This window comes from Pagrus pagrus, assembly GCF_965226575.1.
Source record: "Pagrus pagrus genome assembly, chromosome: 5".
Lineage (NCBI taxonomy): Eukaryota > Metazoa > Chordata > Actinopteri > Spariformes > Sparidae > Pagrus > Pagrus pagrus.
In genome coordinates, this window is record NC_140189.1 from 3,843,584 (window position 1) to 3,987,762 (window position 144,179).

The following is a 144,179-nucleotide window of genomic DNA, read 5'->3' on the forward strand; positions in this document are numbered from 1 at the left end:
ATTTACTCAAGGTAGCGGTGTGTTTCATTTGGTCGTCTCCACTATCAAATCCAGGAGGCAGAGAGTGAGGAAGGAAGTCAGTGAACTCGGCTAAACATGACGTGAAATAAACCCTCCTCCCTGAACATGAGTCACGTCAGATAGATTTTCATCAGCCATGGTGGCTGTTTAACAATGAAGACAGAAGTCCCATGATCCCACACTACTTCACCATGCCATTAAACTGCGTCTTTGTTTTGATTTAGAGACCCGTAGCGGCAGTAGTAACATATCGTGCATTTAATAAACATCTGCTATATCACTCTCCCCAAATCCACTAGACTCCATTTACAGAAACAGTCATTTTTTCATTGTAAAATCCAACTCTAGACAGAAACAAACAAAAAAAAACTTACCAAAACCATCTTGGTTCGTCTTTCTACTGTTCCAACAATCACCAACTCTGGTTTGGTTGAAGTGAATCCTTAATTCACTGAAGAAGATGTGAAAATGTCTGGAGATGAGCAACATTATTCACTTTGACACAAAAGCATAGGAAAATAGGATTAAGGTTGAAAAATACAAAAGTTACCCTTAAACCTTAAAGTAGACTACAGAAGAAGAGACAACAAATACAAATGTTGAGTTCATAAGCAACAAAACAGACCTCTGATGATTTTAAAACACTTTACTTTTACTACCACTGCTTTATTTGGTCTGGTATGACCAGTAGCTTACAGTGGCTAATGATATGCTGACTTAATGACTCGTCTCTACTGTTTCACTATGATTTTGCATTCATCATTATCCTACAATTGTTGCTGCCACTGTGACTGCTGAGACACCCTGTTGTTTTCATGCAGGAACAGTTAATTAGACAACCACCATACTAAGCCGTTTCCAATCGCTAACACATTGAATGTAATCCAGGGGTTTGCAGAATCAGTACAGCTATTTTAAAGTAAATGGCCAAAATCCAGCTAAATACCGTAATCTAGATAACAGCATGTACTTACTTAGTTTGGGGCCAGAGTGCTATGATTCATAACATTTGCTCTTTTTCTCTCCTGTGCTTTTCTTAGGGTTCAGACTAATGTTACTTAACTCCACACAGGCTGCAAATCTTTCATTTGCTTCTCTTTCTGTAGCTCTTTACTGTGATGCATACCAGCTTCTGATCAATGTTTGGTGTGTTCAGAAGTGCATAATGAACTTTTAAAGAGGAGTCACTCATTAGTTAAATGACTTTTAGTTCAAGCAATGGGAATATTTCTGCCTTCAGAGCCGTTCTGAGACGTCAGATCAGCATTTCAGCCAACACTTCATCTGTAATCCTTTCTTGTCTTTCTTGTCCCTGTCAATAATTCTGAGAGAGTGATGCAGCAGGCCTCCAGCAAATTATAATATAATATATCAGCAGTCAAAACAGCAGATGGCCACTGATAACAGTAGTTCTGCCCATGTTCTCATGAAGGAAAATATATAAAAAATCCTCTCTTCCAGTTTCCAGTTCCAGTCTGTGCACTCTGCTGGTTTATTGGTCTGCTGCCCAGTGGAGGGCAGTTAATTGACACTGACTGTTGCATGTCTCCAGGACACCAATAGAGCCACGGCTCCCCTGCAGCCTGAGTGCTGCACAGAGAGCACAAAGGCAGCTCGGTCTGAAAAGGCTACCTCAGAGCATGAATACTAATGGAATTGATTTATACCTCCATTTCCTGCAGGGAGACTTGTGGACTTTTATTGCCGAGGAGGAGCCAAGACCCTTGTGTGTGCTCAACAGTCTGAAGTGGTGGAAAAGCAGCAGCTCAGTGGGACCCTCCAAGGCTCTGCAGTTCTGTCACAAACTGAGCAACTAGGTGCCATTTTGGAGCGCCGCTGGAGAATATAATGGCTCTCAAGTAGACTGGAAGAAAAGAAACCTAATTGAGATGTTGGTGTGGAAACTCACCATTACTGAATTTTGATGAATGGGCTGGTTAAGCAGATCTGTGTCCACGTTTGCTCGTGTTTTTAAGGCAAAGAAAACTCTCCTGTCTTTAGTAAAGTATTATTCTATAGTATGTAATTGAATGTTGTAGCTCGAGAAGAATCAGCTATTCTGACCAAAGCTTAAAATAGCTCTTTAGCTGGGTGGTCATTGCACCGCCATTAACAAGACCATTATCGACATATAAAAGCTTTTGTGCAAATACACTTGAAGTAAAGATTTGTTAACCAAGAAAGATTAAAAGTTGACATGAAATCAACCCAGCCTCTCTTGGAATTACATTTAAACCTATTTTTTTTTTCTTTTTACATCCTGTGCCGATATTCAACACCAAAGCAGGTAGTGTAGTGTACTGCTAAAGAGACAGTTTTACACATGAAGTTCAATTTACTCATCAACGTAGGTCATGTTGTCTGTGACTCCAGAAGAAGACTTTAAAAATCTGAAAAACTTGCATTAAAGAGGTTGTTTGGAAGATGTTGTCATTTACCAGCATGGAGGGTCTCACAAAATATGCCATTGAGTTGGATTATGGGAAGTGAAGGAGCCAGGGTTTCTGACTTTTGAGTAAGATCAGTACATCCCCATCTCTGCTGTAGCTATTTTCTTTAAAAAACAAACAAACAAAAAAAAGATTCTTACAAATTGGTCCATTAAAAAAGTGCCAAACTAAATTGCTGAAGCGAAAAACTTTTAAGTAGGTTATCAGACTGTGAGGATGAAAAGTTCAGGGTGGTGGATGTGTCCTGTATCAGACCACAAATGTATTTTGTTTTATTAATATTTCACAATTACATTGAACTTTTCCTACCTTACCCAAGTGTTTGAGTTCTATCCCATAACCATATCTTATTTTAATGAAGCCGCTATGCACGCATACTGAAGGAATACTGACTGTTTAAAAACTGACAAATTGGGTGTTTTAGCAACGTGGTATCAGTTATCTGTGCACAAATAACACAACGTTACATTGTCTAGTTTTGGAGGTGCATACGCCGATCCTTCACATTAACTTCTGTGGAGAGCAGATCTATAGTCAGGTGACCGTTGTCGGCAGCAAAATTACTTGGTTAGATTTAGAAAACGATGACGTTATGTCCGTTAACTTACCAATGTAAGTTAAAACAATTCCAGGTTGTCTTTTAGATTGGTACACCCATCTGAAAGGGCAAAGTCCTGTGTTTGTTTGACCAACCACCACCTTCATTGGACTCTCTCGCTCTTTATACCACACCTGACATTCTGCGTGTGGTATTTGAATGCATTTATCTTCCACAGAGTTTAATGGGAAGGATTAGGGCATCATCTACATGCAAAATTGGGCTTTGGTGTATGTACAGCACACAATATGAAAGTCTAAAGTTCTGTGTTAATTATACACAGACAACTGTGACTGGGCTGGGTTTCAGTTACGACACTTGGATAGCAGTGTAACTGCAAGATGCACTGAAGCATGTTTCTTAGTTCATAATGGCTGTAAATCTTGCTTCTTGGACTTGGGTCTGAGGAAACTGTCTTGAGATTTTGTTAATAAATTAAATGGTGTGCAATACCCAGAAGTAGCCAAGAATTCACAAAAAGAGATTTATGGCTCTTCATTCTGGGAGAGCGAGAAGATTGTACTTCATAATTACATTAATAATACTGTTATTGCCTCTAGTATGCTACCATGCTGATAATAAGATCCTGTCTCTGAAATGGGGTTGTTTCTGTTGAGAGCACAAATCACTCAACATCTGTAGCAGCAGAAAGATTTAGTTCTCCCCTGCTCTGCAAACCACATGTGCTTATTGAAGCAAAATATCATCCCACCAAGTTGTCTGATGTCTCAAGTGAATGAAAACACTTATTTATGTCCCAACTGAACCACTAAATAAAGGAAAGTATTCAATTATTCATCAAAAAAACAAGTCTTGCCGTTTTGTAAAAAAACCCCAAAAAAACAGAGCTGTACTGCAAACAAGATATGACATGGCAGCTAACCTTTAACAGTGAAATTCACTGATGTATGAGCGGAAGGTAAATAAAATGACAAGCTTTGCACTGTGTATGCTGAAAGGTGACGCCAACAACCTTTTAAAAGAACCTTGTTTAAAATCCAGACCAGAACTGAAGTGAGCAATAAACCAGAAATGTCAAAGCATCATAATCAATTAGTTTTGTTTTAATGTCAGCCTCCTTTTTGTGCTGGAGTCAAATCCAACTCTGAAGTCATTGCCACCCCTAATCCTTGCTTGGCGTCCATCCATTATCTTTGTTTGATGTAAAAGGTTTGTCGATACTGATATCACAGACCCACTTATGACAAACACACCGGTGTGACAGAGATGCTATTTGCATCGCTTTGATGTCCCTGCAGGGTTTTTGAAAAAACCCTCCAATCACGATTTGAACAACACAGTGCATTCTGTTTACAGCCCTTTTCGCTTTTATTGAAGAGATGTTGAAATTCCTTCGGAGAAAAAATAAATGCACAACAGCCATGTTGAGATGAGACACAGGATTGACTGACAGAAACAGTAACATGTGATATACTGTACATTGAAGGTCTTTGCACATATACTTCCTTAATGCCATGCAATGGGATGCGAGGTCACGTCTCAGTCTCACAAGTGTGGGATGGTGTTGCCTCCCAAACCAGAAATACACTGCACGTCACTACCACTGCTTCCATATACTGATGTTTATTATACACAGAAGGAGCAGTAGCCAAGGGCCCGCTGCAGCGCTGTTTGAATGCAGAAACACAAGACGATGAAAAATTATATGAAATCACTTTATTCTCAGAGTGTGCGGTGATTCCATTTTTGCAGGAAAGTTACAGACTGAAATATCTGTCTAAAATGGCATGCAGTGAGGCTAACAGGTGGAGCTTTGAAACACACAGAAGACACAAAAACGATTTTATCAACAACCTTGCCTACATCGCACACCATAAGCATGCATACATTTTGTCAACAAATAGGGAGATAGAGAGAGAGAGAGAAGGAGGGAGAAGGGTGAGAAGATTTCGCAGTACAAAAATAAAAAAATACACCAAATGAACATGTCTTTTTTTTTTTCTTTTTCAAAAATACCAACCACCAGAGGACAAGAGAAACAGGACCGGCTACAGACGAGAAATAAAGGAAAAACACTGCACGAGAGTAAGCATCTTCTCAACACGTACAGAACAAAGACAGATGCAGGGAGAGAGAAACATCAGACAGTTACATTCAAGTCACATCAAAGGAGTATTTCTTTTTAAAGTGGAATATTCTTCAGGCAGTTTCTTAATCATATTAATGGCTGTATGAGCGGCACAAATGAGCGACTCCCAACTGAACACTGAATCGGAGTCTACTGGACGACTAGACATTGATTACGCATGACTTGGGCAGTTTGTTTGGGCAGTGGTCTATAAGCCATTTAGAGCGCAATCAATTGGCATTTACAAGATGATGAATGTTTATGATGGATGAGATGCAAAGGGTGATCTGGTCTCAGAGCGCACCAGTTTGACTCACTGGGAGCCTGAAGAACTGCACACACTGAGGGTTGTGTTGCTGGGAAAGTTTTACACATGGGTTGACTGGGCAGTAATCGTAGCTTTCTGGAATAATCTTGGGCCAAACAAGAGATATGTTGCTCATAAATAAAAGTTGGTGTCGGCTTTCTTGAGGCCCCTGGCAATGAAATCATCAAATTTTTAGTTATGCTAAGAGAAGGCTAGTTATGGTTCTATAAAACTGAAAGGAAGAATACCTGAGAATTTCAAAATAAATAAGAAATGTAGTAAATTAAAAGAATGAAACCTCTTGTCTAAGTCTACTACTACCAGCACTATTCTTTGGTTTGATTGGATAACTGCTCTGACGATGGATTTGAGTGTTGATGCATGGTTCCATAACTGTAAACATCAGTTGCTAACTAAATGCTAACACACTGTTTGAACGGATGCTAGCAAAGGCAGTTTACGAGTACAATAAAATCACAGAAAGTTCAATAAATATGCTCTAACCACACTGTGCCCTTGGATGTTTTTTTTTATATATACTCAACATGATTACAGAGCTCACAAAGCGCTGATAAAAGGTACATTTCCCTTGTCTATGCCACAGGAAAGCACAAGATCAGGTTTAGTTTTGTCTCATGTTTAGCTAGCTTAATAAAAACAGTGGCAATGTGACAGAAAAGCAGGTTTAGAAAACCGTAAGCTACTGTGCGCAAGTGAATCACAAAAACATTTCCTAACAAAATTGTATCACAAGATTGAACTGATCTCCGCTAACAGCACATTGATGCTTCCCCTGGGGATCTTTTTTCTGTACATGGCAGCTAAAATAACTCTTTACTTGGTCGTATTTGATTCATTCTAGAGTCTAGTTGCAGGTTATAACAACATCGAATTTAAGTTATTCATCGTCATGTACTTGTAGGCTAACAAAGGCATCGACTGTAAATATCTAGGTTTGAGTGTTACCAGCACGAGTCTGGTGGAATGTCTGAAATATCTGGAATGTTTTAACAAGACACTGTGGAATAAGGGAGAAATAAAAAAATAAAAAACAAAACAAGGCATATGGAGAAACATTTGATTTTATCCCTTTAAATTTGTGCCATTAAATTACCAGCAGGACAGACTGGACTCCAGCAGGTAAACATTTTCTGTTTAACATTATTTCATCTAATTTCTCTGCATGTTTTTGTTGATGTCTGCCTTTGAGAACCTGCAGTTTGCCTCGTGGTTTGTGGTTTCGAACACAAATCCTGGTTGTGCTCTTCATTCCGTAACATATGACTGAACATTTGTTTTACGACATAGAACAAATCATCCCACCTTCCCCCTTTTCTCTTTTTTAATCAAATATGTCTGACCTACAAAGGCTTCACTGTCACTATGCAGACACGTGTGTGCCTTTAACATCGACTAACACATTAAGGAGTTAAGTCTAAACACGCAACAATGAAGATTGTCTGTTATTGCTGATTTGGGACTATCACTCCCATCAGTTAAACCAACGGACACAGGACAACTTCATTTGGAACAATATATTGCACTATTGTCACTGTCTGTTCACATATAGTGTGTTCACAACATTGTTGTGTTTGTGAAGTTTTCTTTTTCTTTTTACAAAAAGTTGATGGAAATGTCAAAAGAAATCAATGCCTGGTTTAAAACGTACACGTCCTACTGCAAAAGCAGAGCGAGCGACACCTGCCACAGGACATTAAAACTGAACGTTCAAACCACAAACATGTATAGCAAGTGAATTCATAGTAAGAATGTTGTCTAACTGCTTCGTATGGAGAACGTTTATAGTTTTCCCCATGGAGGAACATTTCAGACACAAAGTCAATTATCGCTTGCTGTAAATGGTGGACGAGACGTTGATCAAATAAAAAATGGAAAACCAGTTATTGCCTCAAATATCAATGTATTTCGCTTCATCATAACAAATGAAATGGTATCCATATGTGTACGTCACTTCACAAAAGTTCACTGCATGCTTAAAAAAACGAAAGCAGAACAAATAAAACTCATTTTCAAATGAATTCCTTCACTTCCTGGTTTTACAGGTGACTCCACCAGTGCTCATATCATTACACAGTCACAATAAACCAATGAGAACATGAGGGACAGTTTATGGGGTGGATCCTCACAGTGGAGAAATAATAAAAATGTTTTTTATATACACTGTATGTATCAAATATTAGCAAGAACAGAAAAGGAAAATTCAATTAAATTTTGTTATGATTTGGATAATTTCTCAAACGTTAAAAATATGGCTTATACTCTTATATGTCACATTTCACTCTTATATAGTTCTCTTTTTTTTTTTTATAACCCGAGGCTATTTACAAACAAAAAGGGTGGATGATGGGTGATATCTGGTCTCATTCTAGGTGCTGACATTTTGAAAACGTGGTATGAGATTTGCCTTGAAGTAAAGATCTGTGAAGGTGATACATACTTTTAAAATAAGTTTCTAATCACAGGTTATCAGGAGAGATGCTCTGTTTGAAAGATTAAAGTACGTATCTCCATCAGAGATCAGATAGTTTACATGAAAGGCAAATTCATGACACGTTGCTCAACTCCAGGACACTTAGAAGTTGGGTTGAAGGGGTGGGGGCGGGGCGCGGGGGTGAAGAAAGGTACGGCATTAGTCTTGGTTAGATGATAAGAAGTTAATCACATTTCACCCAAAGCACTGTTACTTTTTATTGAACATATCCATGAGTGGAGTCGGGATGAACTTCATGACCGTATCCACGATGCTCTCCTCTTCCTCCTCGTCGCCGCAGCCGGTGGGAACCGCCTTCTTCGGACGGGTCAGGCTGCCCTCGGAGGCCTGCTCCATCGCAGCCGCTGCCTCGGCTTCCTTCTCCTCCTTCTTCTTGATGCCATACTGCACAAGAGAGAAGACGAAAAATAGGAAATATCATGTTTTAATATGTATATAATGTTACTTTTGTATATGAATGAATTTTCAAGTCAAAATATGTGTTGTTAAAAAAGACTGTAATATTGTCAGAATAAAGTTGTCATGTTTTAAGATAAGGCTGTCATTTTTGAAGGATAAATCCATATATATCGAGAGTTGTGATATTTTCAGTATATAGTTGTGTTAGTTAGGGATCAAGTTAACATTTTCAGGAAAATGAAAATTATTATCCTGTCTATTATTATCCATAATATTTTCATAATAAAATAAAGTTTAAATATTTTAGGATATAATTGGGATATTTTCAGATTAAAGTCATGCCATTTCTAGAATGTCTCAAAATGTTGAAGATAAAGTCCTAGTTTTATGAGATAACCGTTGAATTAAGACTGATACTTTTAACTTCTGATCAAGTTTTTTTTCAATTAGTGAATTTCTAGAATCTGGAAGTAGGGTTAGTATTTTAAACAAACCTTTAAAGGATTATTTCAACATTTTGGGAAGGATGCTTATTTGCTTTCTTGCTAAGATTTAGATGAAATGATTCAGCTTTAGTTTAACTTAGCATGTAGACTGACAGCTGGGGGAAATGCCGGGATGTCACCACTCCTGGAGAGATAAAATTCCAACACACAACTTCCCCTAAAACCACATTTTTTTGGGAGGAGAACCGTGCTAGCTGTTTCCCCTGTTGCAGTTTTTAAGATAGGATAGGCTAATTGCCTCCTGGCATAATTAGAGCCCTCACACAAAGGTGTTATGGAAGAAAGGAAATAAGAGTATTGGCCAAAATGTTGAACTATTCCTTTCAAGCACTTTTGCTGACATCATGTCCAGTAACAAGCTCAGGTTTTGCTCAAACTGTGTCCCTACGTGTAAATAGCCAGTGTATTTCTGTGCCTTAGCTAATCGCTGTTGCCCTAAAGCCACATTCTAATATCTTTTAGGTGGTCCCCTTAACCCAAATGTTTTAAATAGTTCCCAATTCAGTAAGAAACTGTGAATTGCAGCTGTGAGGCACCATGACAGAAATGTGATTTCCTTGCACCCTGAACACTGTACCATTTCTGTGTTTAGAATAAAGGTGGGAACAACTTCTTCCTTCGCTTCAAAAGAAAGCAGGTTGTAAGGCGGTCCCTTGCTCCTGTGCTGCAGAAACCTGTGAACACTGTGACTGACTTCAAAATGTGGCAATTTTTAGTCTAAAGATAGAGACGCGTGAGGCGTGACATGATCATTTCATGCATTTGAGGTAAATTGGTTGAAAATGATTACTGCTCTTGCAAAGTAATTCACATTTCTTCATTTGCATGAATTAGCTGCAGGCTGCCTCCTCCTCAACTTTAAGCACAGTGTAGTGGAGCTTTTCGGATCCTGCATGAACAGCAGGACTCGGGCTTTTGTGCTTGTTTTTATGTGCTTGGGAGTTTTAACGGCATCGTGGTCTAATTTGACCGTCCTGGATATTTTATGTTCCAATTACAGGATCTCAGTGTGTGTTAACAATGCTAACAATTAGCTTACAGAATCCTGGGCCCCAAAAGACTTCCATTCTCAAGGAGTATTGTGCAGCTTGAGTAATCTCTGCGTGAGAATACACTGATGACGACCACGAGATACTGTTGAAAGCTCTTGTAAACCCATAAGTGCTTCAGCAGATGAATCAAAATTTAAAGACCTACGATACTACAGCTACTAAATGTCCCTTGTGGTGAACTTGCTCCCAGTTTGCTTCAGTAAATGTAGTTGCGTTCCATTACTGGTCCACTGTTGCCTCAAATACATTTGCTGTATGTGTGGTTCTGGTTTAAGAAAAATCAATACAGCTGGACTGCAAGGAAAAGGTTGCAGAGCACAGGGAGGTCAACAGGCTGAGCGATGGTTGACTTTGAAGCACAGATGCGTAAAATGAGCTCGACTCCTCCATGACCTCTTTGCTGCTCTCCCAGGTGCACGTTAATGTGATTCTGCTGCGATACATACAGTATATTATAAACAGACTGCTAGTGTCTATTTCCGCTGTGAAGATGTGGAGTGGAGCACTGGGGTTATTCAAGGAAGTCAAATAGTATGCGAACACTAAGGCTGTTCACCTTTTATTTTACATTATTTAAATTAGTTTTATCAGAGTCAGCATCTCAATAATATCTTCTGTCATGGCTAAAACCATCCTTTGATATGTCTAAGTGACGTCTTCAAGGAAACTGGGAGACCCTCTGGCGGGCTAAAGACATGAAAATGATTTGAAAATAAATAAACAAAAAATAGATTAATCTTCTTAACAGAAGGCGTTCAGTGCCAAAGAGCAGGGACAAACAATAGCAGCTGGTTGGTAGTTTGACATCTGCTTTAATTCGGGTCGAATATTTCACTCAACACTGGCTTTAAATGATTCATCTGGCAGCCAGTGAGACCTTTTCAGCTCCTATGTTCTTCATCCCGTCAGCTAATAAGAGCCGACTTTGTGATCCTCAGTTGTATTTTGTGAATGTTTTTCTTCAAGAATAATGCATCAGCAATAAATACAGAGTTGGGTATTGTACAAAACAAAAAAAAAAGATGCTTCTCTAACACTTAAGTCAGTGTGGGGCAACGATCGATCAGCAGGAAGCTGCAGCAAATAAAACCATCAGTGAAAGACAGAGCAGAGATCATATCTGCAGCAGTCCCATTGTGTAGTTCTTGCTATCTTTTTTTATTTTGGCTGAATTTCAAAATCCCTCTGGACTGATTGCGGTGGATTCAGATCACCTCTTTTCCTCTTAGCCAATCAGAGTGTGATGACGCCCTTTTGTGAAGGCTTAAGAGAAGCAGGGAATGACGCCCAGGTTAGTTTCATTCTCATATCTGATTCTTCAGTGTCCTTGACACTCTGCAGACCTCAACCAAACAGATCTTCAGCCAGAATCTCCACTGGCCCTGTCGAGATTTCTTAGCTGCCCTTGTTCTTTCGAGTTGAGGGAAATTGTGATTCTACAACTGAGTGAGCATCAAAAGTCACCATTTAACTAGGCTGCCTGCATCAGGGCCGTGCTTATATGTGCGGTATCTTTGAAACCCAAGCCCCTCTATACACCTTCGATTTGTCCCTGGGGACTTAAGAGGCGGTAAAAGAAGTATATTCATTTCATTAGTCCTCAAAGAGGCATTTTCTCATAATTATCAGAATATTAATGACGTTGGCACTCCCCATAAATATATATATTTTTTGTTTATATTTTTATGTTGGCTTGGGGTTTTTAGGCATGTGATGTATGGTTAAACCTTCAAAATAAAGGCACCAAAACTACTTGGTTAGGGCGAGGAAAAGATCCTAATTTTGCTTAAAACTAATACTTAAAACCTCCTCCCATTGAGGACTTTCCGGCTCTTTCACTTCTGCTGGTGCTGCACGGTCATACACGCCTGTACTTTTTGCCCCCAGGTGAGCCAATCCATCCTCTGTTACACGCTTTGGCTGTGAGAGAAGGCTGTCCTGTTTTTGTTATTTAAACATGATCATTAGCGTTCCTTTACTTTAACGAAGTTATTTGGCTTAATATTAACTGTACAACAACCACCCAGGCTGCCACATTTGGCAAATGTGGGAATAACTAATTAAAAAACAGAAGGCATCATGTTTCCCACAAAAACCTCTATCAGCTAATGCAAAACAGAGAGGCAGCTGATCAGATAGACAAGATATCACTTATTTATCCTTTTGACTTTAAATCAAACACACATTTCTGCAGGATTTGGGCGAGATAAACAAACAAAGCAGCCTGAATAACTGAACGGTTGAAGGCACTCTTGCACAAGTTTTAAGAAGATAAATCTTACTTCAACACCGAAATTGTTTCTTCCTGACATTCTGACAGAAAACAACACTGGTGTGATGGGTTGATGGATATCTCCTCTGTACCTCCTTCTGCTCCCTTGTTTGTTCTCTGTTTTCCCTTCATGCCGCTCTGTTTCGTTCTATCGCTATCTGTCTCAGTCGGCCTCTCTCTCACTCTCAGACTTGTTCCAACAAAGGCTCGCCTCAGTTGAAGTGAAGACAGTCACGCTTAGTCAGCCCCTCTCCGCTCGCTATAATCAAACACTTTCCAAAGATATGCTGTCATATCGCTCCGTCTCCCTCCTCCCTTTTCTTTCACAATTGTTTTCAAAAGAATCGCCGGGACTCAGTGGAGTGCAGAGCTGATCCTCATACTCCAAAGAAAGCTTTACATGAGCTACAGATGGTAAAGTTTTAAACTCAGCGTGAGACTCCCCAGAAAATGTTCAAGTCAAATATTCAATGAAGTATTAGCAACGTCAAGAGGAATATTTGACTGCAAGCTGCAGACACTTTGATACATCAATTAACATTTTATTACCAATGAATTAAATATTAAGCATGAATTTATCAAAGAGAAGATGGTCTTGGCGCGACAAGAAAAGGGTCAGTAAGACAAAGCTTTTAAAGCTGACTTTCATCCCCAGGAGTCCTGTACGTGTTAACTGAACAGCAAACAGCACACTTGGGTTTACAAAGCTGCTGGTCGGCAAAGGTTTAGAGCAAACCAAATATATGAGACAGCAGAATGATGTAATCTGGCTTAGTCAAACTTCATCTGAATTCAGCCTGCAGTAGAAGAAACCCAGTCTCCCTTCATTGTATTGGTGTGCGGGGAATCGAACCAGCAACCTTCTAATTACTGGATGATCTGCTGTACCTCCTGAGCTACAGCTGCCCCCAGCACCACCTCAAACAGTCAGACATAACTGTTCGAGGTGGTGTAACATTTGTGAGCGACAAACCACGTGTGTGTAAGCCAGAACATCTTTTACTAAACCCTAACCAGACCATTAGCAGTGCTGTCACGAAATAAAATGAAAAACTTATCATAAAGTTGCAACATAGAGACATTGTAAGTTTCAACACATCAATGGTTTGCATCTAACATTTATTCTGGCATTTGGGTTGCTTCAAACTACTCTAGTCCAACGTTATGCTACGTTGTTACCTCAACTGTTCTAAATAGTCAGTCAAAATTGGAGCAAAAAGCCTGCCATTAAACAGAGAGGCTAGCTGAGATCAGCCATATGAATGGGGATAATAAGGCACACTTACAGAAAGTCTCTCCAAGTGGTTTTTCACATGAAAAGTGATAAATGTTGTGTGAAAAAAAAAATTGAGCTTGTGAGAGACGTTCAAATTCTGCTTATTTTCGCAATCAATACTTGAGGTAGATGCTTGCCAGACTGTCAGTTTCATAGAGCCCCAGACACCACAGCCTACTGAATATGTTCATAGAGTTCACAGCCCCTAATGTCCCCTAAAAACATTCCTCCTTACAGGACCCTTTTTTAAATAATGAGGTCATGCATGGTCTTTATCAAATAAGTGGTCGTGTTGCCCTGGAGAGGTCGTGCAGCAGCTAACATGGTAGAACTGGTCATCTCCCATTTTTTTCTTTCCTAAATGTATCCTAACCCTTGAGGGAAAACACCTGTTATGTTTGTTTGCTGTACTGAGGTATATTTTACCTTATCTCTGATGCCCTGTCGGATGTTTTCTCTTTCTGCTTCCATTTTTGCGTATTTGGCCTTCCTCTCCTCCTCCTGTTGCCTTAGTGCCTCTTGCCTTTCCTCTTCTTTTTTCGCAGCATCGGGGTCCTTCTCCTCCTCCCCACCAAGCATCTTCCCCATGTCTTTGGTGGCCCCTGTTGTCAGTGGTGACATAAGAGAGAGATTAGTGAAAAATTAAGCAAATGTCAAGCAGAAACCTTTAAAATCGACAGTGATTGCACATAACAGATCTCAGTGATCAGCTGTTGTGAATCATTTGATGTGAACGGTGCTACATTGAAGATTTGGATAATTCAATTGGCATTGCTTTGTATTTCAATCCTCTTCCAGGGCGGTGAGAGAGCAGCTCAATCTGCCCTCGACTGAACCAAAGACAATAGAGGGAACGGGAGGTGAACACTGCGAACAAGAGCCTGAGATAAAAGCCACGGCAATAAATTATTAGCAGTTCTCTTGATTGCCTTTGTGCACCTCACTTTGCGCTTTGCTATCTCCATTAGGAATTTACATCCTCATGCAAAGCGTCCACTTGGGTGAGATGGGTCAAGACCTGAGAACAAAAGGCTTGGAGTGCTGTTGAAAGGACCATAATAAACAGACATGGGCAACTGATCCCATCTCCTGTCTGTCCTTGTTTGATATGCTAAACAAGAGAGCAGCATGCAGTAAAACGGTATTTATTATCATGGTAATAACTGCTTTGGTCTGAAGGATGTAGCCTTGACTTTTGCGCTCCTTTTTTGATCACTTCTAATGCTAATGATTCCACTGAAGGCGCGCTGGATCGGAGCATTGGAAGTGGCCGCAGATACTGGGACAGCTGTCTCAGGCACAGACATCCTACTGTATCTTGACTTCTTCTCTGGTCTGCATGGAGCATCTGGTGGGAGCTACAGGCATCAAATGACATGCGTCATATGCCACTGCACAGCTGGTGTGTTTTGCCTCAGTCCAGTATCCCTCAGCATTACATTCATATTGAACATTTATGTAATTTTGGCCCAGTGCCGACCAACGAACAGGTATGCCCTTTATGTCGGGATGTGGAGAGAGAGGTTACGAATTTGGTGGTGGATAGTTGTGCAGCCCATCTGACTTTCCAGCCAGAATAAAATGTTGAAATTTTACTTTGGAATTTGGTGGTAGTGTTACAGCTGGCGAGTAACATTTGCCAAGCCAAAGACCACTGTTCAAGATTGCGTTTTAACATTTGTAAGCCTGCACCACTGGATACTTTGGAAGAGACGTCGGGACAATGTGGTGATGAATCTGATATTTCTGATGAGACATCAGACATTTTTATTCTGTGTTAGTGGCAACATACTGGATTATTTTTTTAAAATGAGAAATAGGGACATTTTTCACTCGTGTTTATGGCTTCAAAATAAGATATTTTTGATGAGACATCAGGACATTTGTTATCTGAATTAGTGGCAACAAACAAGATGTTTTTTACAAGACAATAGGACAATTTCCAGCCACATTTGTGGCAACAGAGGCCAAAGCATGATCTTTTCCTAACCCTAACCAGAGCGCAAACACAGTGATGTCACAATATAAAATTGAAAATTAAAAGAAATGGAAAGTTGCATTTCATGGTTTGCAAAAAACATTTATTCTGCTGATTGGGTTGGACACGTGGCAGATCAGAGTTCTCATTCTGTTACAGACCAACTGCTTTTAAAAAAAAATTGCAATTATAATATTTTCCTATCCTTAACCTACTGTAATATGCCACACGCACAGTCTCACCCCCACATAAACTATACTTTACTAACCCTTCACTGATGTTGTAGACACAAATGATTTTAAAACTTTGGCTTGGTGCTGAAAAATACAAATGAAAGACATGCCGGTGTGAGCACTGCGTCAGCACTGTTGGAGCTGTCAGGACTCAGATGGTGCCGTTCACTCTCTAATAACATGAAAACAACTTCCACAGAGAGAGATGGAGAGTCCTTCACGGTAAACATTTTGTTTTGTCAGCTCCTGCTCAGTTGCCATTTTGTTTTGCTCGGGCAAAGTGTTTCCACAAGTGTGATGCATCCATGTCGGCTACACACACAGGAACAGATTCAAGAGTCCTTCGAAACAGAGACTCTCTTACTACCTTCATCGTGACATTGATGCTTTAGATTCATTGTTCAACCAGGCATAGACAGACAAACACTATATAACCCTGCCTGTTTAACTGCCCCGCTCCATCTTGCTTCAAGTGTTACGTGGCACCAGAACATATTCTCATTACACTCTGAGCAGCAACAACATTGTTGGCTTTGCTGCTTAAGTAAAACCCTTATTAAACAAATTGGTATTATCTTGTTAACTATAACAACTTGAAAGGCCATACTTCAAATCAGGAAGTTGCACAGACTAATCTTGAGTGTCGTCCTGCGCGTTGAGCTGCTCCTGCAGAGCTTTTGAACATTACCTTTACATGAGGCTCTGGCTGTGTGTTCTCACTCCAGAGGCATGAGCTTTTCCTTCCAGCTCAGCGGCTGGAAACAAGCCAGCGCTCACAGTGGCCCGACAAGCCCTGAACCCAGAACTCACTTCCAACTCGCAGGAAAGAGAATTGATTTTAATGAGAACTGGACCTCCTGAACCACACTGGGAACATTCGAAACACGCTGGCTCTCTCCCTGCCCCGAGTCCAGCACACTTCCTTTCACTATTAGCGCCTCTGTGTGCGCCCTGGTCTGTGCTCGCCTGCTGCACCGAGCCTCGCAGGCTCTCCGGAGGAACGACTCAAAGACACAACCATCTGCTTCAGCCGTGAAATTGATGAGACAGCGTTGACCTTGAGGTTCTTGGCTGCAGTCCGAACTTGCTGTGTTGACGGACCGGGACAAGCCCCAGTCCTTAGTCATACAGAGCAGGGTGACTGCAAATTAATAAACAGACATGTTGATGCTTCTTGTTTCTTCACTTACTCTTTAATGTGCCAAATATATGACATGTTGGCAGCTCAGAGTAAATTATGTTTGCTGTCTCGAGGCTTTTTCATGTCAGTGTAATGTGTAAAATATACAGTAACATGACATGCATAGAGGGGCCGGTGGTGCAGAGTTTATCCAGTCCAGATGAACTGCAGTCAGTTGGTGGGATGGAGTTTTGTTTTCTCCTGATTGGTTGCTTGCATGTTTCTTCACTTTTCTCTTCAAAACAAGGTTATCAGAGGATAGAACGCCAGTTTTTAAAACTCTCACCTATCATCCTGTTTATGTCTGGCAAGTAAATGCTGTGCCGTGTTATTATTACTTATAAATAATTGATGAAAGTTGCCATACCTTCTGTGAATACGTGATGAAGAGAGTCTAAATATAAAACATGTTTTCACCTGAAAGTGTTGAATATATTCATGTTGACTTCCATCAGAGCTGGTGGCCTCATATCATCCCTGATCACTCTTATCTTCATCCATTCGAAGTGTAAAGGACTGCAGCAGATAACGATGTATGAGACAAGCTGTCAGTTCATGGTTTTATCAAAGATTTGAGACATTTGAAGGAGGTCAAGGAGTCAGAGGGTTTTCTGCTGTTTTGCAGCTGAACCCTGACCTCGCTGCTCTGAGGTGAGCAAATGTTTTTCCTCAGGCAGCAAGAAACGCTGCAGTTACATTATTTACTACATGTGGAGTTACTTTCTTGCAGTAACACATAGTGTGTCTCTCTGTGCTTTGCCTCAGGCCAAACTGAGCTGCTGCATGGGACTTTTCTCTAAACTTTCTCTCTGGCTTCGTTGCTGGTAGCTTGAGGAGATTTACCAAATCTTGTGTTCATACCAATCTTTCATCTACAGAAGCTGTGGAGACTAACCCTCATCACTTCACGGATAATAAATTCCTCTTTAGCCAGGCTGAACAGAGAAACTTTTGAAATTAAAACTTGTTAAACTTCAGAGTCTGCAGATTCAGATTAAAAATAACCTGACATGCTTTATATCTTGGTTGAGCTGTGAAACTTTATGATATATATTAGCCTACTTTCTTGACATCATGACCCATTCTCCCCTTCTCATTAGCACTGGCACTGGAAATGTTAATTTGTGCAAGCAGGGTCTAAAATTCGGTTACAATATGGATATAATGGATTATTTTTAACCTTCGAGAGCAAGAGCAGTCTGACAAATATAATCATAATAGTTTAAAAAATGTATCAAATTGTGTGTTTTCAAACCTGTTTAACCTAATCCTGGTAAACAAATGTCCATGCTCCAGTGTGCAGACTGTCTAGGTCACAAAGTCTGTCAAATTAGCAGTTTTTCTGTATGAATCAGCTGTTATATCAGACACATACAACTTTATCTTTGGTCTACTGCTTCTGATTTTAACCGCTTTACAGCTAATGCCACTTCATCTCTTGCATGTGACTGCATGTTGCGTCACTTCTCCCAAACCTCCACATGACTGATCTCCATGCTCAGGGCTAATTAGCTCGTCTGATTGTGACAAAGTTGCTGTGTAGCCGAGTGAGACAGTTGTTGCTCCCAAAAGCCTCGGTGTCATCAAACGCTGCCAGCTGTGGTGTCTGGGAACAGTGAGCGAGACGAGAAAGCTCCAGAGAAAGAGCTGAGAGTCCCGGCTTCAGTTAAAAAAACACTGAAACACGGACTAAAGTACTTAATTAGAAAGAACAATGAATAACTCATCCATCACCACAGTGTCAGAGACTTCCAAGGCAACTGTTTGATTGCTTAGAAAGGCATCTGCGAATTAACTAAAGTTCTGTTGCAAATGAAATCCCCAAAAGTTAACGTGGACATTTGAGTTCAGATTGTTTTTACTATGAAGAAACCTTCAATTTACATTGCTAGAAATTAGGAACGATTTAACCCAAACTTATTCAAAACTGTGGATTTAGTTGTGATTCTCTCCACCAAAATCAAATGTACTGTACCTGCCATTTTTCAGTTGATTTTTCGAAGATTTCCTGTTTTACTTTGACGTTTTGCCTTCATGTGTCGCGTGTTGCTTTTCATTTCCTCCTTTTGTGTGTTTCCCACCCTTTTTCTGTGCCCACCTGTGTCTTGTTAGTGAATCAGCCCTTGTGTGTATATAGACTGTGTGCTCCCTGATGTCGTTGTCAGTCCTGTGTTAGTCCCATGAGCCTGTTCCTGTGTCTTCCTGTGGTATGTTTCTGGTTTTTATTCCTGGCTTTTCATTCCTGTTCCTCATGTTTTTTTCCTTTGTTTTAGCTTTTGTGTTACTACTTTGTATTTTTGAATTTGCACTTCTTGGTTTTTGGATTATTTTATATTATGGTGTTCGGCTTGTCATTGAAAGCTTGTTATTTGTTCCCTATCCTGCCTGCCTCCTGAGGGTTTTTGCATTTGGGTCCTAACCATTTTGCCACACCTGACAGTACCATTAAATCTATATACTTGATATGCTCATTATATATACATATTATATTAGTTAATTCATACATATTCAAATAATTTTTCATGGGCTGATCACAGCAGGCATAGTGACGTTGAGTGCAGGAAATCAGTCAATTAGGGGAATATGGGATCCTAGTACCAGTTGAGGTGTTTGCTTTGGCCCCTGGCCCACCATTAAGTTTAAGTTTTGGCCCACCAAGGGAAAAAAGTTTGGGCACGCCTGCAATAGAGGCTCAATGGGCTTCATTCTCTGAGGACCATGAGTGTCTAAATTTCATGGCAATCTATCAAGCAGAAGTTGCGATATTTCAATCTGGACGAAGTGTCCAACAACCTGACAGACAGACATCACCATCCCCAAAACTATGCTTTTCAACTAGTCCTTCCATTATTCCACAGTACAAACTCAACCTGCTCAGTGACATCCCTGCCATGAAAGCTGGTTAACCGTGCTAACTCATTACGGCTTTAAAAGGACTTTTTAGGTCGGCTGAGTCCTGAGGGCTAATTCTAATGTAAGAGTAAGAGGACAGCTTCCACCTCTTAGCGGGAAGAAGAGCAGAAACTGAAAAAGGATCAGGGACAAGTTGGGATGTTTTGACTGGACTGGTCACGCAATAGATTAGACTTGTGCAGGGTTACATAAAGGCTGGCTTTAGGTCTGAAGGCTGTGTGAAAACGTGCAGAGAGAGTGTCTGGAAGTATCCGTGGTGCTCTGAGAGTGTGTATGGATGAGGCTCTGCTGGGTGTTAAAAAAGAATGAGAACAAAATGTGCAGCTCATAATTCCCTCTATGCATCTGTGCTGTATGACGAGTGTGTCACAGTAAGTGTGCACGGTCGCTGTGGGCTGTCAGAGCAGAGAGTATAATCGAGTACGTGTCCTCCAGGTGCATTTGGGCTACGAGAGCGCTTCTAGTCGTGTGTGTGTGTGTGTGTGTGTGTGTGTGAGTTGTATGTTTCGTGCTGAAGGATGGGCGAGATCACATGAGAGGAGTCCCCTGTGGAGCCCAAAGGCACACAAAGAAGGACGGAGAGAGAAGACGAGGGAGAGAGAGGGCTGAAATGGAAGATGGGAAAACAAGGACATGGGAGTAAGGTTAAGTAGAAAGAGAGTGAGTGAGATTTTTTTTTTCACCTACAACACTGCATATTAAAGAGATCGATGGAGAGAATGAGTGAGTAAGAAAAAGAGCGACAGACTAAAAGTAGAAAATCTGTAATGCGAACAGATGAAAGAGCTGTGAGTGATACACAAAACGGTGATGAAGAGCACAAGAGAACAAAAGAGAACAAGTGGTATTTAGGAAAGAGAAAAGAGGACTAATGGCTGGAGAGAAAGAACAGTGAAAGAGGGAACAAAGAAAAGAGATGGTGCTGATTGAATGATAACAGAGAGCTATATCAGAGGGCAGTTAAAAGGAAGAGAGAAGATACAAAGAAAGATGAGACATGGAGGCGCAAAAAGAAACGGATTCATAGAAAGACAGAGGGAGAATGATGTCATAAAAAAGCAAGTGTGCAGAGAAAACGGGAGATACAGCAGAAGAAAAAGTGATGAAGAGAGGAAGAGAGAGGAAACAGCGGGACCAGCTCAAGGACTCTGTGTTCCTGCTCTCCCATCTGTCACCAGTCCACGCAGTCCCACGGCTGTCGACCGGCGTGTCCCTGCTTCAACCCCCATGGCCCACACCAGCCGCCCAGACCATCATCATCAGCCTCCTACCCCGGGCTGAGCAAGAAGGTGGTCCCAAACCCCAGTGGAAAAACTGCCAGGGGAAGCGTTCCGTAAAGCAGAAAACAACATGGCTGGGTACTGAGAGAGCAGACGTAAAACATTTGCTGTGTTCGCATGGTGGCTTCCAAGAGATGCATCTCAAATCATTCAGTTGGGCCAGACGACCACAGCGTAAACAAAGAGTCCACTGTTTGAGTTTTACTGAACATTTACTGTAGAGTTTATTCTCATCAGCCCTGTTTCCAGCAGCAGCAGCAGCAGCTTCGACAAATCCCCTGAAGACGACCTGCTATGCACCAAGTGGCAGACAGACAAAGTTGGTGACTAGCTGGTCATGCTTCCTGCAGCAGAAACACTCACCACCCCAACTTGGTGTTCTTGGATTTGATGCACACCTTATATAGAGAGTTACTGGGGTAGAAGGAACCAATCAGGTTGAGTGTGGGTGTTTTATAAAGTGACAAAAACTTGTCTTTACATCCAAATCTCGCCAACTTCTTAAAGGACATGTAGAAGTCATGGTTATATTGTGATGCTTTGAAATCTCTCTGACTGTGTTTCTACTCCTACTCAAAGTTTCATCGATGTCAGACCTTGAAAAGTCGAGAAAAAAACTCTTTTGTTGGAGCAGCTCTGAGTCACTTTTCGCACTGAGCTGTCTGTGCCGCCCCTTGACAACTATTGACTTTATCGGGGAGATGGTTTGGTTTCCGGAACACGAGTCCTTGGAGGGCTTTTGCAACACTTTGGGTAGAAAAGAAGAGGAGACGGTCCTGTTCAGTACCGAAAATTGCTTCTATGTCACCGTGTGTGACAGGCTGACCAGGGAAACATTATTTTAGAGCTGAATGGTGCCAAGTTCAATCTCAGCGCCCCTTTTCATCTCTTTCCTTCCTTCATTCATGTTATTAAGATTGGGCCTTTAGCAGCTAGACTGTCTTTCAAAAGTGTCCTTGGGCAGAAAACTGAACTGCGTAACTGAACTTATCCAAGTGGTGAAAATGAAAGTGGGCATGTTAGCAAGAGGTTTTCTAATATCTTTATGTGTGTTGCTTCAGTTTGTTGCAGAACATTTGTTTATTTCTTTAAACATTTTGCAAATGAGCAGTAGATTACAGTAATGGATCATACTTTAATGCATTTACTCTAGTACTGTACATATGTACGATTTTATGGTACTTGTAAGTTACTTGAGTAGAAATATATGAAGTTTGTCAGCGGTTGAATGATTTTGTGAAGCAGACAGAAACACAGGATGATTTTTCATGTGCTGGAAGTGAAATGGAAAGAGGACACCGAGGAGATGTGAGGTGTGGCATCCCCCCCTCCGCAGTCCACCACAGTAAATCTCTGGGGTACATGGGGGCTTGAGGTACATCAGTCTTGTGCTTTATCACCCGTTCGCAACCATTATCATTGGAAGACAGCCTCACAGAGTCTGGCCTTGTCGATGAGCGAGCAGGGACAGGCCACATTTATCACCTCTGAGGTTGGCATCAAGGATGAGGCAAGCCACACACACGTGCACACACATGCACACACATGGACACACAAACACACAGAATTTAGGTCACCACGACACAGATTTACCCGTGGATTTCTAAGTTTATCTTAATTATATGTGAAGTCACAGCAACTTAAAGTAGATAAAGAACACTATAAATCATGAAAACGAAAAAAACTGTCACCAGGATAATATCACTTTAATCAGCCATTTTGATCACGATCATCAATGGATCATTATATGATAACTGGTTTTGTATGGAGTTTAGGTCTGATAGCTTCTTCTGGCTCTTCAGATAAGTGCTTTCTGTGGTGGCGCGAGCTCTAACAACCCACGACAGCTCGGGGTGGCGTGCCAGAGATCATGGGGAGCAATCGCAGAACTTCAGGAGCAATTACTCTGGAGTCACTGCAGTAATGAGTCATGGAGGTGACGCTGCACCAGGACTGTGCCCACCACAGAGACATGGGGGAGGTGAAACACAGGAGACAGAGGTGAAGGTTATCTGTGTAAAATATTTTAATTCCAGATGGGAACTTTTCCTGAAAACAGATTAAATTGGATGTATAGAGATGAGAAAGTTCGACATCCTGCATTTCAGAAGAACAGATGTATGAACTATACTGTACATAACCCCTGCTGCAAATAAGCAGTCAGTTTTCACAGTTATCAACGCTTTCAATATGGCTTCATGTGTACTTTAAAAAACATATCTATATTACATTAACAGCCACTTTTTATTTATATTATAATTCAGTGGTAGGGAAGTAAGATGTTAATCATATAATCTTTGTCATTCTTTCTCTTTCTCTGCAGACGCATTTTTGATTCACTATTTTACACTGTTACTGATTAAACATAATGATTGCTACACTTTTAGACAGTTTAACCTAATTATTGCCCTCATAAGTAAGTCTGGATAATGGGAATGTAATATGAAGTTTATAATGTCTCATGCTGCTTTACAGATTGAAGAAGGGTTTTTCTTTGGATGCTGCAAGCCTTGATTTTGTAAAAAACCTTCACAGAAATATTGAATGTAATATTTGGACTACTACAGATAAGTCTATCTCTTACTGATCAAATGAACACATGGAAGCGCAATTGGTGAAATGCGTGTAATCCATACTATAACTGCTTTTCTTGAAGCTCAATTACAATGAGCTCATTAATTTGAAAACATTATTTTAAAAAGTGAAGACACTGATCATACAGGTGAACCCTCCATCCTTTTTTAGCCTCCTTAAGCTCATTTTTTAGGATTTTTTGATCCGGACTTTGACTTGCTCAACCAAAAAGAAGCTCAGACAAGTTTAGTGTACAAAATGTTTTGGGTATAAGTGCCAACTGAACTGAAAAGACCCATTTTTTTTTATTCAGCTTTTAATTGAAGTCATCTTATAGCTTTAGTTTTTAAATTTTAATAATTGTTCTTGTTTTTAAATTTTTTTTATCCATATTGTCTTTTTCTATTGTTTGTTTTTGTGACATTGAATTGTTTTATTGTTTTAATTTTTAGTCCTGTAATGTATCGCTGATAACTTTGGACTGTGTTGTTTCAATTTTGCTATGTGGCACTTTGGGCTGCATATTTTTTATTAAGTTATATAAATAAAGTTGAGTTGAGTTAACTGGAGCAAATACCACATGAAAGCCTGCAAAGATCTAATCATTTTCACTTGAAATACATGAAACTTTCAGTGGCTGAGTCTAATGCCTGTCAGTGAATTTGGCTGATTGTTAAGACAACATATACAGTATACAAAATATTATGTACTGTGTTGTTGTTTAAGCAGTATCCTAAGTAATCGAAATCGATCTGGACTTGGGGACAATAATTAATCTTAAAACAAGGCTGGTCAACATACAGTACAAGCGGAGGACATGTGATGGTGAGCTCATTCAACCCATCAACCTGCACAAATGTGAGGTCACATTATTGATTCATGGCTCCTGGTGTCCTTGAGCAGATCACTGACCATCCGACTGCTTCGAGGTCGCCGTTCTATTAACACAGATCTGTGTTGGCTGACCCTGACCACCATGTCGAGGCATACCAAGGCATACAGGAGATTGTTTTTTTTTCCTACAGGGATCAATAAGGCATCAGGCGATACTTTGAGCGTAATCTTACACCCAAGGTTTTTTTAACGGCTATGTCTGGTTTTCTGATCCCTGTGTGTGCTTACATTAAAGGAAATATCTAAAAATAGTCTGCAGACAGCTCATTAGATACATCTGCACGAGACAAAAGTATTAATGCAGACTTTCTTCACATAATGAAGAGTCGAGCAAAGTCTTTGTTCATTCAAGGACAAAGGTTTGAGTTTAATACTTAGAGTAATGGAAGCGATTAAGTTGTTTTACTGGTTATTTAAATTGAAAATCTTCACATTTTAATGGGATCGATTATGCACAACAACGGTCGTTCCCTGGAATTGTAAGACATTTTAGTTTGGAAAAGTAGTTTGAAGATGATGGGAATTACTTCCTTTCACCTGTCATTTCCCCTGAGAGTTCTGATCTTGTGCATCTGTCTTGACAGTTCAATGAGCTGCATCAAGCTAGTGATCAGAGATGGTGCATGACCTTGGAAGTAATTCACATGATATCAGTCTGAAGAAATGCCAGAAGAAACGGAGCATAAATGGGTCCACTCTTGGTCTTTTACATCCTGTCAAGCTTTTCTGTTCTAGTGTTACGTTTAGAAACATTTAGCTTTCCTCACATCTTTGTGTGATCATGTGTTTGTTCATTATCTGTTCCTCACCTTACTCCATGCTGTTCCTTAAAAACTCCACATAACCTTCTAAGTCAATAATTGGCAGTGATGTGTACCCAAAAGTAGCACCTGTTTCATCTGCTCCATATGTAAAACAGCAGCTGTCGCCATGGCAGACAATATCTAGAAAGCAGCACCACATGTCGTGATGGTGATTCCTCAGACCTATCACTAAATCCAAGATAATACACACTCTCTACTTCTTAAAGGGGTCATGCTAGAGGTTCTGTTGATGTTATAAAAAGCCAAAGTTCTGATGCCACTTTCTGTGACTCAATGCTACTGATCTAACAGAGTGTTCGGGCATGCACTGATTACATTACTTGCCCACCACCCCCATCATCGTTTTGTCTGTTGTATCAGTACTTAGTTGTACGATGGATGCTATAATTACAATATCATCTGCTCCGTACAGCAGCAGCCGCAGAGTCGCAGCACAAAGCAGCAGGAGTAAAATTACGACAGTAAGGACGGTTGACTGTCAAGATGATGGTGGAGGATTTGTTGTCATGACAAAAAGCACAAGAGCTTAATTGGCAATATTTCTGATTTAATTAGTTATCAGGGATCCTGATAGCGTCAATGAGGAAAAAGGAGTTGGGTACCTCACTGAGAAGTTGGAGGTGTGCAACCTGTTGCCTGCAGCCCTTCATCTTACATCATAACATTATCTAATATCTATTACTCACACAGACTGTATAAATCTACTCCCTGACTATTTCAAACTGATCTGCTGTTAACAAATGCTGAAAATGACCGTTGTTTTTTTCTCTGCAGATGCATTTTTGATGGACAATAGAAAAAAGGGTTAGTTAAACTCACTGAACACATTGCATTCCCTTTAACAACTTCATAATAAAAGCTATTGCTTTGCTATTAGAATTTAAAACCTGTATAATTTTCACAATTTAAACAATTTGTTGGCAAACAAAACACTAAAGCTCTCATTAAGTTTTACCACTGTGGCTAGCTAATTAGCTTCGTTGAGATGCTCTTATGTGACAGAAGAAGGGAATGCAGGTAATCATCTCTAGAGCCAAAGAGGTAGAATCACTTTAAGTAAACTGTTGATTGATTGAGGCGATCATTATTTCCAGCAATTATTTTGCTACAAATGAGTGGAACAGTACATAGTCTATGAATCTGTCAAGTTATCAAAGAAAACAGCTTTTTAAACTTTCTAAACTAAGGTTATCACTTTGACGCTTTCTTATTACCGCACGTCAATCAATCTAATCACCGAGGTCACGTTAGTTCGTTCTCACACAAATTATTCAGGGCCTAATTATTCCTGGCTTGTTGTGTGCTGCTGTTTACTTTGTTCTGCCAGGTGAAGAGACGTGAAAGCAATTATGTCCAAGTCAGATGTGACAAAGATTATTTCAACTCTTGTGGAGCTCAATAATTGCTTCTGATAATTTGCCTTTGAGAAGATCGAAGCACAGGTGACAAATTAAAAATAAATCATTTAATCCGTCAACTAGTAAGACAAGAGTCACAGAGGAAGCGATATACTGATTATATATTAAAACTTTATAGTCTTTGAGTGGCCTAAACATCGAGGGAGTTTAATTTCAACAGGAATAACTTCACTGGAACGGTAGCAGTCATGATGTAATTAAAGTTATCAAATTTTAAAAGGACTTCTTTCTTTTCCATCAGCTTCTTTTGTGTGTTGATTAACTTTATCACACATTTACCAGAGAAATCTTCACTCTTATTTCCATTGGTTCTATTTATACACTTCCAACACACCTGAGATGTGACTTCGAACACCTTTTTGATAACATACCAGAGTTAATTAACAGGTTAACTAATTAACAGATTCCTTCATCTCCCACTAACAATGTTCTGTAAACACACGAACATGACAGCAAACACCACATGAGTATATCCGTTGTTTTCTGCTGATTATTTAGTATGAAGCAAACTTCTATCAAAAGTAAAAAGGTTATTTTTTTGTTACAGATGGGAGCATTAAAAACTCTTCCACAGGCATGAATGGAAAATAATTTGTTAAATCTGTCAACCAAGTGCTGTGTTTAGGAGAATCCATCAATCCTCGATTTGCATTTTCAGTCGTGGTATTTCCCACATGACTACAGATGCTAATGCAGCTCTCTCTTGAGCTCTGCAATAAAATATCTCATCATCCATTCAGCCAAAATACTCTTTCACATTAAGGACAATAGCAGCTTCTGACATGGCTTTCATTCTACACAATTTCCAGATCCATCATCTATAAAAATCAATGATCCAATCTTTGCCTTGATGAAACCCTTTCTGTTTGATGTGGATGCATCCAAAGGCTGAAAAGGAGGCACAAGATGTCATCTTCATTTGAAATATATGTAAAAACATTACTGGGAGTCTGAAACCAAGAGAGGAGAGGTTAAAAATTTGAGCTTCCTGCATTTCTCTGAGCTTTTGAAAGAGGAAAGAAAATCCTAAGCTACAGAGCTTTACAGGCTGAAGTATTTCAGTACTTTTGAGTTCTTCAAGTGGGTTTTCAACTTTTTTGTTGTTTACTTTAGCAATGAGGAATTGGGACACCAAATCTGTCACATGGATTGACAAAAAAAACAACCAACCGACTTGAGACGAGTTAAAAATGGATAATAAAAACTCGATCTTTAATATTTTAGCCAAGGAACACAAAGATTTTAAATTGAATCCCAAATTTCAGTACGACCTTTGAGGAAAGTCGTCGTTTCAAAGCTTCGAGCTCCTTTGAGAGCACCGTGATGCTGCTGTCACCTTCTGAAAAAGGCATTACCATGAAAACCCTGTGGAGCTAAGCTGGCTGAGAGCCTCTCGGGTATGTATTCTCAGCATTATGCATGCACATTGATCCCTAAGACCCAACGCTCTGCTTCCCCCTCACCCCCCCACCTCGGCTTTTAGCTCCAATTTTGCCTCCTTCCTCAATGCTAATATCAGGAACTATGTTTCAGTCCTCTGTGCCTCCTGAAGGCTTTGGAGAGCCTCCGTCTGTGAATTAGCTCGACGGATCCCCGGCCTCCCGCTACGCATAATCACCCTCGCCTTATCCTCCGCTGCCACTATCTGAGTACACTCATCGATCACGTGGGGTAAATCTGATTTCAATGATAACTAACACCATTACTCAAACATGAGATTGCGGCGACCTCCGCGCTGTCACCCATGGCTTGGATTTGTGCGGCTTTGGAGCTTTCTGAGCGTGTGAAATATGAAAATGCTATTCATGCCAATCCCTCTCCCAGCATGAGTGGTCATGCAGGAGCAAAGACGGGCGTACATACAGAGTAGGACTGTGGCGCTCTGCAGGGCTCAGATTAGGGAGCAATTTCTGAATGTACATATGTAAGTGTGAAAAACAGATTTATAGAAAACCAGATGGCAATTATTCTGTTTGTTAAATTATTTTTATCTGCAGTTTATATTATCAAATGGCTTCACACACCCACATTTGAACATGGTACACCACCTATAATTGAACCATGAATGAAAAAAACAGTTTAATAACTTATAAATACAGCTGTCAGATACACTTAATATACTGGTGCAAAATGCAAATAAAATCATTATTGTTCTAAACCCTTTTAATTACAGCTTAATCTTCTTAATTGCTTTTTGTATGCACTGTTGCTTTTATTCAAGTATAAGATCTCATCACCTCCTACACCACTGCATAAAATAGAAAAACCTCAAAATATTGTAAAGTAATCTTCACGTTAAAGCTAGTGTTTCAGGACTTTAAAGTCCATCTGTCGAGTTAGCATGACTACCAGAGGGAATTTTACATTTGAAAATCAAAATGGGATCATCACTTTTCCTTGGATTCGCTTGCTATGTCTCCTGTGTTCTATAAAGGGACCAGGTGTTCCTCATATTTTAAACATTTGTTGAGACTTGGTGAACACAACAGAAAAGTTGAAAACGCTTCACTTCAAAGCCAGACCGGTCCAAATGCACAGCGCCGACTGGCAGAGGATGAATACAGATGCACTGAATGTGAGAGCATCAAAATATTTTTTAAGTCTCGTCAGTCGTCACAGAGCGGGATATAAAGTTCCACTTCTGACTTATTTGCCATCATCCCATCTGGAAGCACAGTGACAGTAGTGGAGTTGATTCATACACTGAATCAGAGCCAACTGAACAATTGCAGCCTCTCTCTCCTTCTTCAGCTCCATAAACTCTCCATTGAAATGATGAGCTAGCATGTAATAAAACATATCCAATCCTTTCATAAAGGGGGGTACATTAATTCTCAGTCCAGTGAATTTGCAGCACGCTGTTAGTGATACAGCTTTGTTGTTATTACTTTTGTTAGCTTAATCAAAAGCATGTATGGCTGCATTATAAACCCCCGCTCTCACTGTGGCCTCTCTGCATTTAGATTTGTTTCTCTGTGTGGTTTCCCATCTCACCCACATACAAGAAGATGAGGAATTTTCTTTGTTCAGTGTTTGTGATTTTCTTTGATTGGTGTGTGAAATGCAAATGAAAAGTGTGCTTAAAAGAAGCAAGAATCCACCATCTCCAACTCTCCCAGGTCCATAATACCTTCAGATTTTAAAAAGGTTTTGACTCTGAGTCACTTAAACTTGTCACTTTTCCAATGTGAACGTACTACAAAGCTGTCAGGATGTATAATAACTGGTTTGAATGAACATGTACATGTAAGAGGATGTTTCTGTGAGTTTGTGTTACATGTACCAGTGAGACGATGAAATACAGTCTGATTCTGGAAATTAAGTTTTTTAGCAGACCCATGAGTGTGGAAGCTCACCAGATGTCTAAAGACACCACAGTGGTTAATTATACAATAAGGAAGGATTTTACAACCCTGGAAATTTATCCGGATGACTATCATTTTATCCTCCATCTGGACAGTAGTTTCACTGCAACATTTGACGCCAGAATAAATGCTGGCATCGTATGTTTCTGCAGATGACAGATGTTAAATCTGTTTTTCAATTTTATGTTGTGTCAACGTGTGGTTATTTAGGTCTGGTTAGATTTACGCACAAAAGACATTTAGGGTCAGAAAAAAAACATCGTAAAGGGGGAAATACTAGGACTGCTGCAAATGGTTGTCTCCTGTTACTGTCTAGCCACCCTCCAACCTCTCCTCCACCAAATGAGAAGGTCATCTTATATACTGTATATGTGATAGAAACTTTACCTGTAATGCAGAAATGTTGATAAGATGTTTGAAATCTAGAGATTCGAGGTGCCCGTGGTTTGCAGAAACTTACAATGGCAACATTTAATTCTACGTTCCAAACTTATCCCTCTGGCGTCAGTTCTGCATGTGAAGGGCTTCACATGCAACATCCAGATAGACTTTCAGAAATAAAGCTGACAAACATTTCATTGGTCAAACATTGACATATGGTCTCAAGTTGGTTAGGTTTAGGCACCAAAACTATTTGGTTAGGTTTAGGAAAGCACTTGTTCAGTCACGTCCCATTACATAATTGACATAAAGATAACTTACTTAGATGACATAACTTAAAAACAAATCAATGTTGTGTCCTGGGCAAAAAGTCCTGTGTATGAGCCACCCTGACTGACCCGACTCGGACTTTCCTTGCTATTTATTATACTATGCTACAGAAATTATGCTAGAGTGGTAACCACAGCGTCAAACTTAGAAGGCCACTGACCAGACTGCTGTATTTGAGTTCTGGGAGTGAGCACAGGCTGATATGCTTTGTATAATTTCTGGTACACTGAAGTGCGCTGATTTCTCACTGCTGTATTCGCAAATAATAATTCAATACATACTATGTTCTGAAGTCTAATATGGAGTTAGGACAGTGTTACTACAACAAACAAGTTTTAAAATTAGCTGTGACTGGAATGAGCAAAAAAAAAATAATAGCCAAACGATTTGTTTTGCCATCCATCAGTCAGTTGTGTTATGTTCCTGTATTTCTGCAGAGAATTTAGTATTTTCAAATTCAGACCAAAATAAATGCTCAACCTTTTGGCTCACACCTTCCTCCAAAAAAGACACAACTCCTACTTGTCACCCTGTGTGAGTGGCAAGTAGGTGTAGTTGAGAGGAATCCAACTGCAAACAAGCAGAAAGGTGAACTTTCCACACCACACAGTGTTTGATTACACTTTCCAGGCTGTGCTGCGTGATTAAATCTTGGAGGAAGGCTGGAAGCTGCAGATATTATGTCAGAAATCAAAGAAAATCAGATACATTTAATGTTTTTGTAATGTCAAATCATCAAATCAAATACATTTTTATTTATACAGCCCAAAATCACAATCATATTGCCTCAGTGGGCTTTACAAACTATACAATCAATGACATCCTCTGTCCTTAGACCCTCAGTTCGAGTGAGGAACAACTTGCCATATTGGGAGAAAAAAAACCTTTTGACAGGGAAAGAAATAAAAATAAATGAATGCACTTGTTTTCCCCCGAAACCTGTCTTGACCTAAAATGTGAGGACCATAACTATGGCACATCCAGCCAGTTAGGTATGAAAAGTGTGACTGGCTGCAGCAGAAAAATCCCATCATGCCTTTCCCTCAACTGATTTTCACACATACCACACACCCCGGCACAGTTTGAGGCTGGGTTGATGTTCTAGTATTTCTAGATGTCTTCTGATGTTCACCAGGCGACCAGACCCCTGCCTCTCACACATCCCTTTGAAGTTCTCCGGGAGAAAAAGCGAAAGAAAGTGTAAGAAGCGAGCTGAGAATTGAGGTCAGCGTTGGATTCTCTGTGAGTTTTCCGTGGCGGCGAGGCACTCAATGATCTCTCTTTGCCGCCTTTTCTTGCTGAATTTCAAGAAATATAATCCCCTTGTGATGGAAGAGAGAGTGAGACAGGAGCGAAAGTGAAGGAAGGTGAGAATCAGGAAGACAGAAAATGAAGAGGTGAAAGTGGAAACAGAAAAGGGGAAAGAAACTGGAGACAAAGTGAGGCTGAGAGTTGATTGTCGCAGGGGAGAAAGAGGAAGTAGAGTGTGACGGCGGGGTTTGGGACGCTGACTCATCCATGCTGTTGACCTTGGCTGGCAGAGGAAAGGGTGCGGTACAGAATATCGATGTTTTTCTCCTTAGTGGAGATGAGAAAGATGGGACACAACTCACATGTTCTTAACCATGTTTGACAAAATATGACAAATCTGGGTAGAATAAGCTTCAGAAATAATCTCACATCCACAGCTGGCTCTATCATTATTGGGATATTATAAATGCTACATGGTAAAGACCTTATAAGAAAGATTTCCAAAGACACGGTAAAAGTTGATGGTGACCCGACTTTCTTCTCTTCTCTCTTAAGTTAATCTAAGCAAACCACTAGCTAACTAACTGACCAGCAAACCGATGCCAGAGCAAAAGATTTTGAGACACCACAGCTACTTCTAATCCCACTTTATTAATCACATCATACTACATGTGGTAGTTAAAGCTGCAAACTACAACTTTCAACATCTTAAAATGAATGATGATGATATACATTATATATCATAAGTGATGTCATTTGAGTGAAATGTGCATCCATAAAATGCTCTCTATTTCTGATAGAAATATTAATATTGAAGACATGGAGCAAAATGGACATGCTATAATAATACATTAATAAAGATCATTTATATTTCAGCTTCAACTGACAGATCCTGGTTAATGAGCTAACAGTCTAGCATTATCTGAAAGGCTAAATTAATCAATTATATCACTCGCAGGCCAGTCACAAACAACAGTGATATATTGAATTGAATTAATATAATAGTGGTTGTCATTGCCTATCTTTTACTCTATTCCTCATTTATGATTATATTACACAACTTCAACAGCCAAGCAGGGAAACTACTGATGAAACCAGCACAGATAATAACCTCTGCAGTTTGTTCCATGATTTGAAGACAGCCAGGTCACAATTCTAGACACAGCTGACAACCTCCAATATGGCTTCTATATAGGGACGTTCATTACAAAAACTCTGTTCATGTTTCCCCAGCTTGAATTTGACAAATATATTTGGTTCAGCGATTTGGACTGTGGGTGGAGAGAGACGACACTTCAGGTACATTAGATGTGTGAAGGCAGTTGTGTTTGTGAGCGTCCATCCTGCTAAAAGCATCCTTCAGCGAGACACTGAATCAGCTCCTGCTACAGCCCTGCAGGGTTTTCTGATGTCTGACCTCAGAGGGGTGGAAGGGCAGAAAAACAAAATTCGGGGGGAGAATGGTGTTTTATTATTGCTTCTCTTGTCTTTGCTATATTTTGCAAGACAGAGTCAATCAAATCCAATGAAGTCAGTGAGTCTTTTCCAATGCTCTGACCCCTGAAAACAACTATATCAAAACACATTTCAGAGATCCTTGACTATAAATGGATTGCTGATGTGTTACAGGAGGCTGTCAAGGTGAGGTCAGCGAGGACGCAGTGAGATATTATTAGACAGAGAACAAAGATGGATGTTCTGTACTGGAACTCAATTTCTCTCAGGGAGAATCATTAACGTTGGTTTATCATTATGAACCTTGATAAAATTATCTTGTAAAAGGGGGGATTTTTTCACATAAGGCAGGAGATTATACGCCGGTATATTTCAGTAAATCATCATCAATCATCCTCCCAGTGGGATGAGAGTTTATGTGGAGGTTTTCTCTGCCAATGTACAGCTTCCCACATATTAACTGTATTTTACTTTTTGCCAAGCAGTAGAGCAGAGACAAAACCTGAAAAAATGGGAAACGGCGAACTATAAAAATCTAACAACTGCTAGAAGTATTCTGTTCAGAAGGGTTAGGGCTAAACGCAAGGCTACAGAAGGAGTTATGTGGCTGTATTTCAAAATAAAGTAATTTTCATTGGCACTGACAGCTGATCCTTTAACTAGCACAGAGGATTATTACTGACTGCTCGAGGATGTGTTTGTTCACAAAGGAACAGATATGACCCATTGTGAAACAGTAACTGTTATATCTTTGTCTGTCATCCACTACTTTTGTTTTGCTCGAGATAAAAAAAAGACTGAATGTGCCACTCAGTTTTCTATGCACGAGAAGAAAAGAAAGAAAAAGAAAGCAGAATCACCAGATGTTCCACATTCTTTGTCTCCATGCAGTAAGTGTGGATGGCCCTGTTAGTCGTCCCTGATTCACTAAATGACACTTATTGTACTTTTATTGAATACATTCGTCACTAACGCTCCGACTCCAACGCTCATTCTCTCCACCACAAAGCTGCTCTTTGCCTTTATCGCAGCTAAATCTAAAAAAACAACTTTAAGTAACCTTATTTGTGTGAGTGTGGTCTCTAAAATTGGGTATTGCAGAAATGTTCTCTTAGATGGCTGCAGTCTTTATAATGTGTTCAAATGCAACTTTTCACGGATGATGTGAGGTGTAATGAGACATTAAGCGTTTGACTAGTTGCAGTTTTTGTCAGCGCTTTGCTCTCTGAAGTTCAAGTGCCATATAGTAACCTACCCTTGATTTCAACCGCTTGAAGCTGCAATTATTAATATTTTTTATAACAAATCAACTATGTGTTAATGTGTTAAACCTACAGGGAATTACCAACCCACTCCAAAGTTCCACTTAGTTTTACAGAGTTTTTAAACATGTGACTTGAGTCCATTGGCCCAAGTCTCAAACAAGTCTCTAGTCATGTAAATCTTGGGTCAAGTCAATTAAGAAGCGTGGCGAGACCTGCCCTTTATAAAGAGAGAAGACATTGTACATTATATAAGTACCTGTCTTAAAAAGTATAAATTGAATTTGTGAAGCTTATTTATCTCTTAATTTCTTCTAAATCAAAAAATAATCCCTCTGCCTCACTTTTAAACAGTGAAATACTGACAGCAAGACTAAAAAATATTTAAAAAACTAAATTTAAAACATAAAATGACAGACATGTCATTCGAATCATCATTGAGTCTTGAACTTCTAAGTCCAAGTCAAGTCTCAAGTAATGGTTTTTGTCAAGCTGCAAGTTTACAGGTTGTTTCACTGCCCACAACTGGCCAAAAATGCTTTATATTGCTGCTTTCACCAATGAGGAAAAACTCATAACAGAATATTTATGTTAAACTATCAAACAAGTGAATTATGATGATTTTTCCAACCTTCAAGGGGAAAACGTTAGTGGGTTAATTCTATGACAGCCCTAAAAGAAAGTGAAATTACATGACTTCGAAAAAAACAACGAAAAAATGTCAAACCAAAGCTTTTCCCAAGAGCCAGAATAATTAAGTTATCTGAATGAATTTACCAAATCACAGTACTTACAGTATATCTCTTTAGATCAGTCCATGTTCGAGATATGAGGAGTTCAGGGTTGTGCTTCGCAAACGTATTGATATAACTCAGTAAAACCTGCTCGGTGGAAATGAACCTATGTCTCGCGGGCAAAACACACACACACACACACACATGCACAAACATACAACAAAAACATACACACATATGCTGTCACACACTCACAGCTCATAATCACACTTCCTGCTGCCTGGTTAGCCGCGGTCGATTTCTCTCTGCTCCCCGTGTCGGAGCTGGTCAGCAGCACCAGCGGAGCCGGCGCCCGCTCAGACCTTCTGACAGGCTCGATGTCTGAGAGCCAGCGGCCTTGTGTGACTCACAGCCAGCGAGATGCACTTGCCGCCTGGCGTACATACCAACACACAGCCGTGTGTATGAATCAGTACATTAATACATGTGACAGGAGCAGCTCACTTGGAAAATTAACCTTTATTCCTCTGGGTTGAGCTGGGAATGCTGCTCGGTGGCAGCCTGCGTTAACCCCGGGGGAGAAGCTCGTGTGTGCCAGGTTTTAGGAGGCTAACTGGACCAGGGAGGTGTCAGATGGGGAGTAAACTGATGTTGGAGCAGCTTAGATCGCTCAGCTAGCTGATGATAAAAGCCTGGCAATCGAACTCTCGCTTGGACACCCGACTGTGTCTGTTTATATCAGACAGTCAAGAGGCTGAAATTCACTATTTATATCCAGCTTAGATTCTGTACTTTGGCTGATCCTAATAGTAGCACTTTTTGGGCAAAGTTTTGAAATGCTTCTTTTGGTACTCTCGAGTAATATTTAAAACTGTGCAGAAAATGTGTCTCTGTACTCCAGCACATTCGATTGCCAATGGAACAAATGGCAATACCAATACTCTACATCTGATCTCATAAAACAGTGACTTTGCGTTAAAGTACTGACTTTCAGCTTTATTTTGAGGATGTTTGAGTCCAAATCAGATGAATAGTCGAGGAATTCAGCCCTGCCACTTGTTGCATTGGTCACAAATTGGGGCTGTCTGTACAAAAAAACCCCGCTGTTCCGAAAATAGACTTCCATTCATCGTAATGCCGTGGTTTCTCATTTTTCTAAAGACCCCGCTATTCCGAAAAGGCTATTGTGGTACCCCTGACCCTAACCCCTAACCCTAACCATATTGGGAAGTAATTAGAAGTTGAAAGTCGGATTCGGAACAGCGGTGTGTCGGAGTGGGGTGTGTCGGGATGGAGGGGTTTCGCAATGGAGGTGTTTCGGAATGTCAGGCTGCTCCCAAAAATTGGTAACTGTTGACTTAATGTGGATATAAACACACTGAAATTAAAGATGAGAGTCACCACTTAAAACTCAGGGACAGCGTTTCATTTGAGTACAGAGCCAGAGAGACTATAGAGCCAACAGAAAATGTGTCACTGTCCAAGTTCTTACATACGCATTGTAACGCATTTAAGTTTCAATCTATTCAATAGACTATATGGAGAGTTTTAGTGCTAAGTAATAATGACTGAAACATTTAAAGCAATTAATCTGTGTTTTGCATTTTGTAGCAATTAATGTTTGCTTTATAAAATGTCTGAAACAAAAACCCCAACAAACTGTCCCGGAGCTCCCAATGTGATGTTCGAACACAAAGTTTAAAATGATGTTAAACTGAAAGAAAATCCTCACTGAAATGAACGAATATGTAAACTTGTTGATTGCTGAATAACTCTGTTGTTCGACCACTTGTTTTATCAAATATTTGACTTTGGTGGATACTTAAACCTAAGAGTCTGCATGGGCACAGGATTGTTTACCGTTTGGTGTGGTGACAGCAACTCAAACTGATCCAATTCAGAAAATGTCATTGTTACAAAACCTCAAACATCATCTAGAGAAAATCTGACAATAAAGTCTTCCACAAACCCACACAAACAAAACACCGTCAGGAAGATGAGTAAAGAAACTCCAGCATTTGAGAGCTGAAAACCTTTTGATTAAGCAGAATCTCAGTAAGAATGTTTTATTTTTACCAGTTTCAAAAACAAAGGAGCTTTCTTTCAAGTTTGAATTTCTTTCACGTTTCAAGATATGGAAAAAAACTCTTTGAAGAACTGCACTGACAGACATACAGTTACCATGCTTTACTACTGAGCTGAAACCAAAAGCCTCATGTAAAGCAGTCGCTGCTCTAAAATACAGTATTCATGAGAGCCATGAAGCTCTCAGTGTTTGTGCTGCAAGTGGAGGTTTTGCTAACACTGCACAGCAGTTTAAATCATCTGCACATTGTCATTCGGTGTGACTTCAGTTCTGAACAAAGAGCGATGAAAGATTATTTGAACCTGTTGACTCAAACTTGAATCTCTCTGATGTGACGCCACGCTGCAGCTGCTGGAGTGTTTCCCCTCGAGGTCGACAGAAAAGAAGAAACTAATTAATCAACACTCTTCATGTCACATGACTCGATATCATCTCTCTCTTCACCCCAGCTGAAATCATCAGTAATTAGCAGCGTTACTATTAGCATATCATCACCGCTGCATTGTAAATGAGCATATTTCTCATTTGCAATCTCCTCATCACGTCTTCTTACTCTCATTAGTTTTTCTACTAATCCACAATTCAGAGCTCGCCCCGACAGGCACAAGAAACAGGGAAATACACAACAGCCTTCTTCTGCAAACTTCTGTAAATATTTCTTTTGTTTCTTTTGTGTGAATTAATGTCAAAGTTGAAGAAAACAACTCTTTGGTGCCATACTTTTCCTTTTTGGAACTGAATTATTTATAAACCTTTAATGTCTCTGAACCGACTATTAGTTCACAAGGATCAAACTTACGTCCAGGCAGACATGCCTTATTAATAAAACATTAGAAAACGGTAAAACACAAAAGAAAAAGATGAATAATATATTTCTTAAAACTTTTAGTGGATGCCATTTTTCTTTCCGCAACAGACGTGATTTAGTCCCATCTTCAGTTCTTGTTATGTGCTCATTAGATAGTTAATGAAGGACCCTCATGAGACATCGTGGGTCTTTACGGAGCTGTTACTTTGGTCACTAGTTGACTCTGAATACAACCACCTCCAAGCAATTACACTTACTAAATATAAAATATGATGTTAATAATAATAATGTTTCAGGTTCATGTTTATGACTCAGCCCAAAGTGTTGGAAATCAATATTTCCTGCTGTTTTAAATTCATGTGTTTTTACCTGTAACTTTGTACACACTGACTGTCGAGTCCAGTGGTCAAATGCAGAAATAGACTGAAAATCATATCATCAGGGGATTTTATCACCCACTCTTCACAGCATGAATGTAGCTGTAGAAGCATTAATTATGTTGGAATACAGAACACACTGAATATATAAACCAGAGGTTGTATTATGCTGTTTAAAGCCAGCCGGCTCTGGAGGAGAGAGTTGGGTACAAAGCTAGACCTTCTGGAGGAGTAAACACCCAGAGTCACATTAGATTCTGCTGTGATCCGGAACCATTTACCGACAGGAGGACAGCTGGGATTAAAAATCCACTTTTTAATGCCAAAAGTTTCAAGTAATCTTTGAAACTGTCGGGATCAAAAAGTGGATTTATCTTCACTCTTGTTTATCAACCTGACTGCAGCAGCGATCGGCAGATGTGACCTTCATTGTCGGGAGTGTATGTTCTGTAATGTTGACTGCTGACTTGAGCTGAAGGGGAAATGTACTTTACTTCATGAACACACCGTTACAGAGAGGAGAGGGGAAAAAGAAGAGGGAGAACTGGCGTCTCTGGTGAGTGCTGAGTTTAGTGAGAGGCTGACCTTAATTTAAACTCTCTTCACTGGTGGTGAAGAAAAACAACCACCATCGCAGATGAAAATCTATCTGATGTGACTGAGGCACAACTGTTAACAGGCGAGTTAATGTTTTATTGTATTAAATGTATTATTCACATTATGTGAAAAAATGAGAAAAACATCAATTCAATTCAAATATTTGAGTGAAAATAAAGTTTTAAGAATACAATTTGCAACACAAAGAATTTGGAGATTAACTGTGTGTAATCAGCAGCTCATTTGCATTTTCGAAACTTTTTTTTCTTCTCGCTATTACAGGAACTGTTTTCTGAGCCGTCAATGTCTCAAGAAAACCTTCCTTACTGCGTTGATCAGGATCCTCTTACAAGAATACAAACAACGCATTTAAGGTGCATGAGGACACAACATTTGAGTCAAAAATGGGTTTTAAACAAAAGAAAGCGTTTTGGAGAAAGTTTTGGAAAAAACATTTCAGACGACCCCTGAACAGGCCTCTCCCCCCAGGAGCATGATGGGCAGAGTTTGGTCGTCGAGGAGATTCAGCTCACCCGGTCTTGTGGCCAGACTGTATAAACTGGTGGCATTCAGCCAGTCTTTCTCTCCCCCGGCCTTCACCCTGTTCTGTTGTTAGTTTGTCTTTGTCTAAATTTCCTTTAAGTTATGTAAAATAAACTTATTTTCAGTTATAACTCATGTGCATTCTCCCCTCCTTTGTCCAGCCTTGAGTCAGGCTGTGACACATTGTATGTACTTACAGTATATGATTTACATTGACAGTGTTTCACCAAACACTGCTGCTGCCATCTCCATCAATAGCTTTCCTTCAGCTCGGTCAACTACGGGCTTTTCTTCTGCTCTTTCGGCCGGTGGGACGTGTCTCTTTGTAGCACTGTAGATATGGATTGAGCAGATATCGCCTCCTCATTGTCTTGGAGGACACAAACGGGCATTGATGTCTGAACTGTGTGCCGCCCTGATAACAAAGCTGCCAATTCACTCTCATAATCACTCTGGTAATAGAAAGAGCAGTTCTCCTCTTCAGCATGACCCCAGGGCTCTATCGATTCTATCATTTTTACCTCCAGGGAGGCAGCGAGGTGACATGACTACAGCAATGTCACACTAACTCTAAGTGTTATTGTGTGTGAAGCGTGAGCACGGAGTCAGTGATAGTCTGACGCCTGGACTGACCTTTCACAGCGTACGTTTGTCTGTCTCCACTTTTCTTTTACAGTCATCTAAAATCTATTGCTGTCGTCGTATTCTCTGCCAGACGTCAGGGCATTGAGGTTGTATTAAATGTCTGACAGGAGGTCATCTTCCTTGCCCTCAGTTCTGACCCTTTCACCATGACTGAATACATTACCAACCTGCAGCCCCACCCTGCACCATCTGCATGAAGACACGTCCTGCTGTTCAGCACTACAAACACTTTCCAAGGGCTAAAATGTTCCACAAAGAACACAGAGCGATGAAGGGAGAGAGCGAGCGTTCAATTCTATACGTCACACTGATAATACACAGTATGCGCCATATGTTAACTGTCATAGCGTACTGGTTTTGAAGTTAGCATACAAGAAATCAATGTTCTTCCCCATTTTCGACCCACAGTAAATGATGTAATGTGAGCCAACAAACATCAAACTTTGGAATGATGTCGACCATCTGCCACCATTTCTTTTATTTATTTATTAAACTTATTTTTGAAGCTTTGAGCAGGTCCTCCGTTTCTTTGTGCATTGAGTTGTAAGACAAACGTGTACATCAGTAGGATCGGATTTTAACATGTACTGAATTGTAAGCGTACTTTGTCACTTTTCCAGTTGCCAGGCAACTAGAGGGGACTATAGGAAGTTACTTTTTCCAATCAAGACATGATTTGGGACATAAAACAATTCATCATGGTAATTAGTGAGCTTTAGAGGTGCTGGTAGAAAGATTTTGTGATGCAGAAACTGAGCAGTTTGCCGGTTGATCTTATACTTGTTCCAACACTTTCCTTTTAGAACCAAACTTAAGACCTTCCTCTTGAGTCGAGGATTTTCTTAAATGAACATGAACAGTGTACTTGTGTGTGAAGGTATGTGTGTATGTACGTGTGTATGGGTACGGTGCTGTTAATTCTCAGTACCTCAGCAGCCCAGTCTCCAGAATAAAATGATGGCATTATATGCTTCTGTGCAAAGTAGATACATAGATTTGTACGTGTTATACATGTCATGTAGACATTTCAACCTGCCAAGCCAGAGACCACGGTTCAACATTTGTAAGCGTGAAACCACTTGCTACCTTTAACAAGATGTCAGGACATGTTCCAGCCATGTTTGTGGCAACAAAGCCAAAACATGATCTTTCCTCAACACTAACCAAGTGGTTTTTGCGCCTAAACATATAGAAAATGTTTCCATGGCAAGGCTTTTGATGTTGTTAACTCCAAAATGTCTTTTTGTCTTTTAGTGGCTATGGGCACCAGGACAAGCAATAGACCAGACTGACATTTTAACCCCTCTGGAGCAGAAGGGACGGCCAGTTATGCTATATTTTTTACCATGTTTAAATGGTAGTTTGAGTTCTATTAGGTTGTACAGAACTGGGAAACACTGAATACTAAGATGAGTCCGAGACCTACTCCAACACCTTCCCTCAACTTTCTCTTCCCTTTAATTTATTCTAGCAGGTCCTGTATCTCAGAAACATGACATTTCTCCACTCATGTCAACACTCTGCCTAATTCCAAAGTCTGTTTGATGAAGTGGTTTGATTTTTCCAGTCTTGTAGAGGTGTTTACAAAAGTGTCGGGTTATGTTAAATTTGCACCTTAATGTCATTTTGGATGGTCGTCAGTGATTCATTAAATGAGCGATATGAGCAGACTAATTTCACGCCTCTCTCCTCCGCTGCCAGTGACACATTTAACCGTCCCCGAAATCGAGGCCATCCAATTCACATCTGCAAACTAATTAGAGCTCCATTGTGTCAGCTGGCATCTTTTCCATGTCTGTTTTTGTTTTTTCCCAGGGTTGCTCTCTTTTCAGTGGCTTGGCATCTTACAGAAGACATATTTGCTCAGTTCCATAAACTGGCCTTCAGTTATCGAGTTTCCACTTTTGTTTATTTGTTTGTAGCTGCTCACACAACATTTACTTGTTCACTGTTTAGAGAAAATGCTATTAGAAAAGACCCAATTCTTCAGACTTTGGAGGCATGCAAGCTGGCTCACATATCAAAACGTATAAGTAGGACCCCTTTCCTTTGCAATAAAGCAATTTGTTGAATTATTTTCATGGGGATTAAAATAGCACAGGAGAAAAGCCCCCTTGAAGCACTAGAGATATGGAGTCAGAGTCAGTTAAAGGTATATCTAACCTGTGACCCCCCGAGCTGGTAATAATGGTTCGACCTGGTTTCTCGGATGCCCGCTGCTGCTGCTCTTTAGGTGGAACACTCGCGCAAGCTTCATAAAGCTTTTTAGCAGTCAGCAGAAGTTCACACTCCTACACACGGCAGCCTGGCAGCCTTTTCTCAACACCCACATCTCCCGAGCCTGCGTACCTTCACAAAGGTTCACACAGTGAGCAGAGTAACCGATGCAGCTTTGAGACCTTCAGCTTCAGTGCCGAGCTCCCCTATTCATGTTTGATGGGGAAGAAAAGCAGCCCGTGTTTCAAAGACCCATAGAGAGAGGTCAAATAGCTATGATCTATAGCAAGTTCCTTTTTAAATTGCATGTTGTACGAAAACCTTTTCTGCTGTCACACTAGTCAGCCTTTAAAGTATTGATCTGGAGCACCTCTGCTATAAATTGGAATTCTTTCACAGAGCTCAGTGTCAGTGCCTTGACCTATGTGCAATGTACTTGTTTCTTCTCTCTTTTTTATGGCTAAAATAATCTGATTCTGTTTTTGTGTACCAGTTTTATTAAATGTTGGAAATATAAAATATAAAAAAATAACAACGTACTGTCCATTTGACAGGAGTGATTCAGATTTGTTGTTAAGAAGATTTCACTGTAAAATCTGATACTGCAGATTTTAATAAATAAAATGTTGTACACATTGTTGGGTTTAAGTATAATATAGATGCAGAATAAGTAAAGGAGTTGGTGGTCCAAATACAAATCTCACTCTCTCCGAAGAAATAACTTTACAAAAGGTAAATGCTGCAGGCGAGCTGTGTGTGTTTGGGTGTGTGGGTGTTTCACCACACACTAGCGATGTATAAAAGCCCAGACTGGAGCCCACTGCGGACAGCACATTCAGCCTTTGAAAGCTTAGAATCAGTGTCAGGATAGAGTCAGTGAGTCGATTCCCTGGTGTCATCACCTGAGCTCAGGAGTTTGCAGGGAGAATCGTGCCGTGACTCAGCGCTGGAGGGATATGCACCAAAGTCTCCAGCTACAGAAAATCTCTAAACAATAACAAAAAAAATGTCCTGAGGGATTCCACCCTAAACTGCACTTCAGCCCCTACTGAGAGCATAAAAATCTGTGAAGAATGATGGCTGTAAAGTGATCTTAATCAATGGTATTACCCCCTTAGGCGAAAACAGGAGGGATATAGAAAATACATATCTTCTCTGATTTTCTGCCTGATATCTGTTTCAAATCATATGACAGGACACCTCAATCAAAGATCAGGTTAACAGCTTAATCACTGTGCTAAATAAATGCACAAGGTATATTAAACTGTAGGTAGTCATGGCAACTGTAATACCCACACATGCTACATTACCACCAACTCTCATGGGTAAAGAAATCGACATAGACATGGGTATTAATGCCAAAAACAAACAGATATTTGAATAAAGATTTCAAGTCAGCCCACCTTTTCTCCTGTGGTCGACCACAGAAGATGAAATGAATGGACTAAACGGCAGAAATACAGCAACAAAAATTGGTATGTGTCGTTTCCTTCACATATCAGGACATATCTACTGTATGACAGTCTTTCGGATACAGATATTTGGGTTGAGTTTTATTTACAAATAGTAAAGTGGTTGAGATCTCCTCCTGTGAAACCCTCATACTTATATATTTGTTTACCTAAAAAGATTCTCTTGCGTTACTGTGTCAATCCAGGTATTATCACTATGCCATTTACTGTTTATCTGACAGAGACAGAAAAGCACAGATACATGCAATATGTTCACAACTTCACGCTATCATTCAAGTCAAGTCATCAGATAAAAAAGAAAAGTGCCTTGTTACCTTGCCACGAGCATAGCTTTATAGGCTAACATTAGCAACCCGTGATCCTACTGTAACACTGATATTAAAGGAGGGGTACCAAGTGCAGCAACTTCACTGCTGGACTAGTAAAATTTTGGACGTCATATGCAATCAAAGTGTGATAATGTAACATTTGAATGCATCGAAATTCAGGACCGTCATGCACAAGTCAGCAATGATAATCTAACGTTATCTAGCTCATTAGATGGCTACCGAGATATCAGCAAACTAGCAGCAATTGTTTTGTGCTTGTTGTAAAGAAAAAAACCACAATACACTGAAACGACAGAGACTTCTGGTAAGCCTGGTTTAAATTGTGCCTCTGGAAAACTTCCATTTGGAGAGCCATGTAGCTCTAACACTCCACCCTACCCCTCAGTCCCAACAACGATCAGGACACCCTGTACAAAGGTGTACTGAGATTGGGCCAAAATCTGGAACCACTTTGCAGGTATCAGGAATGCACCACAGGTAATAGGAAACTCAAAAATGTGGCACTTTTAGCCTCAGTTTAAAAGTGGGTTCCTCTGTGTGTTTACCTGTGAGTGTTTACCTTCCTGGCACATCTCCTGCCTTCATTTCCGCCTCCTCTCTGGTCATTTCATGTCCTTCTCCTGCTGCTCTGTTCAGAGCAGTGCAGGAGGAATTTCCCTGAGACTGATGGTGGATGACGTAGCCCCAATCTTATCACTAGAGTTAGGCTAGTATTGCCCTCTACCCCCCACCTGAACCACCCTCCCCTCGTCCACATGTCCCTCTCCCCTGGAAGTTCACCACTTCCATGCCAAATAATACCACAAGCTATTAATCCACAGAACCTCACTATATCATGAGCGTGAACATTTTCTGCATGGCTTGGCCCAGTGGGAGTCAAACCACAGAAACCTTGGCAGCTCTTGGGACTAAGGACTGTTGAGGACACTCGGCATATGAAAACCAGCAGGTCATGAAGCTTGGCCTGTACAGACTGCAAAAAGGGAACACTTATAGTGACCCATGTGGAGAAACATATAGAAACTAACTACCTGTAACACAGGATTATAACTTGGAAGAGCAACAAAGGCCTGAATGCAGCAGTGATTAATTAACGCATTAATTGATTTGTGAATTCAGCACAAAATTCACACCTTTTTTTCAATAGACTGAAGACAAATATTGCAGAAGTTATCAACTCCGTCTTAAAGCTATGGTCTACGATTTGAAAGATTTATCATTATTATTAACATCATTCAGATGGTGGTTATGACCCAATAGTACCACCTACACAATGTGAAGAGTAAAAGGAACCAAATAAATCCATTCTCTGTAGCGCCTGTAAAACTGAAAAGAAATTGACCAATAGGAACCATCCGACCCGGATGGCTCCTATTGGATCGATTTTCCGATCCAATCCTCGCTCACTCTCCTGCTCCTGCTCACGTCTGGTCCCGACCCACTTCCGCATTTGAAACTACAAGCGGACAAGAGGTTTGTTTTGCCCTGAGCAGTTCAGCTGCCTCTGCTCGCCCCACTGACAAAGAGTCAAAGAAAGAAAGTCTGTCACTGAAAAGACACAAAGCGGAGATGTGAAACAAAGAGGGCTCAAACCCGAATAAACACCGGGTCAACATTTGAACGGTGGCGAAAGGTCCGTGAAGATATAGACCCGATGCTGATACAGCGGAGTTTCTGTTTAGCAGGTAATCGTTCGTCTTTATTGTGGATGTTGTGACACAGATAACTTTCATGCTGATGCTGCTTATGACTGTGAAAGCTGCCGTTAGTTTGTTTCTGTGTTATTAGACGGTGTCTGTCTCTGCAGTATTGTCAACACTTGTTTATTTGTTCGACGGAGACGTTAGCCTCTATGCTAGCATTGTAAGCTAACAACAAGCTAACATTGCTATCATGTTTAAACCAAATCAGCCTATTTATTTGCTCGTGGCAGCTAAATGAAGCAACAAGTAAGATGAATGAATGGATGAATGAAACCCAAACGCGAAGCGGAGGGGTTTCGGATTCATTTCCGGATTTTTATTTTATTTGTCCGGATTTATTTCTCCATAACAACCTCTCGCCCGGGCACTGCTCAACTGTTTTGCTAACCCTCCTCCCGGTCTTGTCCGTTTGTTTTCAACGAAGCCGGGCACGTTTGTGTCGCGGTCTGGTGCTACTCAGACAGCAGCTGGGACACACACAGCTGGTCCGAGGCTCATGAAGGTTTATTTTTCAGCCACAATGTGGAAGCGATCGTTGTGATGAAAGCTGACGGCAGCATCTGTTAGTCTCGTGGCCCTCAATAACTTTTAGAAGTGGCTAACTTAGCTGTTGTAGCTGATTACGTAGCTGTAACGTAACGTAGCTGTAGCATGCTAATGACGTTACGCTAGCTTGGCTGTGGAGCTTAGCTGTGGACATTGTAATGACTTACAAGATTTACGTGAGTTTCAACGTGCATTGTAATAACTTTATCTGTGAATCCGACATCGTTACTCTGCATTCAAAGCTGGGCTGTATTTGGTTTCTGCCGTCTTGTTGCTCTTGCTGCTTGTTGCGGGAGGGGGTGTGTCGCGGGGCTCCGAGGGGAGAGCGATACGAGCTCGGAGGGGAGGGGTTAAGGAGCACAGAGGGGAGGGGTGTGTGTGGGGGGGGATGCTTTTTTCAAACCTTTCTCAGATCGTAGACCAGAGCTTTAAGGATCCAGAGTCCTGCTGAGTTTGTTCTTGCCAACTAATCAGGCTGATTGACATCTGGGAGGCCAGGCGAATGCTGTTTACACCAATTATCTGGTTCGACTGAAACCAGCAGCTGTCTTATCTGTAGTTTAAGAGGATATTTATCAATGAAGGCAGAGGTAAATGTTGATAATGATGAAGTGGAAGGATCTTGCATTTCGTCATGGTTTGAGAAAAGTCTCCAAACTTAAACATGCATGAGCAGCAGTCTCTACAAAAGTACAACTGATAGATTTAGGGACACATTGTATGCTTTGGTGCAATTTCAAGCTGGTTCCAGCAGACTCAAGAAAACCCCCACACATCATAACAGTAGTACATTGTAATTTGGAAATGATGAGCAATTATGGTAGTCCTCATACCTAAACAGTCCTCATACCTAAACAGGTTTATTGCCAATAACTCAGAAGATGACATATATGACATTTACACAGCACCGGTGATGTAGAGGACCTTTGTCATCACATGGTAAATGTTGTGAAATGGTTGTTGTTTGGTAAGGTTTAGACACACAAACCATTTGGTTAGGTTTGAGAAAAGATTATGGTTTGAGTTAACGGAAGTATGATACTTGTGTAAAAGCTATGTTACATACATAATGTAACTTACTTAAGTTACATCATGTATGTAACATAACTTGTAAGTTTGACTTTGGATTTCAGAAGACCTTTGGGCTTTTTGGTTTCTCCTGGACGAAAGTCTTGGTGTGTTGAACCATCCATCCACTTCCACCTCCTCCAATTCCAGACTGTGTTGCTCTTTTTACAACCTAACCTGACTTCCTCCTGTGCTCCTTCTGGTGAGGGTGGGTTGTTTGAAGAATAACGTAGCACCAAACTACAAACTGCAGCATCGCTCTCACACAAGCAAACGTTTGCTTGACTTAAGGTTGATGTGACCTTACCTCATTCAAATACATATATATAGATATGCATTCTCAATAAGGTGAAAGAGATAGTGTATCTAATCTTGTGTCCCTGTGTTAATTGTTCAGATGTCACTGAGTACTGGCCAAAAAACAGAAATACTCTCTATATGTTCTTTTTTTTTTTCTTCCGGTAAAATGTTTCAATTTATTTGATGTTTCATCTTGAGATTGGTGGCAAATGCATAAAAAAATGTTTTTAGTTGATGTCACTGTTGAAATAATATGATATGAATGTTGGAATAAGCAATGTCATAACAGCTCTGGTTTCAATTAACAAAACCTTCAGACCTAGAACCCTTGGTGTAACCTTCAGTGGGATCTCAATGCCTCCAGACCCTCCCTACCTTTCTATCTCACAACAAACCACAAACACCTCAGGATGAAAACATGTGTGCAGGATGACGATACACACTCACACCTGCAGACAATAGAAGCGTTCTGATTAATGATCCAGCAGACCACACGGAGCAACACAGTTTAATGGACCTACAGCAGCTCTGCCGGCAGTCGACGTAATTGATGAGCCTTTTTGTTTGTTTTTCATGAGAGTGTGTATTTGTGTGTGTGTGTGTGTGTGTGCGTGTGTTTGTGTGTGTGCCTATGTCTGCATGTGTGTGTGAGTACACAGAGCAACTGAATGGGAAACACTCTTAATCCTCTAAGTGTTTGTTGATGACAGCATAATTCAAGCGGAGGGGCGGATGATCATTTTATGCCAAGGTGACATATTGAAGAGGGCGGCCATTTTGGATGCCGGTCAGGAAGGTGCAGTGAAGGTCAGCTGTTGCTTTTTGCCCTTGCCAGGAAATTACACATTGTTCTCATTGGGCCGAGCAGCCCAGCATGTTCAATCAGAGAGCCAAGTAGAAAATTAGTTGTTATCTAAGGAGGGAAGACGTCACAAAGAGTTATTTTGGGCGAAAGTGGTTCCTTAAATAAATTAAAATCACTTTTGTAAGAAATCATAATGGAGAAAGACTTTCAGTGCCCCATGGCTCAGAATGTGGCTCAGATACACATTGTTGTGAGGGTTAATAATATCAAAAATATACTTGTGTAGTCCAAATTAAATTATTAGTACAACCATTAAATACCAGTAAACAATATTGATTTTCATGCTTCTGAACATATTTTACCGGGCCATTAAACCAGAGTAGCTGCTTATAGCTACAGTAGCTTGGCTGTAGGGGAGCATAGTAGGGCATTTAAAGCCATTTTCCACACATAAGATGACACAAATTCTATCTTAAGAGATTCAAGTGTTTGTTGAAGGTTGAAGATATTTAAAATTAAAATTTACGGTGGAGAAAAATTCTACTAGAGCTAGCAGCTCCCTCCACTTTTACGACTCCATTACAGATTGCTAACGAGCTAACCTGCCCTCTGTAGTTAGCTGGCTCCACCCACTCACCCAGTCAGATCAGAGCATCAGCCTTAAAAACTGTTTATGAACCTAAACAATCCAACTTTCTAATTGCTTGTCACTTTATAAAGAGAAACCTGCTGAGAAGCCTTTTAGTAACTTTCACACGAGTGGCTGAGCTGATTAACTGCTGTATGTTGTGTTGACTATGTTTCATTAATACGTGGCCCTGAAGTTACCTCTGTTTTCTATCCGCCCAACTCTCCTGACCCAAACTAAACGGTGTTGTTTGATGTTAAATCATCATAAATGGACAGTGGAGGTCGGCACAGTGATGTTGCATAATGTAGGTGCAAATATACAGGCCAAACAGATGAGTCATTTCCTCACAACACACAGTCACTGCAGCGGTAGAGAGGGAGCCCATCTGTGGTGTGCATGTGTGCGACTAATGTGCTACTCTGTGTGTGTGTGTGTGTGTGTTCATGTTTGACTCTGTCTGTTAACATGTACATGTGTATCTGTTCTTTTTCATCTGGCAGCATGTGTTGTCAGATTTGCCTGTGCTATGTACATGTATTTGTCTCTGCATCTTGCACATATCTTTATCTATGTTTATGTTTATACAGAGTTTTCGGTGGACAGGCATATGTTGGCAAGTGTATGTTTCATCATTATGAACAGAGCAATAAGTTGATATTTGCTGCCTGTTTGCACAGACTGCCCCCAGTACATCTGCAGGGGTTGTTGAGGTTTTTGAGCAACAACGGTGACTCAGTCGTTTCTTGGCCATGTGCTCAAAAACTCGCTTCATGTCCCAACTTGTGTGGGAGAAAACAAACTCTGCAGTTTTCTCCCGCTCCTGCAGTGGTCATTGATAACTTCACGCCCCTTCGTGTGTCACAGCAGCAGGCAGCGTCTCTCTGCATCAGGATCCTCCCGGCAGCTCAGCAGGCCACAACACATCACTGATTCCTCCTGCCCTGAGCTTAGACAGCCCTGCCACTGCCAATATGTGTGTGTGTGTCTGTGTGCGTGTGTGTGTATGTGTTTGCACGTCAAGTGTACAGCAGCTGACCCCTGCAGAAAGCTCTGGATGCAGCTGGGTTGACTGACCTGCTGGCCTGGCCAGTTCTTCTGGCTGTGTGATGGTGCAAATGCATCCTGAAGACATACTGATTCAAACTATCACACTGGAAAAATGACAGAGTTAAGTACACTGCACAGCTTTAAGTGTGAAATTTTGAATAAGTGTTGACCAATGAGATCTCAGTAAAACATTTAAAAGCTTCCATATTGTAGAAAGTGTAATTTCATGTCTTTTTCGACTATAAAGCAGGTCTAGGTGCATGAAGACTGTGAAAGTATCAAAACGCTGAATTCATGGAGTATTCCACGGAGCAGGTAATCAGAAACTGTGCCTTTAAACGAGCCATCAGGACTTCTGTAAGGTTGTGATGTCACAGAAAAAAAGTCACAGCCCTCAGCCACGCCCCCAGCAGACATGCACTAAAACTGAGCATTCAGACAGAGGGTGAACAGAGGTGTTGCAGCAATAGACAGCATTAGAAAGATCATATTTTTTTTAACATTGAAGTAAAAGTACGAACCTGAAAATGAGCACAATACTGGACCTTTAACAGAAAACAAACCCTACAGTAGAAGGCACTGATGTTGGTCTTATTTGTCTGAGACAGTGACTCATCATACCTGCATGAAACCTTGGAGGTCCATCAGCTGTTCCTGTACATTAGTTGCTCCTACACTGTGCTCTACAAGTCACACGGCATATGGAAGACCTTTCAAGTTTGTTTTTTCTTTTAACTTTTAATGGCTTGTACAGATGGCTGAAAGAGGGAACCTCAGAAAGATACTTGGGAATTAACTCATAAAGAAGCAATAAACATATGATTTTAATGAAAAAGTTTTGCTTACAATTTCAGCCTGTTTGACATTGTCCTCCTGGCCAACATTCAAACTGCTTATTATTATTATTATTATTATTATTATTGTTGTTATTATTATTACAGAGATTAAAAAAGAGCCAAAAAACCTCTTTATCAGTGTAGTTACCACATCTCTGTTGCAAGAGTTTGAAGAATACTTGTAACTTGACTTACAAGACTGTAAGTCTGTAGTCTGTACAAAAAACAGATGGCCACCTATCATCTGTATCTACCATATTTTATGTTATTAATAACAAAAGTGCCAGTTAATATAAGTTTCTCTTCTTTCTGCTCCTGTTTTGTTCATTAAATATGTGAAAGTATGGTGGGTAAAAGTGTGTGATTTGTCTTTTACAGTTGTTTTTAGAAATTATACACTGAAATGAGCATGATAAATCAAAGATGAATGAATGAATAACTCTATTTTTTCAAAACAAAACCTGGGATTATAATCAGCTGAATCGCAGCAATTAAACTGGTGAATCATAGTTTTGGTGTTCAAAATAAAAAATAAAATAAGACCCATAGGGCTGGATCTACTAAAGGTTTGCGTGTATTAAAACGTGTGCAAACTCCTTGCACACACAAAAAATTGTACAAACTGATTTACTAACAGTGCGCAAAAAGGGTTGCGTCTGTCAAAGGTGCAAAATAGCACGTCTACATCCAGTTAGTACGTTTGCAGCAATGAATATGCAATATGGGGCGTTTACACGCAATTGTGCGTGTTGTGGGTGGAGAAAATGTAAATATATTAATTTAGCACACGCAAAGTGATTTATCAAACCTGAAAGCAATTTTGCTCATAGAAACTGCGTCTATATTTACCACGTCTCAAAGGGAGGTGCAAACGGTTTGTATGCGTAATTGCGCACACACGTCTGCTGTTATTGTTGCAAGAAGGAGACGCCAAAACAATGGAAGCCTGTTTTATTTGCAGTCCTTTTATTATACGCCATTTTTTCTTTTGTTCTTCTACTGATGTCTTGGTATCTCCTTCTCACTTCATCCACTGTTCGCCTGTTTTTTCCAACAGCATTAACTTTTTCACCGATTTTCTCCCACACTTCGTTCCTTTGCGCGACCGTCAGATTCCTTTGCTGCAGCTCATTGAAATGTGTATTTGCTTCCTCTACCAACACTTCTAATTCCAAAGGGTCCAATTTCACTTTGCGCTTTCGCTCTCTCAAACTCGCCATGCTGAAAACCATGAAACACGCTAAACCCTCATTTAAATAGGCGTGTCTCCAACACGTTTGCACCTGTTGTCATTTACGCAATCACTCTTAGTAAATCGCCCGCAAACCGCGGTTCAACCCCTCAAATTTCTAGATTGCGCACGCAGATTAGTACAAGCAATTTGGGATCTTAGTAGATCCGGCCCAGAGTGTTTTAAAAAAAGAAAATATTTCTAGTCTCAGAATAATCCCAATGAACGATTTTCAAGAGCAATCCTACTCCTCCACTTAATCCCACCCACCCACCACCCAGCTGGCTGGATGTGACTGGAAGGATGCCAGCTTGTGTTCTTATAGACTCTTGGCATTGATCTCACAAATGTATGGGCTGTCAGTGTGCTGCCAACAAACATGTGGGATGCAAAGCAGTTTATGGTCCAAGATATTTGAGTTTTAAAGGGCTCCTGCCTCATTTTAACATGAAAAACAGCAAAAATCATCAAATACACACAACTGAGGAGAACGTTCAAGGTCACATAGTTAACTGTACTTACAGATGTATAGATGGTGTTGAAATTACAAACGTAACATCATAGCTGGATTTTATATTACATTTCAAAATGGCTATTTAGAGAGCCATGAAAACTTGTATCATAAAAGAATAACAGCTGGGAGAGCACTGAGTCAACTGCAATTTTCAGTGAGAAAAGCCAAATGAGAGCAGCAACATTCCTGCAGAATAATGATGACACACTGAACACTGAATGCATGTACAGCCACACACATACACACACACACACACACACACATATACGAACACAATCGAGAGGGTGCTCCATAGCGCTAATGTGTGCTATCCAGTCATCCCTCTCACCACAGCGTATAGTTAAGTGTCATGCAGCCTCGGTGTACGCTATTAACTGCTTTCTAGGTCAAAGCGTGAATCAGTAATAAGCATCAGTGGCGCTCATGCAGCACCGTGTCTCTCAGCTACCCGCCAGTGCAGGTAGAGTGTTTTGATTCCCTGAACTCCCCACCAAGATCAGAACAGAAAAGAAAAAAAAATCCATTTGGAGACGTAATTAGCATCGAGAAGCAAACAAACTGTTTGTGTGTTTAAGTTCAGAGAGGCTCATTTGTCTGCAAGGGTGACTGAGCAAGATTTCCATGTGGTTTCAGTGTGTGTCTGTAACTGTGCATGTGTGTGTTTATTTGTTATGCCGATGGCAGTCTGGTAGCGGTTACGAGAGATCACTCACCAGTTCACCAAGGTGAAAGCCGTTATCCGCATAATTAGGTATCAGGAAAATAAGAAGGCCACAAAATAACAAAATCAAACAGAAACTCTGTTATCGAGGCATTAGTTCTGACCATGATGAACACAAAATGGAATTAGGATCACTACATCGGCTGATATGACTGTGATTAAATGAATGCAAGTGATCTTTTTCATTAGTGGTTCTCAACCCACTAGCTTATTAGTCAAAAAGTTCATTAATAATAAAAAGTGATTCTGCCTTTTAGCATGAATGGCTATTCAGATGTATTACTATGACATCAGTACATTTAGCTGGCTACAAAATTAAAGGAATTGTGAAAAGTTAGAAAATCACACAGAATTATTATCTGACGCAATTTTACAACGTGTTTAGGTTTTAGCTTTTTGTTTTGATATTAGCCTATGGCCCGTACAGTTAAATCTCAACCACTTCTCTGACAGCAGCAGGCAAATGTTTCCCAGTGAAACAGCAGACCCTCCTCCCAAAATTAGGCTATATAGGTTGTGTGTGCTTATTACGACTCATACTATGTTTATTGTTAGGGGAGACCTCTAGTGGTGGTAGTAAATATGACGGACACAAATGAGGAAATCAGATGGCTTAGCATCAGAACTCCCTTTCCCTCCTATTTTAAACCAAAATTTAGGGTTGACTTAATTTAACGTAAGGTAAGGTAACATAACGTAACGTAGCGTAACGTAACGTAACATAATGTTACGGCATGAGTATGTGTTGTGAAAAAGCTTTGATAAATTTGTAGTCCAAGTGACAGAGTCACAACCAGCTAGATAATCAACTGTGGTGTAATAAGCTGCCTAAGAGCCAGATATTTCCCATAGCAGTCGGTGAAGACCAAAACAGAGTTCAAAGAAGGGCGAATATTTGACCTATTTTCATTATAATTGCTACAAACGTATCTCCAAATGATACTTAATGTTACTCCATACAAGAAGTGTGTGTGTGTGTGTGTGTGTGTGTGTGTGTGTGTGTCTTTAGGCAATGTTTGTTGACATACAGACTGTAATTTTTCGGTCACAATACGTCAATGTTGTGTTTACAGCTTGTTTACGCTGCCCCCAAGTGGCCAGAAACATCAATTCTTCAAGCAAGGATAGGTTTCATTGATATCTGCCCTCAAAAATAGCCTGAGCATACAGACATGTAGCCTTCGAAGCAGGTGCTCCATCACATTTCAGGTGCCATGGTTATTGACATTCCTCATACAGAAAGAATAAAGTCTGTGTTTAGGTTGGCCTCCCTGTGCAGCAGTTCACAGTTGCATAATCAGCCATGGATCAACAAAACGCAGTGATTACTTAGTCTGACAGAGTGACTTTATCTGAGGACATACTTTAAATTTAACATAGTCTGATCCTATAAATTCATATTAAGGTGTAGCTGTTATGAGTGAGGATAATGTGACACTATACTGTAACCTAAAGAGACCTCATGAACTAAACATCCCAAATTTAATGTTGTATAAAGAGTTGATATTTTGGCTTTTAATGTGTCCCGTACACGTGTGCATTCAGCTATTTAAGAAGGCCTTTCAGCTCACTCCTCTGTCCTTGTAACTATTTCCTCATGGAGATTATGTCAGAGACTTTTCATGTTGAAAATAAAAGCACTTGATTGACAGCCACGTCAGCCACATGGGGATTCCCTCTGCTGTCGTTGGGCTGGCCTCCCCCGGCAGGCTGTTGCGGGGCAGAAAACCCCCACAGATTGGAGAATGTCAATCAATTGCCATTATTATATAAAGGAGAGATAAAGCTCAGCATTGCACGAAGACTGTGCTGAAGTCTGAATGTCAAATGTTAGAGACTTGGCTTTTCTATTTTAAGCATTTTTCAAGATAGATTTTTCAACTTGTATGTATTTTTATTCCTTCCAGTAACCATTTAAAGATGACAACTATTTAGTTCATATTTCTATTCATTCTTTCACTGGATGTTGCTGTATGACCATTATTTTTAAATTTACACACAAATCTGCCCTTTTATTACCAGATTTCAAATGGGCCTTCATCTTGACCTAGTTTAAACTCTGTTGGCAAACAGGAGTGAAATTCTGTGATTGTACTGTTTATATTGTATTAATATGCTGTATACAACTGTGAGGATGACTCACATGGACGCTCCAAAAGAGCATGTGTGTCCCAAACAGCCTGAACTGACCAGGGTTAAAAGAAAATACTTTCCCTTTTTAATTGCTGAAAAAAGTCCTGACTCTCGCAGCCTCGGGGGGCTGCATAAGTTGCCAAACTAGATCTTTTGGACGTGGCTGCTTCTGAAAGCAGTGGTCTGTAATTTAAGTTTCAGAAAATCCCTGCAGGTTGGGTCGCTGTCAGTTCACTTTGATTATAGTACACAGTGTGACACTGAGACCTTCAGGGTGAGTTGCTGGACCATGATGACAAATACAAACATCAATACATCAATCATCTAGAGACTGACACTTTTTTTTTTTAAATTGGCCCCTTCAGCAGGTGGAGGACTGGTGTTTGTGGAGAAAAACAGTCTGTATTCATGGGCTCTTTTTGCTTTTTGATGGTGTTTATGAAAATTTTATAAAAGCATAATTTTAGGGCCAGATTTCACAAACATGTAGTTAGTCTGCAAAGAGAGCATCTGGTATAAAAACATAGCTCTGTTTGATTTTGATTTTGTTTTGATAAAGTGCAGAAAATGAAATGTAGATGAAAAAATCCACTGTGCAGACAGGAGTCACACGAGTGTGATGGATATATTGGCTGACCTATATTATCTTCCTATGAATGCTTATTATATATCAACCCAATCACCTGGCAATGCAAAGCACACATATGTTGAAACTTTGTTTCTCTATAGTTCAATTCACATTTCATGTTGTGAAAAGACTGTGCTCAACATCTGGTTAGGTTCTGGCACAAATGGACACATGGATACTTATTTGTCTCTCTAATCCAGTGCAGAGATAATGGAAGTGGAAGATAGACACGACTTAAGACAAACAAGTTGAATACTTACTTGAATATCTCCAATCTGAATAAGCTGAATAAATTACAAATTGAATCTGTTTTCCAGCAGAAAAAGTGTTTATTTCCCCTGAAGATTCAGCATTAATCTCTGCCTTCTTAAGTAATATAAAAACTCCTCACTTTCACAAACACTTACACAGAAGGGTTTAAAACTTGCTCTTGTACTTTAATTCAACACATCAATAAACTTTAAAAAGTTGAATGTGCTTGGCATTAGTTGAACTCATTCTTAAATAAACGTTAAGTTTAATGTCCTTTTCAGAGGTGTTATCCTTTTTGAACTTCAGCTAATATATTTCAACCCGACGACAGTATAATATTATTAACTTAACGACTACATCACCACTGACTGACCTATTATAAAATGGGATATGTATTTGGCTGACTGCTGTTCACTGATTTACTTTGATATTCAAACATATTGAGAGTCTGGCACTGAACAGATTTCATGTTTACATGTTGTTGATATAAAAAAAATTAAAATGAAACAAAATTAAATATTTCAGTCATGAAGATTAAAAGTCTCATAAATAATCAAAGTCAAACATTTAAATGCAGCGGGAGCCAAGTTTGGTTATTTTTTCCAAGCTAAGGCTCTGCACACATACTGACAAAAACCTACTGTGCTGTGCAGCAGAGGTGTCTTAAGAGGGCAGATATCATTACTGCACATCAATTTATTAGGATAACACTGCCTCCCTTCTTGGCTCATTTCTCTGAATTGGGTTAAAATAGGTTTGATATCCACCATGAAACATTATTCTTACATGCCAAGTCAGCTGAAAGCCAGTTAAGTGTGAAGAAACTCATTTGAATTGCTCACAGTGCCGGCCCACCCATGCGCAAAGGTTTTATATGAAATCCAGCAGGAAGCATGTGTTATATGGAAATGACATGTCATGTTATCTCAGCTTGCGGTTAACTCTAGTGAGGTGTGCCACGTATGTGCATTTTGCAAAGATTGTGGAAAAAATTAAGCAATATTTGAAAACGCCAGCGATTCTGTGGCTGGAGGGCGTTAATAACATGTTGTAATATTATAGTCACACTGATGGCACTGCCCCTGCATAAAAATCCCATTCTAGCTTCATGCATGGCCATGTTCCCACTCTTTAAATCAAAGCTTAACATAAAAAGAATCATGATTAGGTTTTTGCAATCAACTCCCTTCTAGCTGTACAAAGGCCGTGTGCATGAATCTGTCCCACAGCTCTTTGAAAGACAGCAGGAGAACAGAGGCCATGCCTGTAGTGCTTAAAGACACCATCCGTATCAGCCTCATTAGCTGAGTGGACAGAGCAAGATGGATAAAATGGAGAGAGGAAGAGAGGAAAAAGAGATAGGGATGAGCAAAGAGGGTCAACATGCAAAAGAGGGCATGAAAACGCCAGTGATGTACATACATGTAGCAGATTATAACATCCAGATCAGTGCTAAGTCCAGTTTGAAAAAACAAAAGAAATCCAGACACCGTACAAAAAATTACAAACGGGTCGCTTTTCTTGTCTTTGAACAAGTAAACAAATAACAGCCCATATACCTGGGGGGCTTGGCAAGGTCACACATGAGTTATATATCTTCATATAGCCATATATCCTCCAGGGTTGTTCAACTAATCCTAATTAATCCTTCAGGATAATTATGTTTTATCTCCTATGCGACCGCACAACCACAGCACAGGGAATTGGCTCGTACAGAATACTGCGTATTACATTTTCACAGTTACACTATCAATATTAGTCATGCCACTCGACACACAATTAATGCATGTTTCCATCACTGGAGGGACTGAAGGACCACATTTGCACATATACACGACCTATTACAACCACATTAGTCTCCTCCAGTATATGCACTGTGTGTGTATGTCTGACTAAATGTCCATCATGTAGTGAACAGCGTGTCAACTTTTCAGGCGCTAATAAGCTGTCTTGTTTCTATTTGAACACCAGATTTGAGTTTATCGAAAGAGTTTTTAAAATGTGTGAAAAGTGTTGTAATGTTCAGGATTGTCGTTCTTGCTACCAGGATTTTATAGAGCAACAGTAATGTGTAAAGGCTGTGTCTATTGTAATCCTATTACAGTATGTTGATAACACCAGTACTAATGTATTACTACAGTGAATTGTGAGCTTTTTGGTTACTTAACGGTGAAAAAGACAACATTTAGACTCCCAACATGCGTTTCCAAGTGGTACTACTGTTGTGGCAAAAACAATTGGATTGTTCTCTGTTGTCCCACAACACAGTATTCACTGCATTTGTTTCCAGATTCCCTTGAAGAAACAACCAACACAAATTTGGAAATAAGAGAGAATAAAGACCCAATCGCCAGAATAAATGTTAGCTAAGTATCTTTCTGCAAAACCAACACAAGTTAGACTAGACTAGTTTCTCTATGTTGCAACTTTATGTTTCTTGAGGTTATATTTTCTATTTCTCTCTTGTCACAATGCTGTCCTTATGACTTTGGACTGGAAAACATCATGGTTTGGCTAAAAATATCTGTTTTGGTCACCACGAACTCGGGTGGGAATGGTCCGAGGTCCCCTTAAAAGCACCCGGTTTTGTCGCCACACACACAGTTGGAGATCACCCGACTTCCCATGAAATATATATGGTTTTGTTAGCCAAACATACAGTGGTGTCATGCTTATGAATGTTAAAAATATCCAGTAGTAGCGTAGGTATTTGAAGAGTGTAAACCTCCAGCTACTTTTGACACTATTTATCCCTTCACAAGAATTGATTTCCTGACCCAACAAACACCAAAAACATGTAAAATTCAAGCTCCTGCTCTGTTATTCCACTGTAATGGCAGTATTATCCAACGTCCAGATCAATTCAAAGGTCAAATCAGTCCATTCTGTGTGTTCTTAAAGAGCAGCTGTGGCCTCAAGGTTAGAGAAATGTCCTGTAACTGATCCCCAGTTCAGTTATTCACTTCAGTTCACCACAGCTGAGGTGCCCTCGAGCAAAACAATCTACCTTCATTCAGCTGAAAGGAATTTGTGCTCAATAAACCTATTCAGACAAAATACAGGTTATAACCACATGTCCTTGACAGATGCAGTAATTGTGTTTGCCTGTAAGGGAACAGAATTTTCGCTGCACCTCCATAGGCAGCGATAGGGCTGAAAATATTTGGTTTTAATTAGAAATAACATTAAAGATTCTTGAATTAATCATCACCACCACTCCCTAAAATGAGACAGTGCAGCTTTAACACTGCTGCTTTGCGCAGAAAATGGAGCCATACGATGTAAGTCACGAAGCAGAATTCAAATGTGAAGTTGATTGACAGCCGAGTGACTTTGGTTTTGTCTTGGTCCCTGAACTCCCCGCCTCGGTGTGTGTGTCTGTCAATGCATCCTGCCCAAATGCTCTGCAGCATATCCGCCGTTATTAGACTGTGTTATCTTCTGTTGACACACACTGAAGTTTGTCTTCCCCCAGAATGTTTACGTGTTTGTCCAGCAGATGTGTGTAAAAGGCTCGACTCTGTCTGCGCTGCCAGGTTCCTCCAGAGCTCCCCGACGCTCCCCTGCTGTGTTTTTCATCCGAGCGGGAGGTCTGTCACATCCCACTGATTACAACTTCCTGTGTATGTGTGTGTGAGTGTGTGTGTGTGTGGGCTTGGCTTTGTTTATCAGTATGTCAGTCAGTTTGAATTTGGTGTTTGTGTCCGGATGCTGTGTATCAGTTTTCACGTGTGTGTGTGTGTGTGTGTGTTGATTTTGTGTTTTTCTGTTCGTTTGTGTCAGCATCATTTCCACTTTCCGTCTTACTTCTTGGACACACACACAGGCACACACACACACACAGACACACACACTTACACTTTATCATCTAATGCCAGCTAAAGCCGACTACTAAGGTCCACCCCAGTCTCTCTTGTCACGTTGCCTCTCTCTCTCTCTCTCTCTCTCTCTCTCTCTCTCTCTCGCCACACACAAGTAAACACTGAATCACACACACACACTCAAACACACACACACACACACACACACACACACACACACATACACACCAACACACACGCCCCAGTTCCCCCTGTGGCTGTCTGATTGAGGTTTCCTCGCCTCGCCCTTTTAGATTTACTGTAATCGACAAAGGAGGGAGGAAGGAAAGAGAAGGAAGGGAATTTAAAATTGAAGGATGGAGGAGCGACGAGGGGGTAGGGGGAGTGATGGAGTGATAGTAGAGAGGGTTGGGGAGCTGTGCAGGGAGGGAGGGAGCTGATGAGGAGCTGGGAGAGGTGGTGAAGGAGGGTGGAATAAAGGTATGAGGCATCACGACTGGGAAGACGAGGATTAGACGAGGGTTAGAAGGAAAAAAGGAGTCGAGAAAGACTGATGAACAGAGGAGGGAATAGAAGAAGCGGAGCAAACAGTAGAAGGAGAGAATCTCAGAGGGCGCAGAGGACAGAAAACATCTCCCATTAAACGGAGATTACAGCTCCTGCCGGTCCTGAGTGCAGCGCGACTTTACAACCTCTGCCGTCAGCCGCTGATGATATAACACCCACTTTTAAAGATCAATTTGTCACTTTTCATCTCCTCCTACACCTCATTCTCCTCCTCCTCTTCCACTGAGGCTGAGGGCAGAGATGCCAGAGGAGGAGGAGGAGGAGGAGGAGGAGGAGGAAGGAGGAAGAAGGAGCAGGAGTTGCAGCTCCATCGAGGGGAAGAGGTGAGAAGGCTGACTTCTATTTACGAGCACTTTCGATGATGTCATACACAATAAATCCTCCCCTCCCCCCGTGCATGGTTTCCTGGTCTTGCAATAAAACAAACACACACACACACACACACACACACACACACACACACAAGCAGACCAAATCAATTCCTCATTTGTCCCCACTTTACTCCCTCATGTCACTGATAGGTGCTGGCCAGTGGTGCTAAAGCTGTGGTTCAGGGGCTCCGGCAGTCCGTAAAGTGTTTCTGTGGCGGTCCAAACTAAAAAGAGGAAAGGCTCCATTTTACTTTGATTTTATTGTGCAAGGACCAGACAGGTAGTTTTTGCAGATTTCACACCTCTAGCTGCAAGTAACTGTTTTCCATCTCATAAAACTGACTCAATGATTGGGGATAATTCCATTGAGGAGTGACTTTAGTGGTATTGTATCGACATTTTGATCATATCTCACATCGCTGCTTGGCTATTGTTGGGCCTGTCTGTGAGCGTCTGTCCCTAGTTTTTGTGGTGTGCACCACTGGCACTGGTACCTGTCGGCCCCTGTTGGCGGCTGGTGATGGGTAGAATTATTTCTTCTTACATGGACACAGAATGTACCAGCTAGTTGGCAGTCGGCTGTAGCCTTTGTGATGTGTTCGAGGCCAGCTTTTTGGCTGAGACACACAACGTAGGGTAACGCATCACTTAGCCAAAGGGTATGATGTCCTGGTCACAGAAAGAGTCCAGCATAGTTTATCACCAAATAGGTGTGGCTAGAAGCTTGGTGAGGGAGTGACATCTCATAGGTCTATTGTTGAACCACATTAGCAAGAATACTGCTAACACACTAGTCGGCGGGTACATGTAAGTGCTAGTCAGTCACTCCAAGCTACTTGGCTTGCCAACTGTCAGGTATCAACCTAGTTAAAACTAGCTCAGCTGCTAACAAGAAAGATTTGTTGATGATCACATCTGGATGTGGTCACATTTGGTCCGTTGTACTTGTAGCCATACCCAGCTGCTTTTGAAAACACTTGTTGTTACTACTACAGGCAGGTCCAAAGAATATAATTTGCTTGTGTGCACTTCCACTTGAATCCACATGATTAGAAGTTAACCAGCCAAAACATTCAAAACAACCAGCATGGTCGTTTCTTATATCCTGGTACAGACTGTTAGCACTCTCCCCAGATGAGCCTTCATCTTCTTCTGGGCCCTGACGTGAAAAACGTTGGGGACTTCTTATCTATGACGTGCATTTCAAAGGCTCAAAGGGTCATGGGTGACAGAGACGAGAACCTCCTCGGTGTCAAGTGAGACGACCTTGCTCCTCACTGTACAGAACAGACAGAATACAAATCACAGCCTAGATGGGAGCAGATGGAGTGTGAGTTTCTCCTCAGAGCGCACAGAGAGAGAGAGAGACGTGAGATAATAGCCCACAGCTAATCCACTGCGTACTGAAAACTCATTACTGCTTAAGAAGAAATCTGGAAAAAAAAGAAAATTGCTCCCCAAGACGGAAAGAAATACGCTGCTTAAGGTGAAGACCTTGGCACAGTCTGCCTGGTTGTCCTCATGTGTGAAATTTCTTTTATGCACAGTTCAGCAGACTTGACTCGTTGTCTTTATTGACGAGGTGCTTTGTATGCTGCTCCCCAGGACTACAGCTAACACACTCACCAGCAGTGAACCACACACACACACACACACACACACACACACACACACGTCTGACTATATGATGAACACACAGCTCCTGTACCTGATACAGAGACGAGCAGCCTTAAGGACACATACCTGTGTTATAGCTGCTTGATAACAATGTCATATACCTTTTTCCTGACTACTTTTTTTCTAACACATATTAACAGCTGCACGATTTCATAGTTTCTGGTAACTATTGGTTTCCATTCATTTCTGTATGATATAAAAGTCTATGAGCAGAATCTTGAAACCAGCATTGCCAGATGTACCATAATTATCTTTTTGTACGATAGTTTTGTTCACTGTACGATGTACAATCATTAAAGGAATGATCACGATAGCAAAACATGGATCCTAGGTCTCATGTGACCTCTTTACAGCCAATCATGCTTGGTTTAGGGCTATGATGATGAACTGTGTGTCGTTCTCACACTGCTGCTCAACACTCATTTTAAAGTGACTTGGAGGTGGAGCTTGAACTTTTTCACTAAGGTATGCTGTGTTCAGTGGTACTGTAGGTAATTTAACTGCACCAGTTAGCCAGTTATTTATGCTGCTCAAAACTTTTATTGTCGCTTTGTCACAGTGTAAATTAGGTCTGCATACGGTTTTGGCCTCCTGAAAGAGAAGTCTGCACTACATTACAACAATGATCATCACAGACCTGATGGCTAACACCACTCAAGAACGTTTTTAAGTCAGCTAACTGAGTAGTTTGTTTTGAATATTGGTTGGTTGCAATGTAGGTGTACATGCTTTGTAGTAAATGTGTTAACACATGCAAAATGACTGTTATGGTCCGTTTTAAAATTTATTTCATTACCATTTCACATCATATTCTACTGTAAATATCTTAAAAATCCCTTTGAATTCTTATACGATATTATCAATTTTACGGCTAACTGCAAACCTCTGACCTCGGCTTCCAGAGGTCATTAACTTTTAATTTAATAACAAATACAGATCAAATTCCTGAGAGTATGAGTGTAATCTATGGATGGAGTTTCATTCATATGAATCTAGATCTGTCCTAGAGAAGTGTGCAATCATTTCTAAAATAATAGTCTGTAAATATCCATGTCCAAATGTTTTTTATGTTTTTGAATTGTTCAGAACACCCTCAGTGGATGAAGACAGAAGAGGAGTAATCAGCTCTGTCTTGTCCTGTGAGAAAATAAACATTGTAAACAGGAAGTAAGCAAAAACACTGCAGCAGCACTGTGGCATCACTGAAATAATGAGAAACACCTGCCCAACTGACAACGTGACGAGCTCAGTCAGCATCATCCAAAAATATCACCATCGAATACGTTTACAACAGGGGTGAGTTTACACCAGAAGTCTCATACTGGACAGCACTTTTAATGACGCAAATGAATGAGATGAGGTGGTTTCATGTCTGTTTCTGAACACAAAGACACCGCAGAGAGAAGCTGGAGCTTCACATTCAGCAGCTGTCTAATGAAGTGGATCCTGTTCTTCCTCATCCTTTAACATCTCTACCCGCTGCACTGAACGGATTTACTGTGACATACCCTCAGATCTGCCATCACCTCCAGAGGAAGCACTGCCGACTGCACATGCACGCTACATTAAGTCATGTAATGGAGAACAGGTAGTTGAGAAGTGTGTGTGTATATGTGTGTAGCTTGGCACAATGACATTAAACTCCTCCCATCGGTTTCCACACTATTGTTTTCTACTCAACGATCAGATAAGTCTGAGGGAAATGATCAGTGTTTGGTGCTACACTTACAGTTCTACACGGAAATGTCTACTTTGACCTGTTCAAATAGCCTGTTGTCACATTAGGACTTTAGTTTTAGCTTGTTGTATTAGTGTTTGTGCTATGCAATGACATTAAACTAAATATGAATCCTAAATCTTATTGATTTGGAGAATTTTTTTGTGCACTGAACCAAACTGGAAACTGAGCATAAGTGACGAAAAGCAATTTGGCAAGCCCCATTCAAATCAAAAGAATACAATTACCTGAAGATCTCATGAATTCTCAAAATTCTCTTTTACATCTGGCTATCAGGTTGTACATGCACGACACTAAGAGTTTCTCCACAACTTCCATGACACACTTTCACCTCCACATGGCACCGAAGCTCTGCTAGTAGTAGTATTTAGCGAGTTACTGACCAAGGGACGATTGTTTGGAATATGGTTAACCATACAGATCACTCGGGGACTGGTGGGTTACGCCTTTGGAATGGTTTAAGAAGTTTCTATGGATGTTTCTATGGACGTAATCTTTCAAGATTTGATACTCAAATGGTCAGAAAAATCCCTGTCATGGTTAAAAGAAGCCGATGATGACTATTGATAAGAGATGTTCACCTCTGTCTCTAGTGTCAGAGTTACATCATCCCATGTCTCCAATAATGCAACAGCTGCTACATCCTATTTTGTGCCAAGTTGTCATACAGGATTTATGTGAAACATTGGCATTAAAGGCCCTGGAAACACATTTTCTCAATGAGCTCCTACGTAAACAAGGTTTTCTACAGAAGTAGGAACAGTTTGGATTATCTCACTCAAGAAATTTCTGTTAGTGCTAGTTTTGACTGTGCTGTCCTCCCTAGCTTGCGACTGGTGGGGCTCATTTGGAAAAACCTTAAGTCACAGACATTTGTGTATAAATCAGGAGTCTGCAGCATTTGAATCAAAATGTAATGACGGGTGGTTGGGTTTTTTCTTCTGTGGCCAGCTGCCAATCAAATCTGATCAAACCACACCCAGCAGTCCTAATGATTGATCTTTGACTTCACCAAACTTGAACTTTGATTGGGACTCCAGTTTATAGGGGCATCAAAGGTCTACTGTAATTTAGGAGGATGTATCAGCAGAAATGGAATATAATGTGCATTTATGTTTTTCATTAGTGTATTATCATCTAAAACTGAGAATTGTTGTGTTTTTGTTACCTTACAATGAGCCTTTCATATCTACAGAGGGAGCAGGTCCTCTTCCCATGGATGTAATGGGATCTTCCTTATCTTAACATCCATAGAGCGTGCAAACTAAATACTTCCGCCGGTCGAGCAGCTAACTTCTGGTTTAGCCCTCTGCTGAGTTGCATGGGAATAAAACAATGTATCAAAAATGTATCCACTGTCTCACAGCTGCTTCTGTAAAAATGGGAGCTTATGGGGAAAAGTCTTTTGGGGCCGGTGAACATCATGTGACGTTGTAATTACACGTTTTGGCCACTATGTCAAACTGACTTCAAAGCCTGGTGCTGTTCCGGGGGTCTTTCCCCCATCGCCATGTTCCTATAGGCAATAACAGACAAACCAAACACTGACTCTAGAGAGGGCCTTTGATATTTTAAGTGGCCATCATAGGCGAGAGTGAGACAAGGGGTGTTCAGTTGGTTGCAATCTGTAATCTCACCAGTAGATGCCACTAAATCCTACACGCTGAACCTTTTAAGTGAGTTATATCGTTTTCCTTTGACCCTGAGGAGCACAAAAAACATACGAAACAGAAATGATGAAATGGGTATAAGGTTTAAAATAGTAAATTACTTGAACAAGAAGTTTTCAGGGGCTTTAATGCTCACAGATACTCTATATTTGTTGAGGATCACATAGGGATTTCAGTGCAGATGCGTCAGAGTCTGATCATCTCCTGCGGACACCAGCAGCAGCCGACCTGGGATGGATTCCCACTCTGCAAACATTGACTCAGAGAGCCCACAACAGACAGATCACCAAGCTGCGTCTCTGCTGTGTGAAAACCATTTAGGTCCTTTCACCTTCCACTGCACCATCTGCATATTCACACATGATAACCACTTCATATTCCTTCAAAAATCCATTACTCTGTTATGATAATCTCATGTCCAGGGAGTCGTAGCAGCACAAGCAATTAGAAAACCATGCACATCACATGCCTGCATGCTGGAATGAAATCATTGAAGATTAGATTCTTCCTTGATTATCTTTTTTTCCCCTTCAGGAGGAAAATGTGTGCTCAGCATGTCGAGATAAGAGTCCGGTCAAGAGGCACCTCCACGGCCTGATTAATGTAAGACAGAGCCGTGGTGGAGACCTCTTTAAACACCTCTTTGTGACCAGGTGGCACTCACTGGAACATGAAATGCCCCTTTGGCCATAATAACGGCTCAGTCAACGTTACAAATCAGCAGCCTGTTACAGTAAGCTGTGTGTTCAGTGTGCCCCAGGGGCCAAACTGCGCCAGCACCGAAACGCATTCAGGAAAAAAGGAATGAAAGATGAATTGACCGCCTCCACCGCAGCTGCCTCACACTGAACAATGATGTGTGACTTCAGTGAATATCACAAAGTCAGACACAAGTTTGGAGAACAATAAAAGAAACACAAAACAGATTCATCTTACCTCCCAACGCTTGTTTCATAACGAAATTCATGATGATGGCTTGTAATTCCCTGCCTTCCTTATCCAAGCGATGTTACATTCAATAGTGACGGAAAAGTAGAAGTCCTGTGTTGCCAGATCTGGAAGAGAAAATGACAGAAAAAACGGTGTTTTTCTTTCAATAATCTTAAACTTAATCATCAGCAGAAGCAAAAACATCATTACTCCTGCCAATAAGTGGGATGATGAGGTCACTATAAACTCAGGAAAAATACTACAAACACGCTCCTTATTAAAAATGTATCACACATATGAAATAATAATTCATGAAATTTTTATATTTAGCTTCAATTACAGGTTGCACGTGCCAACAGTCACGTACAGGCTTATAGAAACAGTGTTTTTGTGTCCGGCACGTTTTTCTCCAATGCGCCAATTGAAGGACGCCAAGGTCAATGGTTCACACACACAACCTGGGAACCAGAACACCGTCACACATCTCACATCCACGGAGCAAAATCAGCAGCTACGGCTCCTCATTCCCTCACAAATGTGGCGCTTATTTTAAAGAATCCCTGTCAGGCTGTGACTGACGGGAGGAGGCGTCACGACCACCAGTAATAACCTCTATCCGCCCGCAGCAAGGCGACTTTTGAGAAAGTGCACGGTGCGAGTCCCTCAGCCGGGCAGGACGGGTCTGCTGTCGTGCATGTGTGGACCCCGGACTAAACCAGTGCTGTGCATTTTTCCTGATCATGTGGTAAAACTTTCCATCCTCCATTGGAGGGTCTTTGGAAACAGCCATCCCACTCCGGCATCAAAAACACGTACAGTGCGTTAATGAGGCAACAATGCGGGGCTGATGCGTGCGTATTTGCGGTGAACGTGCAGCCAGTGTGTTCAAGAAAATCGACCTGGTTGTGAGGTTTGCGTGCAAAGCCACGGACACGGTGGAAACGCAGGGACACGCATGCACTTCCTCGTCTGATCGGAGGGCTGCTTTCAGCACCGCCGCGGCTGGACAGCTCCCCGAACCAAACCGTGGAATCGCGCCGAAGCAGCCGCATCAAAGCATCGATTTACCTCCGTCCGGCGACTGACTGGTGTCCTCCTCACACACTCACACAGCGAGCAGAGCAGGGATCAGAGAGCAGAGCTTCAGCTGAAGCCAGAACCAAGTTATCCTGCAGCAGGCAGCAGCAGCACGGGCTAATCTAACTGCTCGTCCCTCGCATCTCCGGCTCCCGGGGCTGGAAAAAAAAGGACGTCCTTGGTGCCTCCTCCTGCCTGCCGCTTCGTCTTCCTGCACACACACACACACACACACACACACACTCTCCCTCACACACACACTCACACACTCTCTCTCACACACACACACACACACACACTCACACACGTAGAGAGAAGGAGGAGGAGTAGAGGGGGGTGTTGGTGGTGGTGCGAAGCTGTTGCCGTTTACACCGTGATGGGAAGGAGCGCCTGAATCACATGGAGGGATGGAGGGAGAAACGTCCCGCTAACGTCCTCCTGACCGAGGGAGAGATCAATTATTCAGCCTGACGCTGGCTGGCTGCTCCGTCCTACAGCCCGCCCCCCTCCTCTGTAGCGGGGACAGGGATTCACTTAAAACGGTAGTGCAGAATATAACGGGAGTGGGTGAATGATGTTGTCTTTGTTTGCCTCTTATTTAACGTGACACACATTTTGTTTGTGATGTTCCTCTGTGGTTCCTCTCATATATTTCCTCCACCACACAGTTCTTTATTTTATTTGACTTGTTCCTTTATAGTGTCCCTCTCCACATCAGGACAGGTCGGTTGTGTGCACAGACTCAAGAGACACCTCCTCCTCCTGCCCAGGTCCATTTTTTGCCCAGAGTCAGGTTCCCCCCCTGATGTGAGCTGCAGGCCACAACCTGAAGCATGGAAGTGTCCTGTCAAGGTTGAGGCTGCCTCTGAGCCTGCCATGGGGGCTAACACCACATGCAGACACTTCCAGCTGCAACACACATTTTTAACCCTTGCATAACTTTCACTAGGATTTCATAATAACCACCCTGTTTTGTTTAAAGCGCTAATAGACAACTTTTCAACCGTCGCCCCTCCTAGTGTTTCCCTGTGGTATTACTGTTGGCACCGCTGAGGCCGCATTAGCAACATGGCTACCACTAGAAGCCTGACTAATGTCTAAAGCAGGGGGCTCCCAACCACCTGGTCGGACCACCCAATCGGACGTAAGTGGGCTGATGTAATTGCCATATACTGTATCTAGCTACTGCATTGTGTTTTGTTATTTATTTTCTTGGAAATTCCAAGTTTTTTATTACATATATTTATTATATTACATACATATATTACATATTATATTACAAGACATTTTTTTTCCCATTTAACATTAAAATGTTCAAGAAACTGATTTTATTTACGTTTAAATATGGCGATGAAAACACTTTACTGCTTACGTCATGTGCGGGTCAAAGGCAAGTTTTTATTTAACGGGACTGTTGGGGATAAAAGCCTGCAGACAGTGAGGATAACAGACACTAAGCAGGAAAAAGCTAAAGTCAGCCAAAAATATGACAACAGTTGCATTAAATTTGGTTTTATGGCGACTGGGGATGCAAATGCTCCAAGTTCCACCCCACCCCGGTCCATCAGAAAAATGATAGCTCCATATCTGGCCTGTGTTGTCAAAAAGGTTGGGAACCTCTGGTCTAAAACAAAACACTTAGGAATCACAATTTGGCCCAGAAACCCTGATCTGTAGTGATATTTGATGATGATCCAAACTAAAACAGCATCTAGCAGATTTGAATATGTTTTATTTTTTGATATTGGATTAGGCTCATTAAAGGGAACTGTTGGGCCTTGGCGGAGATAGGTGCTCTGAGTGCCATTCTAGTTATTACTGAAATGAAGTCAAACTCTGACTGACTCTGTAATTCAATCTATAGCATGAGTTTACAGGGCACTCCATTGATTTTACACATGGAGATCTGTTTACTTGTCTCTGGGAGGCCTGCACGGCCCGTGGAACAGTTGTATGTTGTTGTTGTGTCTGAGAAACTGACTCATCCTGGGCTTCGAGACAAAGATTTTGTAACAGAAAGCCTGCAGTACAAACTGCAGCAAGTTTGAAAGATGTGGGCATTTACCACAGATATAGGATTCCACTTTATTTGCAGCTTGACCGATCCTGGAGGCTAAGAGTCTGGATATCCAGGCCTCGGTTGCATCAATTTGGGCTTCTGTTTTACTAAATTGCTGGAGCGCCCATATAAAGGCAGAGAAATATATCTTCTCCAATGCAGATGATTTAAAAGGTTTAACGTGGCTTTCTTGAGCTTGACCGGCTCTATACTGAAATGAGTCCAGTTGTTGCAGAGACAGATTCATACATGCTATATGACACTGTCTGATATCATTCCGTATCTACTTGTTTCACCACTTACAGTGAAAAACCATGCAGATAATTTTTATGGCAGCGGCTTTACAATGGAATAAAGGACATCTTGTGTATGTTTGGAAACACGGAATAAAAAACTCAAAGCTTTTGAGTTTGAACCTTGCTTGTTAAAAAAAAGGTCTACATGATGTAAAGAATATTGTTTCTACACAGTGAATGATATGACTTTATGAGCTTGTTTTATTCTTTAATGCCGCTTGAGCCCCTTTTGTTCCCAGTTCATAACACTTTTTCTTATCTGGATCTTGTGTTCAGGGAGGTTTAACCTGTACGGCTGATCTTTATCAACTTTATCCTGACAGATGATGTGTTCTGCAAATGTATGCAAAGCTGGGACACCAAATTGTCACATCTTACACCCTTTGAGCTGCTCCTAATTTTGCACCCCATTCAGCATTTGCCAATGTTCTCTGGTTTGTATGATTTGTATGTAAAATCGTGCCAACACGGGGCCCTTCACTAGTCAGCTGTGTGGCAGGGACTTGACATGTTTCCTGGAATTAGGCTCCATGTAGAGAATTTTAATCCCCCGCTCTCATTTTATCTCACCTGTTCACTTCATTTGAGGAATCTCGGTTGCAAAAGGTTCAACAGCTTGCCAAACTCACGTAATTAGGCTTACTCAATTTTCTCACCGAGGTATTTTCCCCCAAATCCTGTGGCTCAGACGGAGATAAAGTCGAGTCAATTCACACAGTTTGTAGCTCTGTGTGTTTCCATGCAACCGCACATACATGAAGCTCGAGTTCAGCCGCTAAGCTGAGTTCACAGAAATCCCTGCAAGTATAAAATAATGTTATAAAACCAAAACGTACTGCAGAGTTGTGTGCAATGTGTTTTGTTTAAAGCAGAAGAGGACTAGATTTACATATCCAAATACACCCGTCTTAGTCTTATAAAAAAGTAGGACTGCAGCAGAGAAGGGCTCATTAGCCCGTGTGTGTTTTGGTCTTTGAGAAATGTGTAAAATAAATTCCAGTCATTAATTTATTTGATTCTTCACGTCAATTGCAAGAAGATAAAGTGTAACTCAAGAAGAGCAAACTGTAAATGTGTACATATTGCCCTGTCCAGAGGAGGATTTGCCGGTGCTTAATCTTTCCTTTGTCCTTCTCGTCCCTTTGGTTTCTTTTGACATAATAGAGCAGCTGGGAGAATTAGCATGAACACATTGTTCATGTCTCGCTGATGCCACCCTTCAGAATTTCTGGAAGTGCCTTAAAACTCAAGGTGACCTCTGCTTTTCATTTTACACAAACCTGCTGAGTGCAGCTTTCATGCAGGCCTCGCACTTTCCTTTTGTCTGGTTCTTGGCCGTGACTATTATCACTGGTCACTTAAAGTCTGGATCAGATTACAGTTTATTTTTAATGCACCAAGAGATAAAATAGGTCATGCCATGCCACTCGCCTGGAATTAAGAACCGTTCCCACTTAATGTCATTGATTTTCCTTTGGAGAAATGATGTAAAAACTTCAAATTCTTTTAATTCATGGGACCTTGCAAAATCCTCAGCCCAGTCGCCAAAGATAAAATGTTAGCAGTTAACGTTTCTGCAAACCGCAAATATGTCCGTCTGTACAAAACGTGTCATATCACTTTCTGGAAGAGAAGTAGACAAACCAGTGATCGCAGTTCGAGTTTGTGTTTCAGTATTTGTGTCAAGCCATTGGATAATTTTAAGGAGACCTCGGGACGATTTAGAGCTATGTTTGTGGCAAAAAAAACAGAAATTTGCAACATGTATTAATTTAAATAGTTGTTGAAGATTAATAATAATGAAATTAATAACAGTAAATCACCTAATGAAGAATCGTAAATTGTCAAAACCAATATCGCCACCAGTTTTCACAACTAAACTTTGATTCTCGTTAGTATTTATGCAGTCCTATCGTATCTACACTGTAGAAGTTATTTGATCCTGCATTAAAAAATAATTGCCACAGATCAAATAGCTTTGGAGCTAAAAAAAAAACACACGCTTTTTTCCATCATTAAGCAGTTTGATGGGTTAATGAGATCATGTAGCCCTGCTTGATTGGAAAACAGCCACAGAGGAAGAAGCCAACTATTACAAGACAGGCTACACTATCGGAAAAGTTGACATTTCATTTTGAGTTAATTTGGTTACTGTTAAACATTCTGTAACGACTATTTACATCAATATATGTTGCAAATTATCATCATCAGGGTTCCTTTTGAATGTTCAGTACAAATTTCAACCGAATCCAGTGAAAAATAAACAACTGGTGAGGCTGAGAATACACAAAATCACAAAGGACAACACTTGAAACAATCACAAAAACAATTCTGTAAGGTGCCATGAATTGAATTGGCATCACTGACATGAACTTGGTGTGGAATGACCCATATGTAAAATCTCATATAAAACACATGAAAGTGTCCCAGTAGTCCCAGAAAGCAGGTCTCAAATGCATGATCCTGCAGCTGCTCTTCATTCATTTCCATTAGCTTCACCTGTCAGACTGCAGCGCTGCTAGCCCTACAGGTTACCTCCCAGGACAACTATTGGCCAAAGCAGAGGTCATCTGCATCCACCCATAAGTCACCATGTGTCCCCTCCATCAGCTTCTGAGATGACTATCGATCAGCAGCTGAGATCAATAACTTAACTCACATTAAGAGATTTTTTCAGTATTGCGCTGCCAATGGAACTTTGAATTAGTTTGATTTGATGACGTCCTCTGATCAATTTTAATGATCAATTACAGTGTCATGCAAGAGCATGTACGCATGTCTGATGTGCAGCACTGCAGCTGTGTGACCCTGCAGAAACAAGACTGAACAGGCTTCGGGTTTGATCTCAAGTACACAACTCGGCAAGACTTGTAACAAAGGTCTGATCATTTTTTAACATTTTTATACAGAAATGTTGCATGTTATTAATTTTGAATGACTTAAAATCAAGAATTGGTTACAAGTTGACTTTTTAAGCTTTAAAATGCTTTTTTGTTTATGAACAAAAATATCCCAAAAAAGTATTTAGTATTTATTTTTGTTTGTTTCAATATGATTACAGCAAAACTAAAAAACACTTTTTTTCTTTTGTTAAAGAGACAAGTTTTTGTTGATTCTAGCGGCGCCTTTTGACAAAAGCAACACGACACCAGCGCCTGCTGTTGTAAAGACATTTGCTAGTGCGTGCCGGTGGCGCATGCATTTGTTTTGGAAGAGAGTGACAGAGACCGCAGGATGGATCGCGATGAGGTAATGTATTTATATGTGATTTTATATGTGATGTATGTGATCGGACCCGAGCACAGCCGTTAATAAAAACTTTATAAAAATACGTAGCAGTCTTTTCGCTGATGGTCTCGTTTGCTGTTAGAGGTCATTCACAATCATCAGATGAATCACAAGACTGTTTCATAAACACACATGAACAAAGTTCCTCGTTGTCACTTGAAGTACTGGGGAGGTTTTACTTTTCTTTTGGCACGATATACCATTATTGACGATAATTGTCAATTTAAAAATGGAATGGAATATAGTCTCCTTAACACTGCATGCCACCCACAACAAAATGGAAGATAGAAGATGCAGTTACCACCACAGTGTGTGGCTACTACTGCTGCACAAAATCATGTCGGAGGTGATCACAGACAAGAGCGAGACACGCTACCCACAGTGCGAGTAGATATCATGATAATATCATGAATTCTTTTGGACACGTTAACTGTGTAGTGAATATAGTGACAGCTATCTTCAGGTTTGATGAAGCAGGTGTACATTTGAGTAACATAAAACATTTTAATGAGTAGTACATTTTTACAAACACACCTGTCTGTGTAGTAGTGTAGTTTTCCAGTACCTCCCTCATTTTAATAACAGTTGTTTCATTGTCAAAGACAAACTTTTTATTTTCTCACTTTAAATTCAACCTTTGCCATAAATGTAACCTGATGCAACGTCCCTTGGTGCTCACTTAGTTAAAAGGAGCTACAAAATGAAAACCTCACTTCCTCCTGGGCGCACTTTTGTTGCAAGGACTGAGCACAAGGGCAAAAACACACATATACACACACACATACACACCATCATACCCTCCCCTATCTCACACACATACAGTACTCCCTTGACGTCTTGTTAATGCAACTCAGGAACATTTAATGTACTATATTCTCCTTTCTCTCTCTCTCATGCCATGTCTATACACACATACTTCCACACACAGTAGTTGGTGGTACGTCTTTGACTATCTGAGCAGGAGGAACACTGATGCCTTTACTGACTCGCTGACACCAGAGGATCCCCGGTGACCTGCCAAAGTTGATGTGTGCATTTAAGTGGCGAGGTGGCCTTTAAATCAACATGGGAAGCCTGTGAGACGCCATCGACGTATTGCATTTATTCCCCTGTGTGGTTTCTGATCTGCGCTCCGCTCACACATTCCCCTCGAGGATGAATGGTTTGACCTGGAGGTTGGAGGACGAGGCCAAGTAATGGTTACTGTTGGTGTTTGGTTGCTGTTGTCCATGTCTCCTTGATAAATGTCCTCCCAAGCACAGAAAGAAGGGAAACTGCCTCAAAGGTGAGGATTAGAGCATGACACGGGAGTGGATTTTCACTCCCGTCCCATCCCACTCCCAGAGAAAAAATCCCATCCCATCCCAATCCCGGGCCGGAGTAAAAAAAAAAATCCCATCCCGTCCCACTCCTGTAGAATGACTCCCGCTCCCACTCAAAATTACTCCCACTCCCATCCCACTCCGTTTTTTAGTGGCCGGCCCGGCCGGAAGTCAAAGCACTGTTGGATGTGTAGTTCTAACGCAAGTCAAAATAGTTTTGGCTCACTAAAAGATGACTACAAAAATGGACGTGTCTGTCCTTTTGGTTGTTTAACACGGCTGAAAATCATCATCTATTAATGGCGTTCCCGCTCCTGCCCGCTCCCGTTGATTTTTATTCCCATCCCGTCCCAATCACGGGATTAATAAAACTTTGACTCCCATCCCGCGGGAATCCCACGGGAATCACGTGACCCGCGGGAATTCCCGAAAAATGTCATGCTCTAGTGAGGATATATCTCTCTCTAACTAAAGGTATGGTCACATTACACACACTCGTCCCTGAAAATGGTTGTGATGTTACGATTCAAATATTTATCACAACCACGTATAGTAAATGCACCAACGTCTCATTAAAATGATCAGGTGGAAAATGTCCCAGTGGTTGTTAAATTTACCTGGTTAAAGCGGTCTCAAACAGAGGTCCCTCGTGCCACTACTATCTCCTCCTCCTTCTGATGAAATAGTCTGCTCACATTCATGTAATCTGAACATAGTAGGTATTGCAGAAATGTTGTACATACAGATTTAATGTATGCATATTTGCGGAAATGCACAAGGCCACCATTTTATTCTGGTGACTGAGTTGACACACGCTTCAGCAGAAGGAAAATCAATAGAAAATCAAACTCATCAATTACACGGAGCTGCAAGTTACAGGTTTACCAATAGTCAATACACAGACCCTGACACTTCACCAAAGACAATAACTAACAAATAATTCCTGCCAGTTCATTCCCATTGGTGTTGTTGCTTTTTATTGTGTTTAAACCTGGAGGAATTGAAGCTTTATTAATATGCATTCACAGCGACTGAGCTTGCATTATTAAATTGCTCACCATGAAGTGCTGCCCTGTAGTTTTGGGTGTTTTTTCGTAATCAAACTAAATTGTTCAGCTGGGTCATCTTATGCCACCCAGAAGCCTCGTTGAGATACAGACGTCACAGCTTCCAGAAAACAACCCGCGCTATCCTCCACCTCAGCAGAATAGAGAGCTCTTATTGTGGAGGATGAAGTTTAAATCCCGGCAGCTCAAAACAGAACTGTAGTCATAAATCCTTGTGGCCGGTAGCTTTACAGTTGAGTCACGTAGCCATGTGGGTATACAGCCTGCAGAGAGAGGATCGAGGTGAAAAATCCAATTCATCATTGCTCTTACTTTATCACATTTCCTTAAATTCACACAAGTTTAGTTCTGTGTTACTCTCTCAAAGGAGACCCCGACAGCAGCTTATACCTCTTGGAGTCACAGTCCTCTACACAGGAGTCAATAACTCAATCTCAGCAACTCCAGCAATTGGAATCAGAGTTGGAATTGACTCTAGAAATGTAGCAGTCGTACTAAATCACCTCTTAAGTCTGACAGCTCACTATAGCCAAAGGGAGAGCTACAGAAACAGAGACAAATGTGCTCACAGCTCGTTTGCAATGAGTCAGTAGTACATGCCCCTTCATTTCACTGGGATCGGATGATTTGTCCACTGCAGGGTCGTTTTCAGTATGATTATGGCAGAGAGGCTGAAACTACACCTAGAGGACTCCCAACATATTTAACACCTGACCTGAAGTAATGACTCTCTCTCTGTAAGGTGTGAACTGTTATTCTGAGACATTTGTCTCACCACTGGAGGCAGCAATACTCAGGTATTTGTAATGCTTCTGGGAAATGTGTTGTACTGACCAGCAGTCTGATGTTGCAACATAAACATAGATTTTAAGTGATTGTGCTTAGCGACCGAATCATGTGAGGTGGTACCTTTTCCAGCCTGGTCTCACCAAAATGAATAACAGGCCAGTACCTTAATTCTTCTATTTTTTGCATTTTGTGTATCATTCAGTGCTGTTAGCATTCAACTTTCATTTTTAGTGCGAATGCCAGAGAGGAAATATGTCACACATAAAGCGTAACAGTCCATAGATTGAGGAAGCTGGGATGGATGGACAGGTCCAACACATAAGACTTCAACCCAGACGACCTGTGTTCATGTCCTGTGTTAGTCAACATTGATATATTTCAACTTAATGTAACATAGCCTGCTTATTTAAACCCAGACCATGATCTGTTCATAAACCTAATCAGATAGTTTTGGTGCCTAAACCTAACAAACAGCAACTGTTCCAGGGTTTCCCATACACTTATTTATTTGCTGCAGCGTGCCACATTAACAACATTGGCCACAATATATTGATTTTTGGACCTGGGCTCTCTCTCACATACATAGAGAACATAGTGTTTCCCACACATAGACTTTACATGGGCAGGACATCCAGGTGTATCAGTGACCACCAATGTATGTTTGGTAACCCATTTAGCTTTTTTTTTTTTTTTTTTTTTTGGAGTGGACAATTTCCCCTTATTCTACCCCTCCCGTTCCTGCACCTGCTGTGCGGAGAAACAGGGAGAGAGGTTCTCCAGTATCAGCCCAGGATGCATCCTGATTTTGATGTGCCCTCTCCTGTTTAATATAGTCCTACTTTTGTCATTGTTTTGTGGAAGCTTGTAAGTACACCTGGTTTGGTACTATGCTGATCTGGAACGTTTCGACAACAACAGGCCTCCTCCACGTGTGGTTCACCTGCTGCTGTTGTGAAACAAATAAAGAGACTAGAGCTGGAGAGAGAAGTGAAAGGAAAGCAAGGTGAGCAGATCAAAGTAGTTTGTGAGCAAACATTCAAATAGGATGGAGAATTAAGTAGGCTTAAATGCTCAAATAAGAAATAACCCACAAGAGATAGGATAATACATTCATCCAAACATTTATATATGGACAAGTTACGCTATCAATCTGTGGGAAACACATGCGTGAATTATTGTTGACATGATGACTATGACAAAGGTCAGGTACAGACTGCATCTTTTCCCGTATGTCCAAGACTCATAAAATGCAGATAGCATTGAAGGACACATGACTCACAAAATGTTCTGAAAAGCAGCGCGCTATTTGTTCACTATCTCATGACATGATGACTTTCTGACTGGAGCAGCTGCAATCTAAATCAAACTCTTTTGTCAGGAAGACTTTCAGCTTCTTTCTCTTGTACTGCACTTTTTTGTGACTCGTCATGTCTTTCAGTATAAACGCCGCCTGCATATTATACTTGCTAAACACACATATCCTCATCTGACCCCCTTTTGAGGTCCATGGACTTGTCAGCTTGAGCACAGAAGCCCAGTGACACAGAAACCACCTTCATCCGTTAACTGCGCCTCATCTATCATGTTCAGTGCTCATGAATCCATTTTCCGTCCTGGACGTCTGCCTCTTTTATTTCTGGGTCAAACAGGAGAGCACAGTGTTGCACAGTGGTGCAATTATCATTCATTTTACAATCAAATTCTGCACCCTCACATTGTAATTACAGTACAGTGTTAGATATTTATCTGTAGATGTGTGCTGTATAGGATGATCTGTAACATGTATCTGCTTAATTTTTTCCATTATCATAATGTCTTTACAGGCCACACAGCCACTGCTCTTAATGATGAGGAAATGAATCATGGGTAATAATGTTCCATGGAGGGAAATGGACTGCTGAAATGAATTGTGGTTATGATGTTGAATGGGTTCAGCGGTGGGAGGATGTCTGTGTAATTCACATGTGGATGGACGACAGATGTGGTGATGCGTTATGACAGAGAGGGAAAGTGTCGGCTGATATCAGAGGATACAACATCAACAGTGATCAAAGTGTGTTTCTGTATGATGGCTGATGTCAGACAATTATATCTCAACACGCAAAATGATTTTACTAAAGATGTACAGTAAGTTGAATATCACAGTGAAACCTGCTTTAGTCTCACTGGCCTCCTGTGTTTTGAAGAGTGACCATGGAAGATGCAGAATCACTTTCCACTAATAAGTCACTAATGACCCTGATGAATTACATCTCCACACATTTATCACATTTTTTTCAAACTGAAGTGATGTTTCTTTGGAAGCCGATGGGGAGCAGAAGTTAATTAAGCGCTCAAAAACGACTTCACTCCCAAAATAGGTGCAATGTAATGGTCCATGAAGCTGCATGGGGAAAAAACACATCGTGGTTGCAACATGTTAAAGCGACCAATTATAAAGTGCCATCTTTTCAAGGAGGAATAAAGTGATTAAACCACTCAAGTTATTGCTGTTGTCATGGCCTCCACTTCCTTCTCCCCTCTCTCTGAGTATGTGTGTGTGTGTGTGTGTGTGTGTTTGAGCCTCCAGCCTCCAGCCTCCAACCTTCTCTGCCTACTCAGCTCAAACTATCTCTGGACTTGGCCCTATTTGCATTAATTCCCTGTCTCTCTGTGTCCAGCACTCAGTAGCCTAGCCTTAACAGCTGTATTCTAAAGTTGGTTGTTCACCCGTGCAACAAGCCAATCTGAAACGTTTAGGAACTAACAACCCTGGCCTAGATCTGTATTTTCTTTAGAAAATAATGTTTTATTTCTCTGATTTGCTGCTTCCGCCACTTCCTCTCTTCATTCACTGTCTAGCTTGCTTGACCACCGCGGCTCTCTCAGTCTAGTTGCCTGTTAGTAAGAGTCTTAATAGGGTGCAGATATATTATATATATATTTTTTAATATTCAGTTTCCCCCTTTTTTTCTTATAAGTTGCTTTGAAGTTGTATCTGACAGTGTAGTATTTTTTTCGTGTTAGCTCATTCCAATGCATAGTTGAAGCTGTAGGATGTTTATATCCAATAAAATATTAAAAGACAGTATTCCATGTTGTATATGGCTGCACCATAGTATCAAATGGAAACACAAGTTCCCACATAAACATGTATATCAGGTGAATTCTCCAGTAAGTGAGCTTGACCAAGGCACTGGCTGTATGATGGCTGTCCACTGCTCCTCAGAGGTGGGTCAAAGGCAGAGAAAACATTTGGGATCTTCTTCTTCAGATTTAAGCTTGTTATATTTGGTGTTATTGGAGACTTCAGGATCTCTATAGACCCCTGTGCACACTACTGTCATCACCTTCCTCTACCACTAAAGACAAGTGTGCTTTCCTCTGTGGTGTGAGGAGGTTTTGTCTTTAATACTGCTCCCTGTAACTAGCTCTCCCTCTCCAGCGTCTTTATTAGTCGTAAATTGTTGAGTTATTTGAAGCCATTGTGCGTCATTTCACAAACTTTCTTGAGACCAGCTCGAGAAGTGCAGGACAACAAGAGAACAAGTATATGATTATATCGAGAACTCTCCGGGCCGCTGGGAGAAGCCTGCTCCCCTCTCCTCCTCTCCTCCATCTGCAAACGTCCACAGTCCCAAGAGGCATTTGATAAACAACCAATTTTTTTTGCCCTTGTGAGTTGAGCGTGGGGTGTGGCGCGGGGGTGATGTTTATTAGAAGCGTATGAGGGGTGTGTAATTGGCTCCTTGTCTTCAAGTGAAAGAGAGGGTTTGGTAAAATCTAATGCTCTTGTGGGAGTCTCTGAATAGGTCCTTTTGTTGGAGCGATGACGAGTCATCAGTTATTGTGGGCTGCACAAGAATAATCATTTCTGCAGGGAGCTTCCACAGCATGTACACTCACAGAGATGGGAGAGACTGAAGCTCGGTGATATCAGTGCAGTTAATTATCGGTCAGTCCATCTGTGCAGGTCTGTGTCAGGCTGACAGCAGGCTAAGCCAGATAGTTCTACAGTAGCTGCACGGGAGGTAGAGCGGGTTGTCCACTATCACAGGGTTGGAGGTTTGATTCCTTGTTCCTCCTGTTGTTGTGGGCGTGACAGGAAGTAATGAAAATAAAATGCACCGGAGACATTTCAAGTTAATTACAGTGAAAGTAGCTTATGAGTTTTAATCACATTGTTTCCTCTCGGCCCGGTTGCAAATGCTTCTTTACCCAGTAGAGATCTGCATCCACAGGAGCTGGAAGTGTTTTCTCCCTCTTCTCTCTTTGGCTAAAAGCTGTCTTTGTACCATGACAACTGATGGCTCCTGCTGACAACCAACATGTCGCACTTTTCTGGTTTGCCAACAATGGCCTGGTCCCAGTGTCTGTTTGTATGGACTCAAACTTTGAAGTGTATTCCTACAAGTCTGAGAGGAGAGAAGATTTCCGCCGAAGAAGTCAGTGAGTGAGTGATATAGAGTGATATTGGATATATTCCAATAAAATGAATGCCAAAAGGATGAACTTTGTGGATGAACCTGTAGGTATACAGATTTAAAGTGGAAAAAAGAACAGCCATGGTCCTATCCAAAAGATGATGTGGCTAAATTTCTGAGGAAGTTCACGAAAAGAGGAAGGTAAGAAGGACAAATAAGCAAAGAAAAAGAGAATAGTGGTGATGAACCAAAACAATGAGCCTAAAGAGGCTAAAGAAACCTCTTGAAAGCTGCAAAAATTCCACAGACTGCAAATCCTATATTTTTAATGAATACCCCATTATAAAACCCCCAACTAAAGTAAATGGGTATGGATATAAAACTTGGATTTTTGCAGATGTGTGTTCACTCTGACAATGTTGGTCAATGTTGCTAAATTATGCTTCTCATGTCTTTGACTTGCTGCTAATGATGAAAAACTGTCCCTTGTCCCTCATTACTGCTCTCTCCTATGACTCATTAGTTCGTTAATTTATTTACAATGACAGCACACATTAATCAACAGTCCTGTAAATGTGCCAGTGTCAGCCAACTGGCCATTTCATGCCAGAATTTCATGATTCAATGAAAGTTCACACTGTTTCTTTGGTGCCATTTCCTGGCAGTGTTGTTACACCCGTGGCTTGGGAAAGAAATTAGCCCAAATAGCAGATATGCGTTGGATTGCACGTGGGGAAGGTAAAAACAGACACAAGAAGTCAAAGTTGGGGTTCTATTTAAATATGTTTATTATAGAGTAACATTTTATGAGGTTTGTTAAACAGCGGCTAAACTTTTGACCAGATCTATAATCCAAGTGTCCTTTTTATATCATTTTAATTCTCATGTGTCAGCCATTCAGACACAAGAGCCTTCTATAGTTAAGGCACTTCAGCTCTGACCTTTTGCACTCAATATTAGTTGCTTGTCATGTGGGTCACAAAGTAAATTATGTGCCAAAAAGATGTTGTAGCTCTGAAAGACCTCAATTCTCTGCAAGTCGGTGTAGTTGACCAAATCACTTTAAGAAGTAGAGTTATGTGATTTTTTACTCCCTTCAGTTGAACCTTTCCGTGATCTTTAAAACACTTCTACTTTTTAACTGCCCTGTTGCTCTCACTGTAAAAATTTAAATGGACAATGTTAACCTTTCTCAACCGTGGCTAAAATGCCCTCTGCTGTTAAAGCGCCACCATATTAATATTGCAGTGCTCAGAGAGTTTCATATTTCATATCTCGGATGCTACTGAAGATTTTCGCCGACAGACGGTTCACTCTGAGTTCACCAAGACACTGTCGCTGTGTCACTGCGAATCAGACGTCTCATCTTCTGAAGGGAAACACTTCAGGGACTGAAGAGTCGAACTCGCAGAACAAAATGAACAAAATAAACAGCTGTACAGGATGAAGCAGCGCAGCGAGAGTCTCCCAGACCTCGTTTGGAGAAATGACATGAGAAATCAGAACAAAAGTTCTGCAGAAGCTTCTCATATTCTAACAATGTTAGAAAACTCTAGGCTATTATCATTGGTATTATTATTTTATGGTGATTTAAATATGTATTTTCTCCACTATGTTAACTACATTAAAACTACTTTATCCATGCTGGGGATCATTCCTCGGGCCTGTCAGGAACATATTCAGGGTCTGACCTTGAAGGGGATTTGAATGTAATATTTGAAGCTGGATATGTCCCTGCCTTGACTAAATCTGATATGTGCTATCTATCTATATGCCCTGCCTGTAAGAGAAATTGATATCCATCTCCAAACACACATGTGGATATAGCAAAGGGCTACATTGCTGCTTCACACTGCTGTGCAATCATGAGAGCAGATATAGATTCCATTATATCTCAGATGCTTCGGTGCCATTATTTCCCGCTCTCTAGCTTGTACAAGTTTGAAGAAACTGAAGGAAATAAGTTATCACCTCTCTGAAAAGCAGGTGGCAGATTTTTTTAGCAGCTGAATAAAAATTATCAAAGGCAATCAGACCTGGGATCAGAGCTCTGAGGAGGTGTCAGGTTCTGTTTTTTCAACTTCTGATTGTAGGAAACCTTCCTTCGCTCCTCACGCATGCCAGCGTGAAACCAAAGAGGCTGTCGCTGCTCTGCAGTCAATCTCAGTTGGATATGGGGCCACTGATGGTAAAAATAAAATGTTTGATCAGGGCTGACTCATTTTGGCTGATTTCCAGAAGAAGACAGAAATAGTCTTCCTGAGAAAATGCCAAGCTCGCAAACATTGTAGAAACTTTTAAGGAATTTAAAATGTGCTTTCAAGGGGAATAGAAATGCAAATACAACAATGATTGAAGACCTACTAAATATGTAAATGTGTTCTCTTCTAGACCCCCAGACTCTGAACTTATGTGTTCTAACATTATAAAAAAGGCAGCTTGTGAAAAAGCTGCAGTCAGTTTCAGCAGTTAAAAGGCCTGGAGAAAGCTTTCAGCACGGATAACAAATAACCAGCTACCCTATAATGCATTGTTGTGCCTTTGTCCCCAAGCCAGTTTAATTAAAATGATCAATCTGGATCACAGTGGCGGTTTGCCTTTGTTTGCATGCTATGCCCTCATATTGCATTAATAGAAATGATTAATATTTAACGGCAGCTTGTGTGGGCTGCTGGGGAACTTGTGTGGGCCACAGGTGTGCAAGGGAAAGTGTTTAATTTTTAACTCATTACACCAAGTTTGAGAGAAATTTCTAAACTCATCACAGACTTTCTCAAAGGTTGGGTTGTTGTTTCGTTAGTTGCTGTTTGTGGGCATGTATAGAGCCTGATCCAACATTTGATTAATAGAAAAACAAACCGAATCCAATTATCTGCAGCCCTCAAATAGACCAGAAAGCAGTGACAATTCCTTTTCCAAGACTAAAAATACAGATCTTGGTTCATGGTGAGGATTTGAAGCATGAAGGACATAACAGCAACATAATCAAATTGGACAGTGCATTATTTTCCAAAGGTGTGAATGCATTAACACCTGCGAGCTTGACATTTCGGAGTGCAGACATCTGATGAAGAGAGCAGCACTCACAGCATCACCTTGCAGATAATAATAATTAATAATAATTTTGTTCACTCAGCTCTGCTTTCTACATCACTGCGTTTGTCAGGCCCATCTCACGAAGCAAAATGTCCAAGGCAGAAACATCCCTCACACAATATGTGAGACTGGACCAGAAACACAATGTGCAGACAGTAAATGGGCACATTATGTTAAACAAATTATGTAGAGCTTGAAAAGTAAGCAGGGGTTTGATGAAAAACAGTTGTTTTCTCTGACTTTTTCCATTTACAAAACATTAAAATCTGGATGTGAACGACCTCATCCTGTGATTCAGGCAGACAACATGACCTCAATACATATCAAAACCACAGAGACACATCATGGGAGCAGTGAGTGGGTTTGAGGTACAATAAAATCCACAGCCTCCAGCAAGACGAAGGGCTTCAAAGTAAAAACTAAATATGTTGCAGTGTTTTAACTTTCTAGGTTGACAAAATGTCAGAGCTAATGATGTCGTATTTTATTAAAACTCAAACGTGACATCATTTATGGTTCAGAGTTGGACTGAAGATACACGTTCCTGTGAGATAAGTGTCCTACAACCTCCATCTCTGGTGTTACGGACACTTCTATTCAAAATGCTTCAAGTGGTTCGTCTCTTTTCTAATAATGTTTTGGTTATGTTGCATGGCCCAATTTATTCATCATTTTTTTTAAGTTGCATTAATCCATTTTTGTAGTAACATTAACTTAAATTGCATGTAACGGATGCAATCGCTCGATTTTGTGAGTTGTTGAGCAAGTAGAAACATAATAAACTTTATGATGCTTCATACATTGTTATTTTCTTCTTTATGCAAAAATGATTGCGTCTGTTCGTTCCAGTGATGTACATGTTTATTTGCACATAGAGTGGGGAAGTGAGATCTGATCACTAGAGGTCACTCGAGACACAAGTAAAGAAGCATGTTAATGCCAGGTAGAAACATATTCTTAATGGAGCTCACTGCTTTTCTTGCAATGACCCGCCCTTCTCTGCCTCTGATTGGCTTATCCTGAAATTCTTACCCTAACCCTAACCAATCTCACACCTTATGTCTAGACCTAACCAGACCAACCAACAAAGGCAGCCATGAAGAGCCAAAGTAGGGAGCAAGAAAAGGATCCACAATAACGCGTTATTAGCATTTGTAAGTACTGCAATGTAATTTTGGTTGGCAGTCGGTTTAAAGATGTTTATGTCCAGAGAAAAACGTGATTTTATTCAAGTTAATAATGTGTTTTATTTGGTGGCTTGTTGCTGTAACTTCCAGGACAACATTAGATGATATATGAGTGAGTGAGAAAGGAAGTCATTGAACGTGACTAAACATAAAGTCAATAAAACTTTAACATTACCTCTGCCTGAGTCACGTAGATACATTTTCATCAACAGCTGTGGCTGTTTGACACCGAACAGCTCCCCATGTTACTTACATCTTTAGTTTTGTTTTGATGGAGAGACCCCAAGTGGCAGAAATTCCATGCTGTGTTTGATGTAGATGTTATCGATAATTTTATTTGAGCTCTACCTCTCCATACACATTGAAACGTATTACTCCTCATCAACAAGTCGGTCCACATACATTCCACAGGATGTCTACCAAGACCTGACAAAATCTGTACGACACACACAGAGAGAGAGAGAGAGGGGCGGCAGGGATTCAGTCCTGACAGATTCATTAAGAGCCTTGAGGTCACCTAGGCTATCATCACACAGCCTTTATTTGATTTGGGCAGAAGGGTGAAATCTTGTTATACCTCCTAATGAGCAGAAAATAGTAGCAGAACCCACAGAGAAGGCGAGGGCCCGTCTGGCACCTTGTGTTGCTGACATTTTTGTCCCCACTCAGCTTCAGAGGAAGGGACAAGGACGAATTTGGGGACGGGGAAGCGTGCAGGGACGGTCTCACCCGAGCCGCCCCAGAGGATGTGTCTTCCCCTGCTTGTTCTTTTTTTTTTCCCCGGTGAGATGACCGGCAGACAGCGAGCGCAGGCTGCTAATGAGGGCGAAGCTCGCTCACCGTGACTCTCAGCTCGCTGCGAAGGTCGCTGTCATTACCAGAGCATACACTGAAATAAGTGAGAGAGATGTGGTGTTGAGGCAAATGAAAATGATTTTGGTGTAGCAGTGAAAGAAATGCCATCCATTTTTTAAAAGACAGAGGCGAGAATTTAATAACCTATCTTCAACTTTCACTCATTAGTACACCAGAACTAATGCAGTATCTCTAGAGTCATAGAGAGCACTGTATCATGGGAGCTCATCCAGACTCCCTCGTTTTTTTTAATTATTTACACTCCAGTGGTTTGCTTGCAACCTTGAAGTGTTTTTCATATCTTTTTACAGATAGACAGGTAATATTACCTACAGCACTCTGAGTGGGCATTCTGAATAGGATTTTAATGTTATTTACAATATGAAAGAATTGAATAGATGCTTTGTCAGGCTGGCTAATATATTCCATTAGTGCTGAAATGAAGAGAGAGAGACAAGATGAGATAAAACATTAAAACTGAAAACAGTGGAAGGATAGAAAGCTGCGAATACTGCAGCTTTTAGGACTGAAGGTGCAATGGATGTGTCATTTCATACATTTAATTATTTAATTGGAAAACTCGGCAGGTCGAAATAAGGTGCAAATTATACATTAAAAGGTCAAAAAGTGCATAGCATAACATGAATTGAATGATAAGTTACATGATATACAACCTACATCACAGCATAATGAATAAGTGAGTCAGGGATTTATATTAGATTATATAACAGCTGCTTATAATAATGTCACCTTCTGTCTAAAATCTGTTTATATAAATCATCTATAATGTTTTGTATATGGTAGCACTTTGAATACAGTGAATGTATCTAGAAAGCATGTCCTCGCTAGAGCACCAAATGCGTATTTATTCACCACTGAAAATAGTCCCCCCAAAAATGTACTATTAAAGGGTTACTCCACCAACTACTGCGATTTATCAGATTACATGCAGCTTCCTCTGGAGCCACAAAATGCTTTATACTACTTTTTTTTTCACATTTGCAGTAGTACTCCCCAAGACCTATCAACACACAGTGTGTAAAATTGGTGATTACCACTGATCTCCTGTTTGAGTGATTTTAGAAAATGTAGCTGTTTTAGGAAATTAAAGCGCTTTTTCAAATAAGACACTGACTGGATTTTAAATGTTTAAATCTTCAGTAGGAACGAATGAGCTTGGGGCTGAGTGACTTATATACTCTGGTTGTAGTTCTTCCTCAGTGCATTTGTAACTTTCCATGTGATGTTTGTTGACAAAGCAAAACACCACAAAACTATCTATTGAAGTAAAGTAAAACATCGAATAATACCGGTTTTATCTTTGATTAGCAGCACAGACACAACCAGTCCAACCACAGTAAATGTGTCGTAACACTCCACCATGCACTTGTGACAGTTGAGGTTCTGGTCACTATGCCTCCAATTGATCATGTGCCCTGGCTACTTGGCCAAAGGGATGTCCCTTTGGCTGACTGGCAAGCACGCATGACTCTTACCTGGGAGGTGTGGGTTCAATCCCCGCCCGGGCCCTCTTCACCTTGCCACACACTGAACATGGCATTATGCTTTATATTTTCTCCTCTCAGAATTGTGTATGGTTCAGGAGTAACATCCTACATCTGGAGCTGCACCTCTCAGTGACTGTGGGAGCCTCATACCAGGTTGGTTATTACCTTCCGTCAGCAGCACCCAAACATCTGTAACATCTGTTACCAGCGGCCTCACGTTGTAAACTTTTGACCCCGATGTGGTTTCTGTGAAATACAGGAACAATAATGAGCTGCATTAATCTGTTGTTCCTGCCAGGTTTAGCCTGTTTGATCTTTGAGACTGCGGTACAAGCTTGTTATTCTAAGTCTTCTACAGTACGACATCTTCGGGTAACATCTTGCAAACTTTTGACATGAATTTTGATCTTTTTATGAAAGATAAAAAAGATGTCATTTTTTTTTACTTTCTGAAAATGCGTATTCATCGTCCTGCAGATACTATCAGTATAATAAAGTGATGTGTGTGAGAATATTGGAGATAAATGAGACGGAGGTCCTGACAGCTGTGTCCACTTCCTTCTTTTCTACATAAAAGGCAGCTCTTTCCTCATCTGAAACAATGATGCTAATTTGAACAGTGGGGTTTTGTAGAGACATATTGCAACTAAGGAAAATCATCTGCACTGATATAAACATCATCTTTAATTAAAGTCAGTGCATGAATTCAAAAGCTTTTCATGCAAACATTGAAACAGCGTCACTTTTTAAGCAAGCCGAGGCAAGCATCCAATTTCATCACAAGGGTAGTGACACATATTTGTAAGAAGGATTTTTAGTGTTTTCCCCATCGGCTCTACTAGAAAGTGATGCTATATAAGGAGGTTCCCATGGAGATGAATATCATTATAGCTTCTAAACATGATGAATATTTATAGCCTGTATGTTAATTTCCTTTAGAGGTTTTTGCAGTTCTGTCACGTCTCGTTGCTGTTAGAGATTTATATCTTTAACACAAAATATGTAATACAAATAATATGCTCCAGGTAATGATGTAAAGAGAAACCTAAAGAGGGTGTTTTGGTTGTTGGTCAACTCAGTAAGATTTCCACTAAATGTTCTTGAGCTTGCCAAGATCTTTTCGCCTCCTCTTTTACTTAGCCCTGCTGTGCACTTCAATAGAGTGTCCTTAGCTCCCCTTGGAACTTGTTTTTTTTAATTGCATTTTGCAATCCTATGATAATTGTATATCTGCAGAAGGGACTTGATCAGTAAACTAGACTAATAAATAAGAATGAAGGAGTGTGTGGATATAGTTACCTGCGAGGCAGCTGGGTTTGTCAGATCATGTGATGTGTGAGAGCTTCTGGTCGAACACACAGTGGTTCTACTAAACAACAATGGCGGCTCCTCTAGATTTTAGCTTAGCTGCTATAGCATCAGTTATATCAGAACTGGAGAGTTTATGTCATTGAAAGAAGCAATGAACGGCAATGACGGCTTTACTCATTGGAAAATATGTTTTTACACCTCTCTCAACTGGCTTCAGTAAGAGTTTGCAGGCTGCACCTGATGTGACCATTGTGACATAGTTAAATAGTAGTTTAATTTAATAGATTTTCAGTTTTACAGCCTGTTGTGACCTGCTGCCTTGTTCAGTGGTCGTACAGTGTGATACAGACATTTTCGGAATCGTGCCGATTTTTAATAATGAAAATAATAATATAAGAAGTTGCCGATGGGCAAAATGCTACACAGACCCCAGCAAGAGTGTTTTGTCTGTCCTTGGCACTTACAAAACGTATCCTTGTAATACGTGCTATCTTTCTATTTGAACTAAATCCCTCTGGACTGATTGCAGTGGATTCAGATCACCTGTGTGCAGGGTGTGGAGACTTGCTCCGGATTAATGATGAAAGCAGCTTGGGCCAGTCCCCTCACAGCCAATCAGGGTGTGACGACGCTCTTTTGAGAAGAGCGGTGGGGAATGATACCCAGGTCAGACTGATTCTCATTCTGATTCTGTCCTTGACTCACTGCAGACCTCATCCAAACAGACTGTCTGACAGAAACTCTATTTACCCAAGCCCCTCTATACACTTTGAGTTTTCCTATTTAATTTCATCTGGGACTTCAGAGGTGGTAAACAAAGTATATTTCAGTTTTATTATTACCTAAAGAGGCATTTTTTGATTATTATTTAAGTATTAGTGACTACCGGTTTCATATGTATATATATATATATATATATATACACATACATACATATATATATATATGATGGATTTCTATTATGTGGTTTAGGGCTGGTTTCTAGGCATTTTCCTGCCAGTAACGCCACAACCAAACTCACACACATCTCCTAAGCTGGGGTTTGAATTGAGCTGAGACTTCTGTGTACTGCTGTATAGGGTCAAAACATCCTTTAGTTACTAAGTATGATCTTGTTACTTACATGCATTATTCTTCAAGTACCACTAACTGCAATTATGTATTAAAAACTCATATTTTTGGCACTCTGCAGTCTGTAGTTTGAGATAGTTTCCCTTTGAATATGACATTGAAAGATGAGACTCTCCCTAAATACTGGTGGATGGACACCTGATCATCACACATGCTTATATGACAGTTAGAGCTCACTGTTTCTCTGCCTCACACAATGTGTCCATTGTGTTGGAATTCATTTTTAAAAAATGACTTGTCATTTTGTATTTATGATATCTGTGAATGAAAGTTCCACCTTTTGGGGTTTGAGTCAACCAATTAAGCATCTGTGCCATGTGTGCACTGCATGTTTGTGTATATGTGGATTTTCTGTTCGGTTATATCTCACTTTCTTGTGTCTTTATGATTTTCTTGATGGTGGTCTTGTGGGATGGTACTAAAGACGCATCCAGCTCTGCTTGGATTAAAATGTTCTCTGTTCTGTTCTTCTAAACAACCACAGCAAACACTTCGAAACACAATGTGACAATTTGCATAACACTGAGTTGTGCTGATTGCTAAACCCCACACATTTAGTCCTCAGCGCAGGTCAACAAAAGCTAAGCATTCATTATTATGCAAATACTAATTCACCCTGCCTGTCTGAGGTACGAACTGCAGTGACTGCTCTTCCAGCTCTCAGGCAAATGTAATTTTACACAGACGTCTGCAGGCATCGGGTTGTATCTGAGCCCACTAAAAGCCTCCAATGGACTCAATTATGCTTTCATCAGAATGAGTGAATCCAAATGTATTTCCCTTATCTCCCTTTGCCCCAAGCATCTCTCTCCCGCCAAAGAAACTCACATTAAAACCTCCAAATGCAGCTTCCACAGAGATAACATCCATACAGGGCAGCTGCAGTCACATGGTCAGAGATGGGAAATTAATACGAGCCAACAGCCAAAAGATGTAATGTTAATAGTATGGTTCTTACTTCATAAAACGGCTTGATTATATGTTTAGCTTCATATTAAATGTTATATCAGTGAGCCTGTGTCAGCAGCGGCTCATTTGGTTCGACTTTTCATTCTCAGCACATAAAACTATGCAGAGATAATCCAAGATTACATGTGCTGTGAACATACATACTCTACTCAGTCGGCACATTTTCTCCATATAAACATACATCTTTCAGTCATGCCTCTAAATGAGTTATTTCAGCAGAGATAAAAACCATGAAACCAGATGATGAAGAAGAATATTTTAATTCTCTTCTTCCTACATGCTTTCTGTGTCTCTGACATTAGAAAGGCTTGTGGAGTGCTTCTCTCATCAGGCTTGCCATATTCCCTTTAAGAGAAGAATTTCACTTTAATATGAAGAAACAGAAACTGTCACAGTTTCTTTTGAAGTCTTCTCAACTTCAAGTCTTTTGAACTTGAATTATCACACGGCCAAGCCATATGGTCCTTTCAATTGTACTCGTAACACGGAAAGAAAACGACACGTAAAAGTGCAGAGAAATGGCTATCCAAGTCAGAAAGTAGGGTGTAGCCCCAGTTCACGACATATGACATCACAGTAGTATAACGGCGCACATAGTGAACAATTCCTTTCTACATCTTCATCAAGTTTTACTTCATATAGTGTTTGTAAAATGTGCAGTAAATACAATTCGTAGTTGTCATTTTAACTTTTTTCATTCAGTTGATTTTTGCTCAAAAGATTACTCTCAAAAGTCTTTGAGAGTATGTGTTAGGACAGTAGCTGACTCCTCCTGTCTGTGCCCTCAACTGTTATATCAGTTGCAGTAGTTGCTTGTGAAGTTTGCAGATTTGCTATTCAAACACCCATTTGCAGTGAACGTCCAAATGCACTGGAACGCTTTTAGATTGGAAGTCGGAAATACCAACTCGGAAACTACGATCTCTGACTTGCAATGGAATGCACCAATTCTGTTTTTATTAGGTGACAGGAGGTCATTGTGAATTTTTACATAGCACATCACACATACATGACTGCAATATAGGACCCAGTGTGTTTCAAATATAGTGCAGACAATGCAGCAGTCTAATATCTTGGTCAGCCATAACGATGAACACACTCCATCAGAGAAGGTCCGAAAGAGTGCGCTGTTATCCTGCTCTGTACAAATGATCTCATCAGAACATTTGAATTTCCCATTCATTCGTTAATGTTTTATAAAATCCTTGAACCAAGTCGACTCACTACAAAATGAATCGTGACCATAAGGCATTTGATTCCAAGCAAAAAAATATTTGAAAAACAGAAATCAGGGCAAAGGTATAAGACATACTGTGTGATTATTTTAAGAGTTTAAGAGCGAACCACTGAGAATGACTCCTTTCCAACAACTTCTAACTCATAAACTGACTGTTTATGAGTCACATGACCTGACCTGTGCTGATTTTCACCCCTTTAAACACATAATCTACAGAAAATATAAATAATCCTGCAAGGATCAGTCTGCTTGGCTGTATCCTCGCTCATGGCTCCTAAGAGATCCCTACTAGCTACTTGGATTAGAAATAAGAGCTTCCTCAGAGATTGCTTGCATGATGGCACACTAGAACAGCTTCCGGTTCCTGAGTGGATCAAGTAAATATCACAAAGGAGACTTGGGAGATACCTACAGAGTTGATTATACTTTTAATTATATGTATATGTTTAACATTAACCGCATATGTTGTTTCGAATTGTCTGTCTTGTGTTGTATATATGTGTGTGTGTATATATATATACATATATTAAATTCCAGAGCAAAACTTACAATAATACACACAAATACTGCCTGGTGCAAAGAATACTATCACAGCAGGATATAATGTGGTTGGATTGCAGGTGCTGCCTGAGGTCTGCCATGAATGAAACCAGTAACAGGAAGGATTGGAGTATTGTGATTGTTGCAGGCAGAATCATGTTATGTTTGCACATGAGCAACCTCTCTAGCAGCCTCCTGCCCCATGTGGTGCCAGTCACAGTCAGATGAATACATATCATATTACCTCACACACAAAGATGAGAAAATCCATTAAAAAGCTTGTGTCATGGGAAATGACAGAGGCTGCAAGGATAGAGAGAACCAGTAGTTTGTTCCTCTTTCTAATGCAGTATTTCCTTGCAGGCTGCATGGTCTGCATAGCGTATGAGATGAAAAGATAGAAGCTGTGTGTACACTGATGGGCACTTCTTTGTCCACTGACCCTTCTGTTTTCTGCTGAGGAGAGCAAGTTCATTTCAGAAAAAGTCGTTTTGAGGAATATTACACCAATACAATAAATCTCTGCAATAAAAACTGTCATTATTCTGCTATCTCACAGCAGGTTGGAAGTCGTGCCTGTGCTTTAATCTGTTATGAATTTATGAGAATATATTTTCACAAGGATTCACTCCAAAATGTTTATTGTGACTTCAGAGTGGATAATGACTGAACTCAATGACCAAAGCAGTCTAGTAAGTTGAAAGAAGTTTGCTTTTATTGGATGTAATTATTTAGGTCCAACTGCCAAATATTCTGTGAAGTATTATGTCACCGTAACATAAGTTACTTATGTAACCTAGGTACATTTGTAACTGAAGTTGTGATGTGTGATTAAAAAATTAACCATGTTTTCCTGAACCTAACAAGGAGATTTGGTGCCTTAACCTAACCAGTCTGTGACAGTGCAGGGCTGTTTCGTCCATCAATGCTAATATTTTGACAACGGTGATATATGTCACCAGATTAAATGTTGATGTCCATTTACTGTAAACAATGAATATAATGAAACATTATGTTTCTTTAAGTAGCAAAACTTTACGTTCCTCTATGTTCAATTTTCAATTTTATGTTGTGACGATGCTGTGCTTATGGTCTGGTTAGGTTTAGGCATGTTAACCACTTTGTTTGAGTTTGGAAAAGATCATGTTTTGGCTTATCTGGTTCTGTTGCCTCTGTTAAATTGTTCCAATTCCACCTCCAAAATATCCAATGGTTTCAAGCTGACAAATGTTGAAGCACTGTCTTGAAAACAGTTGTCTCTCACTTAGCAGCACTTCTCGTCTAGGTGTAACACAACCACCATATTTATGTAAAGAACACATTAAACATATCCATCATTTGCAGAAAAAGTACAATGCCAACATCATATTCTGGCGACTGGGCTGGCTGAGTACATCCACATCCACTACCCCAACCTTATCCCCTTTACTTTTCACCCGACTACATATAAGTCACACTACTTTGTGCGCTGGCACTAAACGTTAGCATTTGATATACAGTTAATCTACAGTTAAGTGCTGAATTGTCCATTATAAAGGCTTTTTACTAACATACTGCACTGTGACATAAAGCACAAGTTCAAGCCGAACCGTCTAACCTGCCCACCATCTCCTCCTGCTTCTATCATTAATCATGTCTCTGTGTTATTGTGGGCTTCAATCCTTAGATCAGATCTCTGCCTTGAATTTTTAATGCTTTACCTGTCCCCAATTACTCGCCCCTTCTCTGGTCCAGAGGTTGATCTCCAGAGCCCTTCTGTGGACAGCAGAGCCAACACCGAACTGTATTAAGACTGCCTCCTACTACATGTTAAATTAATGCATGCCTCTCGCCACATTCTGTCTCAAGTGTCTCTCATGATCTGCATTTTTGATCACGCACATATGCAGATATTTTAAGTACTCATTTCATTTTAATGGCAATGTTCATGTCCATGGAGGCTGTGTGATCATGTAATGGAGAAATAGTAAAGTTGAGGAGATCTCGATGGTGAATGGGCCTAAAGCATATGTTCAAAACTGAAATCCTGGGTTACACTCCAGTCTCACACTGGAGGCATCAGGCTGTTTTTTGATACACCGTAATCTTTCACTAATCTGAGCAATGTGATTTTAGCTGCCTTACCATATATCAGCTGCCCTATGAAAATATTGTAAGAATATTGAATCGAAAGCATTGGAAATTTAACCCAATTTGCACTTAGTCATTTTATGTGTTTCGGCTGGTCGGATAGCTGTAGGATATGAAATGCAAGTGTGAATGCAACTAAAAAAGCATTTGAGATGGATTTGAAATTCAATTTAATCTGATTAGAGGTGGCTTGAAATGTATAGCCAGGTGTTTAATAGGTGTAAACAATGTATCCAGATAAATGCATATTGCACATGTACAGTAGAGACTTCTGCTGACCAAACCATTAGCCCCTTTTCTAATTTAAGTCAGGATAAAATGTTCGGATCGTGCTGCTCTTTAAGATTTTCTTAATGTAATAGGACAGGACGGATCATTTTGCACGGGTTGTGATTAAACATTATCCACCATTTTGCTGCCGATTCTTTCACAATGTAAGCCTATGGGGGAAAAGTATTTTTAGGCCAGTGTGACGATGATGATTATTACATGGTTTGGCCACTATGTCAAATTAGCTTCAAAGCCTGGTGCACTCCCCTGGGGCTTGGATCTCCTTTGGCTTTGTCCCTTGTGTTAATGGCAGTGTTTGTCTATAGCTTGTCGTCCATAAACACGATTTATCCAGGTGTTTGTGTTAAATTATATGTTGAGTTTTAAGCTATTAATCTTGTGGTGTTTATAGACAGTTAGTAAATAACTTCAGGTGCTCAGTATGGACCGTATTTGCACGTAGACTTGTAAAACCAAAACGAATTGCAATCAGATTTCTGTTCTGGTCATTGAAGATGTAGTTAAAGGCAGACGATGCAAGATTTGTGGGTTGCTGTTTCTAAACAGGCAATTCAAAGTTGATTGTTTAGTCTGACTCCAAGGTCTTCACATGCCAACACTTTGAGCGCCACCAGACCGAAGTGTCGGTATTTTGATGATCTTACATTCAGACTCAACAATCAACCATATTTCTCCAGAATCAATGACGTCGAAAAACATCCTGAACTCAACAAAATGATAAGAAAATAGAGGCGAAGAACAGGCTCTCTGCAGATACAGACAGGTAATTACGTCTAGTGGGTCATAAGTGATGACTGGGAGAGATTGTCTCTGTAATAGTCTGTACATTGCTTTGTTTGAGGAAAATCCTCATAGTATACCATTAAGTGTAAAGAAAATAGTTTTAATTACCTGTTAATTTTATCAGGATATGAAAATGTTGTGAAAATAGTGTTTTGTCATATCTGGTTTGCTCCTAAATCCACTCTGTTACATGAAAAAAAATGGCATTCCCGTAATATCAGCAGGCAGCAAAGTCAAGTCACTTGCTGTGTGCTGCCAGTTCAAGGATTCACAGTGTGTTGAATCGAGTGTTGGAGGCACCCTGAACTCTCAGTGCCACAGGCAAGTCCAACACTCCTCAAACACCCTGATCTCTCGGATTTGAGAGTCAAAGATGACATTCCATCAGTGAAGTGAAAGGGATGTCAAACAGGGTTATGTGAAGATATACAGGCTAGTTTCTCAATCACATAACCTAATTTCACTTCAACCTGTGGATTTGTTATTCCTGACATGTTGATTCTTCATTTTGGAACCGAAACACCAAAATTACATCAGCTGATGGATTGCATGAAAAATTCAAACCGCATTCATTAAGACAAACTCAAACAATTTTTGCATAAACTTTTACTGCAGAATTCCCATATTTTACTTTATAATGACGGCATAGCTTCGTTTATTCATTCAGGCACAGATAAAGCTGTCCCACTGAACAAATTAACATTGATTATGGTAATATATTTACTAAATTGTTGTCAAATAGCTTAAACAAGCCTCAGCTCTGTGGGAGCTAAAGAATAGATAAAATATAAAAATCACCTGCAGTGAGCTGTGGGGAGCATAGAGTGAGTCAGCATGTGCTTTGCTAGTGGACAATTCTTACTTACTGATAATAGAAGGTGTTTTCACACACATTCTGTCACAAACACACACACACACACACACACACACACACACACACACACACACAAACATACACAAAAGCATGTTGTGTTTTGAAGCATGTCAACATAAAAAGCTAAAGCAATACAGTAGTCCTAATTATCCAGTTAAACCTGGTAAACCTGGTTAAGATACCAGGTTTATATTCATGTCAGTGTGTTACTTTATGCAATATATTATACAATATAATTATATGTTATATATTTTCATTGCATATTTGAATATATCTAACAAACAGCACTGTTAAATTATTGTACAGGTATATTAAATACTATTGCGCACATTGCAGGATAAAAGAACTGAATGTATATAGCTTTCCCAAACTTACTGACTACACCTTAAGTTCTAGATTTACTGTAATGTGACCATAAATGTATATTGTTAGGCTAATTAGTCATAAGTAGTTGAATGCTGCAAGGCACAAACATACTTTTATTTGGTTAAAACATTTCAACCCAGGCTGTTTAAAGCTATAGTTGGTAATCCTGTTCAGAAACACTTTTTGTTATACTGGGTGAAATGGTCTTCCCACCCTGAGAGTAGTCCATACATAATGTGTTCAGAAAAAGGAACGAAAAAAATCAGACCTCTGTGGCAGCTGCAGGCCTGTAAAAACTGACCAATCCCTGCCTCTTGGTGCAAGTGGAAAGAACCAATCAGATGCCTTCATACGTTCAGAATTGAGTGGGTGCGATGGTGGAGAGCCAAAAAAACAAAAGACAGAGAAGGTCCAAAGTTTGGGATCATTTCACACTTAAAAAAGAAGATAACAAAGTGCAATGTGTCTACTGCAATGCAGAACTGGCGTACCACAACAGCACGTCAACAATGATTCAACATCTGAACCGAAAGCATCCAGTTGTTAACACCAGCTCACCAAGCGTCGCCGACGCTAGCTAACGTGAACATTGATGTTAGCTAACTCAACGTAGCCAACCATCGCTAGTTAGAGTGTATGGTATTTGTAGAGGCTGTAGCCTGATGTCGCTATGACTAGATATCATGTTAAGATGTGGAAACTAATTTGTGTTAAATTGCAAGAGAGTAATAGCCTACACCAAATAACTCCTTTCCACACACACACACACACACACACACACACACGGCTCGTCTCTCTCACTCTCCCTCATGCACGCGTGCACACACAAGCAAACACACACCCTTACTCCCAGTGTTAGGAATAGTTGGAATAAATACCTGTATGTTTTTTTCAGGAATAAAAGCCAATTGCTTGGTCTATTTAACAGGCCTGTCATTTCCCTTATGCATTATTTGGCATTGTTGTTTAATAATGTAAAATTCATTTTTATTAGATTACTTGATTAATCGATGGGATAATCGGTAGAATACTCGATTCAAAAAATAAATGATAGCTGCAGCCCTACTTTGGATAAAGCCAGAGGGAAAACCAGAGTCAACATCGGTTCAGCTTTTGAACGGTGGAGACAACTGAGGGAGCTGAAGGGCCGAAGAAGTGATGCAGAGGTTGCTGTCTTTCTGTTGGACAGGTAATTATTTGTTTTGCTTTGGGGGGATTTGTTATTTTCATGAAATATGTAACGTTAGCCAACTTAGCTACTTTTGTAGCTCGTATTAGCCCAATGCTAACATTAGCGTCTCTGTCGGTGTAAGCCAGCCTGCCCTGCTGACTCCTAATGTCAGATGCGCGTTCAAGTTTGTGGGGGCGGGGCTTTGGACGGAGCACTGATGGGAGGGGGAGGAGGGGGTGGAGCTTAGAGGAGGTGTCACTTTCAAATCTCGCTAGCTCTCCAACATTACCAACTATACCTTTAAGCAGGGGAGATTTAGGAGGGTCACTTCGACAGCCTGCTACTAAGATTGAAAAGGTCATTTGTTGTTTTTTTTCCCCTTTAATTATGTATATTATTGTGAAAACTAATAAACAAAGCGGAGATTAAAAAAGAAATACATCCAAACGTTACAGGTCAGGCTTGGGGGAATATAAAAGTATGATGTTAAGGGGAAGCAGATATTAGTGGGGGAACAGACTTTGATGCAACAACGGAGAGCTCTCCATCGAGTGGATGCCCATCCATTAACTCGTGTTTTACCTCGGTTTCTATCACTCTATCATTCTCCATTGTGGTGGAAATTCTTATTTCCCCTTGTAGAGAAGTGTACAAATAAAAGATGAATCGACAAAAGATTGCCGTATTATTTAATAAATGGTATAATAGAAAAATAGAGAATAACAGAGTCAATCCATTTCAGCTGAAAGGTCAGCTTCACACCAGGGCGTTCTGGGTCAGTCTGACATAGAGCGACAGCGAAAGTCACAGTTTATAGAATACTAGGAGAACAAGACAAAAATGGAGGTTACAGAGCGAAACACCAGATGCCCAAACAGCCTTGAAACTATCGCAGTACCTATGCAGGCTCAGCCACCATTCATGCATTTAAACAGGAACAGTGGCTGTTGTGGGGAATAAATCTGGGGCTTTAGAGTTTGACAGTAAAACCACTAATGAGCAAACATTAAAATCACAATTCAATGCAACTTCAGTGAATTCAGTTTTAATTAAACAACATGGAAACTTAATCTCTCTCCGTTGCTATACATTTTTGGCCTTGTTTTTTTCCTGTTCCTTTCTTTGCTGTCCGTCGTTGTTTCTCTGTGGAAATCTGATGCCACTTCAATATGTCCTCGTGGTCCTCGATGAACATCATGATCTAAGAAGGAGACAGTAGGAAACAGTTAGATGATCGTTCTCTGTTCTCTTGTTCTGGCTGTTTGTGTCCATCTCTGCACTGTCAGGGCAGATACCTTGTCCAGCTGCGTCTCTGTGTCATTCACATCAACAGCTTCTTCTTCTTTAACGCCGGCATTTGTCATATCATAGAGGTTGAGGGTCGCCATCTTCATCTGTCCCCAGAGGAGGTTTTCCTTTGCTGCTGTTTTCACAATATGGATCCACTTACTTTCCTGTATGTAGACAGGGAACATCATTTAGCAAAGTTCAATCTGGTGTTCTGACGCCAGATTTTGACTCTTATTATGTCTGGTACCCATGTTTGAGTTTCAGAGAGTGTATTCTTTAGCTCCTTGTCGAGCTGGGACAGCTGGTTGTTCTTCTGCAGCTGCAGCGAGTGATACCGGTCCTCCAGAGTCCGAAGGGCCGTTCTCTGCTGGGTGACCTGCTCTACTGCCTTCTTGTCCCTCTGATAGAGTTTCTCTCTGAGGACGAGAAGACTCTCCAGATGACCTGCGAGCCTCTCCGCGCTGTCAAACTGCAATGCACACAGAGATTACATCGGTAGCCCCAAAATTTAAGATGACACTTTCTTGGCTTTCTTTTGGCCAATGACTGTGTACGTTTTGAAAAGTATTGTATGTGTCCATCACGAAAAGTGTTGGCATACTAGTATGTTAATTCCACTTCAGGAGAGACTTGATGTTCTCTGCAATTAGGTGGAAAGAATGCAAAGAAGTGCATATATCTGCATGGACAATCTTTCAACTGACAGATTTAGTAAACGAATAACAGGCTTTTGTTAACAGACTATTGCTTCACAATGAAAAACAAATTCAGATTTAGTCACATGTAAAAATCCTTGCCATACCTTACTAATCTTGGCTGCCCGCTCCATCAAGTCACGATACACTCTGTGACTCTGCACCTGACGCTGTATCTCCTGGTTCTTCCCCGTCAGCTCAACGTACTCTTCCTTCAGCCTCTTAATCTCTGCGTCCTTTTGAAGGTCCTCTTTCCTCTCCTCCTCCTCTGCTTTCTCAGTAACTCGGCAAATTTCTTCATGCTACACAGGAGGAGGTAGGAAAAACTGAAATCTAAAATCTACAGTCTATACAGGAGTCACGTGTGAAATGGTCCCCGTACTGTACCTTCACAAAAATCTCATAGCATAACTCCTCAGCTTTCTTGTTCAACTCTTCTATGCGCTTTTGCAAAGTCTCCAACACCTAAAGCAAACACAGCAGGCAAAAGTTACATTAGGAATATTTATGATTGTTTAATTAACAATTTCTCATGTTCAAACAACATGGCTTTAAGATCTGTGCCTTCGACCAACAGGATCAGATGCATACAGAAAACACAGAAAAGACTAATCAAAACAGATGTAAGATTGAAATAATATTAAAATGCTTTATGATTTAAAATCATATTCTTCTTATAATGCTAAAAAATTCCACAGCATGTCTTTTTCATGACTTTAAGGACTTCCATATATGAAGAAAATCATTATAAAACTGAAAAGGGCTCACTCTCATAAACTTTGATTTATGTAAAATGTTATTAACCACAGATAAGAAACATGGTGACGCCGGTCCCGTTTAGCCGGGTGTTGCAGTGTTATATTGCCCGGTAGTGAGACAATATAGCTTCAAGAAGCCGACAGCAGGGACAACAGTCCTGGATTAAAGGATATTTTCACAATGTAAAGTTTTATGAACAAGGCAGAACGAGGCAGAACGGCCAATTCAAACTGTTCTCAATGAGAACAAGTGAAGCCTTCATCTTTTCTTTTTAACATTACCTCAGAAATAAGGAGGAAGTAAACCTGACTGATATTGGTGATCTGACATTAGGCTTGCTTCTCTTGATGTAATTGTTTGTTAATTGTTACACGTTATCCAGCTAGGTAGGTAGCATTTTGCTAACATTAGCTAGCCCAAAATGTGACAATATACAATGTGATGTGTCCGTAAAGATCGTGACTTTACATCAGTGGTGAGATCTACTGCACAGACTAATCCACATGTTACATCGGCCAATATGTGTCTTTGGTTATGAAATCAGCAAAACATCTTACATGTGGTCAGGGTGTTGAGGTACAGGTACAGGCCATCCAGCAACATCTTTGAACCATCTTGCTTAACTAGTTTTTTCAACATAGACAAGCCGAGCACTAGCACAAGTAGTTTAACAGGAAATGGGAAAGTTGACCGAGGTTCATCCTGGTACCAAGCTTGCTCAACTGTTGGAGCCTAGAGCGAAAAAGAGTTGGACTATGGAAGGATCAACTGCTGATGGCTTAAGACATAAATGTATCATAACCTTTGTATGGCAGAAATTCTCATAGCGTTCGCATGATAGCTTGCAGTCATAACTGACTGTAACTCCAGTCCTTGTTACACAGTGATTAGTTTTTTACATTTAAAGTAACATTCAGCTGTTATTGCTAACTCCACACCTGTTTTTTCTCCTTTTTCTTTGCCATAAGCACACCCAGCTCGTGGTCTTTCTTCTGGAGTTCAGAGTAGGCTTCACTATAGTCCTCCGCGATCGACCACTGCTTCTCATGGATGGTCCTGGAGTTCATGACGCTTTGTTGTCTTTGCAGATTTTCTTCCTGCTGTTACCTTCCTCCTGATATCTTTGTTGAATGTTCGTTTTCAATTTTTTTATGAACATTTGTCTCCAGCATTGTTTTTGTGGTAACCAAACATTAAGGACGAACGACCCAGAATTTAAATGCAAAGAAAACAACTTAAAAAAACAAAAAAAAAAACATATTTTTATTTAAAGCTAGAGTATGAAACCTGTGTCTCCTCCTTGTGGCAGTTGTGGTAGTTCTAAACAGTTGCTGTGGCAACTCCCCTCTCAATGAATAACTTATAAAAGACTTGCTTTCCATACTCCAGCTTTAACCTGTCAAAGTCAAACTGTATTGAAACTCATAAGGTTAAGCAATGATTTGGTAAAAACTAAAATTTTAAATGTAGACCAAAACACAGCTACGCCAAAAAATATAAACACAAGATTTTTATTTCTATTTAGACTTTAGACTTTTATTTATCCCACATCGGGGAAATTTACTTGTTACAGCAGCAGGTAGAACAGACATACAATAAATACACCAGCAGGTAGACAGACATCCAATACAGGGGACATAAAAACAAGTAGACTTAAAATACTAAAAGTACTAAAAAGGATTTAAATAAGAGACAGAAAATATAAATGTGTAGAAAAATAAAATAAAAATAAAATAAAAGGTATTAACAAGGTATTATTGCACACAGTAATTACACAGTGTTTCATCTATAAGTCAAACACTAGTAAAACTGATAAGGTAGGAGGATGAATCAGTGAAACTAGGAATTCAAATGTAAACCAAAAGCCAAAACAAAAACTATAAAGTCAGGCTGAACTCCCTGGTGTTATCAATTATAGCTGAAAAGAGAAGTTGATTAATCATTAGCTCAGTGATTCCCAAAGTCTGGACCGCAGCAAGAATAAGCTGTTCCACTGTTCACTATTTATATACATTTCTGACAGAAGACAACATTTTATTGACAGTAACATGTCAAATACAGTGAACAGTATTCAATATAGGCTACTTCTTAGTTGCCCATGGATAGAGTCCCCAGACTTAATTATTTGGGCCTTCTTGTTAATTCGGCATATAAAACATGGAAGTGAGATGATTTGAGTCCATTCATATTGAGTATCTGCATGAGCCCACCATCAAAGTTTAAAATCAGAAAGACAATTATTTCCGATGGGAATTGTGACCTTTTACTCAGAAACAACAAGAGTGAGGTGATTGTAAATTTGAAGGTGGACACTGTTAACATCTGAAACAAATCATTTACATTTTTGATTCACTCTCACTACTTTTTCTTTGTGCTGCAGTCATACTTTTTTTTAAGTACAACCCTTAACCCTCATTTTCAACTAACAGCATCCAACTCGAGCCCAGCTCTGTCATCATGACAACGGTACAAAGCTTGACGTCACGCAGTCCTATAATAAGACAAAATTAGATGAGGTTAAATGCTTCACAGTGATTACAGCCCTGTTGTTATGGCAATAACTGGAATACTCATGTAATCCAAATGAACAATTAGATTACATTTCATTACATTTCTGTGTATTAGATTACATTACAGTACAGCCGATTTGTTTTGTTTCAGTCAGTTCAAGTCATATTCGACTAATGCAGAGTCCAACAACATGATACAGTACAAAACATTTGAAACCAGACAATAATGCAGCACAGGAGCATGACCATTATTTTTAAAAGGGACTTCCTTTCCTCTTCGTACTTAATCGTTAATCTGTTTTAACAATAACGTTGTCTCATGACTTGGGTTAGGGTTGGGCTTTTAATACAAACACACCTTTCCTTGCTACCTCCAGTCCTGACTGCCCAACATCAATATCCCTTTGACCTTCAGTCCTCAGTAAATAGCACAACGGCTGTGGGGACATGATGAGTGAAAGCAGTGGCTCCTTTTGGCCTCAGCCTTCACTTGTTTAGCTTTTAAGGAAGTGTCGAATAAGAGCACAGTTTTGTTTACAGCAAAGGCCTGTGGAGGGGCCACGTCAGCAAGGAGAGAAACACACCTGATCTGTGTCAGCCTCTTGCTACTATACTATGTTCAGCCTAAAAAAAAAAAACCACAACGTGTGTTTGAAATCACAATTTCCCCTGATACATGCAAAAACGCAACAAGAGAGGTTGAAATTCATTTAAAAAAAAAAAAAAAAAAAAAACAAGGAGAGGGATTGAACAATCAGTATTTGGCAGAGTATTCCTAATTTCTTTTTGTATCACAGCTGTGATATTTTCTTGGCGTGCTCAGTCTAATTAAAGCTTTATTAGACTGAATTCAGTGTGATGCTGGTGGAAGAGCTGCACGGCCTGAGATATTGGATATTGCTGCATAGATATTCAAAAAATACTGGGTATTTTCTTTCTTTGAATTATTTATCTGAGGAAGTCATAGTGCTGAATATGTATGTACACAGAATACATACCAAAGCGCTCAATATACATCTAACATTCTCGTCAGATTTAGGACAACGTGCTCTAAAAATGACTTGAAATAACATTAAGTAGACGTATATGATGTAGTAATAATAAAAAACGGAGCATTCGCACACACTCATACGTTGGAGCTGTGCTCTTCCTATCCACCTCCATTTCATTATTCTTGCTCACATTGTGTGATAAAAAAAAAACTTAATACCTTTTGCATTGTAATCATGTTTTATCCCTCGTCAGCTCGAAGACTGATTGGAGCCGTAATGACTGACAAAGTGTTTTCTTTGTCTGCAGGATGTGGTGACAGAACATTTTGCTGGCAGTACATCCTCTGATTTGCATTCTAATTAGTACTCTAACAAAACAGCAAAAGTCTCAAAACTGTTATTGCCAGGTCCGCCTGCACACTTAGTTCACTCTTAATGGCAAAACACATTTTGGAAAGAAAAACTTTCAGACGCTGGCGTTCAGTATGGCTTTTTTTTACACCCTCCATAATGTTAAGTGCATCTTTTCCACATGAAGTTGGCATTTCAGCATGCATAAGCCAGTTTCACAACAAGCAATTAAGAATTTAAAAATGTAATCTTATTGAGCTCATTTCTATTAAGCTCATTTAACATGCATTTAATTAGATCAGTGATGTCCAGATTTTTTCCCTTGGAGGGCCAAAACACCTATTTATATTGTATTGTATTGTTTTGTTAGAATGCAAAATGGTACTAGGAACCCAGGTTCCCTTAATTGGCTAACTACCTGTGCATCGAGTTACTTAACCTGACAAAAAACAAAACAAACACACAAAAAACATTATTTATTTTTTTCACTACAGGCAGCTGGCGTGTCAAAGTAAATCGGTTTATATCGGTTAGCTGATTGCAACATGTTGGGTGTACACCATGGAAAAAAAGCCAGTCACATATGAATGTATGAAAATACATTGGAAAAATCTATTCCTATGTGAAAAAAGTCCATTGTGAAATTGTCCAACACATGTGGCATTAATTTATTTATTTTTACATTCACATATGAGAAGCAAATTTCACGTGTTTTGTTTCCACATGTGGAAATTCTAAAGCACACTTGAAAAAAGTAGTCACAAATTAACATTTGTAATTCACATGGGAAAATGTAGAATTCACGTTTTCACATGTGAAATTTATATTTTTCCCTTTTCATTTATATTTGAATAAAGTCATTAACTTTTTAAAATATCCACTTCACGTGTAGCATTATTTTGTTATTAACATGTAAAAATGTTAGCTCACGTCTGAAAACAGATTACAATTTCCACATGTGACATTTTCATTGGGGGAAAAACACTTAAATCTTGCGGTAACTACAACCAAACCCAGTCAGTTATTATGATAAACAAGTTGCCGATCCTTCTGCAATTTCATATGAATACACTAAGTGCAGACAATAAGTTAGTTTTTTACTTTGGGTTTGTACTGGTCATTAGATTATGTCATGCCTGGTGGTCAATTCTCATAACCAGGGATGCACAATATATCAGCTGAACATTGGCATCAGCCGATATTTGCTTTGTTGACTGCTATCTGCCCATCAGCAAATAAGACAACATTCACCAATGGCAGTGGACAATGTTGATCACATCAATTTGCTGGCACATTCATTAGCTACTGGCTCGTGACATCCCAACCATCAAGTGTGAAAATCTCTTATCACGGAGTAGATAGTTGTATCGGAGGCTAAAAAGGCTTTTGAAGCAGTAGCCTTTTAATAAAAAAATATATATATGTGACAGATGGTCATATTAAAGGTTATTTCATAAACTTGCATGATCAAATTTGTGCTCTTTCAAAGATATTGTAAGGGAGTGAATGACTGAATGGCTTTAAAACAGTTCAGTTACTTTTTAATGAAGATTTCTTCATCTGGCGCAAGAGGGGGGAATAAAAACAATAAAAACAAAAAGATATTTTCAGCTATTTTTTTAAAACATCGGTATCAGCCCAGAATTTCATATTCAGTACAGCACATACAAAACAGACATCTGATCAACAGGTCCACCACAACTCTAAATCTGTGTGCAAGGTGTATTAAACTGCAGGTAACCATAGCAACAATACTTTTGCTGAATGCTGCATTGCAAGATAATAACTCAGTAAACAGGTTATGATTTGAACACAGCCTACCTTGTGCTCCTTTGAGAGGATTTGGAGGTGCTGACTTTCATCTCCAACACTTCATGCTTGCAAAACAAGCAGTAAAATTAAAGATACTGCTTTGGCTCAGCAGGTCTCCAGCTCCTCCTGTCCACACGTCAAAGTGTCCTTGAGCAAGACACTGAACCTTAAACTGCTTCCTGCATGCATAGGAGTGTGGGAGTGTGTAATTGTAAATAGTAAACGGCTACCCTTGTACTGATGCAGGCTGGCCCTTCTGTAGGAACCTCCATGAAGGAATGGCTTATCAAGACTCCCATCTTCCTGTTTCTAAGGTCTCCCTGACAAACGTCCTCAAGATTCACTAAATTCTTGTAGTTTTTACATGAAAATAACCACATTTTAAAGCAGAATTTAGGCTATCAGCAGTTTCCACCCAACAATATCACTCTCAGTGCTGCCGAACCATTTTATGTTCAATAATTCTCATCCTATTTTGCAGAGAGCTTCCTGCTTTATTTGAGACAAATACATCGCCAAGTTATTTGGCTTCTCCTTCAGTTAAGAGTCAACAAGCCATAAATCTCTGCAGCTGATGAGGCCGCCTGGAAACACAGAGATGCTTTAAAGTCATCTCCCTCGATGCAAACTTTAACCAGTCTTCTCTTGGCAGTCCCCTTCCTCGCAAACACAGGCAACACTTAGGCTGGAACTGGTTTCACATTTCAATACAGAATAAATCATCCAATCATCCTAAGACTTACTGCTGTTAAGGACACAGAAAGCTGCCTGTATTCATATCACAATCTAAAATAATATGAAAGGGCTCTATCTTTTACAACCTGGTCTGCTCTTTTCAATAATTGGAGTTGCAGAGAAACGATAACTACAGGGAGGACTAATGAGCTGCTTAGTCTAAGTTCTATTTGATTGTCTTAACAATGGGAAATAGATCATTTTCTCTCAGTTTTGGAGAATTAATGGGAAAACTATTGGCAGAATAACAATAAGGTCAGCACAGCATTTGACACAAGCAACAATATGTGATTAGGGACAACTCTACATAATCTCTATTGAATGGCCCTGCTTCATTTCTTCAGTTATAGACTCACAAATCCCCTGCTGTTCAGAACTGCCATTCCCTCACCGTAAGGTCGACAGAAAGGAGTCAATGCATTGACTAATCATTCATCATAATCCCTAATGAGTTAAACATTGAAATAAAGTCAGACATTTTTCTTGCCATAGCTCACAGTGTACAGCCAGATTTGATTTGCATGAGTGTATTGTCCTTGTTTGCAGATCTTTCAGGGAATCTTAATGACTTCTTTTCAGCTACTTTCTCATTTATGTGTGTTGTCTTAGTTACAGTTGGAGAGATAACTTCTTTTGTTAAAGTAAACCAAAACATTGAGTTTGAAACTATTTAGCTTTTATCCATTAAGACTTATGTAGCAATTGTCAGTTAAGGCTGGCACCAGAAATGTTGGTTTTGATCTGATACAACGACAGGACAAGCGTTGCAACTTTAAATTATAACATCTTTGAATGTATTTTCAGAAAGACAAAAGCCATCTATTACAACAGCAACTAATAGGCACATGAAACTTGTGTGCAGTCTACCTTGAACCTCTCTAACTTTCTTAAAGTAGTTTATTTATTTGGGTCTAACTGGGGCCTCTGTCTCTTCCTTGCAACTAAGAAAAGTTAGCAAACTCTGTCATAGTTTCACTCCATAATTGTGGGCAGGGGACCGTGGCCAGGTGATGGCGGCTCTCCTCCTTAATAGTAGATTTGTGATTATGCTCCAATGTATTCAGAATAACACAGAAAAACTTACATCAAACTTTAATCCTATTCCTATGAAATAAAAAAGATGCTATAGGTCAGTTAATCAATCAGTACTTTGGTGTCAATATCCTCAGCAGCAATCTTGGTACTGCATGTTGGCTATATTCTACATCCATATAGATGAGAATTCTGCACCTTTTGCTTTTCATCCAGTGTCCTGCTGATGCTGGAAATATTATGCATTTAAATGCACAAGATGTAATTTCTTCTATGTTCTCTCAATCAAAAAAAACCCCAAAAGGTACAAGTTCTGTAGGATCTTGGGATTTATTGTCTTTATTGTTAAACAACTGGCATTGCTGATGAAAGTTTTAGCTAGTGCATACCTCAGCCAAGGCCAACTCCAACAGTCTCCTTTATCTGCATTAAAGTGTACTTACTCATAGATAATAGGCACCTAAATATGGCTGATTATTTTAATCAAGATCCATGCATTATTTCCTGAGAAATTAATGAAAATGTTGAAAAACCCCAACCACAATGTTAAAGAAAATGAGGAGAAACAAATTCCTGGATCGGTCCCTTTATCCGGATCAACTCCAAAAGTTAATGTGGTCTATTCAGGGCCGAGAACCATCCTCTACTCAAGTTTTGTGGAAATCTGCTCTTTAGTTTTTGTGTAATCCTTCTGACAAACCAACCAACCAACAAACAAACGGACACAGGTGAAAACATAATTCCCTTGTTCGGCTTGAACATTGTTGGAAACACTTGGGATAATTTAACAGAGCTTGTTTGATGAGAATATTGAGACTGAGTTGTGGGAGATAATTCTCTGTGGGTTTGTCAACCAGCACTTTCACATCACTTGATTAATTGTTCAAATAAAAATATTGATAAGTGAAGCTCTGGACAATTCCCCACATGGCTGGGAGCCCTCTGAAGCTGCGTTGTGGACCATTGGGTGTCCCAGGGCCCCTGACAGCGAACCACTCCTCCAACCTTTGTGCTGTGGAAGGAGATTGGCTGCAGTGCGACATTTGGTTCCCCAAAAAAAGAAAAACACCACACCAAGACACAGCAGGGGAGTCGTGCAACATCCATCAGAGGGAATACTTAAAAGCTCTGCTCGGGGAAAAAAAACATGACGGGGTTTTTGAAGTGGCAGTTCTGCAGAATTGAGCAAAAACTTGACGTCAGCGATGGTGTCTGCCGCTCCCCTTCATACATCTGCAATGCGTCTACATCAGTGGAATACGGTTGTGTTTGTATTTGTTTCACCTCTTGCCTTCTGCTATTCCTCTGTCAGGTTAGCTCCGTGTGGTTTTAGGCGTGAATACCACAGTTTTTACCAAAACACCCATTACAATTCACCAAAAGAATGGAAATTTTCTCCTTTTCCCAATTTGATGCTGTGACATAAGTACACTTGTAAAAACTGAGCATGCTGCGTGTGTCATTACTGTATCAGTACATGTGTGATCTGCAAGGCCAAGTTCTCTATGTTCACCACAAGCAGACTTGGGGATTTAAAAGATTTCTGCGTGGGAGTTTGAAGATCCCTACAGTGTTTGGGTTGTGGGAACAAAGGTGGTGCGTGGTGTTCATGTCTCCCATGTGTTCCCCGGCATCAGATGTTCATATTTTTGGAAATTGGGGCAATGAAGCAGGTCCCTGATGAAAAAGCCGGCATGATGTAAAGTCTTAAGTTGGTTGAGAGTGAGGGGGTGGTGGAGGAGGAGGGAGAAGAGAGGGAGTGTTGGTGAATTACTTAGAGCACAGTAAATCAACTTTTTAATGGGATGTGATGGTAGTAGAGGTAATTAGCGAAATAAGTCATAGAAGAAAAATCATTTACATTCAAAACAATGATTCAGACACAATATTTTCATAATAAAACGTAATAAATTTGCATATCGTTGTCACACCGCGGTGAGGGGTGTCTTGTCCTGGGTTTTTCTGTCTCGTGAACTTCCTGTTTTATTTTGAAAAGTAACTCTCCTCTCGTTTCAGGTCACTTGCCCTTCCTCATGTGCCACCAGTCTGACGTCTCCCCTAATCCCTAATTGTTTCCACCTGTGTTCCCTCACCTGATGTGTCTTATAGTCTGCGTCTCCCTTTGTTCTGTGCCAGTGTTGTATTCGTCACACACCCCAGCTCTCGTCCACAGCCTTGTTCAAGCCACGATTCCAAGTTTGTGTTCTTGTACTTATCCTCTTGAGTGACTTTTTGTTTCTAGTTGTTTTCAGTGTGTTTCTAGTTAAGTTCATAGCCTTTTGTTTGCCTCCGGTGAAGTGCCTCTTTTGTTTCATTAAGTTTTCATAGTCAGTCAAGAGAGTAGTTTGTTTGTAGCCTTTTTCCTCTTCCTCCGATTGGAGTAATTTTTTTTGTTGTTGTTGTTGTTGTTTTTGTTTTTTTTGTTACTAGTTTTCATAGCCGAGTGTGCCAGAGTAGTTTAGTTCTTAGTCCTTTTCTTTGCCTCCTCAGGAGTGATTTTCTGTTTTATTATTCCTTTTCTTTGAGGTCGTTTTGCCTCATTTTTGTTGTAGTACTGTTTCTTGTTCTCAGCCTGCAGATTGGAGATTGTGTTTTATAGCCTATTTGTTTGTCACCTTGTTTAAGAGTTCAAGTGAAAAACACATTTCACAATAAAAGCCTGCTCTAATTGCTCTAAATCTGCTCCTGAGTCCTCCTTCCTAGTCCAGGCCTGACAATCGTGTAGTTACTTTGGTAATATTAAGCTTGGAGTCCTAAATCTCTGTCCCCGAGTAAGTTATAACCAACCACGCATCCGGTCAAACTGTTGAATGAGATACAGAACTTACAACTCGATGAGCTGCTTTGTTTTGTTTACAGCGAGGAACAGCAAATGCTTGTGGCTTTACACCTGACAAAACTCCCTGCAACCAGGTCTGGCTCCATTCAGCTCCACAGAATCATATCTCTAAGACTGAACCGTCTGACAAAGGAGAATCCTTTTCAAACGTATGCTGGTGTCAAATGTTATCTGACTTGTCGTAATCATTCATTTTTGCCTCAAAACCTGCTGATTTAAGGTTGGGAAGAGCCTTGCAGGATTTCTGCAAGTTAAGAGTCACTGTGTAACGATGTGCCAGAATCAAACCAAAAACTGCACAGGACAGGACAAAAATGTTTTTATTATGTTGTGACAACTGCACTTGCTCATGTAGATTACTAACAGAGTTAGTCATCTTCAGTTTAAAAAAACAATCTTTAATCAAGCTCCACTTTATTGCTGTTTTCTGGAGCTTTCAACTGCATCTCACTGTCCTCCTCAGTGAACACACACAAAAATGGCATCTCTCATGCAGGTAGTCTGTAAGATGCACTTGAGAGGTGTAGAAAAAGGTGGCAAGTAGACCTTAAATTCCCAAGTCTTTAGTCCTAATCTGTTTCAAAGACTTCTACACTCTACTACAATCACCCAGATCTAGCCTAATCCAATATCAAACTTGATGTGTATCTAAATTTTAAACCACCCTTATTACACGGCTCTATTGAATGCTGCTGTCTGATTGGTCCATCATTGCGTTCTACGGTCCGTTATTTCTGTATAATGACCGTCGTCAAGTATAACAGACCGTTGCTAGGGACGGCGCTCTGATCAGCCCTGGCAACATATTAGCCTTTTAAAAATGGATTTCCGTAAAATTACATTCAATATATTTGGTGAAAATGAAACCTTGGAGTCATGGTTATTGGCTGATGATATGATGGAGAAGAAGGCTGTAGAAGAAAAGGAAAACTCAGGGGCACGTTAAGGAGTTTGAGACGCAAGATCCTGAATCACAAGGAAATGGATGACATAGAAGAGCAAAGGCATGAAATTGACACAAAATGGAGCGCATCATGGGCCTTGACACTATTTTAGGACTGGCTAACCGAGAAGAAGATCACAACAGATTTGGATAAGTACGGGGCAGAAAACCTCAACCAGGTTCTGCAGTCATTTTATCCGTCAGTCCAAAACTCCAACGGAGAAATGTACTCCGTTGCCAGCTACATGGCAATCGGGCTGGTATATGTCGACACTTCTCAAAGTTTGACATAATGAACAGCGCTACCTTCAAATCCAGTAACGGGGTATTTAAATCAGTTATTAAAAAACTCCGTAAAAACGGGAAGGACAGCAGTCACCATCATCCCCCGATCTCAGCGACAGATATGGAGCTTCTCAGGTCCTCAGCAGTGCTGTCTCCGCATACAGCTGTCGGGCTGGTCCAAAAAGTGTGGTTTGATGTACAGTTGCATTTGGCAAGGCGAGGGAGAGAGGGCAATCGAGACTTGAAAAGAGACTCTTTTGAGGCAGGATGATAAGGGCCATGAATATATTTCTCTCGCCCACAACGCCGAGACAAAAAACCATAAAGATCCAAATGATCCATGTAAAGAAAATTACAGAGGTTTCGTCTTCGCTGAGCCTGACAACCCAACTGCCCCGCCGCCAGTTTTAAAAAATATCTGTCTCTTTGCCCTCTTGACGCAAAAGCGTTTTAATCTCCACCCGTTAAAGACCAGCAGCTACTGAACAGGCAAACAGTGTGGTTTTCCCGGGAACCAATGGGGCACAATTTCCTAGGACAAATAATGAGCAAAATAAGCAAGACAGCTGAACTTTCAACGCGTTACACCAACCACAGCATAAGAAGCAGCGCTGTCCAGCTCCTCTCTCAGGCCGGCCTTGAAAGTCATCAGATCATGTCTGTGACTGGACACAGGTGTGAGAGCAGCCTCAAGAGCCACTGGACGCCTTCCACCACGGATCGGGAGAAATGGAGCAAGATCCTGTCTTCCAATAAAAGCAATAGTAGGTTTAGCACATCACTCTGGTAAAGCGCTGGCTTACGACTCGCTGTCAAATGATTTATTTATTTATTTTTTTACAGGTGTGTCAGCCACAGCCAAATGAGAGCTGCACGTTTAACATCCCAAGAGATGTCCCATTCACACTGTCAAACTTTACCATCAACGGCAACATCCAATTCAAAAATAAAAACTTTACCGACCAATCCTTTCCTTGTCGCTGCTGAGTCATTGTGGGTGATTATTTATTATTTATTTCACTCGTAAGCCGTGTAATAAGCGGAATAATGTATAGTTACATAATCGCTGAACAATAATATAAACTCACGTAGGATCCACATCAATAATGTGCTCATTCATAGATACCAGCCACCTAAATACGCCTGATTGTTTTCATCAATATTCCCTGAGAAATTAACAAAAATGTTGAAATCTCGAAATATTAAAGACAGTGAGAAAAAGAAATCCTGGATCCGTCACTGTATCTGGATCCACAACAAAAGTTGTGTCAAAATGGAGTCTGTTCTGGACCTAGACCCATCCTCCATCCAAGTCTCGTGGGAATACATTCCATACTTGTTGTGTTAACCTGCTGACAAACCAACCAATGTCCTTGGCGGAGGTAATTAATCATATTGTATCATGTGTATCTCCTTAGGTTGAAGTTGTAGCTTGCCTTACGAGGACATTGTTGGTCAATATGTGTTATTAATTAAACATTTTAGGAGCTTGAAAATTTCACTATGTGGACAACCTCTGCATTTCCTTAAATTGTAGGTTTAGACACCTTTTATTATGGTTCTGTTTATGCCAATTTACATAGAAAATATGTTGTAAAATAATAATATTATATTACATAGTCTATGGCGAGCAGAGTGTAAAATATGTCATTCTTATTAGCCTATGCAACAAACATGTCTACACTAACCTTGTCAGCTTGTTTTGTATAAGACTTGTAGTAGTTCAGTTAATTGCTTAGTCTGCCATGATGCAGCATACAGGTGTTTGATTGCAGAAAGTTGAAGTGTAGCCACATAATTTTCAGGTATTTTTCAAAATATATTCTCAAAAGACAAATTACATTACATTTTCTATACATCTGCAATGTGCACACAAACTCCTCCAGGCCAAATGGAGTCCTGACTGCAGAAACTCATGTTTGGCCGTCTCCTGAGAGAGTTTATAAGGCATACAGGTTTATAAAAATGGATGTGGTTGAAAGTCTGCACGCTCACTGCTCTGTGCAGACATGGTCCAAACAGCCCTGATGAAGTATTGATTTTTGGCCTGGTCTGGGTAATGAAGATAACTTTAAGCATTGACAGAATACGTAAACGATCCTTTGGAAAATGCTTGACTGCCTCTGCTGCTGTCTCTGAGCTTGTCTCCTTCAGAATTTTAATGGTCCCTAGTGAATATAAATGTAAATGTAAGCAAGGCAAATTGCCCACGGTGAGATTAGGAAGCAGTGAGCAGAAACAAATCAATTTAGGTCACACAGTGCTTTAAAAATACAAATACCACGGAAACAAGTGTGAATAATGTTTTGGGGAAATTTACTTCCTCTAACTCATATGTCTAGTTTATCTACTGTCTTAATTTCTGCATACTTCACAGCTGGTATGGTTCTCTGTTCTCTGATTTAATTGGCAATATTTCATTTTGATTGCCATGCTGATACTGAATTCATGCCATGCTGAAGTTCAGGGATGGTTTCAAGATGGTCACTGCATTTCAAGATGTTTATGTCACACCATATACTGAGACTAGAAAAGTAGCTTAATCTGTCTACATGCAGGCTTTGTGGCATACTTTCAATTCCAAAAAATATTCCTCTTTGTTACTGTAACTTGGAGCTAGCTAGGTAGCCAGTCCAGAGGCTCAGTTTATGTTTTTGTAAGCCAACGATACATTAAAATTTGTAGGTTATATGTACCACATCATGTTACATTACACGTATATGAGCTCACTTCTGTGTTGGGAGGCAGAAGGGATGGTGGTAGAGTTGCAACTATAGGCAAGAGGGCTGCCAAGCCAGTGACCAGAGTTCAAGACTAGGTTTCAACATTTGGTGAAACCACTGGATATTTTAGGGAGACCTCGGGACAATTTCCAGCTGGGTTTATGGCGACATAACCAGGCATTTAAAGCCAAATCATGAACTTTTTCCAAAACCAAATGTTTTTTTGACCTAAACGTAACCAGACAATAAGACAACTGAATGTAAGTAAAGTTTCAACATACCTGTGGCACTGCCAACATTTATTCTGGCAATTGGGTTGAGAAAGCTCTTGATAGCAGTCATGTTTTGGCTATTTCATCAAAAATGTAAGGAGAAAAATGTTCTAGACAAACAGGAGAAGAAATACAACGTGCCTCACTGTATCCTACTTTGTTTGGCAACACCCAAATTTAACGGCATACTAAGTTTCCATGACTTTCAAACCCATTGCAACCTGAGCTGACAATGACTGGCAACACACGGCAGGATAATTTAACCACCTCCCCTCACACAAAGGTGTGCAGCAGACACTTTTACAGCTCATAGAGCCATCAACCTTGTTGGCTGAAGGAGGCAAGAAGAAGGTGCTGTACCAACACAGTTTGAATAGAATGGCTATACCTTTGAACTACTACACCGTAGTGTAAGGGAGAGAACACAACGGCCCGCTGAGCCAGATCCTCTGACAAGCAAGAACAGCACATTCACGTCACAAGTTCATGAACCAACGAAGACAAGCCCAAAGAAATAGAATATCTGAGAAAAGAAGTGCAGGAGGCATCTGATTCTATCCCAGATAGGTCTTATCCCTCAGTTCATTGCTTCCCAGCACTACAGGACACCGGCCCTGCCACCCTGTATAAACTGCTCAGGAATGGCCCGAGTAATGTGATAAAGAGCTACATGCATCGACCTTGCCTTCAAATTCCCAAGATCCCAATCCAATCATGCATCCATGGGACGTGCCGGAACAAGTTCGATCCATGGAGGCCCCCCTCACAACCACCAGGACTCGAAGGATCCGAGGACAACACCTTGAACACCACAGGACACCCCCAGAGGTCCTGTGTCCACGCCTCAACAGGTCAGAGACAAGTGTAATCCACAGAGGGACCTCCATGGATTGGACTTGTTCCAGCGTGTCCCAAAGATGCTTGAGTACAGTTGTTAACCATATGCATCCATTTTTGATTACCCTCTAGTGTTTTTAAATGAGCACAGACTGAGGGGTGGCTTCTGGCTATGGATAGAGAAAAGACAATTTTAGGCTTAGACCTAATCACAAAAATAAAGAAGCAGCAGTATCCAACATAATACAGAATCACTGTCTGATCAAAAGGTCAGTATCATTTAAATCGTCCCCTGAGCGAGACACAGCCTGCTATTGTAAAGTGGCTTACATATTCAAGGTTTTAGTATTTTTGTCCCTTTTTTGGCATGTTCCACCTCCTTAAGCTTCTCCACAGTTTAGTGGTGTACGGCTGATAAGAGTGTTGAAGACAACTTTTTCCTTTTTTTTGCTCTGAGATGAGGACACGAGATTAGATGTTTAAGAAAAGTTGTCCTTGTGTCTGAAGCCTCAGGATATAACAAGGACAGATATGAAACCACACACACAACACACACCATATGCCCTTTGAAATATGTGAAAACAGTGTGTTGTGTGAGTGCCTCCTCACTGCTGTTCAAAAACATGTTTCTGTAGCAAGAAAACTCTTTGTAAGTACCCACTTCAACATGTTTTTATAAAGCTTAGTCTTCAGTGCACTACGGAACTGATGCAAGGACAACAGACATGAAGGATATTTCAATTCTAGCCACAACATCACAGGAGATTATAGAGGCTACATACATCAGAGAGATCTCCATGTTTCAGTGTTTGAGACTAATCTGGTATGAAGGAAAGAGACACAAAGCGTTCGAGATGTTTTTGCTTATTTGGCTATTCACATCTGAGTGCAGGCATTCATGTATTTCTGTATGTATTTATTGCTCAGATATCCATACATAAAAAAATAGGCCAATATGGATGCTTGGAGGTTTTACATTTGCCAGTGTATGCATGAATTTGAGCATAGACAAGTGAGACAGTCCCAAAACACAATTGTGAAGAGGAGAAAACCAAGTTCAAGCTTCTAAAAAAGAGCATTTACTAATTTGTTTGGGGTTGTTATAAAAAGCGTTTCACATTATTATTCTCTTCAGGCAGTCTACAACAAGTAGGAACAGCAAACTCAGAGTACAGAGGGTGATTATTTTCTGAAAGGGCAGCACAAACCTTTTTCTAAAAATGTTTGGATAAGTGGTGGCAGGAACGATGCAGACCAGGGAATAAAACACAATACCGACCAGGTAAATGGCTGAGGAAAACAAAGTAAAGTCAATTTTAGGAGGCTTCATAACATTTAAACAAAAGAGCACTAATAACCTGTGTTACCACTCACCACCCACCCAAGTTCATCAGCTTGGCAATAAAGGGGATGCCAATAAACCTGTCCAATCAATAAGAGGTATTTTAGCAGCTGTTCAGACGATCATTTGTCAATTTAAAAGATCATTTTCAACTCGCAGCTGTCATAAAACTAATGAAATATAAGACTGTGAAAATACATTAGAGACTACACACCCAACAGTTTAACGGTCTCCAAAACCCGTAATTTAAACATCTTAGAGTCGGTCCTGTAATTTAGCTCACACACAGAACTAACTAAATTCTCCTTTAACATAACTGCAGTTATCAATATGGCCAGAATTATTGCGATTTTCATCTTTTTTAATACATTTTCGATGTTGTGTTGGGGGCCATGTTGGTGTTGGTGACGTGTTGAGTGAGATGTAGTTCACTGAGCGGTTTAACAACTAACTTAATGGTATTTTACTATCTTTTCGACAAACTGACTTTTCTTGAATTGGAAAATTATCTTTTAAATTGACAAGCATCATATGTGTGATTCATGGCACATTTCAAATGGGATCAAATATTAATTTGTCTCGACCCAATGACTACTGTAGGATCATCAGGTCCCATGGGGTCCACCAGATGTGACGTGACTGTGCCTCTCTCTTCCTAGAAGCCAGGGTTAGTAATTATATGAGTCTTCATCTCCATGTCAGGTCTTTTGCAACATGTTTACACAATGTTGACTCTGTTGCTCCAAAGTTTGGCCAAAGCTACAGTCGAAAGTGTCACATCAGTCTAATAAGAGGGTATCATGTATGTGGGTTTGAATGCCTTATATGTGGACTTGCATGGGCTCTGTTTTACGTCTGCGACCTGAAGTTCATACAGTGTATGTGGGTAGACTGACAGTGGGTAATTAACGAGCCCATTTAGCTGCGGTGCTTCCTGTGTCCGCCTTAAAGGTGGCAGCTGTAGAGAGCCGTCCTCTTTATGTGTGATGGATGCTGTAATTATAGCGGAGCTGGAGACTAAAATTGGCTGGAGATAAAGTTTGTTTTTGCCCCCATCATGGGACCCTTTTACCAAGACCCACATCTCTCAGCAGACAGTTCCAAACCATATGAAACATTTTAGTTTGTTTTAGATTAACAGGTTCTGTTTGTGACATCTTTACTTTTCAGACTCGAGTCCTAAGAAACTCAGTAACTTTGCAACTCCATAACTGCTCATCCTGGGACAAATGGCTTCTGGGTGCAACAGATGCCACAGATGTATAGTCTGTCTGACAATCTGTCATTTTAATTTACCTACATCAAAAGATAAATCTAGTACCTCTAAATAATGGAGCACACAATGGGAAGCCGGATACAACTCCTGACAGCTGCATTTTGGAGAACCTGCAGAGAGGGAGAGGGAGAGACTGACAGAAAGAGTGAGGAGGGAATTCCTGTTTAATTGCATTGTGCCTGAAATCCCCTGGTTCCTCAATAAGTGAACTCTGTCAATTTATAAAAGAAAAAAACTTTTTCTGCTTACATGGCTGAAATTGGATCATTTTCTGCTGACGGGAAATGTTCCCCCTGCAGGTAAATATCCGATTGTTGTTGTTGAGCGACTAATGGTGACAAACTGTTGGAGGGATTTGTTCAATTTTCAGGGAAATGCTTCACATCTACACACATGCCTCGCACCAACTTATTGGGGAACTAATCTGGCCTCTACTTGGACCACAAACGCTTCAGAAGGACCTGCACACACAGTCCCATGCTTTACATCTATTTTTCAAACCACCCGATGTGCCAGCAAGTTCAAGTCTTATGTATAGAGGTGCATACTGAGATGATGTGAAAACTAGAGATGATTGCTAGATAGCTGATAGAAGAGTAAGAGGGAAAATGGGAGCAATAAAAGACCCCAGGAACATTGTAATTACACGGTGTTAACTTTGACCCCACAAGGACACCCTCATAACCATAAATGTCATACTTTTACTATTTCTGTACTGACCCTTAATATACTTCTGTCTTATTAAATGTCTTTTTTTCAGAAGGTCTAAAGAGAAGCCAGAGGAAAAAAGGAAAAAAAAAGATTAATAAAAACAGTGTCTGGGTTGAACTCTCCCTGTCGGCCAGCATTGCAGTTTGTTTTTCCAATATGAGCAGAGCAAATGTAAATGCTCCCCTACACAAAGCCTCTGTATACAGCTCTGTGTTTGATTTACAGAGAGAACAACAAGCTTGTCTGTTGATTCACAGTGAGTGCAAACCCTGCTGTACTGATGCATGAATTTAACACAAGTAGTTTCATGTTTTTAACCTTCATGCGCCAGTGGAAAGGCTGTATTGAGGAGGTATGATGGGCTTTTTTCACTCAGGGTCTGCTTTAAACTCATTACCTTCTCTGTATTCAGAGCTTGGATCTGTAAAGTACAGTTGGACCAAACCACAGTAATTTCCCCTTCAGGTACTTGATCCAAGGCTTTAAATTCTAAACCCTGCCTCCTAACAGGAGAATAAATGAGCAGAAGAGCGACCAGGTCCTCCACTTGTAGTGATCAGCGCCTTTAAGGACACAGCCATGCATCTCACACACACTGACTGGGAGGTAACTCTGATTGCAGAAGAATTTCCAAGCTTGTCACACAACACACAAGAGGTGTCATTTATTTTAATTGGCACACTGTTGTACTTGGCTTTTTAAGACTATTCGTGTTCGCTTCCTGGGATCTTGAAGAGGAGTTTTGTTGTTGAGGGAAGGTCTAGTTTATTTTAACTGAACTGTGGGATGTAGCATTTCAAATTCTTGCGTGTTTAAGGCTTTTTGTTGCCTGCTGGACTTGTTCGTAAGGAAATCATAAGGGTCAATGTACTGACAGACATGTGTCGACTGCTCCCAAACTAAAGCCTGATATGTCTCATTCCCCTGTGCTGTGTAGAGCTTATTGTTGTCCACTAACATGTCAGTGAGCATCACAGTCGGAGTGGGTGGGATGTTCCTTCATGTAGTTTATTCTGAGTCCATCTCATGTACTGCACATGTCTTGCTTCCAGAAATACTCATATCAATCAGCAGCTGAAAATAGTACCAAACTCATGTACTGTACTTCTATTTGAGTTATGTTTGCAAAAAAGACAAATACCTAACTATAGATTTGTGACCTGTTTTTAAAAATGTATGACTTCATTATGAACCAATGAGCTTGGGGCAGAGAGCCACAGACAGGGTAGTTGACAGGGAAGTCTTTGGAGACAAACAAGTAGAAAGGTATAGAATAACACAAGCCTTATTAAGCAAACCTTACACCCCGAGAGAACCAGAATAAGCAAGTCCACATTCATTTCACATTGTAAGCTGGAGATCATCATCTTCACACATATACTCATAAGATAACCACCTTTTTTTGTGATATAATTTAATTACTTTCTTATGATAAGGAGTATGAATAAACCTTTTTGACAAACTGAGATTTGGGAGCGAGAACCACAATGCAATTTAAACTCAGAGCATGATGGAACCAGAAAAACAAAAGAAGGGATGAGGTTGTGATTCACCAAAATGTCTGGATAGAAGTAAAAAAAAAAAAAAAACAAGCACATTTAAAAACAAACTCCCTTCATGCTTTACAGCAGAAAATACTTGACAATGTTCTCTGGAACACTCAGCAGAGTTTTTCCAGCATGCTCTGTTCTCAGGTTGAGTTCCAGGCTTTACTGGGCTCACTGAGCGGCTCTACTGGAAGTACGTGACTAATGTGCAGCTTAATCAAGGCAATCGTTTGAAAGGTCATCTAATGAGCGGGAGTGAAGATCATATGTTAGCCTTTATCCCTCACTGTGGGACGTCGTGGTGAGCTGGGAACACCTGCCGTCTCCTGTCAAAACATTAGCTCATGTTAATTACCCAGAGTGATCTCCTGGTTTCAGCAGTTCGACTGTGGGCTGAGATGTGGTAAAAATCTTCTACAGATTCTTTATGAATAAAGGCTGCATAATATATATCATCTTATTTTAAAGAATGAATTCAGGAGCTCCTGAATGGACTGAAGATGTTTGACTAGTTGACATACAAGTATCAACATGTGTCACATACAGTTGCACACTGGTTTTAGGGGTAGCGTGGTATGAAAATTGACATGTATTAGAATGTGTACATTTGCTTATCTACAGTATTGAATTCTGTTTTATTAATTAAAAAATACATATATACATGTAATTCAAGTTTTTTGTCAAATCTAATATTTGTTGGACATAATATTTTGTGGAATTATATTAAAGCATTTGTTCCTCAAAAAAAAGCCTATGTTTCATTTTTAAGGGTCATCATAACTGATGATGAAAATGTAATTCCATTGCAACCCTAGTGTCACAACAATGCCTCCTAGACATTACATTATATACTAATAATTCACAACTGTGAATACACTTAATGAGAAAAGCAATGCCACGAAAATCTGTTGGTTTTTTTTAACATTATTGGGAAATCTGATCTGCCAGGATGCCAAATGGCGATGTATTTTATTGCTCGAAGCAAGACTTGTTTTATGTTGTGATGTTTTCAATGATATTTAAAGGTTATATACGTTTTTTATATGTTTTAGCTATCAAAGTCTATCTATCTGTCACCACGGGGGAGCGGAGGTCGTGTGACTCGGGCACCACTTGGCGATGCCTCTTTCTGCTCAGGCGTCCCCTGGATCCCAAATCCTCGCATGGAATTTTGTAAACTGTGATTTTTGTTCTTCTGTTCTGTACATGCACATCTATTGCATGTCTGTCTGTCCTGAAAGAGTGATCCCTCCCCTGTGGCTCTTCCTGAGGTTTCCTCCATCTTTTCTATATTTTCCCTGTTAAAAGGTTTTTTTTTCTCAATATGACAAGTTCTTCCTCACTCGAATCGAGGGTCTAAGGATGTCATTCACTGTACAGATTTGACTGATTTGATTTGAAAGTCATCTTCATTTTCCTATAATCCTGAGACAGTGTAAAGCATAAATAAAAGTGTGATCATTTGCTAATCCTTTTTCACACATACTCAATAGAAACAGTATAAAGACAGTATATTTTATGTTTTACCTCACCAACTTAAAATATATGTTTATTCTGAATTTGATGCCAGCAACATGTTTCAAAGAAGCCGGGACAGGAGCAACACCAGTTCATTGGTAACAGGTGATAGTATCATGAGTGGGTATGAGAGCGGCATCCTCGAAAGCCTCAGTCAATCATAAGCAAGGATGAGGCGAGGTTCAACATTTTGTCAAACACATGATTGTATAAAGGATATTACTACATGTGCTCAGGAACACTTCATAAAACTGTTGTCAGTAAACACAGTTTGCTTGCAAATGACTGAATTCTGTTTATACTCTGCTTTGCTTTAAATTCTCTCACTATGCATTCTTCCACTTTACCATATGGAAACTATGTTAATTGAAGACCATTCATATTATTGGCAGTAGTGTCAGTAACTGGAGTACTGTTACATCCTTCCTGATTTCTGACTCCTGAGTGAACCGGCATTGCAGCAGATTGCGTTTTTATATCCTCATGAATCATGATCTCACTTGGCTGCAGTCACTTTCATCAGCCGAACCACACTCTTCACAGTCCTCTCTCAATGCCGTGGTACACTGCCAGTATTCAAAGCCAAGGCTTTTCAGAATGAGACACCCTCCACTGAAACAAGACACAAACACCTTGCACTCAGGGTTATATCATGTAATTCTATAGGATGATCACCAGACTGTGAAAAGTCAAAGATCAGCTTGAGGCCAAAGCTGGATTCAATTAGCCTCTAGTATAATTAGTCTGCAGGGTCAGGCTGTGTTTACGTTGGGGTTTCCCATAATTCATTTCCTGGAATTGAATTTCCATGAATTAGTTTTCGAGATGTACTGTGAGAATCACCTTGATATATCTGAGGATGTGAAGCCAGAGGACAGACGTGTGCCCCTCACATGACTCACCGACCTTCAGTCATCTTATCGTTCTTAAATATTTTGCCAAATTAATTTCTGTCCAGCCCTCTTCCTCCCCTGCCTCCTCTTCTCTTCTCTTCTTTTCCCATCCATCTCTTTCCTCACCTTTCATCTCACGTTGTATCTTTCTCTTATTTTTTCTCTTTCCTGTCCTCCACCCCTTTCTGTCACTTTCTTGTCTCCTCTCCTCTCTTTCTCTTATTCCCATCTTCTCCTCCTCCATTTTTGAGTCTCCTCTTTCTCTTTTGTGTCCTCTCATTTCACTCTGTATCCTCATCATCCTTTTCTTTCCTTCCTCTCTCCTATTCCACACTTTTTTGTGTCCTCCATCTCTTTTCTCTCATCTCATGTTTTCCTCTTTCTCTCCTCTCTTCCACCCTATTTTGTCTCATCCATCTCTTTCCTGACCTCTCATCTCACTTTGCATCCTCTCATCTTTTCCTCCTCGTCCTCTCCTCTCCTCCATCCTTTTTTATCACCTCTGTGTCTTTCCTGTCCTCATCTTTTTCTTTTCTCCCTCTCCTCTCTTCCACTTTTCTTGTGGTTTTTGTCTCATCTTGTCTCCTCATAAATTTGTCTCCTTCCCCTCCTTCACCCTTTTCTCTCCTCTCCTCTCACCTAATTTTGTATATCATCTCATCCTTTTCTCTCCTTTCTCCCTCCTCCTCAATCTTTTTTCTCTCCTCTCAGTTTCTCTCCTATTTTCTCTCCTTTCTCACTTTTTTTTGCGTTTTTCGTCTCATCCTGTCACCTCTCCTTTCCTGCTCCTCTCATCTCACTTTGTATCCCCCCTCCACCTTTTTTCTCTCCTCTTCCTCTTGTACTTCCTCATGTTTTTCTCTCCTTCCTCTCCCCTCACTTCCACCTTTTTCTTGTCCCCTCTCATTTTCTCTTCCCTTTGTCACTTTTTGTGTTTTTTCTGTCCTCGTCTTGTCTCGCCTCCTCTCTTCCTCTCCCACGCTCATTTCTCCCCTCCTGTTGTCTCCCCCTCGCTGCAGACTCCTGTGGATACTGAAAGGTCAGTGAATGTGGGGCCATTAAATGCACACGCACGCATCGCTCTCTGAAACACCACAACATTATGGCAAGGACACACAACACACTTTTGAGTACACACAGACACACAAACTCATTGCCGGTCCAGCAGTGCAGTGTGTTGCACTAACTAGAAGCCAGCGTGTGAAGGCTTTTAAAAGAAGAAAATCACAATAGGTTTTTCTCTGGTGGTGCTTTAATGTGTGTGAAACCTGCACAGTTTATTTTACACATAATGTGATCTATGGGCTGTGACATTTAACTCACACTTTGTTTGTGACGCCACACGTAGAGAAATGGAAAGAAATTGGAAAATGCATGACATTTAGTTGAGATGACAGGCTGACAGTAAGTTACATCCCTTACATACTTTATTCACATACAGGTAACAGTAAGCATCCTACTTTGCGATGTATTCAGTCGGGTTTACCTTGTTTTGACATTGACCGTGAAACTGTTGCATATTTCACTGCTATTGTGTGTAACCTCGTCCTTTTGCTAAAGTAACAACATGCTCGGATTGACTTTACCCAGTTAGCTAAATAAGAATTAATTATATTATACACAGCGTGTGCGTGAGGCGTGAATGCTCTGTCGTCCCAGCGGTCCGAGTGGTTTTGCTTTGTTTCCGCCCAGTTCCCATTAGACATCAGTCTAATCAGTCTTTCTCTGCTGCTCTCTGACGTAAAACTCCGATTCTCCTGAGAATCCAACATCTGGGCTCCAGCCTGCCGTGAAGTCCTGTCACATCCTGGACATCAGACTCATTAGCATTGTTTTGCCAATTTAAAAATAATCTTTTCTAAATCTAAGTAGCTGTTAAATGCACAGTAGATGGCTCATATTTTATTCTGGCAATGAAGTTGAATTCACTGAAAAGATCTCAGCCTTCATATCAGCATTTTACAGTTCTGCAGACTGTGGACACAATAAAATTTGTATGTTTGCTATGTTAACTTTCTACAATATGTGTCATACCATGTTCATATTAAATGTTTATGAACAGACATCTACGTTTATGTAAGGCCGTAGAGTGCATAACGGTGGTGTTACAAGTGAGACAGCTGACAAGCAAGAGACCACTGTGTTCAGACGGCATTTCAACATTTGTAAGTGTGAATCCACTGGATATTTTTACAGAGACGTTTCTGTGTTGAGACAGAACCGGATATTTTAAGCCAAAACACAATCTTTTCCTTGTCCTAACCAAGTGATTGTAGTGCCTAAACCTAACCAGACCATAAGAAGAGTGCTGTCACAACATAAAGTTCAACAAATAAATCCTAAAGAAATGTAAAGTTGCAACATAAAGAAATGCAAAGTTTCAGTATATCAGAAATGAAACCAAAAATCACAGGTGAGTGCTTTTTAATTTACATAACATAGTTAAACTATGTCACATACGTAACAGACCCCCTACTACTAATGCAGCTTACTGAATAAATGTAAATGTAACCAATTTGTGCCTATATCTAATCAAATTCAGACATTTCACAATAATCACATGATGATGAAGGTCTGCTCTGGCTCGCCTGTGGCTGGTAATCTCCAACTATCATATGTTGCAGTTCGTGTTGCTGTGGAAACTGTTGCATGTGCATGTTGTTTTGGGAGTCATTGGCAAGCTACCAATTCAGTCTTTTAGGTATGAGGACATATTGGGTTGTACCACAACTTAACTGTTTAAAGTTAACACTCTCATCAGTGTTTCCAGCAGCAGCTGGCAACAGTGTGCAGAGGGTTATCTAAACTGATAAACTCACAGTACACCAGCACATGGAAGACAACTGAATACTATGCTGAAAAACGGCCGCCCTGTTCAGCCCTGTGAAGCTTGCATATGCCAAAAAAGCCTCTACGGACTTCCTTATGCTTTTTAGGTCCATAGAGCATGCTCAGTAGAGTGCATCTCCAGCCAAGCTGGCTGAGAGCATGCATGTTCAAGACTTCCTCTGGCCAAGCAAGATGATTTCCTGTTGGTTTCCAGTAAATCAAGTGGGATTAAATAAAAAAAATTATTAATTTATTTATTAATTATGCCAGAAAATGCTCATTTCAAATCTTCTGCAAATGAAACAAAATACGACTATAATTTTCTGCTGTACATTATCCAGTCTGTAAGCTTTGTATCCATGAGGCTGCACAGTTTCACACAGCCTCTCTCCTGTGTATGCACATGGTACACGTGAGACTCGGCTGGAAAACCTATTTTTGAAGGCAGCTCCACTGTCACAGTAGCCATACAGCCTTCAGGCATCGTACCCCAGCGGACAGTCTGGCTTCAAACGAACTGCATCCACACAGCGTGTTTCTTCTTCTCCGCAACACACTGGACGACGTCCTGTCAGAGAAACTGTCTGTGAAGGAAGCCTTGTTGTCACTAAGGCACAACAGCCTGCAGGCCTCCATGCCTCAGTGGACGCCACACTTTGCTGTAGTCCGTCTCTCTGTGTGTGACGGACACACTGCCATTGTCAGTAGCAAATAGTGGTGATAGGAGGCGTTTGTCAGCTGCTGACAGGGATCCGCTCTCAAGGCACACACCCAATCTTGTTTAATTCAAAGCCCTTCCACAGAAAGTTGGCTCAAAGTCGGAGAGCTCTAACAAGCTTTAAAACTTACCCAGAATGCTTTCATGTCAGCGCTCATCGTCTCAGCCACGTTTACTAGTTGCCCACTAATGAGACTTTAGCCTCCATGCCGCGTTCCTGGCCTTTCTCTTTGGTCGTCGGGTGACGTGTTAGAAGATGCAGCATGGACAAAACGCTTTTAAAAGTCTCATTTGCTGTTGTAACGAGTGTTGCCACCACCGGCCCCCTCCTCAGTCACACACAAACACACACACATAAACACACACACACACACACACACACACACACTGTGACTCTGCTGTGAATTGCATATTCACATCCCATGTGAATGTTATTGTGTGTCAGACAGATCTAAAGGGATAAAAAGAAACAGTGTTGGTGTGGATGTTTTTATTTCTGTGCGAGGAACTTAAACATTTACTTCAGTATTGTTATTGTACATTCATAGGTAGATTCCACTTCTCATACATATGTAAGACCTCAGCGTAGCCTGCATATATTTTGCATTGTATTTCACTGACATTTCATATTTGCTCTCTCCTTCCTTCTTTGTACTGCCACTGCTTCACAAGCAATTTCCCTTGGGTTGAATAAAGTTGTGTGCTATGATATCTTATCTAATTTTGAACTGAAGAACATGGTATTTTTGGGGAGATAGTGAGGACATCTTGTCTGGTAGTTTCACAGGGCTGTTTCAGGGGGTTAAAGAGGCTCTGTGGAACTTCTGTGTTGTGCTGGAAGCTAACGTTAGCTACCATTGCTCTCTGTTAGCGGAGCGGGGAGAGAGTCACATCCTTCAGATTGTTGCGGAAAAACTGACCCGAGTCCTTCCCAAAGAAATCCACAGTCCAGCGGCATTAAACAGCTTAAACACATCATCCACAGGCTTGTATAGACAACCAAGAGAGACGGAGAAGGTCTAATTTTTCACGTCACGTTACAATCCGCTCACACAAGGCCAATAAAAAAGTTATTAAAACATGCAAATTGCTATAAATTTTTACACATTTTTACATAAAGCCCCTTTAAGTTTAGAATTGGGTTTAAACTAAGGTGGTAGACATGTAGTTGCAATGGTTAAGATCAGCGGCTGGATACTGCTTTAGAAATTAGTAAAAAAATAGCCAAACGTCATCAGTTTTAATAGTCAGACTGTTGCACTTCCATAATATGGGCTGTATAATCAAGTGCACTTGTAGAGTGGATGTTTTGCATTTCCTCTAATTTGACCATTGATCATTATGAAGCTTTGGTCACTGTGAGTAACTGGCATAATTCCACCTGACAGAAAAGACTTTACAGGTCTTTATTTTTAATATTCTTTCCATGGAATCATCTGCCACTTTCCTAGTGAGCAATATTAAGTGTTGATGCCATTTATTTGTTTTTAAAAGAAAGAATTAACATGATGCTATATTACTGTCCTGGCAGCGGTCCCGCTGGTATGTACTTCTTTTTAAACACTTACCATGTTCCTTGGCCATGACGATGTCCATAACCTCACAGCATTTACCTGCACTTTCCTCCATGACTTTTCTTCTTTTAATGCACTCCCTCTCCTCTCCACCTGTTCTCTCTGCTCGAGTCTCTCTTCAACTTCATCTTTATTTTGAGGCTGCAGTTTGAGATGCTGTTAAAATGTATTGCATTAAATAAAGAGGTGTTTCTGCAACCTCCCCCTATTTATATAAATAATGGACATAAGAGTGATGTATTAGACTGCATTAATTTTACCTTGGTGTACGTGATACATTTGCATTTGTATTATAGCTTGCATTTTCAGTGTTGTCTTCTACAAATTATACACACGTAGAACTAATTTGCAGCGGCTAATATTTCTTTATGGAAACATACTGCTGCCATAATTTACTGAGAGACTCCAGCACACGCTTTGCACTGGAACAAATTGTTGCCAGTTAGCAAAATACAGGCAGCATTATATTTTCTCCCAAAATGTTTTAGCCAATGCAAATTAGTTTTATGTTGATGTAAATTGTAGGTGACTAATCACTAAATATTCAACTCTGAAATGAGTCAGTGTTGGTGTGTATGTATACTTGGCATTAATCACATAGTGGGGACCTCAATTTGCCCTGACATTGTAGGGACTCGACCTCCATCTGGGGACAAAGACTTGTCCCCACAAGGTTAATCATTTATCTTTAGACTAAGACTTTGTGGTTTATGTCGCAGTGAGGCTACGGTTATAGTGAGTGTAAGGTGACAAAGATGTTGTTCTCTTAGAAAAGGTAAAAGCCACATACTGTTGCACAAAATTTAACAATACCAACAATTGCTGGCCTGTGTTTGAGGATCTACCCTTCAACTAACGATCCAAACACTCTACTTTCCTGCAGCAAAAAACATCGAAAATCTCTTCTAATACCACTGACTTTAAGCTGCTCTATGTTAATAGGTTCACACACATTATCTGAAGGAGAAACTAAATTAACTACAGACCGACCCAAGGAGGATATTGGCTTCCACCTCTGAGGTTGTATTTCTTCATCGACTGGTGTGATTTCACTGCGCTGGCTGAGATTTTGTGCTGAGAGGGCAGATGTGGTTTCTTTTTTTCAGTGCGTGATGAAACAGGATGTGAGAAAGAAGCAATTGGATCTACTGACTTAAGGAAACAAGCTTTTTGTGGCAAGAATCTGAATTTGTGACAATCCTTGTTTTGTTTGTGTGTATTTCATTCATTTTCACACATTGTGTATTTACTCATTCACTGACCAATCCATTTCATGCATGCATCATTAAGACACAAGACGTATTACCACCCTTTGCTTATTCCTCATCTCCTTGGACGCTGCTGAGCTCAAACTTGAGTAAATAAATATACTGAATTTTGTATTTTAAGAGGGAAGTTGGATGTTTTTCGAGAAACTTCAGTTCAGTCTGAGTTTTTGGAGCCTGCATCAGTCATTGAATCTTGTACACTGGCTTTAACATTCAGCCAAAGTGGTTTTGTATTTGTTCCCAAAAATCAATGAAGCTGATGAGGAAAAACATTAAAGATATTGTCTTTGTGCTGCTTTCAATTGAGTACATGCAGTAGGCGATTTGTCAGTTTTTAACAGGGTGAACTGGGATCTGTGTGGGTACGTTTGCTCAAAACACTGTTCTGTTTAGGCGCTTCATAATGCCGCTTTTGATAATCCAACACAACAGATTCAGATGTGAGTCATTCTAATTTTGAACTGCAAAAGAAGACAAATGACCATGAAAGAGCCTATTCTTGATTGCAAGCTCCGTTTTCGTTCTAACTGTTGTCTCAGCTCGTCTCTGAGTAGCGTCACTTGAGTGATGTGCATGCAGTTGGTCTGTGAGTTTACTGTGTGGCTATAAAAGCTGTGCCAGCTAAAATAGAAACACTCAAATCAAGATGTAATAATTCTTAATAATTTATCAGTTATAACTCCAGGTCTGGACCCACACGTCTTCTGGCCGTAGACACCCTCTCACATTCCTGGATTTCTTGATTATGCAAGGCGGAGTAATACCCATGATTATATTTCATGTCCGCGTTGTCCACCCGTGATTGTGCCCGTGCATGAGCAACCGTACCGTGCCGATTAACACCTATTCTAACAGTGCCAGGGCCAAGAAAGTGTACTGTGCGTTCACACTAGTCTTTGGGGGGGTCAAACGGGCTTGGGCACGGTGCGGATTGCCTAGTGTGAGTGTGCCCTTAGTGATCCCCGGGGGGGTGGAGAGGATGGCAGGTTAACAAGGGAGACTCACTGTGGCCATTTCACGAACACGGGGGGACGGCATTGCCCCTCCAATCGCCTACTGAAAAGCAAATCATCACACTTTTTTAAACAGCTTTTCAACTTTTTTTCTGATTCTAAATGCCTTTTTCTTTTCTCCTTCTGGCAGCAGATAAGATCCTGTTTGCATAATTCTGAAGAACTCACCCATTATTTGCTGCCCCGCGGCCATCTGCACCGAGCCAAGATTGTTACCATCGTTAACTTTTGTGACTGGCAGAGCTGAACGCACTCTCTCAACTTGCATATCCCAAACGCCTCACATGTGGGGGACACAGAAATGCAAACAAAGAAAAACAGAAACCCAAACACCAGAGGCTGATTCTGCTGCTGCATCGTGGACAGAATGCCATCTTGGATTGAGCTTTGATTAGCTATAGTCACAGCAGTAACAACTGACTGCATCACTCTCATCTCTCCAAGACATCTAATTAGAGATGAGATGTGTGATCGCTCTCCGAGATGAATGACATGTTTCCACTAAAGCCTGAAAGCCGATATAGCCGACGGAGCTGCCTATGAACACAACAAGAGAAAATGAAGGAGGTTTGTTGTGTGTGCAGGCAGCTTAGTCTGTCAGAAAATGTATAGAGGGGGAGATGGCATGACTGCAAACATACTGAGTATAGTTGTATTAAATAATTCAGGGCTTTTACATCAGTGTTGACATTTCCACTAATAGCAGCAGAGAGTGATCCCACCCAGCTGACTGACTGACTCTCATTACAAACACATAGAACACACACACACACACACACACACACTAAAAAGGCCGATCGCAGGTCCAGCTTGTTCCCTCTACCCCAGCTCGCTACGAGGGGGGAAATTACAGGCTGTTGTACCAATAGCAGGCGTGAGCCATTTGTGACATGCTGTGTCATTCATTTCATGTCATTTCTCATCATTAGTGAGGACTCTATACTGCGGACAATCGCTGAGTCATTCTGTGAACAGGAAAATATCCATGACAGCCGAGGGAAGCATTCAGTTTATTCAAACGGTTAAAGGGGTTAATGTGAAGTGGTGAGTAAGACATGCGTCACGTCTTGAGTCGTCTGGCAGCAGAGTTCTCACTTGACGATATTCGAGTTGCATTTGAGAAAACCAACTTTTTTTGGTGGCTCAATTTATTTTGAGTAAGTTTCATGAAATGAGTTTGATTTAAAAAAGAAAACTAAATGAAATAAATTAAATGGACGAGACAGTTAGCCACGTGTTGGCGGTTGGCGATAGCAAGCTAACTGTCAACTCTTCAAAACTCCATTTAAATTTCTAACTTATGCGACAAATTTTCTTCTGTCAGTTAAGTTTTCTTGAAAATGTGTTTTCCTTGACCTTAAGTTTCAATTTAAAGCGTCTATGTGCACTATTATCATTTCACATTTCCGTGACTAAGTCCGAAATTTAAGAATTTAGAAATTAAACTCAAAGAGTTCCAGAGAAAATTTAATTAAGCAAAAGGCCCAGAACATTATAATTTCTTACATGGAAAGCGTTGGCAGTTTGTAATTTTACAATTGTGGCGAGGGGCACTAAGGGGATAAAATTCAGGGGGGAGCCAAACACCACCTAGGGACTTGCAACTCCAAGAAATATTTGAACCTCTGATTGGTTGGGAAATAGAAAAGGACACAGGCTAGTTACCGAATAGGCAGAGACGTGAGCTATAAAGTAAATTAAAACGTTACATTTTAAACAATTAAATAATCAAAATAATCATTGTAAACAGGCAGGGGTTGGAACTGCTGCAAGGGAAGAAAGGGTTAATGAGCAAATGAAACTCTTAAAATCCGTAAGGTGAATATCAATATTTTTTAGAATTATTTTAAAAAAGGCTCAATATGAAATATTAAAAAGGTCAGTGTAATTGTATTAAACGTAGGTCCTACCATGACTATGAAAAAGGAAAACTAAGCTGAGGCCATTTGTGGAGGGCAGACTACTAGGGATTGGACGATACACTTAAACTCACGATACGATGCACCTCGATATGCCAGGGTCACGAAACGATACATCATGATACGATATCAAAAAAGAAAAAAAGACAAAATATTACTGGCTAACAACTTATTTATTTTTGTTTCAGTTGCACACAGGGAAACACACGGCCCAACAGTTCAAACACACACAAGAACACTCCCTTAGTGCTCTAACCCTAGATTAAGTTATCTCAGCCTCTCTTAAAGCAACACTAGGTAGTTTGGACTCATTACTACCCCCGGCTGGTTGAGAAGCGCAATTATCTGTTACTAGAGTCGTAAATAATGTCCCTGTATGAGCATCCCTGGGGAAAATGAATACATGTGAATTTGTTGACGGAGCCGGCGAATCACGAAATCGTCTGAAAAAACCTCAACCGAGTGCCAACAACAAGCTAGATTCAGAGATAGCAGTTGGTAGTTTGTTAGCATATAGGCTGCACAGCACATTAGCATGCTAGAATTATTCTCATACCGAGTTGGTTGTAGTGATTGCACCGACTAAGTTACTTCCAAAACACAACGCTTGGGCGTGAATGTGTTTATTAACGTCTGAAAATATTACTTAGTTACTAAGTACAATGGCAAGTTGACCTTGTGTTCGGCGTAATAACTACAACCAACTCGGTATGACAACAGTAAGTAGCATGCTAACGTTACCTCCCGATCCCGATCACACTGTTCAACAATTACGTTGATTATCTGCATGAACTAAGGAATCCGCAACTTTTCAAGACAAGACGTTCATAGTGTTTTAGTCAGTTAGTCATCGTCTACAGTCACTACATGAAAACGTGCAAGCTGACGTTGTGTTTGGTGCAATAACTACAACCAACTGGGGACGGCAACAGTACATAAGTAGCATGCTAACGTTACCGATAACAACAATAGCCTGACGTTACCTCCCGACCACACTGTTCAACAATTATGTTGATTATCAGCATGAACTAAGAAATCTGCAACTTTACAAGACAAGACGTTCATAGTGTTTTAGTAAGTTAGTTATCGTCTACAGTCGCTACATGAAACCGAGCAAGCTAGTGAAACGGACAGCATTAGCTTATCTCCCGGCTTTATTACGGTTATAAACTGTGGACAAACAGAGCCCCAATGAACACAACATAACAACAAATCAACTCAAAGTAAAAGTCGGTAAGATAATAAATATGTATATATGTAATATATGACTTACAAATCCAGTAGCATCTAGGCTAGGTCGCCGTCAGTTCTTTCAGCTCGCACCACTGAGCGTAAGCTGGTCCAATATTTATCCATGTCCGGCTCATGTTATATCACTTTCTCTTTTTCTTTTCTTCGCCTCCTCGGACAATACCTTCTTGGCCTTTTTAGCTGGCTTGGCCATGCCGTTGGTTTACAAAAAATCCAAGTAGCTGCTGGCTAAATCCACCGACGAATAAACGCGCCGTAAAGCAGGTCGCACTAGACTTCTTTACGTCAGGTATGTCCCTACCCGCTCTGAGAAGTTACGCAGTGCGGTTTCTGCCTGGCGCGACCCCCCTCAGGCTGCAGAGGCATCACCGTTCATCCTATTAACCGTTATTCTACCACTTAACTGGGTTTAGAAATATTATTTTAAGGTCGAAAAGCTACCTAGTGTTGCTTTAAGTCATGGCCCTGGCCTAGGACTGGTTCTTCTTCAGAAAAACTAACATATCAACATGTTCTGGTGTAATCAGTGATCTTTGAGCACACACAATGTCTCCTGCCGTGGAAAAGACCCGTTCACTGGGCACTGACGTAGCAGGAATGCAAAGGTAGGCTTTGGCAAGGGGGGCAAGTATGGGGTAAGCATATGCATTAACTTTCCACCTTGTTTCATGGTCAGCTGTCCCTTCGGTAGGCTTGTTTTCTCTGGGGCCATCTTCACATTTTTATGGTGACGTTGAAGGTGGTGGTTCATGTTTGTTGTGTTGGAGGTGGTATACGGAGTGACGGCATAGCATAGCTTACACACAGTCTTAGTCTTGTCAGTTACTCTATTGCCGTCTTTGTCTTTTTTAATGAGAAAGCCAAAATACTGCCAGACAAATGACCTGTATCCAGGCGTAGCGTCCTCAATTTTGACCTCAATCGACTCCATTGTTCAGCGGTTTGAGGGCAAGGTAGTTGGTGCTAATGTTTGTTAGCTTGCTGTACAGTGTTGTTGTTGCAGCATGCGCTGTGACCAGCAGATGGTGCTGCCAGCCTGCCACCATAGACTGTATGCCTGCCCCACACATATACACACAAACACACACACTAAATTATTTATATACTATATATTCATATATTCATTTCGCGATCCATTTTTTTCAAACTTGATGCATATCGTCACGTTTTGTATCGCAATATTTCGCCAAACGATATTTATACAGGCAGTGTCCAGGGGTGCTACCACTACTCATCGTCAGTGCAGCACAGCAAACCTCACAGCAAAATGGTGCAGTCAATAGTGTATACCAGTGTGTTTACTCACATGCAAAAAGTGAAGGGACCTCACCACGGGTGCCTAGCCTCCCAACAATATGGCACTCTGCTCAGGTAAATGGCTTGACAAATGGACAGAAAAACAACTAATCAAATAAGCAAGGTAACAAAATAAAAATAATAAGTAAAGTAAGGTAACCCAGTTGGTTTAAAACACTAGCTAAAGGGAAAACTGTTGACAAAGCCAAACTACAGGCAAAAGGGCAAAACAGCAGTGTTATTGTGGAGTGAACCTGAAAAAAGGGGAAACTAAAATAAGCTAAGCTCACTGCATGTTAAAATATATTTTAAAAACTAAGCCTACTCACCACTCATGCACCAGACATAAACATAGACAGCACTCTGGTAAGGGGGAGACAGGGATTCCTCACATGGACAGCCGCTTCAAACAAAGACAGTCCAATATAATACACATTTCAGGTGGGAATATGCATTAAACAAGGGTTTTCCAGCATACCTTGGACACCAAACACTACCAGCCACAGCAGAGGCAGAACAATGGCACACAGGTGCACAACCTCCAGCTCAACGCTGGGAAGACCAAAGAGCTGGTGGTGGATTGCATCCTTCGAAGGACGTATTTGAAGGCCAATTATGTCACAACGCCGCGCGAAGGCTGTCCCAATTCTAAGGCTTGTTCAAATGCACCCCACAAATGCAGCCTTCTTTTCCCTCTTTTTGGAGGATGCACCGCTGCTATCCTTCGCGGCCTCCCATATCCCAAGATTTTTTCCTGAAAAAGAAGAAAGGAAGATAGAAAATGGCGACATCAAGTGGTGTAGATCACTTTCGCGGGCCTAGGCGGCAGAAATCATGATGTAAGGGTAAGGGCGGGAACATCTGGTGACGCAACCAGGAAATGCTCTGAAGACTAGACCGTCCCATTTAACAACGGTTGACGCGGCTTTCGAAGGTACCTTCGAAGGACTTGCCTTCGGAGGACGCAAAGACCGGGTCCTTCGAAGGATGCAGCCCCTGAATTGAGACACAGCTATTGAGATGGTGACATCTTACAAGTACCTGGGAGTTCACCTGAACAATAAACTGGACTGGACTGATCACACTGCAGCAACCTATAAGAAAGGTCAGAGCAGACTCCATCTGCTGAAGAAGCTCAGGTCCTTTGGGGTGCAGGGGGCACTCCTTACAACTTTCTATGACTCTGTGGTGGCATCAGCCATTTTCTATGGTGTAGTCTGCTGGAGCAGCAGCATCTCAGCAGCAGGTAGGAGGAGACTTGACAAACTTATCAAGAAGGCCAGCTCCATCCTAGGATGCCCTCTTGACCCAGTGCAGGTGGTGGGAGAGAGCAGGATGATGGATAAGCTGTCATCACTGCTGGTGAAGGAGTCCCACCCCCTGTAGGTCACTATCACCGCACTGGTCAGCTCCTTCAGTGACAGGCTGATACACCCCAAGTGTGTGCAGGAGAGGTATCGCAGGTCCTTCCTTCCTGCTGCTGTTAGACTGTACAACCAGCACTGCTACAGTAGGTACTACTTCGTTGTGGCCGAGTTCACGCGTGATTCACGCGAGAATCATGCACCTTTTTAGTGGAGGATCAATTGTGTTTTCATGAGAAGCGGCAATGTGCCCAAACAACCACCAGGTGGCATCTGTGAGCAGGACGACGACAACATGCAGCAGCAGGGAGCACTGACCATGAACGGGAATGGTCAGAGTTGCCTGATTTATGTTTCTGTTCGTTGTTGCTTAAATACAAGAATGTAGCTAATAATACCTCACCCACTCCACACCTCAGTCCAACTCCTTCCTTCAGCCTGTCGCTACAGGGTCCCTCTAGCAAGGACAAACTTAGTGAGTTGTTGATGATGTTGATGGCGGATGAGATGAATGATTTTTTTTCACTATGAAGCCTTTTAAATTACGCACAGCCTACAGAAGTTTCAACATCCATACAAGCATTTAAGAAATGATTCTTATCAGTTCCATAATTCAGCGAGGATTTTTACTCAACGAAAAAATGTATAAAGATCAGTTTTTAGGTTGAAGACACGACAGCAGCACGTATGTCCAGACGCTGATGTGTGTCAGCTGGGGCAGCCGGTCGGTGATAAATAAGACACATGAAAACATTGTGAATGACGTATAGCTCCCCTGGTAGAGCAGCTCCCTCAGTAAGCAGAATCACCCGCTGATATGAGTTCGAATCTCAGTATAGGCTGTAACTTACGTTAATGTGTTTTCTTTTCTCATCATCATTATGATCACATATAGCTCCAAGTTTGCGCAAATAAATGAGCAAATGAGCATTAATTCTCCGCCGGCCGCGGCACCAGCTTTCCTGCTTGTGTACATAAAATACATTAAATTCTGAAACCACAACTGTAGCGTACCGAATATCAATAGATGATAACCAGAAAAAAAATATTCTATTGATCTGATTCACCGGCTTCATGGACGTCGGAACTATTTTCTGAGATGGCGGGATTTTTGTTGGGAGGGGCGGGGAAGCACGCACTTTTATCAATGATTAAGGATTTGATTTGAAGTTATTTTATAATGGCGTGCAGTTATAACAGAACTAGAATGGATGAACACGGCATCTTTATTGTTAAGAAAATTTAACTTTGATCATTTATTCAAGCCATTTAAGGAACATAACGGCATTATTTGTACCCTTGAATGAAAAAAAGAAAAGTCTGCGCTCCTGACTCAGGGCTTTCATGCATATCCAAAAGTGGACCTTCTCTCAGTTGACCCACTGATGAAGGTTTTAAGCAGGGTCGAGACATCGCTTTCATCCATAAGGTCACTGTGAACGTTCATAACGGTCAAATGTGTTAGTCTCTCCTGCGTCATGGTGCGCAGCAGGTTTTCAGATATTGGCAGGGCCAGGCACAGCTTAATGAGCTTCTCCACCTCTCTCGTGGAAAGGGGGTCAGTTCCGAGGAACCCACATCCACTCGTTTCCCCTGAGCTGCCTCAAGAACTGCCTGCTCTCGCCCTGCAGCTATGCGGAGTCCTTCCTGATCAAAACGCTGCTCCGCCTCGGAGCGCACCAGGGGTCCGTTTCACAAAGCAGGTTCAACAAACTCTGAGTCTAACCTTGAACTCTGAGTTGATCTACTCTGAGATGGGAAACTCTGAGTTTTCGGTTCCAGAACAGCTGATTTGAGTTAGTTTGATCAACTCGGAGTAGTTTCACCTGGAGTTAAGCGCGTGCGCCACAAGTCTAAAAAGACAGCGTCAATGGAGCCCCGATTCGACGAGTCACCATGGCAACGGGGAAGAGGAGGGCCACGTTTTTTTTTTATTAATGCGCTCATACGGTGAGTTTGAGCACGTTTTTAGAAGGAAGTGTAAGCAGCTTAAGATGAAACATAAAAACATTGTTCAAACAGGTGAGACCGGCATAATCTCATGGGGGACCTCATTTTGATCATGTTTTACATTGTAAAGTACATATTAAGTGGCTGTTTGACTGTAGTTGTTTTATCCCCAACATAATGCTGTTTTCACACACATAATTGTCTTCTCATCTATATCATGTTCTGTTAAAGAATTAAGCCTATTTAAACTAACACAGACTTCTACTCAGCCAACAGAAAGAAAGCAGATGCCCGTAAAACGGGTGGTGGCCCAGCACCGCACCTCTAACAGAGGCAGAGGAGCCGGGCCTGAGCCAGAATTTAGGAAGGCCAGTGGCTGAGCTCATCCTCTGAGCTCACCCCCCAAGACACAAGTGCTTTTATAAAATGTAATATGCCTAGAACTATCTATATATTTTAAGCCTATTCATAAAAATATTTATTTCCCTTTCATGACTTTTTTTTACTTTTGTAAAGTGCTCTGCATCTCCGACGTTGTATAAAAAACTCCCATTTGCAAAAAAGCGCAGCGCAACACACAATATCTGCTGGGATGTGAGAGCATGACTTCGGTTGGTAATGTTGGAAATGTAAGGATGGATTAGGTTGTGTATGTAAATGATGGACTGTGACGTGAAACAGTACCGCTCAAAAAGATAATTGTCTGGAAATGCAAGAACATCTATGCGCGGTCTGATAATCATCTCCCGACGAATATTTAATTCTCTGCGCAGTAATGCTGCACCTTCATCCACGGGATCATTATCAAAAGGACATGCCATGGTAGTGAAAATAGTCGCCACCTAATATAACTTCTAATGTCGCCTACTGACTGATTTTTGCAATGATTTTCTCAAAAAACAGACGGCAGAACTATATTACGCCAAAACTCGCCTGCTGACTGAATGAATGAGGAAATCAAATACCATGTGTGGCTGAAAGAGGGCGGAGACAGAGAGAAACTCGAGGTTTGTGAGAAAAACCTGGTCCCGACCAGGTTAGGTTCATAGAGCATGTTACCATGGTAACTGACCGAGAGCTTAAGTTACCTCTCTCTGTGAAACAGGCTGGAGTTTCCCCTCTTTCTCTGGTTTGAGTTACCTCCCTTTGTGAAACGGAAAACTCAGAGTTTCCCTCATTTCAGGGTTAACAGACTCAGAGTTTTCACTAAACCTGCTTTGTGAAACGGACCCCAGGTCCATATGCACATCCTGGATGGTGCTTGCTTCTCGTATCTTCCCGTGCAGGGAGGCTGATGGGGTGCGTGAGTTCCGACGTCTATGACCGGCTTTCTTTCTTTCAGTTGTGGTGTCAGAATTTAACACAAATATTTGTGCTTTCTATTCCTTATATTTTCTACAACAGGCTTATAGAAAGAAGAACGACGCCACGTCATGTCAGACAGTTTTCTCTAGCTTTATTAAAATACATAATCAGCAGCTTCACAGTAGTCGGATATACAGAAGGTTATTTAAAGCAGAGTGAGTCCCTGAAGCAGTCTCCCTGCAGGAGGAGATCCCTTGGCCAAGTGATCAATGTATTTGTTGCAGACCTCTTTGCTGTCCTCAGCGCGCGGGGGTGGGGGTGGGGGCGCTGGCGTAGCAAGCTTTTCAAAAGTGTGGGGGATGGATGTGGTCTTTCCAGTTAAGCCAACTTGTTCCAGATGCCTTAACATTTGCATTCCCCCATACTGAGGAATGTGTGTAGGGGACGAGAAGTAAGCACCATCCAGGATGTGTCCATCCTGCATTCGGAGGTGGAGAAGCTCATTAAGCTGTGTCTGGCCCTGCCAATGGCCGCGTTTCCCAGATTCGTTAAGAAGCTCTTAAGTGCTAAGATCTTCTTAGGAGCGCTCTTAAGAACGCTGTGAAAGAAGGATGTGTTTCCCAGAGTCGCTCTTAGCGTAAGAAGATCTTTCACTAAGAAGGAAATGTAAGATCGAGCTGACCCACTCTTAACAGCCTTCTTAGCGACCAAATGCTCAGTGATCAAGCCGCGTCAGGGAAATTTACATCCTCCACTTTTCGAAATAATAAAACAATGCTCAATGTTGAAATGCGCTCATAGCTGCGGACCACTGGCGCAAGAAACATAGGTTAATAGAAGAAGAAGAAAAAAAAATTGTTATTGAATTACACGTTCAAGTTTTCCACACACATCTGCATATGAGTTTATAGTACTACACATAAAAATACAACAACCCTGTGGCATTTCACAGATATCAAGGAAGCAGATGTAATTAAACTCAGCTGAACCTCATCCAGAGAGGCTTCACCTGCTACTCTATATAAATGCGTTGCCAAAGTCCGCGCGTGTGAGAAACCATGGCTGCAATACAGCACATTCTCGCTGCGAACCAACAGCGTCGCCGTGCGCGAAGCCAGACGGTTTACATAAATGCATACGTGCGTCAGCACTTCTCCCCACTGGACTTGCTGTCAGACCGGGCTGTCCAGGCAAAGTACCGGCTGCCCCGTGCGGAGATCCAACGGCTGATCACTCGGTGTCTCCACACATCCAGAGAGGAACCCGCTGCAATTTTGCCCTCAGCCCGGAGGTGCAGCTCCTGGCTGCGCTGCGTTTTTACGCAGTGGGGAGCTTCCTGGAGGTGGTGGGGGATGGCACTGGCATCAGCAAGGCATCGGTGTCACGGAGTGTGGCAGCTGTGACACCGATTCTCCTGCGCCATGCCATGGATGGCACCCTCATTCCAATCCACAATCCCTCCCTGGTGGATCCGTGCTGGATTGGTAGAAAGCACTACGCGGCCGTCAACACACCCGCACCCACACCCCGCCCACACACACACACACACACACGATACATGCGTAGCCTAATTGCACCTATGTGTGTGGGGGGGGGAGACCACGGGGCGCTGTGTGTGACTTATGCGCTGATAAAGAGGTGGGTGATCGATTTGCCTGGCATCGCTTGATTCAGTTTCAGCAGCACCGCGGTGGACAGCTCCCACTAAGAGCTTCTTAAGAAGCTTCTTTGGCTTGATCTTAAGGTTCTCCTAAGAAGGCAGTTAAGAACGCGTCTGGGAAACACCCGCATCTTAGCGCTCCTTCTTAGCCGAACCCTTCTTAAGAGCCTTCTTAAGTCCTTAAGAACGATCGAATCTGGGAAACGCCGCCAATGCCGTTATGTTCCTTAAATGGCTTGATTTAGTGATCAAAGTTTCATTTTCTTAACAATAAAGATGCCATGTTCATCCATCTAGTTCTCTTATAACTGCACGCCATTATAAAATAACTTAAAATCAAATCCTTAATCATTGATAAAAGTGCGTGCTTCCCCCGCCCCCCCTCTCAGAAAATAGTTCCGACGTCCATGAAGCCGGTGAATCAGATCAATAGAATGTTGTTTTTTTTTCTGGTTATCATCTATTGATATTCGGTACGCTACAGTTGTGGTGTCAGAATTTTATGTATTTTATGTACACAAGCAGGAAAGCTGGTGCCGTGGCCCGGCGGAGAATTAATGCTCATTTGCTCATTTATTTGCGCAAACTTGGAGCTATATGTGATCATAATGATGATGAGAAAAGAAAACACATTAACGTAAGCTACAGCCTATACTGAGATTCGAACTCATACAAGCGGTAGATTCTGCTTACGGAGGGAGCTGCTCTGCCAGGGGAGCTATATGTCAGTCATAACACACATCAGCGTCTGGACATACGTGCTGCTGTCGTGTCTTCAACCTAAAAACTGATCTTTATACATTTTTTCGTTGAGTAAAAATCCTCGCTGAATTATGGAACTGATAAGAATCATTTCTTAAATGCTTATATGGACGTAGAAACTTCTGTAGGCTGTGCGTAATTGTTTCTGCCTCCGCTTATTAGCCGTGGCTGCAGCGAGCGAGCAAAATCACAACCTCAGATGTCTTTAGGGTATCAGATATTTGTATTGGCTATTCTTATATTCAAGCAACATCCAGTCAGGCTGTGATATAGGCTCACGGGGGCGGACTGCGACAATAATTCAGGTCGGCAATTTTACCAGTAAACAAATGTTCCTTAAA

General features: G+C 40.7%; 2 protein-coding genes across 4 annotated transcripts; both read right to left on the bottom strand.

Moving 5' to 3' along the window:
- Nucleotides 1–4,729: 4,729 nt before the first annotated feature.
- Nucleotides 4,730–69,308, bottom strand: LOC311257950 (complexin-1-like). Of its 3 annotated transcripts, none has more exons than XM_084353941.1 (4): nucleotides 68,886–69,308; nucleotides 67,824–67,942; nucleotides 13,909–14,084; nucleotides 4,730–8,361 (listed from the first exon to the last, which is right to left on the bottom strand). In XM_084353941.1, the coding sequence occupies exons 2-4, from the start codon at nucleotides 67,852–67,854 to the stop codon at nucleotides 8,167–8,169; spliced, it is 402 nt and encodes a 133-aa protein (XP_084210067.1). In that variant the 5' UTR covers nucleotides 67,855–67,942; nucleotides 68,886–69,308; the 3' UTR covers nucleotides 4,730–8,166. The 3 variants fall into 3 exon arrangements, with proteins under 3 accessions (XP_084210067.1, XP_084210069.1, XP_084210068.1); XM_084353943.1 differs by lacking the exon at nucleotides 68,886–69,308 and adding an exon at nucleotides 68,717–68,810; XM_084353942.1 differs by lacking the exon at nucleotides 68,886–69,308 and adding an exon at nucleotides 68,185–68,320.
- A 31,288-nt stretch (nucleotides 69,309–100,596) lies between these two features.
- LOC311257357 (coiled-coil domain-containing protein 42-like) lies at nucleotides 100,597–103,515 on the bottom strand. The gene is made up of 6 exons (XM_084352951.1): nucleotides 103,250–103,515; nucleotides 101,940–102,017; nucleotides 101,660–101,854; nucleotides 101,105–101,326; nucleotides 100,863–101,021; nucleotides 100,597–100,768 (listed from the first exon to the last, which is right to left on the bottom strand). Exons 1-6 carry the CDS (start codon nucleotides 103,376–103,378, stop codon nucleotides 100,634–100,636), a joined length of 918 nt encoding a protein of 305 aa, XP_084209077.1. The 5' UTR covers nucleotides 103,379–103,515; the 3' UTR covers nucleotides 100,597–100,633.
- Nucleotides 103,516–144,179: the final 40,664 nt, after the last annotated feature.

Bases quoted from the DNA above. Each gene is read 5' to 3' on its own strand.
- LOC311257357 (XM_084352951.1), bottom strand. From the start codon at position 103,378: ATGAACTCCAGGACCATCCATGAGAAGCAGTGGTCGATCGCGGAGGAC. The intron at 102,018-103,249 runs GTGTGGAGTTAG...TGTTTGCTTTAG, and splicing joins AGAAAAAGGAGAAAAAACAG to GTGTTGGAGACTTTGCAAAA. The intron at 101,022-101,104 runs GTACCAGACATA...GTCTACATACAG, and splicing joins TCTCTGAAACTCAAACATGG to GAAAGTAAGTGGATCCATAT.
- LOC311257950 (XM_084353941.1), bottom strand. From the start codon at position 67,854: ATGAATTTCGTTATGAAACAAGCGTTGGGAG. The intron at 14,085-67,823 runs GTAAGATGAATC...CACTGACAACAG, and splicing joins TATGAAACAAGCGTTGGGAG to GGGCCACCAAAGACATGGGG. The intron at 8,362-13,908 runs GTAAAATATACC...TCTCTTGTGCAG, and splicing joins GACAGGGCATCAGAGATAAG to TATGGCATCAAGAAGAAGGA.